The sequence below is a fragment of the Schistocerca gregaria genome, chromosome 1, assembly GCF_023897955.1.
Source record: "Schistocerca gregaria isolate iqSchGreg1 chromosome 1, iqSchGreg1.2, whole genome shotgun sequence".
Lineage (NCBI taxonomy): Eukaryota > Metazoa > Arthropoda > Insecta > Orthoptera > Acrididae > Schistocerca > Schistocerca gregaria.
The window spans coordinates 139,325,196-139,469,374 of record NC_064920.1 but is presented as its reverse complement, the minus strand read 5'-3'; the positions used below and the strand labels follow the sequence as shown (position 1 = coordinate 139,469,374).

Genomic DNA, 144,179 nt, shown 5'->3' with positions numbered 1-144,179 from the left:
CGTCCACGCTGTCGCGGCATGCTACCAGTGTTAAAGACTGCGATGGAGCTCCGTATGCCACGGCAAACTGGCTGACACTGACGGCGGCGGTGCACAAATGCTGCGCAGCTAGCGCCATTCGACGGCCAACACCGCGGTTCCTGGTGTGTCCGCTGTGCCGTGCGTGTGATCATCGCTTGTACAGCCCTCTCGCAGTGTCCGGAGCAAGTATGGTGGGTCTGACACACCGGTGTCAATGTGTTCTTTTTTCCATTTCCAGGAGTGTATCTACGAAATGATAGGCGGATTAAATATTACAGTGAGATTTATTATACATCACAACATAAATGTACATGACTTTCGACACAAACAGTGGGTTAAAGGACAGGGTACACTGAAATATAATGAGAGTAAGAGTTGGCTCGAGAACACGGGACTCCTACTCTCTGTGATGCAAACGATTGACGATCGTGAATGGAGGCCCTAATGAAACAAATATTAACCTCCCGACTATATAGCAGTAGCGCAATTAGTAGTGGGAGCTCAAATGGGATCACATGGAGAAACAAGCAAGGTGGACTTGTAGCAAAGCGAACGCGCGTTCTGCCGACGGATTCAGTATAAAATTGATAAGGTTCTACAATGCCGGAGCCGCAAAATACTGAATCAGTAATGAAATCTGCAGCAAGTAGTCGGTAGGCAGCGTCCTGATGATGTAGGCGCCGACTTCTGCCGTGCAGCAACTCTGTGTCAACCCCTGGCCGCGAAGGCTGTCAGAGTCCGAAAACGAGCGACCAAGTCTCTAGACCGTCCGACTCCGAGGGAGATCACATCCTGAATCCCCTCTGTGTTTTACTCTCCTCGAAAACCGCGAATCAGCATTCAGTTCTGATTCCAAAATTCCCCCCCCCCCCCCCCCCACCCCCCACCGCACCCCCACTGTCTCAAAACATCATTCGCGCCAATAGCGACCGTTCCCTCCAAATTAAAGCAGGACTTTATGACATAAACTAGCCTCCGATTAAGTTGACCAATCATGCCTCTGCTCTTCACCTGAGGGCACTGAACTTGCCGTTTGACCGGCTATGAAAAAAACCTGCCTAGACCACCGGCCATCCGGTGCCAGACAGTCGCACCCAGCAGCGCACAGTCTAAAAGTATTCTCAGATTCATGAGGACAATGCACTCAGTCGGTGCCAGGAATCTGACGTCTCGAAGGTCGTTTCGCCCTGCATACAATAGGCGAAACTCGACCGACATCAGTCGTTTCGCCAGGCGCTTAAGCCTATTGTACGAACCCCTCAGAATTCAGGGAAGTGCAGCTCCCAACCGGAAACGATGTGTTCCACGTCCTGCAATGCTCGCCTCGCTCAGGCCACCCATGGAAGTAAAACAACATGTTTAGGAATCAAGTATTTTTTGAGCTCTCAGTACAAATACTCTCATTACAATAACCTTATTCGGTCTGTTACTTCCATGCAATGACATAGAACATTAAAAAATTGGTGAAAATGAGAGGAGACATGCAAAAGAGGCCACGGAACCTCTCAACCATCCTCTCTCTTCATAGTTTTAGCATGTTTCAAAATTTCGATTGCCTTTCATCATCCCTGGCTGCTTGGCAGCTACGCAGGTTACGTTGAACTTTACTTTTCATGATGCAGTGTTCGGCCGCTGCTGGTATGTTGTGCTGCCCCTGTCCCCATTAGCAGCCGACATGTTCATTGAGGCCTTAAAAGCAACGTTCAGCTCTTGCATGCCCAACCTGCTGGTTCACATACGTAGACGACATGTTGGCTATATGGCTCCATCGTGAGACACAGCATCACAGCAGCTTCGTTGGGCGCTTAAGAACTGTCGTAATGAAAGTAAATATATACCAGAGGGAAAATGCCCCTAGTGGAGCACGAAAAAGGCGAATATGCTCCTGTTTAAAAGACTCTGACTGAAAAGTGAGGTACCAGCTGCCTCATTCTACCTTCCTCAGCGCTTGTAAAGATTTTCTCAAATATTTTGGCACGTGATCATTCTCGCCTCTCCCTACCACATAACCCCCCCCCCCCCCCAACTAACTCACTCACTCACGATAGTCGATCACTGTACGTCGCTCACGCCCATTCACTCATACCTGCCCGTTCTCACTCGTTCATTCAGTCCAGATCATTGTCATTATATCTTTGCGTCTCTCTGTCACTGTCTTCTGTCCCACAGCCATAGTCACCTTCATTCTGTGCTACTACTTCTGTCTCCTCTCACTGTCACTCCATCTCTCTTGCTGTCTCTTGCAGCTACTATCTCATTAATTCCTTCCCACTGCCGCTCATTTTCCTCACTGTCTTTATCTTTCTTCCTCGTTGGCAGTGTCATAGACTGTCATATCACTGGCTCTCATGCACTTCCATTTTCTCCTTGTTCCTCTCCCAGTGACACTGTCACCTTCACTCTTTATCTTGGGACTGTTCTGTTACAGTCAACTATGTTCCACTGCCACAGCGTCCCTGTCTATCAGCATATAAATGCACGAATGTGTTCGCATGTCAAAATATTTAGGAAAAATTTTAAAGGTGCTGAAAGAGACTGAATAAGGCAGCTCACACCCTAGTTTCAGTCAGAGTCTTTTAAACGGAAGCTCCTGTGGAATCATTTTTCCGCTTGTTCCCTTTTTTTCCTGCCACTCATATCAAAACAACTGTTTGGGTTAGTAAAATTTTGGTAGTTTACTTATGTGAAACTGAAATAACGCAAAACTAATTTACATGTTACGACAGTTCGTAAACTACGTTTTCGTTTCACACCTAATTTTACGTGCGTATTCTACATCTACAGGAAGAATGACTTTGAATCTTTGTATCTCGGAACGGATATAGATATCAAGAAGATTTTTCAGGTTTTTCGAGATCTCTATCGTAGGAATACATCGTCAACATAACACTCATTTCCTTTGCACAGCCGTCTTGGGATCTGTGGCTCTTTTTTGGTACCCAAAAACAATATTTCTGCATGTTTCTTGATAATGGATAAAGATTTTTGAAAAGGGGAATGTCACACTCCAGATAAATTCCTACATTAAAATGTGAGCAATTTATTACGGCTATTTATTACTTACGATTCGCCTCATACCGAATTTTACATGCGTATTTTATTGTAAAAGTAGGGTAACTTTGAACTTCTGTATTTTGGAAACGGATGATGATGCTAATAATTTTTCAAGGTTGTTTGATCTCAGCATCGTAGGTATATATCTCAAAAAGCAGTCTTGGAATCCGAGGCTCGGTTTTGGTACGAAAAAGTGGGAAGAACACTTGAACTAATGATGCCTCCACAAGCCCCTTAAGACCAACCATAGATCACAACAATCCAAAAAGAACCAGCCGATTTGCTCCATTTGCCTAAGCAGGAGCAAGTGTGTAATGTCATGCCTTCATCCTGTACTGTAGGATAATGACATTAAGACGATCCTTGTGTAGGGTATACCAATGATTCGAAACACTTGACCTCACTTTTCTGTCACCAACAGAACTGTAGGTGTGAGCCCTAGAAGAAACCCATTTTATTGCACGGCGTTTTTGAAATATATTAGGTAGTGCACGCATACCGATTGCTGTCAAAATATTTATAAAAATATCTCTTGACAGAATATGAGATAACGGGAAATTGATAACTGCTACAATATAGCAGGTCAGAAACTGGAAGCAGTTAATTCCATAAATTATATGGGAGTAGGCATTAGGAGTGATTTAAAATGGAATGATCATATAAAGTTGATCGTCGGTAAAGCAGATGACAGACTGAGATTCATTGGAAGAATCCTAAGGAAATCCAATCTGAAAACAAAGGAAGTAGGTTGCAGTGCATTTGTTCGCCCACTGCTTGAATACTGCTCACCAGTGTGGGATCCGTACCAGATAGGGTTGATAGAAGAGATAGAGAAAATCCAGCGGAGAGCAGCACGCTTCATTACAGGATCATTTAGTAATCGCGAAAGCGTTACGGAGATGATAGATAAACTCCAGTGGAAGACTCTGCAGGAGAGGCGCTCAGTAACTCGGTATGGGCTTTTGTTGAAGTTTCGAGAACATACCTTCACCGAGGAAGCAAGCAGTATGTTGATCCCTCCCACGCATATCACGCGAAGAGACCATGAGGATAAAATCAGAGAGATTAGAGCCCACACAGAGGCATACCGACAATCCTTCTTTCCACGAACAATACGAGACTGGAATAGAAGGGAGAACCGATAGAGGTACTCAGGGTACCCTCCGCCACACACCGTCAGGTGGCTTGCGGAGTATCGATGTAGATGTAGATATAGATGGTCAGCTATCGCACCTGTTATACGTGTAAAGGTGCTGCACACTAGTGAAGCTTACGTAAAATGCGTTAGTTCTCAATATACGCAGTTCAGGTTTTCCCTGTGAACATGTATTTTAAATTCTTGCCGAGTGTTCCGCTGGATATAGTTGTTGATACAACACGATTTCTCTGGAACTAAACTTGCTGCCGTCTCTAGGCTACTGCCGATGACTGATCAGTTGGCCGATTGGTGCATACTGATACCCTCCGTCCCCACTCCCCAACAGTCTGAATAGATTATTCCAGTTTGTGCGAGCTTGTGCTCCTCTCCGCCCACTTCCTCTTTGATGGAGTCTACTATGTAGAGGTTACAGTTGAATGACCTCTATGGTGGGTGGCAGAGCTGGGCTCCTAGTGGTCAGAAAAGCCTTCTGCTCCCCACCCTGTGCATGGTTGCACCGTTGTGGTAATTAGGTACTAAGTAGAGGTCCGACGTCATGTCATTTTAACAACGTTTTCATACATTCCTTTATTTTGTGTCAGACAACTTAAGTCGAGTGGCCGGATGGGGGTAAGCGTCGCTGAGGCGCGGGATGGCAGTCGGTGAAGTCTGCTAGTTCAGCAAGCGGCCACCTGTCATGGCCACGTGTGGCGCCGCTCTCCCCAGCAGGCGGCGAGGTTACATGGTCAGCATGGTCGCAATAGCTGCGCAGATGTGCGAAGCAGTGCGGGTTGCGCCAAGATGTGCAGAGTCGAAATGTGGGGCGTGGGATGGACAGCAGCGTGCTGGCAGCCAAGGGGCAACCATGACGAATGACGACAGAGTGTGTACGCATAGGGTGGCAAGAAGCAGCAAAATTTGCTCGCACAGGCGATGGACACTGGGCAGCAGAGTGGCCCAGGCACAAACTGCGGATCTCCAAGATCGGCGGCCAGCGGTGGCCCACCGGCTGGAAGACATTAAGATGGAAGCATTCGGACTTAGGTGCGGACTGCAGACTCGCAGCTACTGAAGTTAGTGGCAGCCTGATGTACAGTGAAAGGTGTAGAAGGTCCCATCGTAGCTGCCTGCAGGCGATAATTGGCGATGCTTGTCTAAAGTGGGCAGTATTTATTCGAGCTCAGTTCACAATTATCTCTGAAATGGAAACTCTTTCCTTCCAGTACAATCAGGGCACAAAGCATAGACGTTGGGGACGCCTGGCAGATGACTTTCGCAATATGATCATAGTCTGTACATGGTTTCTTGTGCAAGGATACCTGCCAGTGACGTTCCTACACGGCCAGGTCATGACGTCTGTCTGTTGAGACCCTCACGAATTTCTTCCACTAGGCTAAGACGCAAACCACCTTCTCTCTTTGGAATATCCAGTCCACCAGATAGCCGGCTGCGAGAGCATAACATTTATGTTAGAGAACGCATATCTGGGACTGCATAAGGTTGTATAGTACCATGCATAGACAGCATAGAAGGTCAATATGGCTTCGGAATGATGTGGAGGTTCCAATGTGACACCGGTTCCAGTGTGGTATCAGGGTGACATGGGCTGACGTCACAGCGTCACCCACGTCAGGAACTTGTATTTGGCTGATCTAGGCCCCAGCACATGTAGTAAAACAAAATTTCTACGGCTGGAATTCGCTGAAACGAGTGATACAGATGCTCTCTTATCTAGCAGCTCAAAAATCAGGGCTGTTAGCTGCAGTCGAAGAATTGGGGCCACAGTAAACAGACATATACAGGGTGTTTCAAAAATGACCGGTATATTTGAAACGGCAATACAAACTAAACGAGCAGCGATAGAAATACACTGTTTGTTGCAATATGCTTGGGACAACAGTACATTTTCAGGCAGACAAACTTTCGAAATTACAGTAGTTACAACGTTCAACAACAGATGGCGCTGCGGTCTGGGAAACACTATAGTACGATATTTTCCACATATCCACCATGCGTAGCAATAATATGGCGTAGTCTCTGAATGGAATTACCCGAAACCTTTGACAACGTGTCTGGCGGAATGGCTTCACATACAGATGAGATGTACTGCTTCAGCTGTTCAATTGTTTCCGGATTCTGGCGGTACACCTGGTCTTTCAAGTGTCCCCACAGAAAGAAGTCACAGGGGTTCATGTCTGTCGAATAGGGAGGCCAATCCACGTCGCCTCCTGTATATGTTTCGGATAGCCCAAAGCAATCACACGATCATCGAAATATTCATTCAGGAAATTAAAGACGTCGGCCGTGCGATGTGGCCGGGCACCATCTTGCATAAACCACGAGGTGTTCGCAGTGTCGTCTAAGGCAGTTTGTACCGCCACAAATTCACGAAGAATGTCCAGATAGCGTGATACAGTAATCGTTTCGGATCTGAAAAATGGGCCAATGATTCCTTTGGAAGAAATGGCGGCCCAGACCAGTACTTTTTGAGGATGCAGGGACGATGGGACTGCAACATGGGGCTTTTCGGTTCTCCATATGCGCCAGTTCTGTTTATTGACGAAGCCGTCCAGGTAAAAATAAGCTTCGTCAGTAAACCAAATGCTGCCCACATGCATATCGCCGTCATCAATCCTGTGCACTATATCGTTAGCGAATGTCTCTCGTGCAGCAATGGTAGCGGCGCTGAGGGGTTGCCGCGTTTTAATTTTGTATGGATAGAAGTGTAAACTCTGGCGCATGAGACGATACGTGGACGTTGGCGTCATTTGGGCTGCAGCTGCAACACGGCGAACGGAAATCCGAGGCCGCTGTTGGATCACCTGCTGCACTAGCTGCGTGTTGCCCTCTGTCGTTACCGTACGCGGTCGCCCTACCTTTCCAGCACGTTCATCCGTCACGTTCCCAGTCCGTTGAAATTTTTCAAACAGATCTTTTATTGTATCGCTTTTCGGTCCTTTGGTTACATTAAACCTGCGTTGAAAACTTCGTCTTGTTGCAACAACACTGTGTTCTAGGTGGTGGAATACCAACACCAGAAAAACCCTCTGTTCTAAGGAATAAACCATGTTGTCCACAGCACACTTGCACATTGTGAACAGCATACGCTTACAGCAGAAAGACGACGTACAAAATGGCGCACCCACAGACTGCAGTGTCTTCTATACCTTTCACATCACTTGCAACGCCATCTGTTGTTGAAAATTGTAATTACTGTAATTTCGAAAGTTTGTCCGCCTGAAAATGTACTGTTGTCCCAAGCGTATTGCAACAAATGGTGTATTTCTATCGCTGCTCGTTTAGTTTTTATTGCCATTTCAAATATACCGGTCATTTTTTAAACACCCTGTATCTGGTAGCTCTCACTAGATACATTTATTGTTACATGAGAAAAGGCAGACTGGCAGGAGGCTGTGAAAAGGTGTGTCAACCGTGGCTCTCATGGCTCTCATCAGTTGTTAAGGAATATCATTAAAAACATTGTTTATAACTGCATATGGGATGATCTATCGTGTGGTCGCATGAAGACTGTAGAAGTAGTTAAAGTGTCGAAAGTACTTAAACACCAATCCTCTTACAATTGCAGAATGGAAGTGATAACTAATGTTGTTCAACATCTTAAGTGTACAGTGAACTGTGTTGTGGAAAACAGTAGGAGTCATTAAATGACATTCCTTAAAGAAGGTCAAACTTTGCGCTCTTTACTGCAATTCAAGTAGTTAAAGATCGTCTCCAAACATCACCGTTGCTGCACTACATCCACCACTTCTGTTTGAACCGACGACCAGCATTCCCACTATAACGAAGGGACATATCTTAAGACACAGGGTTTTGGAATCCAGGATGGCCGCGAGAAGTGTACGATTCGCACATCTCTGACGACAGCCTCGCGTGTACAGTCACTGTATTACAACTACAAGTACGCTGTTTAGGTTTTATATTTGTAACGCCACGTAGCGCTCTGTATGAAAATCACTGGCTGTGCTGTGTGCAGTCTGTGGCTAGTTTGCATTGTTGTCTGCCATTGTAGTGTTGGGCAGTTGACTGTTAACAGCGCGTAGTGTCGTGCAGTTGGAGGTGAGCTGCCAGCAGTGGTGGATGTGGGCAGAGAAATGGCGCAGTTTTGAAATTTGTAAGACTGAATGTCATGAACTGCTATATATACTATGACTTTTGATGACTATTAAGGTAAATACATTGTTTGTTCTCTATTAAAATCTTTCATCTTCTAACTATGTCTATCAGTAGTTAGTGCCTTCAGTAGTTTGAATCTTTTATTTAGCTGGCAGTAGTGGCGCTCGCTGTATTGCAGTAGTTTGAGTAATGAAGATTTTTGTGAGGTAAGTGATTCATGAAAGGTATAGGTTATTGTTAGTCAGGGCCATTCTTTTGTAGGGATTATCGAAAGTCAGATTGCGTTGCGCTAAAAAAATATTGTGTGTCAGTTTAAGCACAGTCTTGTATAAATTTTTTAAGGGGACTTTTCACTATAACTGAGGCTTCTTCCAGCACTATGCTGTGATGTCTTTCTGTTGAGTCAGTCACAGGTCTATTCCTCTAGGCTATGAAATAAATATGAATTGATGCTAAGTATGGCTGTGGGATCACCAATAGAAAATTAAAATGTGGATGACAGTGCGGGGAAGATTTTGCAACGGGCCACTCTAACACAGATGTCTTTTATTGCTATGTGGATGAGACCTTCGTCATGTGGACAAATAAGTAAGAAGCAATGGACGAGTTCCCGAAACATCAATTCGGCCCTCCCCCACATACAGGTCACCATAAGATGGAACAAGTCAGGTCACTCCCATTCTTGGATACTATAGTGAGACAAAAATGTGATGGCACTCTGAAACAAGGTGTGTACTGTTACCCATTTACACCTAAGTGCCTCCACTATCACCAGAAGCATGTAGTACACTTGACAGTTGTTGCACACTTTTATAACGGCCTTGCATTTTTAATGACCAGTCACGTATTAATCACAAGTACCATGTAGAAATGAATGTTTTGACACCTGAGTTTGAGAATGTCTACGTTCTGAAAAGATTTTTAGAGATGTTCATTTATCATCTCTACGCAATGTTCTTCTTACTCTACATTTGTGTAAAACTGAAAGTCTCAGAGACGAAGTCTTATGTCAGTCGCTGAGGAGGTGCTACAAGCGACGATTGAAAGATACAGGGAGCAATAACATTTGATTTTTTACTAACTAAGAAACAGTACCGTTTCTGGGGGCGAGCATTAACTCTTCTTGATCACAAACTGAAATGCCAATCGTTGAAAATGTCTAGTAGGTGCTCACAATGACGAAATCCATGAAAAACGTAATGGACAATTATTAGCGTAGCTGACTCATTGATTGACTCATTAATTATTGACATTGACTCATAAATTAATGGACAGGATGATCAGCGAGAGGGTCCTGGGAGGCTGTGAACTCGTGGGCGGTTGAGAAACAGGTCTAGCAAAGCATTGCACTCAGTAGCAGCTGACAGAAGTCCAGCAAGTGTTGAATGGGAGGTTCCGATTACCCCATCTGAAGGGCTGCAGATCTGGCTGGCAATGAGCCCGAACTATGCACTGACTGCCAAGTTGAGGACTGGCGAGCTAAATACTCATCAGTAGATGAACACTGATGCAGCGTCATATGGGCACATATCCACGTGAAAGCGACATGTTACTTGCGAATGCAGCGCTGTTTACTACAGTATATGTGCCACGTACTGGCACAGCTGGCGCCCCTGATGCCGAGTTGCTGATTGAAATTTGGATGAAAACAGTCTAGCGCTTTGTATTGTCTGTTTTTTCCATGTAATATCCCTAAGCAGAGTTAGTAGTAGCAGGAGCCGGAGCGTACCTACTGTTCACATCTGTAAATGTGGCAGGTGCATGGTAAGCGATCCATGGCGATGCTGTCTGGAAAACCATATAAAAATCTGAGATTCACGGCTAGGACAAGAAAAAGAATACCTGGACCATAGGAGGAGTGGGCAAGCACTGCCAAGATCTTTCGGTTTTGCTAGCAGCATTGGAAGCACTCAAGGTGGTGGCCAACAGACAGAGGTGAGGAGACCCAAATGTATCACACTCTGATAGAGCACCACCCACATCAGGATAGTACTGGGGCAGCATCACTGGAGGTGTGAGCAGAGCCTCCACAAATGAAGGGAGGGAAGGCACCATCATTGGTGAGACGTTTCAGGCAAGAACTGATAGTGGGCCAGGACATAGGGGAACAACAGGTGGTCAGTGTAGACAGTGGTGAGAGTAGCACCATCACTATCGAACAGAAGGGAGAAGACACCAGTTGTATGTGCACAGCATGCACCAGAGGCAAAGAATATAAGGCAAGAGGAGAATTAGCCATGGTAACCCCGAGGAAGGAGCAACTTGCAGGGACAGCAACACTGGACCTGGCAGGAAGGATGGCAGTGTTGGCAGGGTCGTCATCAAGAGGGCCAGTTGTCACAGAGACAGTAACAACTAGATTGATCATTAAATAGCTGGCGTCTGTGGCGACAGATCGGCGATGAGTGCGCTGTCGACTAGAGGTCTGGGCTGATGGAGAGAGGGCTGACAATGATAAGATCGGTGGTGGAGCCAACTGGGGCATTAGCGAGAGAGTTAGCACCTGATGGTGTGCAAAGATATAGCCGAAACTGTAGAGCTTACACTGCAGAAGTATGTGAACAAGAATCCACAAGCTGCAGGACACGACTTCACTGTTAGCAATGTGCCTGAGCTTGCCACATGTGAAACAAGTGGTCTCACAGTCCAGACGCTGTATGTTTGTACCACTTTTAGCAGACCTTTCTTCCTCTTGTTGAATTAATATGAATGTGGATCTGTATGCACCTTGTTCATATCAGCCATATATGTTGGAGGTAGAGATCAGTGCATCTTAGGAGACGAGGCACGAACAGAGTTGCATCAGTAGCAATGTGCTCGTATCTTCAAACAAGAGTCATTCACACATTGCACTTGTCACAGTGTTCATGCACCATACCAGTGGACAGAAATAGCAGCATGTGCATGTTAGGTCATTTATAAACCACACTTGCATTTCTGTATGAGAACATTCAATGCAACCCTGGTGTATTGAATGTGTCAGTTTTGCAATTAGTCACCAACTCTACAGTCATTGTTTTTTGTGTAGAATTCACAAGCTTTGTGATTCACTTTTTGATCGATTTACTGTCAGCAAGGTACACTTTTTCATTCTATCTAGTAATACTGCTAACCAATTAAAGGCACTAACTACATTTCTAGAATTTATGTTTGTAAATCATTGCATATTTTCTCATAATTCTTGCATATGATTGAGGTTTATAGTGAATAAATCAACACATTTAACTGGGATATTGTTTCTACTACACTCCTTATCCTTAAATTAGTTATTCTTTGTATAAATCCAAACTTGAGGATCTGTAACTTGGGCCATTAAAATTAGCATTATCCAATTAAATTTTGCTCACTAACCCTCGGAATACCAAGAATGAGGGGGTACTTCATGCCCACCTTTTGAGAATATTGTAATCTAGTCATGTACTTTATATTTTAAAATTTTGAAAAGAAAGTTTTTAATGATTTCTTCTACCAGATTCCACATTTGTTTTGAACTTTTCAGTAAAACATAACCCAATTATTTAAGTCTTAATGTTGAATGTGACTTTCTGTATGTATATCGTATTTTCACTTTCTGGACCCTTCTCACACATCTACATATCTTCAAAAAGTAGGTTGTGACTAAAAATCAATGACCGTTAACGAAATCCGTAATCTTTTAATTTTTTAAAAGTCATCATAAAGTACCCTTTGTCTCTTTGTACACAATACCTAAAATTGATTGGTATTGCTAAGATTGTGCTAAAAAGTATTTTTGAGTTCTGGATCCTTCTTATACATAAGTACCTCTTTAAAAAGATATTGTTAATAAAAGTTAACTACAGTTAATGAAATTAATTTTCTATCTTTTGTTTTTTTGTGGTGGGTATAAAGTACTCCACTTATTCACATTGAAAGTGAAACACTTTTTACCAAATATGAGCAAAACCCCATTTATTTAATATTTCAAAAAAAACTTGTAATAAAGTCAACTTAGGTTTCTTGCATCAGTTCACTGAGTTGCAGTGTTTCAAAATGCTTACTTTACTTACATCGTCAATTATATGAAAGGGGAGTATACACTTTCCAAAACATAATGGAGTAACTGTGAACTGATGCTACAAGATATCCATGAAAATTTAATTCCATTGAAATGCCCGAAAATCTTCATTTACTTATGATGTATCTCAATGTTGTATCCTGAGCATTCTGGGTTGAAGCTTATGAAGACAGGCCACCATGTACCTGGCACTGTCGGTAGATGTCACACTCAGTGGGTTGTTCTTAAAGCTTTGAGCTTTATTTCCAAAACTTGTGAAAATGACTGCAATGTACCCGAGTTATTGTCAGACGTATTATGCATCTTGTATGCCTTTGTCCTCTAGTTGTATAGATTTTACGCCTGTGGCTTATATATGAGGTTTTATCTGGCAAGGGAAGCTTATGGACTGGTCATGTTCGCTTTCCTTTACTTGTATATATGGGACTTGATTGTCTGTGCCCAGACATCTATTTCCTAAAGCAGTGTGACAATTTGAAAAAAGAAAGACTCGAAAATGCTGCCTCTAAAAATGAAATGATTACTGACTGGTATTCACTGCAAAACATTTCCCAGATGTTTTTCGATCCCTGTAGCTGAATGTGTAGTGTCCACTTTGTTTCATGATCAATCGTGTGCATCTCATGAACTGGCAGTTACTAATAACTTTTATTGCAAAATACATGTTGTTAAAGATGTTATGTGCATTAAATACCGGACTATTTACCATTACAATTGCACAAATGGTAGCAAAAGCAGAAAAATCTGTCTGTGTTAAAAATACTGTAAGCAAGGAGTAGGTAATGCTTTTAACACTAAAGATGGATGTATCTCAATGTTACTCAATGAGATTCAACTTCAAAAACATCAATACGATGCATTACTTTAAAAATGCCACCAAAGTGATACGTGACATGTGCACTCTTTCCTCCAGTCCAAAGCAAAAGCCAACAACCAGTATGAGTACTATGTATAATTTGAATCCAGTGACCACTAGCGTCAGTATTCCATCAAAAATTACTATGTATAATTTGAATCCAGTGACCACTAGCGTCAGTATTCTATCAAAAATTAATAATGTTGCAAGAAAAGGCATACAAGAACAGACTGTATCAACCCTCCACTACACAAAAACGCTTACTGGTCGTGGAATGATTAAGAATAAGAATAAAAACAGAATACTGTTACTATTTAATACTATTTGTTTAAAACCTTAAAGTGATATAGAACGTGGTAGTAATAGTACAGTGCAAGTCGCTAAAGGATGTAGACAGTTCGAGAATCATGTATTCTACAAAAAATCATACAGCTACTGTGACTATCAAACAGACGTAACAGAAACTGTGCAAAGCACTGAATGAAATTTCAGCACCCAGCTATTGCGACACTGATTGCATGTGAATGCTGGAAGATTGCTGAATAAATAAATAAATAGAAAGTGTCGTTAATTATACAACGATGCAGCAGATAGCAGTTAACCTACACCACAGACTATCGTATGTGGTAGACTTGATCATAATTGTGCACCTCACCATCAGCGTAATATACTTTAAGCTAGATTTAATTTGCTCGTAATAGATCTCTGTAATTTATCACATCCCATAATAAGATTTGTGGCAAACAGTGTAATCTGTAATTTTCGCCACCGAGCAATCGATTCAGCCGGATGATTACAAACAACTCATTTCAAACAGAGGTCTTTAAATATCTTTGGTACGGCGAAGTTTGTTGTGTTTACGAATAGCGTGAAGACGTGTTCGGCAATCGGCATATTGCAACTAGCATTACCACTACGTGCGGCTTTACAGGATGTTACGGTGTTTTTTTTTTTTTTTTCAGAAGGTTCCGTTTCGAGCGCAGGAACATAATTATCGTAGGATAAGTAGACAAATAGATGATTTTCGTGACGAAACTTAGTTGATAATTGTACCACTAAGAGAAGAAATATTTTACAAATATTACATGATCTCAAGTGTTTTGCTTCGTAAAATCCACTTTACACCGTGTTGTAGCTTTATCAGAGTATACAAATGTGTGTAGAACAAATTGTTTGCAAAATCCTTGACGGTTATGCTTGCTGCGTCGCCAATGGAATAAATGGTTTAAAAATAATCGACTTTAGTATAAAAGTGTGTGTTGGTTAATTACCAAGAATTCCGAAAATTATACCGGTAATGGAAATTCCTTACGAAAGTGTGTATGTGTTGTAATCTGTTTTATACCCATATCAACTGTCATTACAAGAAGTTGGTAATGTTTATGTAGTCAGCACGTGCCATATGAGATCCTATATGAACTGTAATGTTGCCAACAAAAAGGTGGTAATTTGATTCAGTAACTGACTGATCCATAGCATATCCTGATGCTTATGTTGCTATCACATTTATTGTACTTTTGTTTTAAAAGCTAAGTATGCAGGATAAATAAAAAGAGGCAACTATATGATAATACATCAGCCTGACAAATATTTAATACATAGGCATGTTGTCTTCATAGGCCTATGTTGTACATAAGCTACAAAAAATGCAGGATGAGTGTCGAGTGTACTGTTTGTTTATTTTTTTTAATCATTCATTCATTTGTATAGGGATCAGCTATGATGATGTAAGATTTGACACAATTATACAATGGGAATAAATGGCACAGACACACAGAGTATGTATCTTTTAACGAAGATATGAAAAATCAGCCATGACATTGTTGGAGGCATTTGTCTGAAATGATTAAGAATATCCTGATGAATCAGTATGGATAGACAGGGAAAACTCCATCTTCCGGAATATTTTTGTGCTGTTTCTTCACATCTGTCTGCACTATCACTACACACATTACAGAATCACAAACATGTTGCTATGCCCTTATGTTCCTTCAGTTTCTGAGGTAAACTGACACCAGAACCATAGTAAGTGGTATGTTGAGCCCAGTAGTATGACAAGACATTAGTATTACACACTGCAAAGCTTGGGCTCGATTGTTTTATCTTCGTGTACTTTAAGGTGATAGTCTGTTGTAACAATCGTCTTTCATTACAAACCTTAAGAGTCCCAGCTTTTGAGTTGCCTGCATGGTCTTTAATTGTATAGTGTGGATTACGTACAAAGTATCTTTTAGCTGCCATTTCAAACGGAAATATTTTCAAAAGTTTTTCTGTTCCTAGGACAGTTTATTATAATTTTATTCAATGATAGAAAATTCTGTCATGAATTTTCTTTTGTTTATTATTTCCTGTAAATGAAGCTCAAATTGACTCTTACTCCATTATTACATGTAGAACTATTAGTGACATAATATATTAATTTTTTCACTGATATCCACAACAGATGGCTACCTCGATGTACTCACTTGGTGCCATGAGTGTCTAGTTTTTTAATAGGCCTTTACAATGAGTCTGACTACTACTTTTAATTATTGTTCTTACATCCTTTTATAAACCATGAAAATTGTTTCTGTGTTCTATACTTTTGATTCCCAGATAATAATCCCTTCACTAAGAATGAGTGTAGCCAGAAACAGCAACTCTTAGTGGTTCATGGCATACACAACAGTGTTTCCAATAGAACTTTCCTTAATCTAGAACCTTTTGTTTAGACAAATCTTTCTTTTTTACCAATTAGCAGCAACCACCCAGTTACAATACTTTGTAATGCAACAAAATAATGTCTTACCTTTAGTCAGTTACAGTTTCACCAGACTGTTCAGATAGCATTCACATAATATCAGAGTCATGAAGGAGAAACATTTTTTACTTTCAGAGCTAATTTTGTTAGTTGTGGTGCATTTTACATCATTGAGCAGGTAATCAAAAATGTCTGTTGCAGAATAATTCTCCCCTTTGCACAATGAGAAATATATGGCATAATAATTATTAAAAGAACAAGATGAAGTGCAGACATTGAGTAAGAGGAAAGAGAAAGACTATAACTGGAATTGAAAGTAAATTAAACTAATGGAAGAGACATTTTTCCTGAAACTGGTGCCCACAGTGCTGGAAGAGTGTGTGCTAGTGTACCTACAGTGCTTTCTTGTACCCCCATTTGGAGAAAGTATGATTGCAGAAGCTTTTTTTCAGACTGAGGCACATACTTGATAAACATTTTAAAATATATGAAATGTATATAAGTTATTTAAGATATGTAATAGGAAATTGTTTCTGCATACCTTACATTCTTTGAACTGCTAGTCCAGCAATGTATGCAGCAGATCTTTAGTTAACATTAGAAGTAGGGGAGGTAATGTCAGAAGTGAATATAGGCCTATAAGAGAGTTCAGTCATTAAGAGGGAACCTGTGAAAAACTGGTCTGGATGTGAGTAGCAGTCCGGCAGTCCATTTCAATCAGCTCAGATTTTTTTTCACAACACCATATTGTGCAGTGCAGAATGAAAGACAGATTCTGGATGTAGTAGTTTTGTCTTTGGAACCACATGAATTATGACATACCATTCAGATAACAGTGGTAATTGCACTTCAGACTGTCACAGATAACTTTTTTCATTCAGTTTAATTGAGCTTGTGACTTTTCATTTCTAAATTTTAGGATTTGTTCTTTCAAATTGGCCTTCATTTAAAAGTAGGTAGAATTTGTCTTGTAATGCGTACTGGATCCACAGTTTCAGAAACCCCTTGGGTGGGGGATACAAATCAGTATTGAAACTTTATGCAAATAATGGTAATTGCGAATCAGTTAGAAAAGATTAAAAGTAGTTTTGATAAAATGTAAATTCACAACAAAAGACATGAACTGGCTTCTAGTTTTCTCTTTAATGATTCATTGTAGAACAACAGAATAAGCTTCATGTCTTGCTAAATTTGTCACAAACCAGATTTTGATTTGAACTCTAAAGTTCTTTAATAGGCATAGTCCTATTGGAGATGGTGTGCTCTGGCCATCCTCCAACTTCTGAACTCATGTGCCCAGCCAGTTAAACTGCCACTTACAGTATAGGAAGCACTTCAAAGCAGTGTGCAACTTGGTGTGTTTTAAATTATTGCCAGTCGTGAAATGATGGTAAGTGACATGCAACTGCTACAATTGGACTCTGTCATTCTGTAGTTGTAGTCTAATAACTCATGACACAGAATTGCCAGTAGTTCTTACCTTCAGATGGGGGAATATATTGCACTGCCGGTAGACATGCATGAAATTAATAACTAATTGCTTCATTGAGAAAGAGAGAATGAAATGTTGAGGTTGGTTAAAAAGGAAGTTCATATCATACAGACACCAGAATTAAAGGAACTGAGCTGTGGAGAGGACAAGGATTGACAAAGATAAATTGGGCGGTATCAGAGAGAGGTCAGAGATGACATATTAGTAAGAAGCATAGTCTATTGATAGTTTAGATAGTGAGAAGTCAGAGTTTGTTAAGGGGAGCAGAGATGAATGGTGCTATTAAAATAAAAAGGCAGATGGGAAGGGGGGCTGGTAATAGAGATTGTTCAAGAGTGTGTCTGGAGGGCAAGTTCCCAGTTACCACCACCAGAGTTAAGTGAAACTGGTATCGGATGGAATAATTTAAATAGCCCATGTGATGGAGCAGGCATTCACATCTCTTGAATCATACTGCAGACCATGTTCATCATCTCTGAGCAGGGTGTCCTCAAGATGAATAGTCCTTTTATGACATTCATACACTAAGCCAGTTTAGTAGTGTGGTAAATGGCAAAATTGTAATGCTTTTCTGTTTTTTAATAATTTGTTGCATATGAATGTAAAGACATTGGAACTCAGTACAATGACACAGCATGATCTAGAGTCACGTAAGTTTGTTGTTTGACACCTTAATGGTGTAACTTGTAGACATTTGTTCATTTAAAATCTTGATAATAACTGTGGGACTTGGTGCAAGAATCTTTTTAGTGATGTTTTTATTTAATCTTGGGTTAGGAGTACAGCAGCAACTGTAGGCATAATTTCTACCTTTTCTTGCATATTTGTTTGCCAGTATTTACTAGCATAGAAGGGTCAGTTGTAAATTTTGTGGATGCTAGGTGGGTGCCTTCTGCGCTCTGCCCCCCCCCCCCCTCCCCCCCCCCCCAGATGCATGGCACACTCCATTTTGGAAATCATTGGGGAATTCAGTATTCTGAGATCCACAGTATCAAGTGTGTGCCAAGAATACCAAATTTCAGATGTTATCTCTAACCACAGACAACGCAGGGGCTGACGGCCTTCACTTAATGACTGAGAGTGACAGCATTTGCATAGGTTTATCAGTGATAGGACAGTACAGAAAAATTTAGCATTAATTGGCTATTGCAACAAATGACTAGTACAAGTGCCTTTGGTAACAGCATATCACCTGCAGTGCCTCTCCTGGGCTTGTGACCATATCAGTTGGATGCTAGGTGGCTGAAAAACTGTAGACTGATCAGATGAGTCTTAATTTCAGTTGGTAAGAGCTGATGGTAGGTTTTGAATGTGGCACAGACATCACAAAGAATTGATCCCAAGTTGTCAGTAAGGCACCGTGCAAGCTGGTAGTGGCTCCATAATGTCGTCGGTTGTGTTTACATGGAATGGACTGTGTGCTTTGGTCCTGCTGAACCTACCATTGACAATTGTACAATTGGCAGCCATTCATGGGGCCATATGTTTGCAAACAACAATGGAATTTTAATGGTTGGCAATACACTGTCACTAGGCCACAGTTGTTCACGATTGGTTTGAAGAAAATTCTGGACAATTGGAGAGAACGACTTGGCCATGCAGATCACCCAACATGACTCTCATCAAACATTTAGGGGATATAATAGAGAGCTCAGTTTTTTTCACAAAAACCTGAACCGGCAAAATTTTCACACTTGTGGTTGACTGTTGAGGAAAGGTGCTTCATATTTCTGCAGGGGACTTCCAGTGACTTCTTGACTCCACGTCACATTGAGCTGCTGCACTTCACTGGGCAAGAGAAGGTCCGACACAGTTTTGGGTGGTATCACACGGTATTTGTCAGGACAGTGTTTTGTATAGATGTGTCTTCAGAGAAAATAAAGAGGCAAGGGTTATAAGCTATCAAACCGGCAGAGTCAATGACTCTTAACTTTATACCAGTATTCAAGTAGTGTTTATACACAAGTCTGATCTGATTGATACCCTTTGTGGTTTTCACTGACTGTTTCCTCAGGTTACACATCTGATACTTGAAAGCTAATGGTCATGAATGTTTTGCAGTCATGAATGGAGTAACTTAGATGAGAAAATGTAATGCCAGAACATTCTTTATCTGCTCTGATTCTCCCAGTTTCCAAAACCCAGTACAGCAAATGTAGGCTGCATAAAGAATGATTAAAAACATGCAAGTGAGTATGTAGAAGGCAAGGCAGTGAATCAGTTTGGTGAGTGACTGGGAACAACTGTATATGGAGCCTTTGTTAACCCCTTGTAACAAACAGGAAGCCATCATTTTTATTTATTTATTTTGTAAGTCCATACTCTTTCTGTTGGTTTGACTGTCATCCATCTTTTCCTGTCTTGTGCTAATCTTTCTGCCTGTTCATAACTATTATACTCAATGCTGTCTGCATTGAGAACACATCAGCATATGCAGTTAATCTGATGGCCACTGGCTTTTGGGAATAATTTACTGCGTTGTTCAATGCAGTCATTATCTTATGGAAATAAAACAAAGTAATAATCAGTTACAGTCTTGATTGACAATGTTGTTTTTCCTAAATGTCCTGTGTGATCTAATGTTGGGGTTCCCATACTATATTTCCTCTCTGCTGCTGCTTCAGTGCTATTCCTGGATACCATAGCAGATGCCGCCCTGACTTGTCCTTTTTTGTGATAAGAATCTTCCATAGGCTTCTTTCTCAGCCTGTGCATTTTAGTACTTCTTCATATTGTATATTGTCAGGCCACTTAATTTTTAACGTTAAATAGTAGCATCATATTTCATATACTTTCTATTCCTTCTTCTCTACATTTCCAGATGTATATCTTCCATTTTAGTGGGTGACATGCACTCAGTCGATCGCATCCTCAAGTTTGTCGGTGTCAGTGAGATGACGTTGGTCATTTGAAGCTCTTTTTGGGGGAAAACAACCTCCTTATATAGTGGTTTTCTAAGCTTTCCTTCTGTTTTTTAGTTTCCCCACACTTTGAGTTTCACTCTGATTACTGCTGATTTCCAGTTTTGTTTTTTTGTTTTTTGTTTTTTTTTCTGCGCTAATGCAGTTTTGCACCTTAAAACCATAATACACTTTGAGGAACTTCTTCCACAGTTATTTTACAATATTACATACTAGTCTTCACCTGTTCCAATTACCTTCCAATATCCTCCTTGTTTTGGTCATTCTCAGTTTCTAGATGTGGACGTTCTTCAGCTTCATCCACTACTGTGATATTCCCAATTTTTTTTTCAATGGTGATTAGCTACAAACCCCACTTTTCACCCTTGTTAATGCTAACTTATTTGTGGCCTTCTACTTTCATTACATGTACTTGGCTTTGTGGATTGACCTGTCTCTTTACTTTAACTCCCAATCTTCTATGAATTGTGAACATATTGTTCCACTGTACATTGTGGAAGGGCTCCTATAGGTCTTCAGATGCCAAGAAAGTAGCCCAATTTTTCTTTAATCTGAATTTCATTACCAAATGTGAAGAAACAGTTTGACATTTGTTGTTAACTGTACCATAATCACTCACGATAGCTGCTGGGCTATAACTGTTGCAGTTGTAGATAACTATTTGACGGCTGGAACTGGTTGGCAACTCCTGATCTCTAGAAACTCTGATAACTGGTCAAGTGAGGGTGTGCAGCTGAGTGGCAAAAGAGTACCATCTGTCAACTACTTGGTGGATGAAGAAAACAATCCCTGGTGTCATCACCCTCTGTGGTGGCAGACATAATTTTTGGCAGATGGAGTGAAGAATTTGTAAGTCTTGTTGCGGAGTCATAATGAGGATCTTGTTATATGCACCCTCTATCTGGCTACTGATTCTGTGTGACGCCATGCTTGGACACTATATGGTGTGTGTCACCATTTGTACACATAGCTGTGTACTGTAAGTGATGGTAAACACAGTAGAAAGCAAACTGATGATCATATACATAAAAATTGTTTTCTCTTCATCTGTACATTATTGTGGTCAGCAGTCCACAAAAGTAACTTGTCAGACTAATATATTATTTTAAGTTTATCCGAATGTCTCTTCAATGTTGAAGGGATGATATTTTAATGTTTTCATTGAAGTCTGGAGGTAGGTCACAATTTCACAGATTTTACAGACCATCTTAAATAACCTGAATGTGTATCTACGTGTTTCGCAGGGTTCACCATCTCCGAAGCTGTACAAGTTACTCTAGCTGATTTATTTAAACTCATATCATTCAGTATTCTGTCAAAGTCAGACCACATTATTGGCTCACCTAAACACATAAAAAATGTTTTGCATCACCCCAGTCCCAAGAATTCCTGAAGATAAATGTTGACTGTGGATATTGTATCACAGACACAGTGCCTGTGACTGTTCAGAGATGTCTTTAAACCCAACCAAGGATGTAAACAAACATGCATGAGCGGCACGTGCTAGACAGAGGGGTTCTGACAGCTGATCAGTTCCAGTTATTCCACTAGGAAGGAGGAAGATGGTCAGTACCGTGTTTCAATCGCATCCACATTGTTTCTTTGTACCATGTAGGGCTCTCAACAAGAGAAATGTCCAGGTGTCTCAGAGTGAACCAAAGCAATGTTGTTCGGACATGGAAGAGACAGGAACTGTAGATGACATGCCTCACTCAAGTCGCCCAAGGGCTACTACTGCAGTAGGTGACTGCTATCTATCGATTATGGCTCGGAGGAACACTGACAGCTATGCCACCATGTTGAATAATGCTTTTCGTGCAGCCACAGGACGCCATGTTATGACTCAAACTGTGTACAATATGCTGCATGATGCGCAACTCATTCCCGATGTCCATGGCGTGGTCCATCTTTGCAACCACAACACCATGCAGTGCGGTACAGATAGGCCCAACAACATGCTGAATGGACCACTCAGGATTGGCATCATGTTCTATTCACTGATGAGTGTAGCATATGCCTTCCACCAGACAGTCATTGGAGACGTGTTTGGAGGCAACCCTGGTTTAGTGTTTTTGCATTTCCTGTTAATTTCATTCTTAAGCTGCAATATTCATACCTTAATTGTACCATTTTTATATTTTTGTGCATAAACTCTTTGTTTGTCTCACCTTTGAGTTCTTGATTTCTACATTCACTATGCATGTGGTGTTGGCATTCTGCTTTATCTTTATTACATCACCCTCTCCCCTGTCTGTTGAACTGCCTTTGATACCTTATGTAAATTTTACTTCATTGCCTCATAGATTTTTAATTTGCCTCATTCCATCATGAGTTTTCAATATCCAGTTTGATCATGGACTCCTTCCTCATTGTCTTCTGGAAATTCAGCTTGCAGTTCATCATTGCTAGGTTATTGTGTGAGGCTGTATTAATAATTGGGTGTCCTTTGCAATCCAGGATTTGATTCTAAACATGCCTTAGTACAGCACGTAACTCCCTGCATCTCTTGGTATTTTGCAGGTATATATTTTTCTCTTGTGATTCAGGAAGCTGAAATCTATGGCAGGACTCAGTGTCGTTCCCTTTGATTTCTTTCTTCCAGCTCATATTCTCCAATATCATCTTCCACAAACTCACCTATAATATCATTGCAATCTCTTAGGGCTACCAAATTCTCAACTCAGTTCATACATTTTATCAGTTTTCATACTTACTAATATGTTCTCTCCATTTGCTTATAAACACCTTGTGATATGGAATTGTAAACTGAACAGTAGTGGTTGGTATTTGCTTGGTTACAGTTGTCAGTAAATGATTTGGTCTCATTGTTGCTTATAGTGATTCACTCTGTCACAAGCATTTCTGTTCATAACTGTGTCAACATCTGTAGACCATTCATTGATACTGTCACTCTTAGCGTATAATTATCTTATCAGAAATATGTCACATTTCCATTTCATTTTACTAATTTCTACCACATCTAGCTTGAACCTGACAGTCTCTCCAGTTTCATTACAACAGTGAGACTTCTAACATTCCACACTCTTAAGTCATAGAAACATATATTTTACTTTGTAGATTTAACACTTGGCATTTATTTGTTGATAAGAGAGCAGCAGTGCAGGTGACAATGGTCCAAGTCTGTTACATATTTTAAAATTTATTTAGTATGTGCCACTCCCTTGTATTTTAGGGGGGGGGATGTGTGTCCTCAGAGTTCCAGTTTGAAATCCAACAGTACATAATAGTTAATAGCAAACACTCACCTTTGTTTCTTGGCAATCCCCAGTGCTGCAGTGGCTTTAAAAGAATATTTGAGTATCTGCTTCACCAAACTGTGCAGCTTGCTGAGTTCTTCAGAGTGTACTTAGTGATTTGGTAGTATCAAGAGAAATTTCAAGAAATTCGGGATGTATTGTATAGTTACAAAACTGTTGGTAATTGAGATCCTGATGGCTGATTCACCACTTCTTATTTTAACAATCACTAGTTATGTCACCCATTATTACAAACAGAAAATGTATAGATTACAATCAAAAACTTCCTGGTGTATATGGATTGACATCGCAGAATTAAATATTAATTTGTTCCTCTCAAATTGCAACATATACAGTTTTACATGGCTTTTAGTATTGAAATTCATAAAATATGTTTGAGAGCAATACTTATTTAATGATGCTTATATGACAAAGATTACTAGTTGTAATATGTTCCTAACATGTATATATGTCCTTCAATAAATACTAACGAAAAGCTAGTTTCATTTCTTGTGAAAGGTATTCTGGAATTACAAAATGAGAATTATTTGTATTTTATGTTAAAGTATTGATTAGCAACAGTCTGACCACGGAAAAGATGTAATGAAATAAATGACCTTACAATAAACTGAACTTTAAAATGATGAGATAAATGAAATAAGGGTGTTACAAAATTTATACAAGTCTGTAAATGTGGCAGCCTGTCACACTTAATGTCATATTGAACCTAACGATCATATATTGGTATTTTTCAAGTTCTGTACATTTTTTTACTACTTGTCAAAAAGTCATGCCGTAGAGTGCCCTAAGGATTACTTGTAATGTGCTCATTGCTACTTAAGAGATATAAAACTTACCAAGAGCCATTTATTCTTCTTTGACATAATGTTATCTTAACAGTTAATATTTTTATGAAATTTTGGTAGAAATGTTTCACAGATTGTCATAAAACATTGCTCAGAAGCACTGGTCTTTTTACCATTCGATTTCATAAGAAAAGCATTCTAATAATTACATCGATCTTCAGATTGTTATTACTACGCATTTGTGAGGGTGTGAATAGAAATCATGCTGCTACACACTTAAGTGTCGCTGATAGACTGTGGCTTGTAGTTCTTATAAACATTATATTGTTTAAATAATTTAGAACTAAAGGCAACAACTCATTAACTGTAGAGGCATTGATTCAGCTACAGGCACAAAAAAGACTGAAAACTTTGCTACATGCAAGAGCAATCCTTTCTTGAGGTTATCTGCACACGAACATACTTGGATAGCTACACAATGCTAGCTGAATATGCTGGGCCCTGGTGCACTCTCTATATTGAACCAGTGGCTCAGGCACAAACACGCATGTGTGTGTGTGTGTGTGTGTGTGTGTGTGTGTGTGTGTGTGTGTGTCCACTCTAGCTCAAAATATAATTTGTCCAAAAACTAGCAAAATTTCAATTGTTGTGTATAGGTAAGTTGTCAGTCAGTCATTTCATGGAGAGCTCTCTCTCTCTCTCTCTCTCTCTCTCTCTCTCTCTCTCTCTCTCTCTCTCTCTCTCTACCCACCCTGACACATACACAAAAAACTTCACACTATACTGCAGCCGAAATGGGGTGAGCATGTGTCTGAGCTGGGTAGATAGTATTGTAATGGCCTGGCCAGAGCCAGGACCCAGTGCCAGATACATGGTGGTGGACTCCCACAGTGATTAACCTCCTGACGCATCAGCAGCCATTAGCTGGTGGGCCACTTCTGCATCAACCTGTGTGCTGGCACAGGACGCTGGCCCGCATTTTGGGAAAACTCTGTACAGTGCATCTTCTGCGTAGTCAGGTTTGTACAGCTGTATTTAACTTTCCAGTGTCAGACAGTGATTATTCCAATTGGGCTATGTTGTGACACCCAGTCTGTCTCTGACTCAGCCATAGAGTTAACCCTGCACTACTGATGTTGCAGCTGCTTCTAGCCTCACTGGGCTTCAAATTGCTGACCACTGCTGGATGCCCAGGCCCTTGGCAGCCAGCAGTGTGCTTCCATTTTGTACTCAGAGGCATGAACAGATGACCACTCGGCTCTGTGAAAATGGTATCTGTCACCTCCTACACGGCACCACAGCCATTGGTTGACAGTTCATCTCCATAGTTGGTACTGCCTGCTATTGCATCAGCCATAGTGTAAGGTGTCTTTGTTGGCTGCCACTGGCTGTCAGCTCGCTGGTGAGAACAGTGATTGCTACCATGTTTACTCAGTATCCAGCGTCTCACCAACACCAAGTAAGTCTGCTGTCACTGGCCTGCATACGTGTGTGCCACAGATGGTATGCTACGCCTGTTGAGCCAAGTGGTAATGTTAAGAGTCAACGCTAAGATTAGTTGTGGATGAGTGTGAACCCCCTCCACCCCCACTCCACCCCCCCCCCCCCCCCCAGTTCTAAACTAATAATAAAGAACTGTTATATTCAACATTAGCTTTGCTGCAGCCTCCCACACCAGACAGTGATCGCGTGTGTGTGTGTTTCTAGTTTAGACAAAGGACTTTTGGCAAAAGGCTCAGATGTATAGCAGTCTTTTGTTGTGCCTGTCTGCAACTCAACGTCTCCTCTATATGAAGAGTATCATTTTATCCTTTTCATAATACTGGCCTTTCACATAATGGAATTTTGTATTGGAGTGACATGCTCCAGCAACTTCAGTGTGCCACAACAGTGGAACATTGTATCTCACAGGAAGTCAGTATCGTGGCTCAACCATGATATAGACAGTGTGTCTACGACCCGGGAGATACGGGAAAAACCCGGGAATTTTTTCATCCGGGAGAAAACCGGGAAAGACCCGGGAATTTTTCATTGTTTTCAATTAAATTTTTGTAATTTGTCTGGTAAGAACCAATACTGTCAACAAAGAGTATTACTTTTCTCGCTACACTAGAACAATATTGTAGCAATAAAAAAAGAACGTGAGAAAAAAACGAAAAGTAAACTTTAAGTTGCAAAGGAAATGCACCATATACAGCAACAAAACACGGTGCTCATATAAGCGTCTGCCAACAGCAAAATGTGTGAAAGGCCTTAGGAACACTATCCAATGTTTCATAACAACAAATTGCCTCCAATGAGCGTGACGTCCCAATTGTTTACATTAGAATCGATTGAGAGGTTACGAGCGAGCTTATGGGCATGTGCGTATTAGTACCTTCTCTGCTTTTGGCTACAGAAGTGTGGCAGTTAGCTGTATAAGCAATAGCAGCAAGCAGCCAGATGCTATCCGGAAGAATTTTCCTGGTGCGCCTAAGCAGCCAGATTCACGTATGTGCAACAGGCCCTAAACTAGAGGGCCGGTGCATCTGCGCCGGGCGTGGAAAAGGGGGGGGGGGGGGGGGCGTAGGATGGCGCCAAATTCGTATTATTGAGAAAAAAGACCTTGTTTCACAAAGTGCATAGCATCCAGCGCTCTTGGCCTGTCGATTACTGATAGAATTTGTTCAAAAACCAACAGGGATGCGTTCAAAATCATAAGTTGATTTCCGCAAGAATCGATAAGTTGATTTTTGAATGCGTGCATAGTGTACGTGATGTCTCTGCCAGGGGAATCCCTGTCGCATCTAGAAATAAAGTTTACTGCACACTAAAGGGGACGGGTCTACACGAGCTGAGCGGAATAAAGCCGAACGGGTGAATGCCAGTCGTTGTGTATATGGTTGACTCGGTTTGCAGGTGTTCAGCGTTGTTATAACTACTAGCGAATTCCATAGCTTCAGACTACCACAATGGAAATAAACGACTAACAGGAATAATAGGCAACAAAGATAGCGTATTGTCTCCTCCGTGTATCTAAGAAAATGAAATTTTGACAGAAAGTTGTTGGCCAGACCGCTACACTACTAAGGGTCACTTATACAGTCCCCTGCCAGCAGGCGCTGAAGTTCTATTCTGGGAGTAGCGCGGAAAAAGCGTTGTACGAACGCGTAATAACGCCTAATCGGAGAATAAATGCGGGACAACTAAACCGGTGATTGTGGCAGGGTTAGTGAAGTTTACCAGAGAATAAGTTTTGACACTGGCAGGAATAGTTGCAAAATTAGGGATGACAAAATTGATTGATACAGCGAGGAAGGAGAAGAAACGGGGACTCACACAAATTACGGAAGAATATGACGATTCCAAATTTACATAAAAATTTAGTACTTATACTTCTCGATCTCGTGCTTCAGAAGCTAGTGTGTATGAATGAAATGTGAAACTATATCCTAACAAAAAACTTTTTGCTTGTAGTAGGCCTAATACGCATTTGATATTGGTGCTTCGTGAACTATGTGCCGCCGTGTTATAAAAATGAACATTTGTGCCAAAACAGTCTCGTTTATTTGGCGTGTGCTGCAATATTAGGCAGACCTAAGTCGTTTTGTCTAGCAGTGACAAAATACACGTAAGCAGATCGAGAAACCACACCAGTCTTGGCTACTATTAGTACTAACAGCTTTTCTAGTATTAGACAATGACATTTTGTTTTTCACGTAGCAAAACGTTGACGAACTTTGATGAGGTAGTAGATTCTTTCCCAGAAAGGAAAGTACGTCATATAAAGCTGTGGCAATATTAGAGAGAGAAAAAAGCTAGGACCTAAGGATTGAAGAAATGTGTTCTATCTTTCTTGTCTCTTGTCTTTACTCGTTTTATGTATCCTATATTTAATTTTATGCCACACAAAACACCAAGTTATTAGCTATTACGCAGTAAAGACTGCAAATTTTCTGAATAGTTCTTGCTCTGCCGGTTACAAATAATCCCATCCAGTATTAATTGCGAGAGTTTTTTTTTTTAAAGAGGAGCAGAATGTCAAACCGACCGACTGGGAGCAGGAGAGGCACCACAGGACATGTTAATTTCTACTGGCTTGAATATTGTTTGATGGCACCCATTACAAAATATTACATGTTTGAATTCCACAGAGCGAAATACAGAGACGTGCGATGGAAGAATGCTGTGTGAGGAGGCGTGGCACTGCACTTTGACACACTTAAAGGGAAAATAACATGTCTTAAGTTCCCTCGAACATATTTGTTTTATGTATCAGGTTCTTCAGAAAGATGTGCGCTAGAAAGTGAAGATATTTTTGAAAAGTCGATTTCGTACATTTTTGGCACCCTACCTCAAAGCTTGGGGGAGGGGGAACGCCACTATCTAATATTGGCCCGGTTCGCAAATATCGTAGGTCCGGACCTGATGCACAGAGCAGTCTGAGTTGTAGTGGGGAGGTGGTAGTCTACGTGATCCGTGTTTACGTTACGTGATTTGCTGTTTCCTCTTCGTTCATTGGTGTCACGTCAAATGAAAACAAAACGGATTTCTGTGGCAGGGGGCTATCAAGTGAATTAAAATACATTCACACAATTACGGAAGGCTCATATATGTAATTAGTTTCAGCGTAAATCGCCTTGCAGAACAATGAAGTTATTTTTGTCGGTTTGTTAAGGAAATTTTACTTTTATTAATCTGAGGCAGTCAATTTATTTGAAACGAAGTATTTAATTCTACACTATTGGCTAGTTTCAAATGTTCGCTGCATTTCAAGTTCAAGTTTTCATCTTCTATCACGTATGGCATTATGTCTTAATAAAGAAGCAAACATGAGATAATACAATACTGGTACTCCAAGAAAATTTGCATCTGAATCTGGACATGCGAATGTGCACTTTAAGCCGAATGATGCATTTTAGTATGTTGTTGTTGTTCTTGTTGTTGTTGTTGTTGTTGTTGTTGTTGTTGTGGTCTTCAGTCCTGAGACTGGTTGGATGCATTTTGGTATAGTGCACAAAATTCCTATACTCTTGAAGTATCGTTTTATGTCTTGTTTCTTTTATGACATAATGTAAGATCTTTTAATGTTTCCTGCGTCATCGTAGCTGCTCAAGTGTGGCGCTTTCTGGCAACTGCTGAAACAAATCTATTTCTAACAGGTCGCGGGAAAATATTCCGAATGGTTGTTTTGAAAGCGTTACTTTCAAAGTAAAGTTCCTTTTACGGAAGATGAACTCTGTGCGCGAATGTCCGATGAATTTCTTAAATCACAGAGCGTTTAACTCTCATTCAAAAATCAAATATTTGAGGACGACCATTTAGAATATTTTCGAGCCCAGGAGATCAGACATTTATGTCGTTGTTAAAAATTTTACTTGCACATTTGTGTGATGTGTCTTAAAAGTGGAACATGCGCAAAAAGATCAACATTATGTGTGAAAGCATAGCTTCTCTTGCAGCTAATTAATCTTAGAGACCAATATTATACGTAAAAGATTTTCTTTTCTTCTAGCAACACTATGTATATTAATTTAAACCATTACCTTTTCCTACTTGTGTGTTCGCGCTACTTAATAATGATGTTGCTGTTGGCTGACTACATCACGTGTCCTATGCCCTGAACATCGGCTGGCGAGATCACGTGATATGAGCTACGACTGGCGTATAAAAGCGCTTCGCAAACTCGATCTCATTCCTTCGGAAAGTAACATGTAGTGTTTGGTTGAGTTCGAATTGATACTTTCGCAATACGAAATATGCAATAGACATGTTGCTGCACATCAGACATCTTTCCAAAACGTGTTTTTCCCCTGTGTTTCGTTTTCTAAAGTGCCGGGAAATTCTACACCAATGTATAAAACCACAACTGTTGAAAGGATTGATAAGTTGTACCGTTTTGAGGAAAAGTATCTGTTACTTAACACGGAAAAAAGGTATTTTCATCTGGTAGAAAGTGTATTTTTAACTGGGAACTCCTGGAAAAATCCGGGAATTTTTTTTCCTCGTCCATGTATACACCCTGAATAAACCATTACAAAAATCTCAACCTCAAGGTGCACTGCGTGCCAATGGGGTGGATGGCTGTTGAGGTGAGGTGGTACAATTATTTGTGGGAAACCTGTGGGATAATTGCTGCATCCTAGTTGCATAAGACTTTCCAAAGTATGCGGCCCTCTGGGGGTGAACTTTTAATCATATTGTGTCTTGAGGAATCGAACTGGCTTGTGGCTAACCCAACTTTAAAGGTACCGTGATTTGGGTGGACCACTGGTTGTTATTAGGATCTGACCAAAAGAGAGAGTTCAACAGGCCAGTTCTTCAGAGCATTTTAACAGTAACAGAGTGAGCTGTAAGGGATTTCATGTATTTATCATGATGAAAAGATGAAGAAAGGACATTTGGTAAAGGTTGCCTGTATAGATGAAAAGGCGTTAAATCGTATAACAGCATTGCAAAATCAGTAAATTGGCGTAGCTGTAATGTGCTATGGAAATGACCATAGCTAAACAGTCTGCAGCTAGTGGTCTCGCGGTTGCGTTCTTGCTTCCCGACCACAGGGTCCCGGGTTCAATTCACGGCTGGGTCAGGGATTTTCACCTGCCTCGAAATGACTGGGTGTTTGTGTTGTCCTCATCATTTCATCATCATCCAGGAAATTGGCGAAACTGGGCTGAGCAAAGGTTGGGAAATTGTATGGGCACTGATAACCGCACAGTTGAGCGCCCCACAAACCAAATATCATCTCATAGCTAAACAAACTGACCAACCTCATACATGTAAAAAAAAAAAAAAAAAAAAAAAAAAAAACTTGGTGGAATTCTTCATCGTGGTGGAAAAGTGTAATTCTCTTGACATTATGAACACTGTCAAGGAGCTGTAGAGGGAATGGTCTCAAGGAGAAACAGACATTAGAGATATTTTTACACAAGTCAACCATGAGCATGAAAATATCTGTTGTGTTTATTATAGCTCTCAAGTCTCTAATTTTTTCCTAAATGCATTATAGCAGGCTCCGCCCATCTTGTACTATGCCCATATGCATGAAAAACCTATGCTGTGCTTTAACTGTCAGTGATAGGGCTACATAAAACTTGTGTGTAATGGTGAAGCAACATGTAGCAAATGCTGCAAGGCTTTTCACCATTCAGTGGGCTCAAGTTCACTTTTAGAATTCAGCGTAAATTGCCCTGGTGATGACACTGCATAAAATCAAAACAGCAAAGTATTTAATGAGGTAAAGAAAATGCAAAAAACTGAAATCACCGAGTGAATACTTTACATTGAGGTGCCAGATAATGCTAACCATAGCAGTCACTCATGTTTATATCTATCATCTCAGAGAGTAAGATGCATTGACCTAACTCGGAAGCAGCCCATCAACTAAACTCGGAAGCAGCCCATCAACTCATTTGAAAATACAAGAACCTCCAATTGTAGTTTCAGAATGACAATACTCATTTTGGTAAAGAGGTCAGCTGCATAGAGCACCAAGGGCACAAAAAGCAAATTATAATGGGCATTCAAAAAGAAATTAGCTGGAGCCATAATTACAGTAACCGGTACCTGTATGTAAGAAGTATTGACCCTGGCTGTTGACACACTTGTCCCACTGTAACACAAGGTGGTGAATGTCTGTCTCATAAAATTCCCAGAGCTGTGATGTTAACCATTTCTGCACATATAGCTGGACACCGTCGTCCAAGGTGAATCATTTGCCTCTCAGATGCTTTTTAAGGAGACCAAAAATGGCCCCCTTCTGATTCGCTTCCTGCAGCACGGGACAACAGTGAATGCCCAGCATTACTCGCAAACCTTGGCCACCCGTTGCCAAGCGATCAAATCAAAATGGCCAGGAAATCTCACTCGGGGGGGGGGGGGGGGGGGGTTGTCATTCTGCTCCACGACAATGCAAAGTCTCATACGGCTAACACAGTTGTGGCACTCCTGCAGAAATTCAAATGGGTGGTTCTTGGCCACCCTCCATACAGTTTGGATCTCTCTCACTGTGAGTACGCCATTTTTGGTCCCCTTAAAAAGGCTCTGAGGGGCAAATGTTTCACCTCGAATGCTGACGTCGAGATGTACATGCGGAACTGGTTACCATCACAGCCCCAGGAATTTTATGAGACAGCTGTTCGCCACCTTGTGTCAGAATTGGACAAGTGTCTCAACAGCCATGCTCAGCACTTCTTACATACAGGCACTGGTTTCTGTAATTATGCCTCCGGCTCGTTTCTTTTTGAATGCCCCTTACACATCACAGAAAAGAGTGGCAGGAAGTAAAGTAAGTAGTATGCCAAAACACATTGAACTGCAAACAAGCCACTGAAAGAGAAACATATGAATTGGCAAAGAACACATCAAATAAAAACCATAAGATCATCTCACATTTGATTTAAATGAGACTGCAAACCCATGAAGTCTGTTGGAGGGAAGCAACCATACCCTTCTGTGAACCCACCGCTGTTGTATATCTGCAATCTCAGAAGCTATGTAAATAGGCAAACATTGTAAAACCTTGTTAGTGAAATGATTTCCATATTGCTGTTGAACTTGACTGGAATCAAGACACCCGCGGAGGAGCTGAATCATCTGGTACTGGTAAGGCTTATTCAAAAGATATTTTAGAGGTACTGAGCTTCCACCAAAAGGACAAACTTTCAGGGAAATCCCTACAGATAATATTCATTAATGACAAATACATATCCTCATTGCTCCACCACACCAATTAGCCCACAGTTGCTTCAATGGTACATGTGGTATTGAGGGTGACCCTATTAAGCCTGTACCCACCATCAAGAGCATCTCACGGCCCTTACTGCATAGCTACCCTACTCATTCCTCCTGTGTTGGAGCTTTACTGCATGTAATTTGCAATTGGGATCTATCACCATGACCTGTCGCATTCAGTATGCATATTTCCCTCTCTTCAATCCTTCTACAAAGACTGAGTGAGAAGTGTCACTAGCAAGCATGGTCAGGTGGAGGGTCTGTGCAGGTTCAGATGTTGATCAAATACAGAAAACCTTGCACAAGAATGCTGATGTACTGTTATGAAGAATAAGAAGAGATTGTGAGAAGAGGTCCAGGACACAGTAAATCATCCCAGTAACTCAATTTGAGTATGAGAAGCCGTCAGAAAGATTTATGGGAAGTACAGCTGGCCACCTGTAGCAGCTGTACTGGGATAGGAGTCTCTCCATACACCACCCGAAGACATAATTCAGTGTCATAGAATGTTGCAAAGACGATTACAGCTGCCAGCAGCTTCAATCCAGCATCCCATCTCCAAAGTATCATTGTGAAAAGGAGTGGGTTGAACTTCAAACAAAGCAGAGTCATATATCAGTCCTTCGTTCATGTGATTGCTTGGTGAAGCACTGTCCAAGGCTCTTGAAATTGATCGTGATAATGACTTAAGTACAGTTTGCTGTAGTAACTTGAACAGAAATCAGTGAACATTTAGAATTTTTAAATAAAGGGTTGGACAGGACCATTTCCCAAATCATGAAAGGAGACAGTTTCTCCCCCCCCCCCCTCCACCCTCCCTCCCTCCCACCTTCCTCCCCCCTCCCCCCTTCAAACCAGACGTGGACTGAACACGCTCAGTAGTTATGAAAGTGTGTGTAAGCTAGCTTTGTTGTAAAGACTTGGAGCCACTTTCCTGGTTTTTAAATTGGAGGAAGGGAATGTCCATCACAGCTCTTACTTTGAGTTTGGGAGATATTAATCTGTCACCAAGAACATGACCCTCCTGCTGGAGATTGGTGTACAAGAAACTTCCCTACTGACAAAGCGTCTAAGAGGCATATTTGTCCATGTAGAAATATGGGATACTATTTGGAGCCACAATGTTTATGGATAGTTGCATCAATTGGGTTTCCATGGATGGCTGCTTGTGCCTCTCTGATTCTCTGGTTCTCAATAGCCCAAAATTCATGTAGATAAATTCATAAAGTTCGCCTCATACATTTGATCAGTGGAATTTAAATCTAACACTTTTTGCCCTTACTGTGAACAGCGTAACGTCTGCAGCAACAAGCCTAATATATTGCTTCTTATTTGTGGATGGTTTTACAATGTTTTGTTCCTCTTAAGGCCCTTTAATGACGCCTCGCCAGTCACCACTTGTGGACTCAGCCCATTGGAGACAAGGTCAGGGAATGTAAATGAGGCCCCAGTCTACTGAGAAACTAATGTATTTGTAGTGTACACTTTGTAAGAAAATGAATAATATAGATGTAATGGCAGACAAAAATGTACTCTACACCCTAATATTTGTAGTAAAGATACAGTTGGGAAAATTAGAACAGAAAACAGCATTTAGCACAGCAACTATGGTGTAGAGAGCAAAGAAATAATAAAGAACAAAATAAAAAATCATCAAATTACCTTCCACAAGGGAAACGGAATGCACTCAACGACTGTGATGTGACTTTTAAAATGGTACAGAGCAGCAGTCAGTCACTGTTCCTTTCCTGCTTTATTAAAGCAGATATAGATTTCAGCTGGCAACTTGCCATCATCAGTGCCAAAATAGGCACAGTATAAAAAATGTTAACTCACGACATATCCAGTGTCTCATGTATTTTACATTTCAGAACATGTCCATTTAGCCATATCAGTAGTGGATTGTCAGTTACGGTTGTACATATGTAAGGACAGTACAACACCCATTTCCCAAGAAGAGAAAATTTCCAATGCAGCTGGGAATAAAATCTGGCCCCCATACACTTAGCAATCCACCATACGACTGTACAGTTACTGCAAATGATGACGAGCAGTCTTAACCTGCATATCTAGTTTCAATGTTTTCCTCAGGTGAATGTTTCATATCTTCCAAAGTGCTCACAGTTGTTTGCACATGTTCTTTTATGATTTAACTTAATTGCAATGAGCAGTCCAGCATGTATGAGACAATCGTTTTAGTTAATCTGCATGGAGAAGACAAGAAGGAATATAAATTCTCTACAGTTGAGGGAAGACATGAGAATGCATGAACTTCACAATGATTTAACGAATGATTAACATATGGGACTTAGTATGATTTGTGGACTGACCAGATTTTTCAGATGCTGCTGAAAGTTCATCTGACATTGATATGACATGACATTGACATGACATTGACATGACATGAAACCAATGAGCCCTGCACAACACAATATACACACCATCAGTTTCCAGATGCTGTTGACTATCTTTTGAGCAAATTGGGGGTATCATTACAGATATGTGGATTAGTGAACACAAGGTTTTTGTAGTCAGACTGAATACTGCAAAATCCAAATCCACCAAAAATTAATACAAAACACATGTATTTAAAAGAACGCATATCAAAATTCGAACACTTTCCTAAGAGACAGTCTCCACTCCATCCAACTTGACTTTATAAGCGTAAACCAGATGTGGTTTAAATTCAAAGAAATATCGATGGCAATTGAGATGTGTATACTAAACAAATGAGTAAGAGATGGTGCTGGTCCTCCATATAGATAAAACAGGTCAGAATACTGTTGCAGAATCAAGAACCCAAAATTCCTAAGATTGCTAAATTTTAAAAAAGATCGAAAGTTTGCACAAACTTCAATTTGAGAGGCTTTTAATGGTTTCCACAACGAAACTCCCTTTCGAAATCAGGCAGAAATCTCACACTAGTTGTATGTAAAGTACATCAGGACTCAATATCTTCACTGCATGAGTGGTGTTACCTATGACATTGCCACTAAAGCAGACTTACTAAACACAGTTTTCCGAAACGGCATCATAAAGGAAAACAAAGTAAATATACCAGAATTCGAATCAAGAACAACTAACAACATGATTAACTTAGAAGTAGATATCCTCAGTGTAGCGAAACAGCTTAAAACATATGACAAAGCAACGTATATAAACCAGATTGTATAACAGTCAGGTTCCTTTGAAAGTATACTCATATAATAGCTTCATAATCAGCAAATCACATACAACCGCTTGCTCGTCGAATGATCCGTACCTAGACTGGAAAGTTGCGTAAGTCTGCCAATACCCAAAAAAGAAAAAAAAGAGTAATCCGCGGATTTACAGATCCATGTTACTAACGACAATTGCAGTACAATTTTATAAAATATACTAATTCAAAACATATACTTATTCAGAATACGCTAAGCAGATTCAGAAGGATGTAGGGTGCTGTAGTTACTTGGAGATGAAGAAGCTTGCACAGGATAGAGTAGCATGGAGAGCTGCATCAAACCAGTCTCTGGACTGAACTCCACAACAACAACATACTTATTCAAACATTTTGAATTGCCTCAAAGAAAACCATTTATTGACAAATAGCCAACACGGTTTCAGAAAGTATCGTTCTTGTGAAACGCAACTTGGTCTAATTCTCAAGGAAGTAATGAGTCCTGTTGGTAGGGGATGTCAAATCGATCTCATATTGTTTGATTTCCAGAAGACTTTTGACACCATTGCTCACAAGGAATTTCTAATCCAATTTCGTGCCTATAGAGTATCGTCTCAGTTGTGACTGCATGCGTGTTTTTCTTTCAGAAAACCCACAGTTTGTAATAATTGACAGAAAATCATCGAGTGAAACAGAAGTAATATTCCCCAAGGAAGTGTTACAGGGCTGGTCTACATTAACGATTTAGGAGAGAATCTGAGCAGTCCTCTTAGAATATTTGCAGATGATGCTGTCATTTACCGAATGATCAAAACGAATTGCAAAATTATTTAAACAAGATGTCTGTATCGTGCAAGAAAGTGGCAATTGACTCAATAATGAAAAGTGTGAAGTCATCCACATGAGTACTAAAAGGAATTCACTACAGGCGGTAAAATAAATTAACTGATTTGGGATTACAATTACGAATAACTCAAACTGAAATGATCACATAGATAATGTTGTGAGGGAAGCCAGACAAGAATGCAATTTACTGGCAGAAACCTTATAAAATGTGAAAGGTCTACCAAAGACGCTGATTACTCTACGCTTGTCTGCCCTGTTCTGGAATACTGCTGTGCAGTGTGGTATTAGCATCGCACAGGGTTGATAGACAACATTAGAAAAGGGTTCAAATAAGGAAGTGCGTTTTGCATTATCGTGAAATAGGGGAGAGGGATCCACAGATATAATACACAAATAGTGGCGGCAGTCATTTAAACGAAGGCTTTTTTTTTTTTCGCTGTAGCCAACGGCCTTGCCGCAGTGGTAACACCGGTACCCGTCAGATCACCGAAGTTAAGCGCTGTCGGGCTGGGATAGCACTTGGATGGCTGACCATCCGGTCTGCCGAGCGCTATTGGCAAGCGAGGTGCACCCAGCCCTTGTGAGGCAAACTGAGGAGCTACTTGATTGAGAAGTAGCGGCTCCGGTGACATACGACCGGGAGAGCGGTGTGCTGACCACATGCCACTCCATATCCGCATCCAGTGACGCCTGTGGGCTGAGGATGACACGGCGGCTAGTCGGTACCTTTGAGCCTTCATGACCTATGTGGGAGGAGGTTAGTGTTTTTCGTTGTGGCAGGACCTGATTACGAGATTTCAATGAACTACTTTCTCCTTGGAGCTTGAAAATACTTTGTCGGCGCCCACCTGCATAGGGAGAAATGATCATCATAATAAGAGAAATCAGAACCCACACAGAAATTATTCAAGTGTTCCTTTTTCCCAAACACTGTTTGAGAATAGAACAGTAAGGAAGTAGCTTGAAGATGGTTCGATGAACCCTCTACCCGGCACTTAATAGTGAATTGCAGAGTTATCATGTAGATGTAGATCCTGATCCTCTGCTGTCTTTCCTGACATAAAAAAATCTAAAAAAGGATTCTCGAACTTCGACAATGTTGTCGTCTACGTGAATGTAAATCTTTGGTTCATTTGGTCAGTTCTGATTTCATCGGGAGTGATGTCAAAATTCTTTCCGGAGATTTAGCTTTTTTGTATGTGCAATAATGTTTTCAGTTACATGCTCACCCAAAATAAAAATAAATTAATTTGTAGCCCTTTTGAAAAATAAGAAGGTACTCTTATTTGACCCACCAGCAAAGTCTTCAAGCCTTACACAATGCTCTTTCAATATTGGATCATCTTTCACCCTGAGTTGCTCCAGTTCTAATAAATTTCCTCTGGTTTGCGATGAAATGTCTTCGTGATGATTGCAAAAGGCAAGTTGTTTTGGGAAAAATACTGTATTATGTAAACGGCGATGTAAAATGTTTCTCAATTTCTTGGTCTCGTCGTTAAGTTATGCACATATTGTTAAACTGTACTTATAGTACATGTTTATGGAAGTCATAGGTATCAAAGCACGTTTCATGCAGAATAACTGTGCTAATCGACAGCTGGTTATCATTACAGTTTGTAAGTTCCAGGCAACATATTACAAAAAGTTTTAAAAATTCTGAGCACACCCAATAATAATTGCCATGGCCTAATCATAGGTAAGTTTATATTTGTGTTTATATTTCGCATATGTGTGCCATCCAGAACTCCAAACTGCCACTTCTCTACTGAAAATATTGTGGCTGTGTTTGGGATTTAATTAAAACTGGCCGGTCCTGGAGGGCCTCCAAATCTTAAGCGGTCCTCAGAAGCAGAGGTCCAGGGAGGGCACCCTCCCGCTTTCTTGCTTACTGGTCAGAATGTCACTGCCAGCTGAAGTTTCTGGCTTCATATTTGATTCAAAGCATTGTGGCTGCCAAACGTGAGGGACTATAATCCAAGGTCCGTAAGGCACTGAACTTCCAAATTGCCCTAAGCACGAATCACATTATAGATGAATAGTTTCTGGATCAATAAGAGCTTTGTACCTCAGGACATCAGGCACTATACATAACGAGGAGATTAGGCTGGTACCAGATGCATGGGGTATATATTGACTCGGTGCTAAGACTGGGGAGGCAGTAGCTCATTAAATGTTTCAGGTGTACAGGTTCTTCACTCTTTGTAGCTCTGGACGGTTTATGTTTTAGTGACTGGCAGAGAGCCCAAAGTTCTCTGGATTTTTTTTATATATTCCGTCTTTCAAACAGATTTTTATGTACAAGATTTGGTGAAATAAAGTATTATTGTGGCATAAAACAGTCAATAAATACCCTAGCAAATTTTTTTAGCAATATACAGAAAACGCACTGACACAAAATACAAAAATTATACAACGCTTGACACTTCAGAATCGAAATATCAGAGTGCAGAAAGGAAAGTTAGCTGGTCTGATATAAAATGTGTATGAGTTTCACAAGTTTTTGCTGTGGCACACTTCCAAAATATGCTCGATGATGTCTTCAGAGAAAAAATGATTCATGGTCCATGTCTCAGAGATGTAAAAACATTCTCATACTTGCCTGTGATGCGTTCGGAAACTAGAACTTCGTCATCAATTTCCTTGGCATCAAGAAACCTAGTAATTGAACGTTTGACAAGAAAAACTCCTGGAAGTCTGAGAAGAAACACGGTGGGATAATTTACTTCATTGAACTTCTTAACAGTTAATACCGACTCCTTCTTCATTAGCTGTTGCATGTTGCTGCCGCCTGCCTCTTTTTGCTTAGGGTGTGGTATTTGTTTTGATTTCTTCAGAGGTGCTACTCCCAGAACATTGTGTGAGAACGTGTGTTGAGTTTGGAAGGTGTACAGAGAAAATAATGATCATTTTTAATTTTAGATTCGCCCTATGATGTGTGTAATCAAGCACCAGATTTGTGTATACTCCGTGCAGAAAGTGGTATTCTCTGGAAGGAAAAAAGCCTTTATTGTAGATGACGGAAGATGACACCGTAATGGTAGATGCAGCAGATGAGAACCGTCGTGATGATGTGTCTGTGGTGACGATTTACGAGTCCGGACAATATTAGAATAGAAACATTGTTTATTTCATAGAAACATGATGTGAAACATGCGGAAGAAAACCACTTAGTTTATACTGGAAATTATATTCCACGTTCTTTCCACAGGACAGCAGATGTGAAGCGGCTCTCCAGATAGCGGAGCTAGTCAGAAAATGGTAATCCAGTTCCATGCTTAAGTAAATGCAATAGTCTTTATGAAACAGTTAATATGTACACACAAAAGTACATCAAATAATTAATTGGATGTTGGAACGAAGTATTGCACAGTGAAAATAATTAACAGTGTTTACATGTACTGACTGTATTACTGGACTTAGGACATACAGAAATCTAATATTACTTCCAGTATACATTGCATGATGATAATACACTGGTGTGAAATACATACAGACAAAATAACTTTACCATCTGTGTCATTGCTGAGTAATATTGCTCAATGGAACGTGAACGAACCAAGGAACTGTAGTAGTACAGTACAGAAGATACCTTCAAGAAATTCACAATGAGACGAATAAAAATGACATTTTTAATCAAAGAAAATAATTACACTGAAGGCTATATGAAGATAGTAACTGTTCTCGAAAGATCAGATACCACTGATGACCGTGCAACTTCTTTAGAATAAATTACAACTAATTGAAACCCTCAGCTGTCGACAGGTGTTGTTGATATACCTCGATGGGGACAGCTGAAAATGTATGCCCCGACCAGGGCTCGAACCCGAACTCAGCCATTGACCATCGTCTGTGCGAATGCTCACAGGTTGCTCTTACGGGAATCGTCACCTTAGTGTGCGCGAGTAATGAGTGGATGGGCAAATATCTATTAGGAACATTAATTATGTAGATTGTGGACAGTTGGGAATGTGGGTCTCACGGGTAGCGTGCAAGTGATAAGTCCCCAGTCGTGCTATTCATCTGTGTCCACGGTGACTCAGATGAATAGAGCATCTGCCATGTAAGCAAGGGAGCCTGGGTTCGAGTCCCGGTCGGGGCACACATTTTTAGCTGTCCCCATCGAGGTATATATCAACAACACCTGTCGGCAGCTGAGGGTTTCAATTAGTTACCATTTACACTGAAGTCATGGCGATTCATACTGGACACTAGGACATTACAAAAGGCGGGATGTGGTTCTTCATGGGATGTGTGATCATCTTGGAAGTCAGTACATGCTGTGCAACGTGCTCCCACATTAGCCACGATGTTGGGAAGGAGTTCTTGAGGTAGGGCGTTCCATTCCCCTCCCAAAGCGACTGACAATGGCTGAATGGTCGTTGGTGCATGCGAAGTGGCCACAGCGTGTCTCCCCAGTGCATCGTACATCGACTCTTTTGGACTTAAGTCGGGGGGGGGGGGGGGGCGACGACGACCAGGCCAGTACATTCCTCGTATATCCTCTCGTTGCAATAGCTCTTCCACCTTGCTGTTCGATTTGGTCGTGCATTGTCGATCATAAAAATGAAGTCAGGGCCGAATGTACTACTGAAAAGATGCACAAAAGGAAGTAGTACATATCACAACAATGTTGACCAGTGAGAGTATCGTATTTAAAGTCTTCCCACACGATAACGCTTGTACCACCAAAACAATCATGTTTGGCAATGCTGGATATACACTCGTATGATGAGAGGTGCGGTCCAAGGAACATTGTCGAACATGATAATTCTGGTGGTCTAGGTGTCATGGTGAGGGGAGGCATAATGTGGCACGGGTGTACTGACTTCCAAATCTTTGAAACAGTACATTCATGGTTCAACGTGTATGTGATGCTGTACTTCTTTCCCATTGAGTATTTTCAGGAGGAGGAGGGGGGGAGGGATGCATTCGGGCCTTGACTCCATTTTTATATATGGCAATGCACGACCGAGCAAGGCGCCATATTCAGTTACTATTGATATTGTGAATCATGTACCGTCAAGAGCGACATTCATAATTAATGGATTAAAGTTAAGTATTCCATCAGCTACGTCCGTTTTTCTAAATTCTAATTTCCTTGTCCTGTTTCAGACCTCACGCCAGCCTGCGTGAGCCTTTCAGCCTCCTCTAGTAACACGCTATTGGCTCTCCTGCCAACCACAACACATAACAACTTAATGAAAATGTGTTTGTCTTCACGGTCATGTAAATGTTCTTAAATGAAATAATTTTCTGGAGGTGTGAATTAAATTGTCTTAATACATGCCTTATTTTTCCTCTTGAATGAGGTGAAATGTGCATATTCATATCACGAAAAGGTTTGATGTTAGGTTATGAATTTCGTAAGTCAAACGCGGAAAAAATGTGCGAGAGAGTGGAAAAGATGAACAATGTAAACTTACCATATAATCCAAGAAAAGCGTTCTTAACGTTTTAGCAACAGCAGACATTCTTTTCTCCATCGTTTTCGAACGTGTCACTTCACGTAAGGCGTGTATTAAGACAAATTACACCTGATGATGGATCCACAGAATCTGAAATGAATCGTCTACTTAATAAAACACTAAACGTTGTGACTGCAGGCGTTTTTTAATTTTTTAGTGTATTGAATACTGTCACGGTTGAAGCTGCGAAATATGTACTAAATTAAAGACACATAATATTCGTCTTTGACTGTAAAATTATGTATTTATTACATCCATTATTCCAGTTAGGTTATGTGGCCATTATCAAGAATAATACTGAAGACCATAGTAACTGCTATACGTATGCCAGTTATAATAGCTTTAGCATTTTATTGTTTTATATATGTCTTACATTGCGGTTCATCGCCTGTGAGAATCTAAAATAAACGTCTGACGTGTATATATCGCACCGTCACGTTGTTATCACTTTTCATTCCATACCCATAGAGGTAGAGCTTGCTGTTCCAGTAATGAGTCATTGAAGACTTCTCAGCCAAATGCCAGGTGAGTTGGTAACTGGGCAGAACAATTTCCAGTCTGGGACATTTTGGAGGGGACTTCCATCCAGTTCCAGCATTTGACTTACAGCAAAGGAACACCACCAAATCCTATATCAGAAGTGGCGCATGGAGGATTATATTAAAAAATATAAAGCGTATTGTTCTGGTGTTGAGTATTTAACTGTAAGAATGCGTCTACATTAATCGAGAACGGGACAGCTTGCATAATGAAAATGGCATATTTTCCAAATACTGTTTTATCATCTGTTCCGTAAATCATTACTTATAAACACTGCGTAAATGACAGCTGGGATGGTTGGCTAGAACACAAATTACCAAGTCGCATTATTTCTGTGGTATCGTCGCATGTTGTGTGTTACACAGTATCATGGTAATGTAATGTCAGTTTTAAAGTAGTTGAAAGTAATTCGACATTCCGTTTCACATAATTTAAAGAATGGAGTTGGAAATTTATTTATCAAGGTGTGGCGTAATACAACGATAGTCCTAAAAGGGTTGGTTGTCTGGGGGAAGAGACCAAACAGCGAGGACATCGATCTCATCGGAAGACGGCGGTGCCCTTTCAAAGGAACCATCCCGGCATTTGCGTGCAGAGATTTAGAGAAATCATGGAAAACCTAAATCCGGATGGCCGACGCGGGATTGAACCGTCGTCCTCCCCAGTGCGTTAACCACTGCGCCAAATCGCTCGGTGTTAGTCCTAAAATACTTACGGTAGAGCGTAACTTCTATCAGGTATGGTGGTAATAATAATATATACTGCAGTACTTGTGCATACGTTCATAGTCAGTACGTCTGTTACCTCATCCCATTTCGACGATAAAATGATAATTCCTAGTTCCCCTTTTTTATGGATACATAAGGTTTATATCTACGGAGTGCCGGCTTCGTTCCTGTTGCATTAATCAGAGGTTTGCGTTTTGATACATAGGTTACGTAGGAAATAATGATATATACTAAAGTATGAGTACACATAATAAAGTTACTTTATGGCAGTGTCAAAGCAAATAATGTGTTCAGATTAGTTTATTTTATTCACTGGACAACTTAGAGAGCGTTTTCTCTCGACATAATTACATGATATATGCTCCGAAATATCAAAATAAGAATTATTGCATCCATGACAAAATAATCTCCAAACCGGGGGGCAAAGCATTTAGATCTCCAGGTTTTCCTTCAGCGACACATGTGCTTAACAGAAAATGGAAATTATATGTATAATGAGAATTTTAACTTTTTTTATGGGGGCCATCAGCACTAGTTCTGTAACTAGATACTGACGCAAACTAAACATAAATATCAGTTTTCGATGTTGCTAACTTACATACGAAAAGGTAATGAGAAAACACAGAACTTTTGGTACTTTATACTGTCATGTACCTTTAATCTGTGAATTATATCTCGTTGCACTTGAGATAAGTCTAACCACAATTTAAATTTAAGGTGCTTAGTATATAAAAGACATAATATGTAAGAGAATTGCCATGTGTCCTGTCCATTAAGTCAACAGCTGAGTCGTTTCCATCACAGTTGCTGGCTTTATTTCTTGCCCTGGAATGTGTATAACATGTTGAAGAGTGCATATGATCCGTTCAGCACCTATGCAAAGAAAGAGATCAAACTAAGTTACTCACTTAAAATCGAATGATTAATATACTCATAGAAATGAGGTACAACGACACTGAAAAGAAATGCAGATATAATTCAACAGCAAGACTGTGTATACTACACCAATCTTGGCAGCCAATTTGTTCGGGATATACTAGGTACTTTCATTTTTGTTTGAAGTCTGTAGAACAATACTTTTTCCTGATGAAATCGAACTTTCACTTTTTTATTCTTTCATCCTTAAATAACTGCATTTCTCCCATTTCAATTGTAGTCTGTTTATTCTTAACGCGAAATGATATTTCTTCCAGAGCGATTGTTTTGCCACAATAATGTCGTTTTGAAACCTTGAGAATATATTTTTTAGTCCACTTATACAAAAATGAGAAATTAGTTCCCTTAGTGTGAAGGAATTAGCAACAAACATCAATGCTGTTGATCAGGATGGTTTATTTTCTTAGATAATCGAGTAACGTTACGTTCCTCTGAACTCAGACCACTTAATTATTGACAACATTTATTTGCTTCGTATTATAACAGAACTGCATATTTGGTGAACATGAAATCGCTAAGATAATGAGCTTGATTGGAAGCATCATGGATTCAGAAAATATCGTTGATGTGATATTCAGCTAGGGCCTTTGTCGTATGCCATCCTGAAAGGCATGGATCGGTGGAAACATATGGATTTCTTGATTTCCCAAAAGAATTTTATTCATTCCCACACTAACGCTTATGAACGAAAATGTGATGACATGGGGTATGAAAGGAAACTTGGGACTGGATGAGAGTTTCTTGGTAGGGAGGGATCAGCGTATTATCTTGGATAGTGTCATTGACAGATATAAAAGTTGCATCAGGAGAGTGTGCTGGAAACCTTCCTGTCCCTGTTGCTTTTGAAGGGCCTCGCAGACAATATTAATAGTAACTGAAATGGTAGTAGATTATGCGGTTACTTGTAATGAAATTCTATCTGAATAAAAGATGCAAATGTATCCACCAGATCTTGTTCAGATTTCGAATTGGTTCAATAACTGGCAATCTAATTTAAATGTTCCGAAATGTAAGATTGCACGCTTTATAAAACGGAAGTAATATATCGTCCTATGACTACAATGTCAATGTGTCGTATTTGGAATCAGGCAACTCACAAAAATATCTGTGTGTAACAATGTGTGAAGATATTGTGCAGGCTTAGTCGTAGGTAAATACGGCGGCAGTCTTTGATTAATAGGTAAAGTACTTCGAAAATATACCCAGTCTACGAAATGGATTAATTATAAAGCTCTCGGGACACACCCTGAAATATTTTTCAATTGGTCTTAGAGACAGAAGTAGTTGTGCGTCACAGAATCCCTAAATAGTTCTGAATGGTTTTACGGGCTTGAAAAAAAAAAAAAATGTTTGTGAGGTGTTTCTGCATTAAATTTTTTCCTGCGTGAATCAATCGGTATAGGAGGCTCATAGATAATGTAATGCAAAATTGTTCAGGCTTTCGTGGCCACTTGTTGACAAACTGACTGTTGGCTTTTGCCTTGGGTTCTTCGGCCGACGTTTGTCCTCCGATTTCTCTGACGTTTCGCCAGCACGACTGGCTGGCATTGTCAAAGCTTCACCCTCCTGCATTGCTGGGTCACCACCAACAAGGGAGGACGAAGCTCTGACAATGCCAGCCAGTCGTGCTGGCGAAACGTCAGAGAAATCAGAGGACAAACGTCGGCCGAAGAACCCGAGGCAAAAGCCAATAGGCAGTTTGTCAATAATAGAGTGGTCTGAGTTCAGAGGAACGTAACGTTACTCGATTATCTAAGAAAATAAATTTTAATGAACGTTTTGAAACGTCAATTATTGTATTTTTCCTCAAAACATTTTATCACAAGCTTTTTCAACAATAACTCGAAAAGCAGGACAATTCCAGATATAAATTTTATTTCTTAGACTGATGCACGTAATCTTTTCTGAAAGTATGTAAAAGCATTTCTGTTACTGTCAGTGTGTTGAAGTGTTTTGTAGACAAGACAGTTATAATGAGGTAGTGAAATGCAAACGACATAGATGGAACAAAAGTAAGTAAACTATTTATTACTTTATAAGCAATACATGTAACTGTTAATATACTTATTCCACAGTGAGAGAAGACGGGCAGCGCCTTCATGAAAAAATGTTTGCGGTTGCCTACAGAAACATGATTGTATTCAGGCGTAGACTTTTTCATTCGAATCAAATCAACGGCCATGAATATCTTTCTTCAGAGCTCCAAAAATATGGAAATTGCAAGAGGAGTGAGTGGTACTGTGTAGAGGATGTGTAACGGCTTCCCAGCGAAACTGATGGCGCATAGTTGAAACAACTTTGGCAACACCTGGGCGGGCGTTTTGTTGGCAGGTTGTTTCAACTATGCCGCAGGAGTTTCGCTGGAAAGCCCTTACACAACCTCTACACAGTACCACACACTTCTCATGCGGTTTCTATGGTTTTGGAGCTCTGTAGAAAGACATTCATGGCCACCAGTTTGCTTCGGATGAAGAGCTAAACTCTGGGTACAATCATGGTTCTGTAGGAAAGACAAACATTTTTCCACGAAGGCACCGACCGTCTTGCCTCACTCTGGAGTAAATACATAAACAGTGAAGGTGATTACTTTTGAAATAACAAACAGTACACTTACTTTTGTTCCATCTGTCCCGTTTTCATTTGACTGCCCCTTATACACACATAAAAAATGTTTTCCATCACCTCGGTTCCGAGAGTTCCGGAACCTGTACAGAAAATTGGAAAAGAGATCAAAATAACATCGTTCCCGCCCTTTTTATTGCTCATGAGAAGCACACATTGCATGTTGTACCACCATACAGTGAGACCTTCAGAGGCGGTGGTTCAGATTTTTGTACACACCGGTACCTCTAATACCCATTATTACGTCCTCTTGCATTGTTGCATGCCTTTATTCGTCGTGGCATAATATCCACAGGTTCATCAAGGCACAGTTGGCCCAGATTGTCCCACTCTACAATGTTGATTCGGCGTAGTTTCTCAGTGGTTGGTGGGTCACGTCGTCCATAAACGTCCTTTTTCAATCTATCCCAGGCATGTTTGGTAGGGCTCATGTCTGGAGAACATGCCGGCCACTCTAATCTAGCGATGTCGTTATCCTCACACATGTCTGTACTTCTAGTTGAACGGTTTATGGCGGTCATGAGCTGTCGTCACTACCTCTTCTTTCTCACTCTAGTAATTCGGTGATATTTTGCCATCTCTACCCTAAAGGCTGCAAGGTTCTCTGCAGTTGGACGGTACGTGAACCTATGCAGAGCTGCTTGCCTGGTTGTGAGTGCAAAATGGCATGCTTCGTTCCACCAAGGAATGGGCTGCCTTTTCAGCTGGCCTGAAACCTGTGGAATGGGTTAGTTGTCTGTAAAGCATCCAGTCCGTCCAACTGAGCACCTAACGCAGCAGCTTTCTTTCGGGCACCACTCTATCTGGCAGGTGAATCCAGATCGTGAAGTTATCACTTGAGTGCAAATCATCCACCATTTCTCACTGAGTACTGCTCAAGGGCTGAAGAGCTTCCAGAGAGATGAAGAGCAGTGAATGATCCATTTGCACTGCTGAAGTGTGTGATCTGTCCCATGTTCAACAAACAAGCGCATAAAGATAAGAGAAGGCTCTCAAACGCTGCACCTCTGGAGCAGCTGGGTGCAGAGCCCAGAGATACAGTGATTGCTTGCAGGCTAGTTGTCAGAGAGAGAGAAGCTAGGAGTGATAGACGTTGTTTAGGAATATTGCCATTCATGCTGTAGCTATCCCTCCATTAAAGTTAACCTTTTCGTGGAGAAAGTATCCACATATCTCAGTGACATCACAGAATCTAAAATGTGTCTCCTAAACACAGAGGTACGTTGATCTACCTTCAGCTATTCTAAAGCCTACGCAATAAATTCTCTCTCAGAAAGCAGATGTATAATAGCAGCACGGATTAATGATTCAACATACCATGTTGCAATACGTACTTTGTCTAACAGCATAGAGCAAGTGTGAAAATGACAAATTTAAATAAATCTGCTCATCAGCATGCAGCGCATGAATTAAAGGCTTGCCTACAGAAGGACACCTCAGAGAATCGAAAGTATGACGTATTGGATTTACATCCAAACATCTGAAAAATTAGGTATCACCTCGGTTCCGAGAGTTCCGGAACCTGTCCAGAAAACTGGAACAGAGATCAACACAAAAATCATTTCAGACCGTTTTATTGCTCATAAAAACCACACATTGCATGTTGCACCACCATTACAAAGAGACCTTCAGAGGTGGTGGTCCTGATTACTGTACACACCGGTACCTCTAATACCCAGCAGCACGTCCTCTTGCATTCATGCATGCCTGTATGCGTCGTGGCATACTGTCCATCAAGGCAGTGTTGGTCCAGATTGTCCCACTCCTCAACGGCGATTCGGCGTAGATCCCTCAGAGTGGCTGGTGGATCAAGTCGTCCATAAACAGCCCCTTTCAATCTACCCCAGACTGTCTGGAGACCATGCTGGCCACTCTAGTCCAACGATGTCGTCATCCTGAAGGAAGTCATTCACAAGATGTGCACGATGGGGGCGCGAATTGTCGTCCATGAAGACGAATGCCTCAGCAATATGCTGCCGATATGGTTGCACTATCGGTCGGAGGATGGCATTCATGTATCGTACAGCCGTTACGGCGCCTTCCATGATCACCAGCGGCGTACGTCCACCTTGCTGCACTCGCGGAACAGTGTCTAAGGCGTTGAGCGTGACAGGGTTACCTCCAAACAAATCTCCGACTATGTTTGGTGAAGGCATATACGACACTCATCGGTGAAGAGAACATGATGCCAATCCTGAGCTGTTCGTTTGACATGTTGTTGGGCCCATCTGTACCGCGCTGCATGTGGTCGTGGTTGCAAAGATGGAACTCGCCATGGACGTCGGGAGTGAAGTTGCGCATCATATCGACTATTGCGCACAGTTTAAGTCGTAACACGACGTCCTGCGGCTGCTTGAAAAGCATTATTCAACCTGGTGGCGTTGCTGTCAGGGTTCCTCTTAGCCATAATCCGTAGGTAGCGGTCATCCACTGTAGTAGTAGCTTCTGCTCGGCCTGTGCGCGGCATGTTATTGTCAGTTCCTGTCTCTCTATATCTCCTCCATATCCGAACAACATCGCTTTGGTTCACTCCGAGATGCTTGGACACTTCCCTTTCTGAGAGCCCTTCTTGGCAAAAAGTAACAATGCGGACACGATCGAACCGCGGTATTGACTGTCTAGGTACGGTTGAACTAGAGACAATACGATCCGGGTACCGCCTTCCTGGTGGAATGACGGGAAGTGATCGGCTGTCGTACCTCCTCCGTCTAGTATGCGCTGCTCATGCATGGTTGTTTACATCTTTGGGCGGGTTTAGTGACATCTCTGAACAGTCAAAGGGACTGTGTGAGTGATACAACAACCACAGTCAACGTCTGTCTTCAGACGTTCTTGGAACCGGGGTGATGCACAACTTTTTTGATCTATATATATCCGCATAAGGAAACTGTTCTGAATCAGTGAAGAGAGAGAGTAAGAATTTCAAGTCGATCTCGAGAATTTTAATGTTAACGGTTATAATATTTCAGAAAATATCAGGATATAATAGTGACGAATAAAGAAAATGACTAGACTATTGCTCGAACTAACAATAAGTGAGGCTATATGAGAAAGTTTTGTCCACCAGGAAAATAAGACCAAAAATTCCACACGGGCTAGATCGCTGGAACGCGTTACCTTGTTAAGAAATCTCGCTTCTAAAACTAAAAGATAACCTCATTTATTAATATGTTTATGAGCTCTGCTTATCCTGTGCTACAAGACATCGTACGCGGATTTTACACTGTCTAACCACATTAATGTGATCACCTGTCAGAAAGAAATACAATCACTTTTGGCGGGGCGGACCTCTGCGAGGCTTGCAGAAAGTGAGGCGATGTGGTTCTGGAGGATACTGTCAGGGATGTGGAGCCATGCTAACTCCAATGCTGTGACCAGCTGCTCCAAATTTCTAGGTTGAGGATAGATGGCGCGAACAGCCCGGTCGACGAGGTCCCACAGACTATCAACTGGGAATTCCACTAAAAGGTTCTCCAGGCCAAAATACTCCTTCCTCCGTTCTGGACCCTTCTGACGATTGTTGTAGGGTGTGTGCTTTCATGCCGATGGATCATAAAACGTGGTTCATCTGAAAAAAGCCCCCTGTCACCACTCGGTGGAAAGGGCAGTTGGAGTATTTGCGTGCAAATTCGTGCCTTAAACGCCGGTTAATAGAATAGCAATCAGCATGGGAGCACGGATCAGGTGCCTGCTGCGGAGGCCCATGCACAGCAACGTTCTCTTAACCGTCGTTGGGGGGACACTGCTGGTGACCCCTTGATCCATCTGGGTGGTCAGTTGCTCACCAGTTACACGTCTGTTCACCCATACATATCTTTGCAGCCATCGTTCACCCTTGTCGTGTATGGCCGGTAGTGCAACGGTGTTACCTCAAAATGTTCAAATGTATGTGAATTCCTAAGGGACCAAACTGCTGAAGCCATCGGTCCCTAAACTTACTCACTTCTTAAACTAACTTATGAGAGGAACAACACAAACACCCATGCCCGAGGGACGACTCGAACATTCGGCGGGAGGGGCTGCAAAATCCGTGACATAACGCCTCTAACCGCACGCCCGCTCCGCGCGACATTGTTACCTCACCTCCATCTTTGGATAGAGCCATTTTACCATGTGCTGTATAGTTTAACAACGGCAGAACGCGAACAGTTTATAAACGTAGTTGTTTCGGAATTGCTTCCACCCCTGGCCTGAAAGCTGAGATCATGCCCTTTTGGACGTCAGCTAAATCACTTCGTTTCTGCATTATGACAATGTTCCCATGACTCCCCCGCCCCGACATGCTTTTCTATACTTTCCAATACTAGTGTACCCATGTGTCGGGTGTGAGTTTATTTGACGATGACGTCGAACATAGGCGATGGTCACTTTAATGTGACTGGACCATGTAATTTGATGAGTTATTTAGTATATCCTTAGTATGTAAATATTTTCGTTTGTATGCCCAACTGGTCCACAGTTAGATTACCACATCCACCGTTTGATAGCTATTACCCAAATTTCTGATATACTGTGATCAGCCATTAACCCGATTAATTAACTAGAAATCTCAGGAACATTGCTGCAATATGACTGGCAGATTTAGTAATTACCGCTTTTGTTTCGAAGATTTCTTACTTAAGCAAGGACACCCAAATTAATCTGGATTTTGCGGAGAAGCGTTCTAGGGAGAAGACCCGTTTGTACCGCTAAACAGGCATTAAAAATTCTTGTTCACCATGGTACCACTTTACACCTTACAGGGACGCTTATGCACAGGGAAAACAGTGTCCCTTCTTCGACAGATGTGTTGTATGACTGTCCCGGAGGAATATTCGTTGCTACAATCGATGACTCGGCCTTACGTAGCTTACCCCAGGGGTTCTTCTAAGGTGTCAGCTGGTGATACAGTCCGTGTCCTTTAAATTTAGGTCAACTTCAACCGGTAAATTTATTCCAGTTGCTAACATGTAAACACGAAGATATCTATAATGACTGCTATCTCGTTATGGTACAAGAGCAATGAAGCTGTCGCAAGCGGACGAAGACTGCAGCTTTTCAGGTATTTTTGTACTTAATTTCGTGTAAAAATGTATTTGAATTAAGGCAGATCATGAGTCATTATTGGTAGTACTGACTTGTGAACTCCGATGCTCAGTACTTTTTATGTTGGTAAACGTCATGTCATGCATTTCTTCAATGTATTCTCTCTGCAGTTAAAGTGGTTTATCTGATCTCTGTGTAGGAATTAATCCTCGAAACCTTTTGAAGATAACATATTTTGGTCTTAAAGTGAGCCTTTGTCATTTGGAACTATTTCGTTTTATGTCTTCGCCGTTACCATAATTCTAAACTTCTCACTGTCTACTTGAGATAAATGTTAACCAACGCAACTACAAGAAGAATCAGCATAATTCATGACTTCGGTTGTTGTGCTCCACTTTTTGCCGAATCGACTATACCACTACGCCAGGAGCGTTCCACAGGAAGGGAGAACGTTAAAAGACAATATGTTACATTCTGAGACATATATACAGACACAAGTAGTTGGACTGATGAATACCAGTGGTATCCATCTGAAATGATTAAAAGTGGACAGAGGACACAAATATAGCTGTAGGGAAGGAAGAAGATGGATTGATATTCATTGGAAGAATAATGATAAATGTAATCTATCATTGCTTACAAAATTGTGGGCCGACGGATTTTTCAGTATTATTTTAGATACTTGGGATGTAGGATTATCGGGAGAGAGAAACGTCGAGTGATTCGTCGCGGTCTTCTTTATTCACAGCGAGAGAATGACGCGAATGATTAACCATCTCCTTTGGGAAACGCTGTTGGAAAGACTTTGTCTGTCGTGGAGAGTCTTATTCTTGAACATCAAGGAGCGGGCGTTGCAGCACGACACAAGGGACACATTGCTTCCTTCCGTTGGGGGATCACTGTGATTAAAACGGGACTCAGAGCCAGTCGCTGTCCCTACTCACTATGCTCGATGGGCATGAGGCTTAATTATCGTGCTATATTTTGCACCTCCTGTCAACCAACATGTGTGGGTTACCGTTGCAGAAAACGACAACTATGGCACTTGCGCAATCGTATTGCAGCACAGAAAGCTTTTTGCAGAAGCCACTAGTAGAAGACAAACCCTGACGAAGGTGTCTTTGGAGAGTTCGTATGTCTTCCCAACTTGGATCCTGAGCGGCTGCGATGACCTCAACATGAAGACAAGAAGTGCCTTTTGTAGTCTCGTGTCCGCATCGGTCCATCCACAGCTGAAGGCAGACAGCGGCAGGTGTTCACTCTGAAACAGAGGGACGACACGTAACTGTAGTGACACTTACTTATTCCTCTCTCACTTATTAATTCCTTTCTAGTGATCTGAACGATGTGTGGAAGTGATCACTAGTGTTATACAGGTTGTTCCATGGACGCGGAAGCACCATTCTAAAAACAAAACAGAAAGTTAGAATCCAGTAGTATGAGGGGGGAGAGAAATGAATATACTTGTGAAGCTATATTTCTAGTATGGTAGCTGTTTCGGAAGCCGTCATCTTGAACGCAGTTTTCAAGTGGATCGGCGTCATACGACATATCAGACAGACAGAGAATTACACCATGGAAAAAAAGGATGGTGTCTTTCATTTGAGAATAGCATTCTTAAGTTTTTACGTAGAATAAAGCAAATGCTAGACATAACACACAGAGGCACACAAAGTTTTTATCAGAAGCCACTAGTATGAGACAAACCCTGATGAAGATCTCTTTGGAGAGTTCGTATGTCTTCCCAACTTGGATCCTGAGCAGCTGCGTTGACCTCAACATGAAAACATGTTGTTCAGTATGTTGTGAGCGCTCCTCATAGACTTTAACCACATTATGCACTGGAACGCAAGCACAAGCATCAACAATCCGCTCCCTGAGGTATCAAGGTTTCTAATCTTCTTAACACACGCAAGTGTCTTCATATGTAAAGATCTAATAGACCAAACTTTGGGAACTCCAGTGGTCTTGTCCACAGGAGCGATACGACCTGTCCATCTCCAGGGAAACTGGATCACACGTGTAGCGGGTAAAGAGGTGGGGTACCAGTGTGCTGGAAGAAAGCTGAAAATGTCCTGTCTTTAGACTGCAACAGTGACAGGACATCTTCCTCTAAAACTTTCAGGTAACGGGCTGCTGTTACAGTACCCCAGTTGAAGAAGAGCTCAACAATATCAGGATCCTATATTCCACACCAAAGGATCACTTTCGATGAGCCAACTAACTGCTTTCCACGGATCCATCCAGTGAGGGTTCACATATGACCAGAATTTGTGGTTCTCTTCATTTACCTCTCTGCTCACATAGAAATTAGCTCCATTCGCAGTCAGTATGTGACAGGAGAAACAACGGTTTTCGTCCAACATAATGTTGATTTTATTTTGATTGCCGCTTTCACAGTTTGTTCAGTATGCGCACCGAATACGTCGACGTGATGCTCTAGACCGCCAGAATTCGATCTGGTGGCCAAAAGAAGAACTCAAGTTTTTCCAGCGTAAATCGGTTCCGCATTAACGCATTAGCGTATCTACCAAATTTCACTGTTATACGACTGTTACAGGCCACACTGCAACCAATCAGTACGTATGTCGCACATCTTCTCCAAAACCACTCAGCCAATTTCAACCAAATTTAATACACACGTACTTTCTGTCTTGAATAGCCATGGGGTAAGAACCACCTACCTGCCAAAGAGTTGGAGTTGGGGGTGAAAAGAAGGGTAGGCCACAACATGCGAATAGCGACATTTATTCATCCAGTACTTCAGAGCGAGAGCAGTTACTGACTTATAACAGACTTTACACATAATTTCAGGCCTTCCCGAAACTTTCTGTCGCTTATACCCCGCACAAATTGCTGATAGGAGGGAGTAGGAGTACTACATTCGTCGCTGCTCATTTTGAATTAGGCATGACATTTTAATTTATTACTTCTATACCACTACGTTTTGCAGACAATGTTCACGTACACTAATGAATGTGCCTGCAGAATTGTATCATTGTATTACACGTAGTTCAGGATGTATGGCGTTATAAACACTAAAATACGTGAAAAAATGCATCATCGCGCATGACGTTTAAGTTTACTATTTATAACCCACTGAAAAGATCTGAAGGAAATTTGTGATAAAAATGTGTATCGCAAATACAAGCATTGAAGAATATTACGTAAGTTAGACAAAATAATTTGCTCTTGGAAAAAGTTATTCACTCTTCGAATTTTGAACTTATTTGCAAAAATGGTTTTATTGGTTAATATATGCAATGTCATACCATTCACCCTGCCCCCCCCCCCCCCCCCCCCCCATGAACCATGGACCTTGCCGTTGGTGGGGAGGCTTGCATGCCTCAGTGATACAGAGGGCCGTACCGTAGGTGCAACCACAACAGAGGGGTATCTGTTGAGAGGCCAGACAAACGTGTGGTTCCTGAAGAGGGGCAGCAGCCTTTTCAGTAGTTGCAGGGGCAACAGTCTGGATGATTGACTGGTCTGGCCTTGTAACACTAACCAAAACGGCCTTGCTGTGCTGGTACTGCGAACGGCTGAAAGCAAGTGAAAACTACAGCCATAATTTTTCCGGAGGGTATGCAGCTTTACTGTACGGTTAAATGATGATGGCGTCCTCTTGGGTAAAATATTCCGGAGGTAAAATAGTCCCTCATTCTGCTCTCCGGGCGGAGTACTCAGGAGGACGTCGTTATCAGGAGAAAGAAAGCTGGCGTTCTACGGATCGGAGCGTGGAATGTCAGATCCCTTAATCGGGCAGGTAGGTCAGAAAATTTAAAAAGGGAAATGGATAGCTTAAAGTTATATATAGTGGGAATTAGTGAAGTTCGGTGGCAGGAGGAACAAGACTTTTGGTCAGGTGAATACAGGGTTATAAATACAAAACCAAATAGTGGTACTGCAGGAGTAGGTTTAATAATGAGTAAAAAAATAGGAGTGCGGGTAAACTACTACAAACAGCATAGTGTACGCATTATTGTAACCAAGATAGGCACAAAGCCCACGCCTACTACAGTAGTACATGTGTCAACTAGCTCTGCAGATGATGAAGAAATTGAGGAAATGTATGATGAGATAAAAGAAATTATTCAGGTAGTGAAGGGAGACGAAAATTTAAGTTATGGGTGACTGGAATTTGACAGTAGGAAAAGGGAGAGTAGTAGGTGACTATGGATTGGGGGTAAGAAATGAAAGCGGTAGCCGCCTGGTAGAATTTTGCAGAGCATAAATTAATCATAGCTAACAATATCTTCAAGAATCATGAAAGAAGGTTGTAAACATGGTAGAACCCTGGGGCTACTAAAAGGTATCAGATATATATAATGGTTAAACAGAGATTTAGGAACCAGGTTTTAAATTGTAAGACATTTACAGGGGCAGATGTGGACTCTGACCACAATCTATTGGTTATGACCTGTAGACTAAAACTGAAGAAACTGCAAAAAGCTGGGAATTTAAGGGGATGGGACCTGGATAAACTGAAAGAATCAGAGGTTGTACAGAGTTTCAGGAAGAGCATAAGGGAACAATTGACAGGAATGGGGAAGGAAATACAGTAGAAGGAGAATAGGTAGCTCTGAGGGATGAAGTAGTGAAGGCAGCAGACGATCAAGTAGGTAAAAAGACGAGGGCTAATAGAAATCATTGGGTAACAGAAGAAATATTGAATTTAATTGATGAAAGGAGAAAATATAAAAATGCAGTAAATGAGGCAGCAAAAAGGAATGAAAACGTCTCAAAAATGAGATCGACAGAAAACTGCTTAGCAGGGATGGCTAGAGGACAAATGTTAGGATGTAGAGGCTTATCTCACTAGGGGTAAGATAGATACTGCCTACAGGAAAATTAAAGAGACCTTTGGAGAAAAGAGAACCACTTGTATGAATCAAGAGCTCAGATGGAAATTCATTTCTAACCAAAGAAGGGAAAGCAGAAAGGTTGAAAGAGTATATAGAGGGTCTATACAAGGGCGATGTACTTGAGGACAATATTATGGAAATGGAAGAGGACGTAGATGAAGATGAAATGGGAGATATGATACTGCGTGAAGAGTTTGACAGAGCACTGAAAGACCTGAGTCGAAACAAGGCCCCGGCAGTAGACAACATTCCATTAGAACTACTGACGACCTTGGGAGAGCCAGTCATGAGAAAACTCTACCATATGGTGAGCAAGATGTATGAGACAGGCGAAATACCCTCAGACTTCAAGAAGAATATAATAATTCCAATCCCAAAGAAAGCAGGTGTTGACAGATGTGAAAATTACCGAACCATCAGTTTAATAAGTCACAGCTGAAAAATATTAACGCGAATTCCTTACAGACGAATGGAAAAATTGTTAGAAACCAACCTCGGGAAGATCAGCTTGGATTCCAGAGAAATGTGGAACACGTGAGGCAATACTGACCCTACGACTTATCTTAGAAGGAAGATTAAGGAAAGGCAAACCTACGTTTCTAGCATTTGTAGACTTAGAGAAATCTTTTGACAATGTTAACTGGAATATTCTCTTTCAAATTCTGAAGGTGGCAGGGGTACAATACATGGAGCGTAAGGCTATTTACAATTTGTACAGAAACCAGATGTGCAGTTATAAGAATCGAGGGGCATGAAAGGGAAGCAGTGGTTTGGAAGGGAGGGAGACAGGGTTGTAGCCTGTCTCCGATGTTATTCAATCTGTATACTGAGCAAACAGCAAAGGAAACAAAAGAAATTTTGGCGTAGATATTAAAATCAATGGAGAAGAAATAAAAACTTTTAGGTATGCTGATGACATTGTAATTCTGTCAGAGACAGCAAAGGACTTGGAAGAGCAGTTGAACGGAATGGAAGTGTCTTGAAAGGAGGATATAAGATGAACATCAACAAAAGCAAAACGAGGATAATAGAATATAGTCGATTTAAATAGGGTGATGCTGAGGGAATTAGATTAGGAAATGAGACACTTAAAGTAGTAAAGGACTTTTGCTATTTGGGGAGCAAAATAACTGACGATGGTCGAAGTAGAGAGGATATAAAATGTAGGCTGGCAATGGAACAGAAAGCGTTTTTGAAGAAGGGAATTTGTTAACATCGAGTATAGATTTAAGTGTCAAGAAGTCGTTTCTGAAAGCATTTGTATGGAGTGTACCCATGTTTAGAAGTGAAACATGGACAATAAATAGTTTGGACAAGATGAGAATAGAAGCTTTCGAAACGTGGTGCTACAGAAGAATGCTGAAGATGAGATGGGAGTAACTAATGAGGAGGTATTGAATAGAATAGGGGAGAAGAGGAGTTTTTGGTACAATTTGAAGAGAAGAAGGGACCGGTTGGTAGGACACGTTCTAAGGCATCAAGGGATCACAAATTTAGCATTGGAGGGCAACGTGGAGGCTAAAAATCGTAGAGGGAGGCCAAGAGATGAATACACTAAGCAGATTCAGAAGGATGTAGGTTGCAGTAAGTAGTAAGAGATGAAGAAGCTTGCACAGGATAGAATAGCATGGAGAGCTGCATCAAACCAGTCTCAGGACTGAAGACCATATCAACAAGAAGGTAATGTGACCACTGCCATTACAACAGGATCCCACACATTTTTCTGATTACCGTGCAAATTTTCTAGGGTTTTTGATGCCCTAGTATATGAACAATAACAAGGGGCTGTGCAGTCCATTTTCAGTCGACACTTAAATCTATACTCGATGTTAACAAATTTCCCTTCTTCAGAAACGCTTTCCTTGCCATTGCCAGTCGACATTTTATATCCTCTCTACTTCGACAGTCATCAGTTATTTTACTCCCTAAATAGCAAAACTCCTTTACTCCTTTTAGTGTAATCCAATTCCCTCAGCATCACCCAATTTAATTTGACTACGTTCCATTATCCTCGTTTTGCTTTTGTTCATGTTTATCTTATATCCTCCTTTCAAGAAACTGTCCATTCAGATCAACTGCTCTTCCAAGTCCTTTCCTGTCTCTGACAGAATTACAATGTCATCGGCGAACCTCAACATTTTTATTTCTTCTCCGTGGATTTTAATACCTACTCCGAATTTTTCTTTTATTTTCTTTACTGCTTGCTCAATATACAGATTGAATAACATCGGGGAGAGACTACAACCCTGTCTCACTCCCTTCCAAACCACTGTTTCCCTTTCATGCCCCTCGACTCTTATAACTGCCATCTGGTTTCTGTACAAATTGTAAATAGCCTTACGCTCCCTGTATTGTACCCCTGCCACCTTCAGAATTTGAAAGAGAATATTCCAGTTAACATTGTCAAAAGATTTCTCTAAGTCTACAAATGCTAGAAACGTAGGTTTGCCTTTCCTTAATCTTCCTTCTAAGATAAGTCGTAGGGTCAGTATTGCCTCACGTGTTCCAACATTTCTCTGGAATCCAAGCTGATCTTCCCGAGGTTGGTTTCTAACAATTTTTCCATTCGTCTGTAAGGAATTCGCGTTAATATTTTTCAGCTGTGACTTATTAAACTGATGGTTCGGTAATTTTCACATCTGTCAACACCTGCTTTCTTTGGGATTGGAATTATTATATTCTTCTTGAAGTCTAAGGGTATTTCGCCTGTCTCATACATCTTGCTCATCAGATGGTAGAGTTTTCTCATGACTGGCTCTCCCAAGGCCGTCAGTAGTTCTAATGGAATGTTGTCTACTGCCGGGGCCTTGTTTCGACTCAGGTCTTTCAGTGCTCTGTCAAACTCTTCACGCAGTATCATATCTCCCATTTCATCTTCATCTACGTCCTCTTCCAATCCATAATATTGTCCTCAAGTACATCGCCCTTGTATAGACCCTCTATATACTCTTTCAACCTTTCTGCTTTCCCTTCTTTGGTTAGAAATGAATTTCCATCTGAGCTCTTGATTCATACAAGTGGTTCTCTTTTCCCCAAAGGTCACTTTAATTTTCCTGTAGGCAGTATCTATCTTACCCCTAGTGAGATAAGCCTCTACATCCTTACATTTGTCCTCTAGCCATCCCTGCTTAGCACTTTTCTGTCGATCTCATTTTTGAGACGTTTTTATTCCTTTTTGCCTACTTCATTTACTGCATTTTTATATTTTCTCTTTTCATCAATTAAATTCATATTTCTTTTGTTACCCAATGATTTCTATTAGCCCTCCTCTTTTTACCTACTTGATCCTCTGCTGCCTTCACTATTTCATCCCTCAAAGCTACCTATTCTTCTTCTACTGTATTTCCTTCCCCATTCCTGTCAATTGTTCCCTTATGCTCTCCCTGAAACTCTGTGCAATCTCTGGTTCTTTCAGTTTATTTAGGTCCCATCTCCTTAAATTAGCACCTTTTTGTAGTTTCTTCAGTTTTAATCTACAGTTCATAACCAATAGATTGTGGTCAGAGTCCACATCTGCCCCTGTAAATGTCTTACAATTTAAAACCTGTTTTTTAAATCTCTGTCTTACCATTATATAATCTATCTGATAGCTTTTAGTATCTCCAGGAATCTTCCATGTATACAACCGTCTTTTATGATGCTTGAACCAAGTATTAGCTATGATTAAGTTATGCTCTGTGCAAACATCTACCAGACAGCTTCCTCTTTCATTTCTTCTCCCCAATCCATATTCACCTACTATGTTTCCTTCTCTCCCTTTTCCTACTGATGAATTCCAGTCACGCATGACTATTACATTTTCGTCTCCCTTCACTACCTGAATAATTTCTTTTATCTCATCATACATTTCCTCAATTTCTTCATCATCTGCAGAGATAGTTGGTTTATAAACTTGTATTACAGTAGTAGGCGTGGGCTTTGTGTCTATCTTGGTTACAATAATGCGTACACTATGCTGTTTGTAGTAGTTTACCCGCACTCCTATTTTTTTACTCATTATTAAACCTACTCCTGCATTACCACTATTTGGTTTTGTATTTATAACCCTGTATTCACCTGACCAAAAGTCTTGTTCCTCCTGCCACCGAACTTCACTAATTCCCACTATATCTAACTTTAAGCTATGCATTTCCCTTTTTAAATTTTCTGACCTACCTGCCCGATTAAGGGATCTGACATTCCACGCTCCGATCCGTAGAACGCCAGTTTTCTTTCTCCTGATAACGACATCCTCTTGAGTAGTCCCCGCCCGGAGATCAGAATAGGGGACTATTTTACCTCTGTAATATTTTACCCAAGAGGACGCCATCATCATTTAACCATACAGCAAAGCTGGAATGACCACGGGAAAAATTACGGCTGTACTTCCCCCTTGCTTTCAGTCGTTCGCAGTACCAGCACAGCAAGGCCGTTTTGGTTAATGTTACAATGCCAGATCAGTCAATCATCCAGACTGTTGCCCCTGCAACTACTGAAAAGGCTGCTGCCCCTCTTCAGGAACCAGACGTTTGTCTGGCCTCTCAACAGATACCCCTCTGTTGTGCTAGCAGCTACGGTACGGCCCTCTGTATCGCTGAGGCACGCTAGCCTCCCCACCAACGGCATAGTCCATGGTTCATGGGCGGGATTACCTGCTTAGATACGAAAAATTTGTCGCTATTTAATCCTTCAGAAAAATGCACGTAGTTCTGATATATTTTCTTTTTCATTTAAAAGTATTTCTTATGATATTTTATTATATTTATACGTAGGTACAAAATGTGTAATTTGTAAGCTTCTCTCAATATACATGGTTTGACGAAAATTTACATTTCGAGTGGCCACTTTGCCCACCCCCCCCTCCCATTTTTATTGTGTAGCTAGAGGTGTCAGCCAACAATATCAGTATTGGCTGTTAAACAAAAAAGTGTGACAACCACTGATCTAGATAATCTTCGATGAGGGGTCGTAGTATTTGCTTTTCATAAGGGCGCGATTTACGTGTGGCAGAAATTCTCATTGTTGACGTATGGCCGACACCGATGTCCTGCGAGATGCGCCGACTACTGTGCTATGGATTCTTGCTTAAAGATGTCAGAACAGTGGTTGATGTTGCTTGATCTATAGCCGTCTTCGATTGTCCAGCTTTCTGTTTGGCTGCAACGGAGCCAGTTTCAGAGAAATTCCGAGAACTTTCACCTCAGCACTGTTGGTAATGGGTGATCTGCCTGGGCGGCGTTGACTGAAATACCTTGGGACAACAGTGGTGTTCCTCCCACCTGACATCGAGATAATCTCAACGCGTTCTTCTTGAGCTAAAGCCATCAGCGTTCTAGTAACCTGCAAGCAACTAAACATATGTCACAACTCGAGAATGAATGCGGCTATGCTCATATGAAAGGCACCATTATTTTTCTCATGTAATTCTCTACGAGTATCTATGTGACATATCATGTAACAGCCATTCTATATGAAAATTATGAGTTGCATCCAAGATTACGGCTTCCAAAAAGGCGGTTATGTTGGTAACATAGCGTCACATGTTTACCCCATCTCTTATTTCGTTCTACTTGACTTTAAATTTCTGTTTGTCCTCCTGCTTCCATGTAGGAGGTTGGTACCCCTTCTATGGACCAACCGGTATTTCAGATTCAAACCTGCAGAATTTGGTCATTTTTCATAGTGTTTGCCATTGTTTCCTGACTAAAATGAAAGAATGAAAAACAGTATTCTAAGATATAAATTCCATAAATAATCCCATTAAGGGAGAAAAGTATGCGAAGAGTTTTGGATGCCCCACTAAAAATGAAATCTAACAGTTCTAGGATTTGTCACATTTCTGTCCGTTGCTACTTCTCTGTAGAGTTAAAACCCACAATTGCTCTAAACTTAAATCTACTGACGGATGTAACGGAGTTAATAAAGTAAATCATATTTGAATAAAACTGTCGAGAGTATTGGCAGTTCTCTGCAATAGGAGAAAGAGCTGATGGCTTATGAAGAATACACGGGTCAGGGCATCTTCTACTGCCGACCAGTAAAAATAAGCGACACTGGGAGGGAAAGATGTGACTTCCTGAATCTCACATGGACATTAGACTGATTCTGCATCCAGACTCTTTGATGTGCAACGGACAGTTAAATGAAAATGAGACACACGGAGAAAAGTAAGTAAACTGTTTATTATTTCAAAAACTAATCGCCATAACTGTTGCCGGCCGCGATGGTCTAGTGGTTCTAGGCGCTCAGTCCGGAACCGCGCGACTGCTACGGTCGCAGGTTCGAATCCTACCTCGGGCATGGATGTGTGTGATGGCTTTAAGTTAGTTAGGTTTAAGTAGTTCTAAGTTCTAGGGGACTGATGACCACAGATGTTAAGTCCCAAAGTGCTCAGAGCCATTTGAACCATTTCAGAGCCATAACTGTTAATACATTTATGCCCCCGTGTCTCAAGACGATCACTGCCTTCATAGAATGATATTTACGGTTGCCAGCGGAACCACGATTTTATCCAGACATGCACCTCTTCGCTCGAAGCCAATCAATGACCACAAAGGTCTTTCTTCAGGGCTTCAAAAATATGGAACTCGTATGTACATCGATCGGGATGGCACGGAGGACTTGTTAGCGCAGGCCCACATGCTGCCAAGGTTGTTTTGTCTACGCTGCAGAAATTTCGCTGGAATACTATTACACATATTCCATACAGTCTCGATCGCTTCCTGTGCGATTTCCATATTTTTGGAGCCCTGAAGAAAAACATTCGTGACCATCGATTGGCTTCGTACGAACAGGTGCATGTCTGGATACAATCGTGGTTCAACATTCAACCGCAAACATTTTTCTATGAAAGCACTGGCCGTATAGTCTCAGACTGGGATAAATGTATTAAGATTTTCGAAATATTAAACCGTTAACGTCTTTCACGTGTTTCGTTTTCATTTGGCTGCCTCTTTATTTCTTCGAAAGTTTATCCTTTGAAAATGTTCCTCTTTTGTTTGGTGTTCTTATACCTGACGGAATAAACTGGTTGTGGAAGGACGCAGAGAAAAACAAAGTTCCTGGATGCCCTAAAACTCGTACTAACTTTGCGATACACATCGCACCTGTCCATGTGCTGTAGTTGAAATGTTTCATTAGAGCAACAAGAAACAAAAGCATCTACTCTTGTTGAAAGTCATTGTTTGTATTTACTTTCCCGAGAAACATTATATTTCTTCCTAACTAACTTTGCAGTAAACAAATCTGAGAATTCCAGTCATGATGGTAACCATTGTTTTACCGGTTGTATTCAACAAACAATGCACTTTTGTTTCGGTGCAACTTTTTGAAGTACCACCTACTAGTTTATAAGTCAATCACATTACATATTTCCGTTTTTATTTACCTTTTGGCTCTGAGCACTATGCGACTTAACTTCTCAGGTCATCAGTCTATTTACCTTTTTTTACGATATTTTCTTGAAACTGACACATGTTCATCATATTAGGCGGAATTCAGCTTACACATTGTCTCATTGTGTTGCACGTTTTTGATACAAATTTATGAGAAATAAATCACTTGTAATGATCTGCTCATGTCAAATTAAGAACCAAGTAAATTAGTTTTATAAACGTCTCCCCTATCTATATGATTATCAAGGAGCTTACACCTATGGTTGAAAACGTACCTGATCTATAATCATCTGGCCAAAAATGCAGTACATTGCACTTTCATACAGGAAAACAGGTGTTGTGAAAACAGCCTTCAGTGCCGTTACCAAGTCAGCGTCACTTTGCAGCAGCTGTTAATTAAAATTCAATGCATGAAATGCGTATGTCGTTTAAGATACTCGAAAAATTATTAAAAAATTTACAGATTTTGGTGAATTATTGAGTTCTGACAATAAGGCTCCAAGGCAAGGCACCGCTACTTCATGTTGTATTCCAGCGTGGAATAAGTCATTATGCAACAGAAAAAATTTAAAAGAGCGATGTCCAGTATGTATCATTTCTCAATAAATAAAATTGTCTCAGAGTTGCATGAAGGTATTGGAAACTGATAAAATGAGAAAATACTGGAGAAAGTCGTCCCAGAATTTCACTGTTCTCGAGTGATTGACTTCCTTTGAGGTAGATTTCATGACACCCATCAGTCCGACAAGTCAGATCTGTTGTCTGTTATTGTATATTTATTATTTCTCATCAGTATTGTAGAGATTTCAGCATTTATCTATACGAAATTAGCTTACAAAATAATTGTTTCCTCCATTTAAACAATTTGGTTGTAAGACCGTCCACAGCCGTGACAAATTTCTTGAACGAAACAAACTTACTGAATCGACTGTTTTTCGTTTCCATTTTCTTTTTATTTCGTATTCTCCGACGTATTGTACCTGTAGCTATTCTCCAGCAACATAGAGTACAAATTACAAAACAGCCACAAACATTCGACTAAAAACAGAACAAAAAGAGCGTTTACAATGTTTAATCCGTTAACGAGTGCAGTTGTAAAAGCTAGCGAAATCACTACCAGATGTCAATGCTAGTGCAACAAGGTTCCCACTTGATTATAGGTCATCCTTTACGAGTAAACACACAACACGTCAGTGCTCCAGGTAGAGATTTGTGGTGAGGACGTGTATCTGTTGTTCCCTTGTAGTGATTTGTAAAGATGTAAAATATCGAAATTTGAGCTGCGCTTATGAACTTTGTAAACAAAAAGCATGAAAGAAATGGCATTTCTTGCCAAACTACAGAACATATTGGGGCACTATGCTCCTTCATATTCAGCTGCTGCGAGATATTTAAATTTGGCCGGGACAGCTTAGAACCTTAAATGATGCTCCGCATAGTGGGCGGCCAAGATGTGCCACTACCCCAGATATTAAATCAAAGTGCATAAAATAGCAGATTGCAGACTGAAAATGCGAGTAATTGCTGAAGCTGTAGGGATGTCATCTGAACATGCATGCCACATTTTACCAGTAATTACTTTAGGTCACCAACTATACTGAGTATTTCCAATGACCAGCCACATGTATGGTTTTGTCATTTGCTATCATAAGGTCTGCCACTGTTACGTTCCGCCCTTTTTTGGACATATTATTAGATGTTGATGATCTTGTATTGCGCGACACAGTGTCATTCTCTTTATATCCGAAATTTTCTCAGGCTGGTGTTGCACAACGCGACGCCTGTTCTTAAGCGGTTAAGCGTCCCTCACCCACCCATGTCGGAAACTGTAGGGGACTCCCAGCACCAGTTCTTGAGGCTTTATTAGCGTCCGATTAATACAATTTTGCGACATAAACACCGTATTTCAAGTGACTACTCTAAAGAGGTAGAAATGCCCCTGGGAGTTCTGTCTGCTGTGTTGTATTTGGTAACCGTATAACGCTGGCCGCGGTGGATGAGCGGTTCTAGGCGTTTCATTCCGGAACCACGCGGCTGCTACGGTCGCATGTTCGAATCCTACCTCGGCCATGGATGTGTGTGATGTCCTTCGATTAGTTAGGTTTAAGTAGCTCTAAGTCTATTTGACTGATGACCTCAGCTGTCAAGTCCCATAGTGCTTAGAGCCATTTGAACCGTATAACGGGTGCCGATCATCAGTCTAGACTCCTGGAAATGGAAAAAAGAACACATTGACACCGGTGTGTCAGACCCACCGTACTTGCTCCGGACACTGCGAGAGGGCTGTACAAGCAATGATCACACGCACGGCCCAGCGGACACACCAGGAACCGCGGTGTTGGCCGTCGAATGGCGCTAGCTGCGCAGCATTTGTGAACCGCCGCCGTCAGTGTTAGCCAGTTTACCGTGGCATACGGAGCTCCATCGCAGTCTTTAACACTGGTAGCATGCCGCGACAGCGTGGACGTGAACCGTATGTGCAATTGACGGACTTTGAGCGAGGGCGTATAGTGGGCATGCGGGAGGCCGGGTGGACGTACCGCCGAATTGCTCAACACGTGGGGCGTGAGGTCTCCACAGTACATCGATGTTGTCGCCAGTGGTCGGCGGAAGGTGCACGTGCCCGTCGACCTGGGACCGGACCGCAGCGACGCACGGATGCACGCCAAGACCGTAGGATCCTACGCAGTGCCGTAGGGGACCGCACCGCCACTTCCCAGCAAATTAGGGACACTGTTGCTCCTGGGGTATGGGCGAGGACCATTCGCAACCGTCTCCATGAAGCTGGGCTACGGTCCCTCACACCGTTAGGCCGTCTTCCGCTCACGCCCCAACATCGTGCAGCCCGCCTCCAGTGGTGTCGCGACAGGCGTGAATGGAGGGACGAATGGAGACGTGTCGTCTTCAGCGATGAGAGTCGCTTCTGCCTTGGTGCCAATGATGGTCGAATGCGTGTTTGGCGCCGTGCAGGTGAGCGCCACAATCAGGACTGCATTCGACCGAGGCACACAGGGCCAACACCCGGCATCATGGTGTGGGGAGCGATCTCCTACACTGGCCGTACACCTCTGGTGATCGTCGAGGGGACACTGAATAGTGCACGGTACATCCAAACCGTCATCGAACCCATCGTTCTACCATTCCTAGACCGGCAAAGGAACTTGCTGTTCCAAAAGGACAATGCACGTCCGCATGTATCCCGTGCCACCCAACGTGCTCTAGAAGGTGTAAATCAACTACCCTGGCCAGCAAGATCTCCGGATCTGTCCCCCATTGAGCATGTTTGGGACTGGATGAAGCGTCGTCTCACGCGGTCTGCACGTCCAGCACGAACGCTGGTCCAACTGAGGCGCCAGGTGGAAATGGCATGGCAAGCCGTTCCACAGGACTACATCCAGCATCTCTACGATCGTCTCCATGGGAGAATAGCAGCCTGCATTGCTGCGAAAGGTGGACATACACTGTACTAGTGCCGACATTGTGCATGCTCCGTTGCCTGTGTCTATGTGCCTGTGGTTCTGTCAGTGTGACCATGTGATATATCTCACCCCAGGAATGTGTCAATAAAGTTTCCCCTTCCTGGGACAATGAATTCACGGTATTCTTATTTCAGTTTCCAGGACTGTATTTCCTCCTTTCGGTCTCTGCTGTGGCTTTCTTTCTGATTGTGGGTGGAGCTATGCCGAGTGTGGAGTAAACTGCATCGATTTTAGGCAGCCAGATACCATGTCTCATTATTTGGCACATCGAAATATTTGGCGTGTGCAGAGTTGTGCCAAACAGGTACCGAGCGAGGTGGCACAGTGGTTAGCACACTGGACTCGCTTTCGGGAGGATGACGGTTCAAATCTGCGTCCTGCCATCCGTATTTAGGTTTTCCGTGATTTCCCTAAATGGCTTCAGGCAAATGCTGGGATCGTTCATTACAAGAGGCACAGCCAACTTCCTGCTCCATCGTTCCATAATCTGATGAGACTGATGACCACTCTGTTTGTTCCCTTCCCCCAAATCAACCAACCACCCAACCAGACAGGTGCTGCAAACGCTGTTGCAGATTAACATAGTGCGAGGGCCTATGATCACAGAATTTGAGGTCCAGCTCCTCATTTCTTGCTGGTGAGTTTTTGAATGATACGCTACTGTTTTTAAAAGATGAAACATCCAGATGCTATGGTCACAAGAGGACGGGTAGAACAGCGGAGCCATAATAAGAAATTTAAATGACAGAGAGGTGGAATGCACTTCGGCCTAACAGCGCCCCGTTTTGCGTAACTGGACAGATCAGTGTTATACCAGCTTTTGGGAGGACGATGCATGTGGAGCCGTCATGCGAAGTGTAACCAAGTGCTACCTGGCCTCACTCACATCACAGGGTGGAAATCGGCATGTGGATACGTTCGGACAAGGCGGAATGATTGGTCTCCGGCAGGCGAGTCTGTTGATCGGTGACATTGCGCTTCGTACAGGGCACGTTGCTTCAGCAAAGATGCGAATGTGAATCCGGTGGCAAGAAGAGGGCCGTACAGTGCCGGCAGGGTAATGGATGGCACAATACGACCATAGCGCGAGATGAGCGCCATCTTGCCCACTTGGCCGTAATGGACAGAACAGCTTCGTGCACAGTGTTATTACGACGCTTGAGCACTGCAACGGGTGTGGACATCTGAGTCATTGTGTCAATACCGTCTTCTGGGGTCTACACTGGTGGCACGCACAAGATTGCATCGGCTTCCATCGACCCACTGGCGTGCTGAGTGGCAAACTGCAGTGTTTTCGGACGAGCCCCACTTCAACTTGTACTACACTGGCGGCCGCTGTGGTGAACACAGCTGGGCAAACTGGATTGTGTTGAGTGCGATAACTGAAAAACGCCAGGTGTGATGGTTTGGGGCTTCATTGCCTGCACGACGCAGTCCGGCCTCCAATGTCTTGAGGGCAGTCTCAACAGCCATAGGTACATCAGGGACTTCTACGGCCTGAGACACTGCCTTTCCTGCCCGCCGCTCCACATGCCATATTTCAACAGGACAACGCCCAGCTGTATGTGGTGAGGATGTGCAACCTTCGTCGAAGAATGACTAATACGACTACTTCACTGGCCTTCCCATCCGCCTGACACGTCGCCCAACGAACATGTCTGGGATACGGTCGGTTTGTTAACGTGTTCGGTCAGGTCCTGCATTAGCCGCTGTTGATGCTTTGTGGACGCGCCTACAAACCGCGTGGCAGAGTATTCCCGAAAAGCAAATTCAGGTGCTCCTTGATTCCAAGGCACGTCGCCTAGCGGCTGTGGTTGCAGCACTTTTTATTTCTAGCACATACTTTCCCCTTAATGTTTTGACAGTGCTTCCGAAATGTGAGAGTCTTGTCAAGTCGGATACCCAAATATGTCGCCGAGTCATCATGGCTCAACTCTTGACCCTGCCTTGTCGCTTTAAATTGCCAATGAGAGTCTTTGTTCCTACGGTGGCTGGCACACACAAGAGTCCTACAGGGAAATTTTCTCTGTGGTAGACATCTAAGTCTCCCACAGTTCGCATCAGTTTGCCTTGCATTTCCTCAAACGATTTTCCTCGTGCACTCACTGCATATATGAATCGTCTCTTATCCGCATTTACAGGCTGGTCAGTTATATAGATGTTATATAAAACTTGTGACAAGACAGTGCCTTGGGGTAGACCATTTATTTTTGAATTCTCCAGCGGCCATTCTTCCACTACAGCATCGTATGGAAACGTCTGTTTTGAAGGAGACATTCCATTAATTTTGTTCATTCGGAGGTCCTTAGTATTTACATTGTGTATCATTTTATTTTAATACGCCTAAAAGCTCTATAGTTAAGAATGAAGATGGGAATCTTTACATTACCGTGTTTCATTTTTTTTTTTTTGCAAATTGTATTAATTGTAAGAACTGTTGCAAAACTGGTATTAGTGAAACAACTTATATTTCCATAGTATGTTACAATCCTTGTACATAAAACAAAGAGAAAAAATCCTTTCTTCCTAACATTTATATTAACAGATAACATAGACCTTACATATAGGATACCTCTCCACAAAGGTTTGTGGGACACTTGTTTGCCACGAGGTGTCGTTGCATAGAGTTAAGTGCTCCCTCACAACAGTAAATGGCATGCTTCTGTGCTACTATTTGTACTGCACCGTGTGCCACGGTCAAAACTCTCAAGACCGATAATGTCATCAATATTTTATTTTATGACATTTTTCTTTATTGCCTACTCGCTATTTTTACTTCTACTTATACAGTTTTCAATTTTTATTTTATTTCACTGTACTCCTGTAACAGGCCAACCACAAAACCGTATGACCAAGACCCAAAACATACACTAATCAACGAGTGAAACGTTGTATTTATTCTTTTTTTTTTAGCCTGATTTTATGCTGGTTGCTATATCCAATTTTTGCTTTGTAATTTTTCTTTTTATTACGGTATTCTGATTGTATGCAGTGCTTGAGATAGTTACACTGCGTATGAAATTAAAATAGTAATTAGAAACAGCCGAGGCAGGTAACTTATTTTGTTCAAGGTATTTGCTCAAGTCAATGAAAGATTAAATAACGTTAATGCAAGGTTTTCGAACCTTTTAAAGTTCACTGTAGTACTAGTATGAGGAAGAGTTGGTAATGGTTATTGGTTTAGGAATTTTTTTGTACTTCATTTTGACGTTATAGCCTAATATTAATAAACGCAGTCTCTTAAAACAGCATATTTTAGTTGTATATTTTTCTTTGTCTGTTAAGTTATGACGTGTAGGTCCTTGGTTTACTCATAAGAGAAGGAACTATAAAATTTGTATTAAATCAAGTTAGCTTTGTATACATAGTAAAACAACACAATATTAGTCATATTATGTTAGAAACTATTTCTATGCTTTATATGATGAAATAACAGCAATGATGTCGTCACTCAGCTCCATTGGAGAGAGCAGGAGAATAGTGTTTAACGTCCCGTCGACAACTAAATCATTAGAGACCAATCACGAGCTCTCATTAGGGAATGATGGAGAAGGAAAGCGGCCTAACCCTATCTAAGGAACCATCCCGGAATTTGCGTGAAGCGATTTAGGGAAATCACGGAAAACCTAAACCAGGGTGGCCGGACGCGGGTTTGAACTACCGTCCTCCCTAATGTAATTCCACTGTGCTAAACATTGCGCTTCCATTGAAGACACAAGTGGATAAAAAATTTTCTTTAATAATTGCAGCACATTAAGCCTAAATTTATCTGCATTCGTGAGTCGCATGTGAAGGTGTCATAACACGTAAACTGCGAGGAATTCTTAGTTTTCAAATGATTCCAATGGCTCTAAGCACTATGGGACTTAACATCTGAGGTCATCAGTCCCCTAGACTTAGAACTACTTAAACCTAACTAACCTAAGGACAACACACACATCCATGCCCGAGGCAGGATTCGAAGCTGTGACCGTCGAGCAGCGCGGTTCCGGACTGAAGCGCCTAGAACCGCTCGGCCACAGCGGCCACCTCTTAATTTTCAACAGGATACATTGTGGAATCAATGTCGAGGGCTACGTAGAATATTAATGGAAAGAACTGAATGAAGTATAATCGGGGTTAAGGACAGAGATATTGGAGCCAGAGGACTAGCTCGTAATAGACGAATGTGTCGAAGGAACCACATCAGCAGTTACATTAATCAGTGTAAGGAAACCATATGGAACCGAAATACGGATGGACAGATGGAGATGTTAAGCCCGATTTTCCTGTGCCGTAGTTCGACCTCTCTCGGTAGAAGGCTAATAGCATTATTTTCCATTCTTCCTATACCATGCCCGGATGATGCTCAAATAAAATGATTGACTCGACCCTCTCAATTTATGACATCAAGCGTCCGTGGGCGAGATGTACGTGGAAGAAAGAATTAAATTCCCCGACTCGGAGGGTCAGCTTCAGGGATTTTCAAGTGTAACTCTCCTCGTAATGCACAATACTTTCCAGTATTTCTTCCTACTGTACGCTTTTGTCCTGCCCTACGATCCTGTCACATTGACTGCATAGAGCAGTGACGAATGACACACCTCTCTGCTGAATCTACGATATTTCTTCCATTAACCTCGCATAGACATGGTCCCAAACTTACAAAAAATACTTAATCAGTCTGAGAATAGCTTCGTGCGTGTCCCGCGTCGCAAGTGATTTATGCTTGCACACGGTTCTACTAAATCTCTGCCTGAAGTTTGGGTCCTTGGCAGTCAAAAGTGCCTCAGCGCTTAAGACAACTCTGGATTCGAATTGATGAGTAGCGAGTGTCGAATTGGTTCAAATTGCTCTGAGCACTACGGGACTTAACATCTGAGTTCATCAGCCGCCTAGAACTTAGAACTACTTAAGCCTAACTAACCTAAAGATATCACACACATCCATGCCCGAGGCAGGATTCGAACCTGCGAACGTAGCCTTCCCGCGGTTCCAGACTGAAGTGCCTAGAACCGCTTGGTCACAACGGCCGGCGTGAGCGTTCAATGGTCGTCCATCATCGTGATTAACTTTACCGCAGTCCGTCTCAATCATTCGTTCCGAGAGCTCATATGATTTCTTGAACAACGTCGTCACAGGTTAATTTCCAACTCCTAACTTAGCTAATTGTCCACATGACAGCCTTCCTTAGTCCTTCAAATCGCACTGGATGGGTACTGCTACAGATAGTCATTTGACACTTGTGACTCTTTCCAGTAATAATTTAGAATCCTGTAATAAAAACGAAGGTTTACTGGGGGAAAAAAGTCATGGGATACCTCCTGATTCGTGTCAAACATCGTTTTCCCCGACGTAGGACAGCAACTTGAAGTGGCATGGGCACCATAAGTCGTTGGAAGTTCCCTGCAGAAATATTGAACCATACTAACTCTATAGTCGTCCATTATTGCGAAAGTGTACCCAATGCAGGATTTTGTGCACGAACTGACCTCTCAATTACGTCTCATAAATGTTTGTTTGAAATCACGTCGGGTGATCTGAGTGGCCAAATTATTCGCTCGAATTGTCCACAAAGTTCTTCAAACCAGTCACGAACAGCTGTGGCTTAGTGGCGTGGCGGATAGTTATTCATAAAAATTTCGCTATGGTTTAGGAACAAGAAGTCAGTGGAAGGCTACAAATGGGCTCCAAGTAGACGAAAAGTGCCATTTCCAGTCAGTGATCAGGGGACCCACTCCATTACATGTAGACATAGTACACCCCATTAAGTAGCCAGCTTGCACAGTGCCTTGTTGACAACATGGGTCCATGGCTTTGTGGGGTCTGTGCTAAACACGAAACGTACTACCAGCTCTTACCAACTGACATCTGGATGATATGATCAGACCACGGTTTTCCAATCGTCTACGGCCCAACCGATATGGTCAGGAGTCCAGCAGAGGCGCTGCAGGCGATGTCGTGCTGCTGTTAGCAATGGAACTCTCGTCTGTCGCTCGCTGCCATAGCCCATTAACGCCAAATTTCGCAGAACTGTCCTAAAACGTTCGTGGTACGTCCGACATTGTATTCTGCGGATATTTCACGCAGTATTTCTTGTCTGTTGGCACTGACACCTCTACACAGACGTTGCTGCTCTCGTTCGTTAAGCGTTGTCCGTGGTGAGAGGTAATTCCCAAATTTTGGGCATTCTCGGTACACTCTTGATACTGTTGATATTGGAATATTGAATTCCCTAAGAATTTACGAAATGTATTGTCCCATACGTCTGGCTCCAAGTTCGATTCCGCGTTCAAAGTCTGTTAATTCCCATCGTGCGGCCGTATTCATGTCGGGAACCTTTTAACGTGAATCGCCCGAGTACAAATGACAGCTTCACCAACTCACTGCCCTTTTATACCTCGTGTATGCGATACTGTTGCCGTATGTATGTTTGCATATTACTATCCAATCCATCATTTTGATTTACAGCTCCTTGATTGGCCGTGTTTGCAGTTAAAATTGTTGGATGTGAGGTCCACCAGTTATGCAAAACACCGTTTTTTCTCAGTACCCAAACATGTTTCGGTACCACTGTGCCATCATCAGTGGGTTTTAGTTTTTATTTATTCTTTACGTTTGGTGTGCATGAATTTTCTGGACCACTTGTGTGTTACAGGTAGCTTGCCACGTTTTCGTATGGCAAGTACTTCCATTCTCCGCATAATGCTGAGGTGTTGTGAGGCACACGTAATTATAACAAGTATTTTTCACAAATAGGCGTAGTAAAACACTTTTCACTTCACTAGGACACCAATCACTTTTCTCACCTCAGTGTAAGTCACTTGCTCGCGTTCGGCTGTACCCGTAGGCTAATGTCAGGAACTGCATAGCGATTTTCATCCGGTTTTGATTAGTAGGTACTGTGATTCACGAGGAAGGTGCCTGTATATAACTGATAACTATAGTATGAATTAAGTTTAAGTTGTGAAAACGATACTACTGCCACCCAGCGAAAGAGCTGTCATAATTCAAGAGCAGCAGTGTCTCGAGAACGTAATCCAGTTTGCATCTGGAGTGGTGGTCTACCTTAGTGTGTGTGGCTGGACACCCCAAGGCTGTGGGAAGAGTTCACAGCTGGGTCACCTTTCCACTCCGGCATTTTAACCAGCATTCACTTCTCATTGATGTGCAGATATATATTTCGAATTATGACAACAATTTCAGACTGCCTATTTCTGCTTCCCTCAAATTAGCAAACGCAATTTGCACTCTTAAGTCACTACGAATTCCTTGAACAACGGCAGTACTTCACAGTGTGTACTAAGCTTCAGAAGAAAAGTGCTGCAACACTAGTTATACATGTACGTCATCTGTGGATTTTCTTACTTTCTCTTTTGTTTGTGCCATCTCAGCCTCCCATATGTACAGAATCACTCAATCACACATAAACCAATGATACGCATACAGTATGTACGTTGGTTGGAAACATATTACCGACGTCACGATCTCTTCCAATCATTGACACGAGATGTCAATCCTAACGCCAATTCAGTATGAAACAGTTAACTTTCGTACCTCCAGACAGCTCTCCTGGCGTGCGCTGCTAGGATCGGATAAGTGAGTTAACATTGTTCTCTCGAATGTATTCATAATTCTACGCAGTGACCCACAAACACATTACGCTACGCCACACAAGTTGTCAGAAGATCAAAAACAATTGAAAATGGTTCAAATGGCTCTGAGCACTATGCGACTTAACTTCTGAGGTCATCAGTCGCCTAGAACTTAGAACTAATTAAACCTAACTAACCTAAGGACATCACGCACATCCATGCCCGAGGCAGGATTCGAACCTGCGACCGTAGCGGTCGCTCGGCTCCAGACTGCAGCGCCCAGAACCGCACGGCCACTCCGGCCGGCAAAAACAATTGAAAAATGAATAGACAAGATACACATATTGCACGGAAAGTGGCAGCTGACTCCAAACAAATGTGTGAGGCCAGCCACATGAGTACTGAAGTAACACGTTAAATTTTGGTTATTAGATAAAGCACACATATCTAAAGGGTGACAATTCAACTAAATACATAGGTTTTACATTCACGAACAAGTTTTAAACTTTCACACAGAAAATGTTGTTAGGAAGGTGAACGAAAGTATGAGTTTTATTGGGAGAACGCTTATATGATGCAAGAGATCTACTAAAGAGATTTCGCGGGCTAGGCTTGTTTATGATCTTCTGGAATATTGGGATCCTTGCCAGACATGACCGACGGAGGACACTGAGAATGTTCGAAGAAGGGCTAGCCTACTCGTTTTGTATTATCGCGAAATAAAGGAGGGAGCATCACGGACATGAGGCACGTCCTGCGGTGGCAGTAAGTAAAACAAAGGCGTTTTTAGTTGCGGCGAGATCGTTCCACAAAATTTCAATTATCTACTTTCTCCTCCGAATGCGAAAACATTTTGCCTCGATTTTGTACATAGGGATAAATGTTCAGCATAATAAAATAAAAGAAATCAGAGCCTGCAGAGTGGAACAGAAAAGAAATAGTCTGAAGGCGGTTCTAAGAACCGTCTGCCTAATGCTAAAGTGCGAATTACTGAGTACTCAACTAGATGTGAATGTGGACAATCCATATGCGTCTACTAGGATATATTTATTTTTCATCCTTCTCTACATGCCACCAAGAGCTAACTGTATTTCATAAGTTGACATCATCCTACCAGAAGTAGTTTTGTCTGTGGTGGGTCTAATTCACCAACAGTTGCATGGAAATGCAATCCGACAACAAAGGAAGTAGGTTACAGTACGCTTGTTCGCTCACTGCTTGAATACTGCTCAGCAGTGTGGGATCCGCACCAGATAGGGTTGATAGAAGAGATAGAGAAGATCCAACGGAGAGCAGCGCGCTTCGCTACAGGAGCATTTAGTAATCGCGAAAGCGTTACGGAGATGATAAACTACAGTGGAAGACTCTGCAGGAGAGACGCTCAGTAGCTCGGTACGGGCTTTTGTTAAAGTTTCGAGAACATACCTTCACCGAAGAGTCAAGCAGTATATTGCTCCCTCCTACGTATATCTCGCGAAGAGACCATGAGGATAAAATCAGAGAGATTAGAGCCCACACAGAAGCATACCGACAATCCTTCTTTCCACGTACAATACGAGACTGGAATAGAAGGGAGAACCGATAGAGGTACTCAGGGTACCCTCCGCCACACACCGTCAGGTGGCTTGCGGAGTATGGATGTAGATGTAGATGTAAATCCATATTCCTTTGGCTCTTGTTTGTTTACGATACTGTCACTTCGTTATGACTTGACTGTCACTTTACTGTGGGTGTCAAATCACTATAATTGATAGTGTTCTTTTAATGTTAATCGTTCTCAACTTGCTCTTTATTCGTCCATAAGGGGTGAAGAGTATGCGACGATGCGCTATCAGTATTGTATGCTATAGGTAGTACCACAAGCAGATAAAGACACTGCTAGCTAGGGCATAACCACCTATGGCGAGCGAACATACACTCACAAGCGACAACATCGGCAAGCCCCTGCAAATCAGCAACACGGACTGGATATGCCAGGTGCTATCACAGTTCACCTACAGCAGGGAAGCCGACAAGCTCGCACACTAACGCACGAGCAAACCGGCAACTCTGCCCTACATTGTCAATCCGATATATGACGACCTGACACTAACCGATGATGAATCCTACTGTTACATGTATGCTAATGCTGACGGAGAAGCCACCACCGATACCCAGCTGCAGCCGCCGAGTAACACCGCAGCACAACGTCAAAGATACCTTCATCGCCTGCATTATACCCGTTACTAACAAAGCCTACCTTTGCATGACCTCTCGCAGGCAGTAAGGAAACCACTTTCGCACTTACAACCCGATTCTTCTGTCACAGGGGCAGTTTAGTCTTGGTTCTTTTACTGCGGCTTTATTTTCCTCTATGAAACTGCTACTCTAATTTCTACTGAATCACAAACGGACGTTCGCCAACATCTTAGTGCACACATCCTGTGAGACGAATATGCAGAGATGGCAGTGGACGTTTGAGTTGGCCATTATGCCGGTGTGGGCGTGGAAGCGCTCCACCCTATTAAATGTTGTATGCCGTGTATCGAGTTAAATCTTCTGATTGTAATACTGTATAAGAACTACATAAGAGTGACTGTACTATATAAGAAATAAAAGCGTGCCATCTGAAGAAAGAATTGGAGAGTTACATATATGAGGGTAGACACTCATAAAGGAAACACTGTTGTTACGAAAGCACTGATTCTCGAGTAATAGAGACGTACGGGAACCTATTTCAGCGACGTCGTTGATAGAAAAACGACGTAGGCAACATAACTGGCATTAAAGGACTAAAAAACAGGCCTTTCTATATACACTGATAGAAAAATACGAAACACTATGAATGAGTTGTGGAACGTAAAGGAAAGTTAGCAGGCGTGTTTCTACATTTGAAAAATGTCCGTTTAGATATCATACCAGTCGCATAAGAGTGGCGCTAGTACCAAATCACGTTTGCTTTGAATACTTGATGCAGCGATTGTAAGCGTTAGTTGCCTTGCTGACTTGACATAAGCCAAGAATGCTGTAAGGCGACAACAACGCTATTATCAGCACCTCACTGAGTTTGAACGAGGTCGTGTAATACGGCTACGAGAAGTTGAATGTTTCTTCTGCCATGCTGCAGAAAGACTTGGCTGGAATATAGCCACTGCAAGTGATGGCTTGCAGCCGTGGTCACGAGAATGTACGGTCGCAAGAATGCTGTGCTCCGGACGCCCGCGTGAAACTACCGAGGGGAAAGGTCATCGTGCTCGGCGTATGGCTCTTGTGAATGGTACTGCATCGGCAGCAGCAATTTGAGCAGCAGTTGGAAACACACTGACACAAGAAACTGTTACAAATCGGTTACTTCTGGGAAGCGCCGACCCAGACGCTACTGATCAAGAACCACCGCGATATGGGACTTCAGTGATATCAAGAGAGAGCTCTTTGGCGGGCAGGCTGGAAGGCTGTTGTGTTTTCTAATGAAATCTGGTTCCGTGTCGGTGGCCTTGATGGCCGTGTGTTGATTAAAAGGAAGCCGGTTGAGAGCCTGCAACCAACCTGTCTGCATGCTAGACACACTGGACATACGAGGTGTGGCAATAAAGTAATGAGACTGATTTTCTTTGCAAGATGTGGCAACCCTTCAGGCTTGCGTGGGCACAATATCTTTGACGTTGGTCTACAAGCTGCTTCTAGTCCAAGTGGCACATCAATGCAACTGCTCAGTCGTGAGTTCTGCTGCAATAAGTTAACACGTGTCTGTGTCTCTCCACACGGAAACGGAACCGCATAATACTGCGCAATGGTATGCCATTGCTTTTTGTGTTAAATTGAGTGAAAACGCGACATCTTACAGTAAGCTTCAGAAGGCTTTTGGAGAGGTGGTTATGTCAAGAGCTCAAGTTTTTCGTTGGCATAAAATGTTTAGTGAAGGCAGAACGTATGTTGAAGATGAAGACCGCATTGGACGTCCATCAACCTCACGGACGGATTTCAGCTTGGCCATGGTGCGTGAAGTCGTACGATCTGATTGAAGATTATCCGTGAAAATTATTGCAGAATAACTGAAAATCAATCGAGAAACGGCTCGTCTAATACTAAATGAAGATCTTGGTGTGAGAAATATTTGTGCAAGAATGGTCTCCAAAAATCTCACACAACAGCGAGAAACACGGAAAAATGTGGCAGCCGATCTGTTAGAGCAAACGGAAATCAATCCAGAATTGTTGAGCCGTGTTATCACTGATGATGAAAGTTGGTTTTTTAGTACGATCCAGAGACAAAACGCCAAAGTTCGCTGTGGTGCTCAAAGGGAACAGCCAGACCAAAAAAAGTTCGCATGTCAAAGTCAAAAGTGAAGTGCACGCTTGTGTGCTTCTTTGATTCCAAGATAATTGTTCATGAAGAGTGGGTGCCTGCTGGGCAAACAGTTAACGAATATTACTACAAATAAATTTTAGAAAGACTTCGTAAGAGAATTCCTCGTGTCCTTGCCAACATCTCTGATAATTGGATTCTGCATCACGATACTGCGGCTTCCCCTATTGCTCTGTCAGTAGCTATGATACAAGGTGTGATTTCGTATGACAGCATGAGCACTATGGTGGCCATCCAACGCACCCAGACTGCAAGTTTGTACGTCAGTCTGGTGATTCGACCTGTTGGGCTGCCATTCCTGAACAGCATTCCAGAGGGCGTCTTCCAGCGGGACACGCTCGCTCACATACCACTCTTGTAACCCAACATGCTCTACAGAGTGCACGCCTCGGCCAGCTCGATCATCAGATCTGTCTCCGGTCTAGCACGTATGGGAGATCATCGGGTGATAACTCTAGTGTCATCCACAAACAGCGTTACCCATCCCTGTACTGACCGACCAAGTTCTACAGGAGTGGAAATCAATTCCACAAACTGAAATTCGCCGCTTGCGAAACACAATGTATGTACCTTTGCACGCTTGCATTAAACAATGTGGCGGTTACACCGGTTATTAATGTACCAGCATTTCTCTGTTGCAATGGCTTATCTCGCGGTAACATTAGCGTGTGATCTTGCAGCGCTAAGCACTTAAGTTACCTAGATAAATGTATTCCAGAAATCTCATTACTCAACATTAATTTCTTTTCAGTGTTGCGTCAGTATATAAGCGTGGAATTTGAGTTGAGCTGAGAAATGTGGCACTGTAATTATTTGTTTTGGGAAATAAACATTTAGATGTCCTGATAGTTCAATTATAGCTTAACTAAGTTTGTTAGCACAGCTGAAGGCGAAACTGAGTGATATAGCGTAGTGGGACACTGGACTATTCAGGAGAAGTAGGTTTCAAACCCCCATCAACCAACATTCTTCATGTTTTCCGTTATTTACATACACTGTTTAAGGCGAATGCCGAGCTGGTTCGTTTGAAAAGAGTATTATCGATTATCTATGTCCAGTCCGAGCTAATGCTTCTTCTCTAATTACTGCTTTGTCGACGGGTCGTTAAAACCCAACCTTTCGTCCTGTTTAAACGCGAATATAATGAAAGTTTAAGAGAACACAAAGCATGTACTTACGCTAGCAGTGACGAATATGTTGAGGCATATGCTCGTCATGTTGAAGAAGAGCAGAGCGAAAATGGAGTAACTCATTGCCATTTGAAGTACTTGGACGCATCTGTAAGCAAATCAGAAAACGTTGTGTTGTGCTGAGACAAGTAGAACTATTAGTAAATAAAGTTATCTGAAGTGCTGCTCCTGTGTCAAGTCAAACTAGAAATTAGCTGTTATGTTGTAGTTTTCCAGGAAGCACTTCATAGCTTCAGCATAAAACAGCTGAGTTGTGTCCTTAGCGCGCCGGTTGTTTTCATCACATTTTGTGTAGTTGTTTCGTTTTTGGGCTAGAAGGGTGTGTTTTCATTTATCCTCAGCTACTGATTAAATGGTTGTCTGTATTGATACTAAGTGACGTATCGCAATTTGTTATAATGACTTCGATAGAAGTGACGTCTTGATATATAAGGTGTGAAAAGCTGCGTATACAAACTTTTATAATGTTTTGAGGAGATAGAAATAAACAGTATTTTATGAGACAAAAATGTCATAAGTGCACCGTTCCACGCCATGGGGCCATGAAGATGTCGACGCTAGTTACGTTAAGAGACGGTGTTCCAACTCCCGTGTGATGAATATTGTTTCAGAGATGTTGCTGACCTCAAACGAATTTCTTTTTGTGGGTGGAGATGAAGCATGTGGTGAACGAAACGCCAAAAGTCATTCCATAGCAACTGCTTGTCCATTTGGCTGAAGGTGCAGCATTACTGACGAAACAATTGGTTGTATTGAGCATGTTAGACAATCATTCGCACGCAGGTGCCAGCTGTGGCTAGATTTAAACGGACGACAGTTTCAATGACATCTCTAGAAAAGTATTCATGAGACGGTAGTTTGACACTGTCTCTGAACATATCTAGTGTCGAAACTTTCATGGACGTCTAGCGGGGTATCGGAGCATGGTGTGACATTTTTGCCACACAAAAATGTATCTCCCTTTCTCTCCGCTAAACACTAAAATTTGTTATACGTAGTAATTTTAAACCCTGTATATTAAACCTTTTATAGTTACTATTTGCAGACAACTACTTGTTTCTTACTTCGCAGCGTAACAGATTTTAATCGACTGAATATGTGCAGCACATTAACGGTAATCTAGATTATGGCAAATGATTTCGGTATTGTAATTAAACCGCAAAACTGAGTTAAATATGACGCAGCACCAGGAATTCCCGACAGAGGACTCGTTTACAATAGCGTGATTAAAAGGAATTCTGATCTGTGATAAATGTATCAACAAATCGGGTACACTAACCAAAGAGATGCAAAAGAATCAGAATGAGAATATGAGGAAGGAAATGACTTTCATAGTCTTTAATCGATGAAAAAATATGACTTCAATATAAAAAAGAAGGAAAAAACACGCGAAATTTTCTTTCTACAACAGAGGCGTGTAGCTTACGTCACTTTTGCAGCATTCTGAGAGCTATCACGCATACGAAGAGAGCTGACTTACAGTTCACGAAAATTGATACAAGTAGTGTAATCACCCCTCACAAGCAGTGCACTGAATCAAAGGGAACATCTGTAAAATACGTGAAGATACGACACTTAAAGGTCAATGTCTGTAGATAAGTTTCACATGAGCGTTCTCGTTTAGAAGGGAACTTATTAATGAGAGCAGATACCACACAGTGCTATACACTTTGGTAAATTGACAATTAGCGCATCAGTCACGCTTTCATTGAAGATTGCATTCGGAGACATTTTAAAATTATGTCTACGTATGTGAATATTACGAGAAATTAAGTTGAAGCGGAATACCAGAAGGGCTTAAGTAGGAAAATAGCTAATTTACAGTATTTATGTCCAATTTACACTACTGTTTGGAAGAAGTGAAACACCAAGACCGAGAGATGCGATCACAATGAAATTTATTCCACCGATTACGGACACAAATTATTAACATTACAGACGTACATGCTCTGTGACTGTGGAATTTCAGTACAGAGTAGCGCCATCACACGCTGCAATCACAGCAGCTAGACGTCTTGGCATGGAGTCAAAGAGCATCTGCATATGTTGCTGAGGAATACTCCACCACGCGGATAGCAGGCGCCTCCACAAAGCATCAACTAAGACTGCAGGAGGACCTGAACGAACAAGTTGGCGGCCGACCATATCCCAGACATGTTCCTCGGGCAACATATCAGACAAACAGGCAGGCTAGGGAAGCACTGATACCCATCTTTCTTCGAAGAAGGCTTGCACATTCTTCACCACATGCAGCTGGGTGTTGTCCTGCTGAAATATGGCATGTAGAACGGCCTACAGGAGGGGCTGAGTCTCGGCCTGTAAGACATCCCTGCTGCACCGGTAGGTGTTGCCCTCAAGACTTAGGCGAAATCGCGTGTTATAAGCAATGGCGACGCAAACCATTACACTTGGGTTTATACGCTATGCCACTGAGAAATTCAGCCTGCCAGATAGCGTATGGGACAATGACTGTAGGACAAGATGAAGCGGGACGCGTCGGAGAGTACTGAATTTCGCTACTCAGCACGCCAGTGTCGATATTCAGGTGCCCATTGCAACCTGCGGCATTAGTCGGTTCTGGTCAGTGGAAGCGGACGCAATGTCCACCAGTCACTCTGCCCTGTTCTAACGCACTGATAAGCTAATACTTCACCCTGCGAGGCATAGTAGCACTTAGATGCACGTATCCACTTCATATAACGGATGAACACCGACTGAGTGTTGCTTAACACTGACTTGTCCGGTCACACAAAAGAGAGCGCTGTTAGGCCAACATGCACCTCACCTCCGTGCTATTTTAATCACTTATTGAGCTTTCGCTGTTGTACACGTCCTCATATTGTGACGTGTTGTGAACCATTGATTCTGAATCTTTACTTTTCATACAGTAGTGTATAACTGCATTATTTTCGTTTATAGTCTTCCTAAGGAAAAATAGGTGTGTCAAATTAATCACTGTATTTACAGAAGCGATTTCTTACTTCTTATCTCTAGGAGTATACTGACTCGTTTCACATCTTTTGTAACCTCGACCGGAATGGACGCGGGGTTGCCATGAAAGAAAGCTCGGCAGGACCCACGGAGTGGCCCGCGAACAGCAACACAAATGGGAAAGGACGGACACGAACAACGAAGGACAACTGAGCGAGACGTTACGAACAACAACACGCAAGAAGTAACTGAATCACAAGAAAACGCCACGAATCAACCACATCTACTCGTACATCGAACGAAGTGAAGTAAACAAGCTGTCTGTAGACGAGATGTCGATAGACGGGTGCGAAGATCAGACTGACTGAGTGAACTGTTTTTCCTTTGTTGTGATTTCATTCCCCTACCCCATATGGATAGGGGAGCGCTGTCAGCGACAAAATCCGCCGCTCTCCAGCCGAGTGACATGACAACTAAAACAAGAATAAAATGCTACATATCTAAGGGGATAAAAAAGGGGAACAGAAAAGAGTAAGGGGAGGTAATGGAGGTAAAAATACACTGACAGAGACGTTCATAGGGGCACAATTTAAGAAAAAGTCACCATAAAGTTAAAAAACGCAGTTGGCGATTCTTAAAACACAGAGAAGACACTGAATGCACATGCACAGGTGTCAAGTCGGCCACAGTATTAAAAACACTCCAGAACAACACACATAAAACCCACTTGGAGCACACACGGTGAAATATAAAACTGACAGATGGGACCTGCCGAGGGAGAGGTCGGAGATGATGGAAAAGGAGGGGAGAGCAAGGGGCAGCTGGGGAGGCGGCGGGATGAAGAGAGTAAGGGTGTCAGCAGGTACAGGAAGAGGCAGGAGACTGGTGGGGCAGAAGATGAAGAGGGAAGACAAGGAAGGAGGGAGTGCAGAGACACTGTAGGGGAGCACAAGAGAGGGGGGAGTAGGAGGGGAAAGCTGAGCAGGAGAAGGGAGGTGGAGGAGAGGGAGCCCTGAGGAGGAGGCAGGAAGATGGGGTTAGAGTTAGTAGGAAGGGTAGATGTGTGGGCGAAGCTCATCAACCAGGAGGGTAGATGGTGGAAGTAGCGTTGGGAAAGGAGGCGGAGGGTGTGGAGATGGAAAGAGGGTGGGGCACAGTGGTAAAGGCGCGGCAACGGGTTGGGGGGTGGAGAGGAAGGGAGACACCAGGGGGTGAGGGGGATCAAGGCGGCGGACAATATATAGTGTGCGGAAGTGTTCAAGGAAAAGGAGAAGGACCGAGTGAACGAGAGGCAGGCGCTTAAATACATGATCGGGTAGGTCGCTATTGGCCGCAGGGACCGTGTGTTCCACATTGGCGCCCTTACATTATACATTGGCCAGGAGGCGCATGTCGCCACGGCTTAGGGCGCGACGGTGCAAAGACCTCTAGTGGTCTTCGACGTCCATGCCGTCTGGCGCGGATTCAAAAACCGCAGCGCGCTTTACAACACCCATAAAGATCGGTAGTGTACTCCTGGGTGTTCAGCCAGGTTGTATTTTCTGTTTTATGCATAATATTTCTTCGGGTGCTCAGCCGTCTTGTGTATTCGCTGACTGGAGTACACACACAACACAGCTTGCAGCACTGAAAAAAAGACTACTGTGTACGTCGTTGAAATATTTTTGATAAAATGAAAACCACAAGTCGGATTAACACCCGAAATACATTATGGTCAAAAACTGAGAAGCCGGCCGCGGTGGTCTCGCGGTTCTAGGCGCGGAGTCCGGAACCGTGCGACTGCTACGGTCGCAGGTTCGAATCCTGCCTCGGGCATGGATGTGTGTGATGTCCTTAGGTTTAAGTAGTTCTAAGTTCTAGGGGACTGATAACCACAGCAGTTGAGTCCCATAGTGCTCAGAGCCATTTAAAAACTGAGAGATCACATCATCGCATCCCTGAAGATGCTCCTCTGAGATGGGATCAACTCAGCATTACAAATGCGAATGAATGACTACATAACGTAATTTAGAATTTGTTACTTCTCCTTCGTCCTCATACTTTCTACGTACTAAGAAACTGTCAAAATATCTAAATGATCTGTAAAATATCTAGTATTATGTATTGAAAGAGATCTTTTTACCAGTGGACCATCGTATTCCAGCGGCCTCAGTAAGTGGTTTAACTTATAATTTTCTAATTTCTGAACTAATGCCTTCATGTTATTGAATTATGATCTCACATATCAGTTCAAAATGGTTCAAGTTGCTCTGAGCACTATGGGACTTAATCTCTAAGGTCATCAGTCCCCTAGCACTTAGAACTACTTAAACCTAACTAACCTAAGGACATCACACACATCCAGGCCCGAGGCAGGATTCAAATCTGCGACCGTAGCGGTCGCCCGGTTGCAGACTGTAGCGCGTAGAACCGCTCGGCCACTACGGCCGGCTCTATATCAGTGATTTAACTATTAATTTCTTTAGTAGTTGTCGTTAATGGTTAATTTTCCACTCTGTGCAGTGTTGGAAACGTACCACCAGTCAATATTATATTCGTCAGACGAGCGATCGGTTCAGCGTGATGCCTCGTTGTATCATCAATAGATATCATCCCAGAGCACCGGGGTTGTGTTCACGTGATAACATGTTCACATAATTTGTCGCTATTCCAGAACAATTTTGTATCGATAGAGGAAAGAGGCACACTTGCACACTTCGTTTCCACTATTTGCTAATATCAAAGGGAACGATCTTCTATTTTTTACTTTTCTCATTCACATAAGTGCCGGGAAATTAAGCAATTTATATTCATTAGCTCTGCTGCCTGCTATAATTTAGAGAGATTCGCACTAGAATTACGTTTGCAGATTTTCTGTGAAAGCAATCATGGTGACCACGATGAACTCGTAGGTTCGTTTATATCGATTTTGCTAGGCCATTTTCAGGCACGTCTCAAGGTCCTAATAGCCCGAATACAGCTATGTCAGATACAACATCGCTTCTCTTTGGTTTACAGTGGTCAGACCGAAACAGAAAGAAACTACTGACTTTCATCAGTAGTCTTTGTTATGTTTATACTACGATACTTCTTGTTGTTATTCTATTGACTTGATAACTTATTTCCACGGATATGCATTTTTCATTGTTCTGCGATATTACAGTGTATGGAAATCTTAAGCACAAGGTAAATCGATTATAAACACACGTCTCCCTTAGATCGGGGATCTTGCATCTTTATTATAACAGCAATAATTTTGAGACCACCCATCTCTGTGTCAAATGATTGTCAATGTATGTTATCTACACACTGGAAAGATTATAACACGCATATAACACATTGGTGGCAAAAACAAGTGACATAAACGAAAGTTGGTTGGCGTGTTTCTGCATCTGAAAGATGATGTCTAGTTAGATTTCGCACCAGTCACCAAAGAGTAGGGCTAGTAGTTTCACTATGGGGAAGCAATTCAGGTTTGCTGTAAATACACTGTGTAACGGTACTGAGCGTCAGCTCAAAAAACCGATGTGTGCAAAATCTTATGAGACAAGACTGCTAAGGTCATCAGTTCGTACACTTACACACTACTTAACCTAAATTATCTAAGGACACACACACACACACACACACACACACACACACACACACACACACACACACACACACACGCCCGAGGGAGGACGCGAACCTCCGCTGTGACCAGCCGCGCGAGCGTTTGCTACCTTGGGTAATGGACACAGTGAGTTGATGTAAGTCAAGAATGCCTTCAGGGAGAGAAAGACCCCGTTATCAACACCTCACTGAGTTTGAACGAGGTCGTCTAATAGGGCCACGAGACCCGGGAGGTTCCTTCTACGATATTGCCCAAAGACTTGGCAGGAATGTGGCCACTGTACATGACTGCTGGGAGCAGCGGTCACGACAATATGCGGTGGAAAGAAGGCGGGGTTCCGGACTGCCGCGTAGCGCTACCGGGAGGGAAGACCGTGGTGTTAGAAGCATGGTTCAGCCGCATCGTACTGCGCCTGCACCAGCAATTGGAGCAGCGGTTGACACCACAGTGGCACGAAGAACTGTTACAAATTGGTTACTTCAATGGCATTTCGGGCCCAGACGCTCTGTAGCTTGCATTCCACTGACTCCAAACCACTGTCATTTGCGACTTCATGATATAAAGCGAGAGCTCTTTGGAGGGCAGTGTGGAGGTCTGTTACGCTTTCTGATGGAAACTGGTTCCTCTTCGGTTCCAGTCATTGCCTTGTGTTGGCTAGAAGGAAGCTAGCTGAGACCCTGCAACCAAACCGCTTGTGTGCTAGACAGACTGGAGTTATGGGGAGCGATTTAATGTGATAGCAGGAGCACTCTTGTGGTTATCCCACGCAGACAGACTGCAAATTTCTACGTCAATCTGGTGATTAGACCTGCTGTGTTGCCACACACGAACAGAATTGGCTGGCTCTGAGCACTACGGGACTTAACTTCCGAGGTCATCAGTCCCCTAGAACTTAGAACTACCTAAACATAACTAACCTAAGGACATCACACACATCCATGCCCGAGGCAGGATTCGAACCTGCGACAGTAGCGGTCGCGGGGTTCCAGACTGGAAAAAGCGCAGGTGACGCCTGTGTATAAGAAGGGTAGGTCAGATCCTCAAAATTACAAACCAGTATGCTTAACATTGGTTTGTTGCACGATTCTCGAACACATTCTTAGTTCTAATATAATTAATTTCCTTGAGACAGAGAAGTTGCTGTCCATCCATCAGCACGGCTTTAGAAAGCATCGCTCCTGCGAAACGCAACTTCCCCCTTCTTTCAAATGATATCTTGCGAACCATGGATAAAGGGTATCAGACGGATGCCATATTCCTTGACTTCCGGAAAGAGTTTGATTTAGCACCCCACTGCAGACTCCTAACTAAGGTACGAGCATATGGGATTGGTTCCCAAGTATGTGAGTGGCTCTAAGACGTCTTAAGTAATAGAACCCAGTACGTTGTCCTCCATGGTGAGTGTTCATCGGAGGTGAGGGTATCATCTGGAGTGCCTCGGGGAAGTGTGGTAGGTCCGCTGTTGTTTTCTATCTACACAAATGATCTTTTGGATACGGTGGATAGCAATGTGCGGCTGTTTGCTGCTGATGCTGTGTGGTAGAGGAAGGTGTCGTCGTTGAGTGACTGTAAGAGGATACAAGATGACTTGGACAGGATTTGTGATCGGTGTAAAGAATGGCAGCCAACTCTAAATATAGAAAAATGTAAATTAATGCAGATGAATAGGAAAAAGAATCCCGTAATGTTTGAATACTCCATTAGTACTGTAGCGCTTGATACAGTCACGTCGATTAAATATTTGGCCGTAACGTTGCAGAGCGATATGAAGTGGGAAAAGCGTGTAATGGCAGTTGTGGGGAAGGCGGATAGTCGTCTTCGGTTCATCGTTAGAATTTTGGGAAGATGTGGTTCATCTGTAAAGAAGACCGTTTATAAAACAGTAATACGACCTATTCTTGAGTACTGCTCGACCGTTTGGGATCCCTATCAGGTCGGATTGAGGGAGGACGTAGAAGCAATTCAGAGGCGGGCTGCACGATTTGTTACTGGTAGGTTTGGTCATCACGTGAGTGTTACGGAAACGCTTCAGGAACTCGGGTGGGACTCACTAGAGGAAAGGATGCGTGCTTTTCGTGAATCGCTACGGAGGAAATTTAGAGAACCAGCATTTGAGGCTGACTGCAGTACAATTTTACTGCCGCCAACTTACATTACGCGGGAAGACCACAAAGATAAGAGAGATTAGGGCTCATACAGAGGCATATAGGCAGTCATTTTTCCCTCGTTCTGTTAGGGAGTGGAACAGGGAGAGAAGATGCTAGTTGTGGTACGAGGTATCCTACGCCATGCACCGTATGGTGGATTGCGGAGTATGGATGTAGATGTAGATGTAGACTGTAGCGCCTAGAACCGCTCCGCCACCTCGGCCGGCACGAACAGAATTCCAAGGGGTATTTTACAACAGGATAACGCTGGGTATCATACCGCTGTTGTAATCCAACTTGCTCTACAGAGTGCCGACAAGCTACCTTAGCCTGGTCGATCACCGAATCTGTCTCCAATTGAGCACATATGGGACATCATCGGTCGACAACTGCAACATCATCGACAAAGAGAATTAACCGTCCGTGTATTGACCGACCAAGTACAACAGGCATCGAACTCCATCCCACAAATTTACATCAGGCACCGGTACATCACAGTACGTGCAATATTGTATGTTTGCATTTGACATTCTGGGAGTTACACCGGGTTGTTAATGTACCAGCATTTCACACTTGGAATGGCTTATCTCGAGCTTACATTAACCTGTGATCTCGCAATGTTAATCATTTAATTATGTTACCTAGACAAGTTTATTCCAGAAATTTCATTACTCTACATTATTGTTGACAAAGTACTGAAACACCTAAGCAGAAACAAGGCCCCAGGAGTAGACAACATTCCCTTAGAACTACTGCCAGCCTTGGGAGAGCCAGCCCTGACAAAACTCTACCCTCTGGTGAGCAAGATGTATGAGACAGGCGAAATACCCTCAGAGTTCAAGAAAGATATAATAATTCCAGTCCTAAAGAAAGAAGGTTCTGACAGATGTGAAAATTACCGAACTATCAGTTTAATAAGTCACAAATGCAAAATACTAACGCAAATTCTGCACAGACGAATGAAAAAACAGGTAGAATCCGACCTCGGGGAAAATCAGTTTGGATTCCGTAAAAATGTTGGACACGTGAGGCAATACTGACCCTACCACTTAGCTTAGAAGACAGATTAAGGAAAGGCAGACCTGCGTTTCTAGCATTTGTAGACTTAGATAAAGCTTTTGAAAATGTTGCCTGGAATACTCTCTTTCAAATTCTGAAGGTGGCAAGCAAAGAAATATTTGGAGTAGGAAATAAAATCCCAGGAGAAGAAATAAAGATTTTTAGGTTCGCCGATGACTTTATAATTCTATCAGAGACAGCAAAGGACTTGGAAGAGCAGTTGAACGGAATGGACAGTGTCTTGAAAGGAGGATATAAGATGAACATCGACAAAAGCAAAACGAGGATAATGGAATGTAGTCGAATTAAGTTCGGTGATGCTGAGGGAATTAGATTAGGAAATGAGAGACTTAAAGTAGTAAAGGAGTTTTGCTATTTGGGGAACAAAATAACTGATGATGGTCGATGTAGAGAGGATATAAAATGTAGACTGGCAATGGCAAGGAAACCGTTTCTGAAGAAGAAAAATTTAACATCGAGTACAGATTTAAATGTCAGGAAGTCGTTTCTGAAAGTATTTGTATTGAGTGTAGCCATGTATGGAAATGAGACGTGGACGATAAATAGCTTAGACAAGAAGAGAATAGAAGCTTTCGAAATGTGGTGGTACAGAAGAATGCTGAAGATTAGATGGGTAGATCACATAACTAACGAGAAGATATTGAATAGAATTGGGGAGAAGAGGAGCTTGTGGCACAACTTGACTAGAAGAAGGGATCAGTTGGTAGGATATGTTCTGAGGCATCAAGGGATCACCAATTTAGTACTGGAGGGCAACGTGAAGGGTGAAAATCGTAAAGGGAGACAAAGAGATGAATACGCTAAACAGATTCAGAAGGATGTGGGCTGCAGTAGGCATTGGGAGATGAAGAAGCTTGCACAGGATAGAGTAGCATGGAGAGCTGCATCAAACCAGTCTTTCGACTGAAGACCACAACAACATTATTGTTTGGGGCTGTGATTTTTTCCGTCAGTATATCTTTAAGATAGCTCGTCTAGAAATACCTTAAGTCGTAATAAAGTATACGTACCCCAAGAAGAGATCAAAAAGTGTCATACTGAAATGTAAGCGGCTTCTTATCTGAATATCTCCGTTAAAATGAAAAAAAAAAACATGCCACAAGAAGACTGTTTTAAATACCACAGTGCATTTCTAAGGATGTCCCTTTTGGAGTCTGTATGCTCTCATCTTCAGGCCTGAAAAATTTGTCACTCAGTAAGTTATAAGAGGTCCGCAAGTTCAAAGAAAATACGAGCTACAGTGAAACCTATCGAGCGAGCAGCTGGTTTGGCTGAAACATTTGTCTCGTAACACGTGGGAGGAATTCCGTATCCTAACCAGTAAACTGAGTTTAAGTTCTTCTGGTTTCCATGTGTCAACTGAGGCTAATGTCGGGACTGTCGAAAAAAAAAAAGAAAAAGAAAACGCCGATATATTTAGTGTCTATTGACCAATCCGAAACGGTGCTCCATCACCGACAACAACGAGACGTTGAACTTTTACATTAAGACTTTTTTCTGGTCTTTCTTTTCAAAAATGTTTAGAAAAGATAGATAATGTTATTCAATTCAGAATATGCATATAATGCCTCCAGTTCGAGGGTCAGTCGGAAAGTAAAGTAAGTTTTTCTGCAGAAATTTTTGTTTGATATAATTAAACGAAAGGGCATTTTATATACAATTTAGTACCCAAGCTACTTTTCTACGTGGTCACCGTTCTAATTTAGGCACTTGTCGTACCATTTTACCAGCTTTTCTATGCCTTCTGCATACTCAGTGGCCGATAAATTGTTGAACGATTGATTAAGAGCTTCTTTAAGTTCATCATCACTTCCGTAGCGTTGTCCACACTAAAAATCTTTCAATTTGGGGAATAAGTGATAATCACTTAGGGCTAAGTCGGGACTGTATGGTGGATGTCGAAAAATTTCCCACCCAAACTACTGAAGCATGTCCTGTGTCAGCCACGCTGCATGCTGTATTATCCACTGGTAAGCTTTGGCGCCGCTTGTTTTTAATGGTGCGGCGAAGTCGTTGAAGCACCTGACAGTAGGCCGCTGCATTTATGTTCTCACCTAGACATGTACTCGATGAGAAGGACACCCTTACGATCCTAAGACACCGTAGACATAATCTTTATGATGCTCAAAATTTCTTTGCTTTTTTCAGTCTCGTTGGGGTTGGTCGGTTGATTTGGGGGAAGGAACCAACAGCGAGTCATCGGTCTCGTAGGATTAGGGAACGATGGAGAAGGAAGTCGGCCGTGCCGTTCCTTTCAAAGGAATCATTCCGACATTTGCCTGAAGCGATTTAGGAAAATCGTGGAAAATCGAAATCAGGACGGCCGGACGCCGGTTTGAATCGTCGTCCTCCCAAATGCGAGTCTAGTGTGGTAACCACTTTGCCACCTCGCTCGGTTTTCGTTGGGGATTGCAAATGTTGCTACTTTTTTCTGGTGTGAAATGTGATATCCATGTCTCATCACCAGTGACATTGTGAATAAAAAATTCATCACCATCCTTTTGATAGAGACTGAGAATTGTCAATGCAGCTGCCATTCCCTTGGTTTCGTATTTCTCCGACAAAATTCGAAGAACCCACCCAGCACACACTTTTTTAAAGTCCAGATCTGCACTAACAATTTGCCACGATACACTTCTTGAAATCTCTGGAAAGACTGAGTCCAGTCCACCAACTCTGAAACCCCTATCTTCTTGAATTATTCTTGCGGTTCTTGCTTTGAGTCCGTCAATCACCACTAACGGCCGGCCCGAGCGATTTTCGTTGTGATCATTCTTCCGTCCGCCATTATGCTTGATACATCATTTCTGGAGTGACGCTTCGTTCATCACATTACCGCAAACCTCAGATGTCTGCATGGGTCGGACTTTTTATGCGTTTAAAAAGCGGGTAACGCTGCGCGCCTTACACTTAACAAGATTGTCAATTTTGTCACACAATTTAAAGTCACACAGCTATGCAGTAAGCAACCCGACTGGATAGTAGCTGCCGCCAAACTCAAGAGGGTGAGTACCAATGTCAGTGGTCGGTCAGCGTGGTGGTGGGCGGACGTGGTCACGTGTCAAAACAAAAAGTTCTTTACTTTCCTAATATCCCTCGTAGGAAATATATAATGAAAGATTACGGTTACATTCTTTGGGAAAGGTAGAAGTAACGTCAGTGGAGTGTTTGTCATTTCGACTCATCCATTAACGTACACTAATGAGAAAATCAGACGTGACTGACAAGAAAGTTTTGTGTAAGAAGTGGTGGCGTGTGCATGTGAGCTAACCAGTGCCAGTGTAAGTCTGTGTCATTTCAGTAACCATAAATTATTAGTGTCTTATACCCATGTAGTGTCGGATATGAAATTTTATTTTTAATGAGTAAAACTGCCCATTTCTTTGGTTGGATTTTGAAAAGTTGAGGTCTGTAATTTCTTATAAAAGTTGTATTTAAATGTGTAATGAAATATTGGGAGACACAAAAGTGATTTTTTTATATCTGAGACCTCAGAAATTATTAAATTGAATATTTATTCGTAATGGTTTTGAGTACTACCTCGTTTGGTAGGTGCCGTGGCGTCGTTGAATCCCATTTTCCGTGCAGAATATGACTGTACGGATATCTGTTGACAGTTTGTATAATTATACGGTCAGTTAGATACAAGACGGGGAAATAGTGGTTCCTTGCTTCAATTTTGGACACCATTATATTTATTGCTGAGAAGTGATTGCGGAAGTAGTTAGGCCTATATATTTTATAGTATGTCGCACAACCGCTATACACTTACGTGGTATTTCCAAATTGCGGCGTAGTTTTAACAGTAATAAGATTATTTCTCGGTTACGGGAGAGACTGCTCCCTTTTGGCTGTTAAATGTCAAAACAGAATAACTGTTCGCTTTCATGGAATCAAAATATTATTGGGAATGGTGATCTGGTGATGTGTGATGTTGGAGGTGCAAATAACTTGAACTTAAATATCCACTGCGAAGTTTCGTTGAGAGAAAATTGTTCCGCTATTAATCCACCACTTAATCTCTAACAAAAAATGTTGTTGTTTCATTTCAGTACCGTGTTCACGGATTACTATTTTAACACGTTATTAGGTCGGTTCTTGTCTGTTCGTACGTTCGGTACAAATTTTGAAACTGAATTGAAAGTAACTTCCCGGTGAGCTAGAGATTTGATACTTTCAACCTAGCTCAAAACTGAACGACAATGACGTATTAACTCGCTTTATTGTTTGGTGTGTGACGGAGCGACGTTGTATGCCACGGCTTACTCCCTATTTTTCTGTTCCAGTCGCTAATGATTTACGAGAAGAACAGTTGATGGTGAGTTAGATTCTATGTAATTCTTACCTTTACGGTCTTTTCGTGAGATATTCGCAAGGAGAAAGCAATTACAATGACTCAGGCGCAGAGCAACTGAAGTAAACCTGTAATTTACCACATGTATGTGTTGTAATCTTATCGAAGTGTTCGGAATCGACAGAAAAATTTCACTCGCATTCTAATAAAACGCAGAAAATAATTGTTTAAATAAAAATTGTTTTTAATATATCACGTTTTTAAATCTTACTAAAAATATAAAAGAATTTCTGGCAGTTCTACATAAATTCCTAATCCTACAGCGATAATCCCCCCCCCATGAACCATGGACCTTGCCGTTGGTGGGGAGGCTTTCGTGCCTAAACGATTCAGATAGCCGTACCGTAGGTGCGACCACAATGGAGGGGTATGTGTTGAGAGATCAAACAAACGTGTGGTTCCTGAAGAGTGGCAGCAGCCTTTTCAGTAGTTGCAGGGGCAACAGTCTGGATGATTGACTGATCTGGCTCTGTAGCACTAACCAAAATGGCCTTGCTGTTGTGGTACTGCGAACGGCTGAAAGCAAGGGGAAACTACAGCCGTAATTTTTCCCGAGGGCATGAAGCATTACTGTGTGATTAAATGCTGATGTCGTCCTCTTGCGTAAAATATTCCGGAAGTAAAATACTCCTCGATTCGGATCTCCGGGTGGGGACTACTCAAGAGGACGTCGTTATCAGGAGAAAGAAAACTGGCGTTCTACGGATCGGAGCGTGGAATGTCAGATACCTTAATCGGGCAGGTAGGTTAGAAAATTTAAAAAGGGAAATGGATAGGTTAAAGTTAGATATAGTGGGAATTAGTGAAGTTCGGTGGCAGGAGGCACAAGACTTTTGGTCAGGTGAATACAGGGTTATAAACACAAAATCAAATATGGGTAATGCAGGAGTAGGTTTAATAATGAATAAAAAAATAGGAGTGCGGGTAAGCTACTACAAACAGCATAGTGAACGCATTATTGTGGCCAAGATACACACAAAACCCACGCCTACTACAGTAGTAAAAGTTTATGTGCCAACTAACTCTGCAGATAACGAATAAATTGATGAAATGTATGATGAGATAAAAGAAATTGTTCAGGTAGTGAAGGGAGACGAAAATTTAATAGCCATGGATGACTGGAATTCGTCAGTACGAAAAGGGAGAGAAGGAAACATAGTAGGTGAATATGGATTGGGGCTAAGAAATGAAAGAGGAAGCCGTCTGGTAGAATTTTGCGCAGAGCATAACTTAATCATACCTAACACTTGGTTCAAGAATCATGAAAGAAGGTTGTATACATGGAAGAACCCTGGAGATACTAAAAGGTATCAGATAGATTATATAATGGTAAGACAGATATTTAGGAACCAGGTTTTAAATTGTAAGACATTACCAGGGGCAGATGTGGACTCTGACCACAATCTATTGCTCATAAACTGTAGATTGAAACTGAAGAACCTACCAAAAGTTGGGAATTTAAGGAGATGGGACCTGGATAAACTGACTAAACCAGAGGTTATACAGAGTTTCAGAGAGAGCATGAGGGAACAATTGACAGGAATGGGGGAAAGAAATACAGTAGAAGAAGAATGGGTAGCTTTGAGGGATGAAATAGTGAAGGCAGCAGAGGATCAAATAGGTAAAAAGACGAGGGCTAGTAGAAAACCTTGGGCAACAGAAGAAATATTGAATTAAATTGATGAAAGGAGAAAATATAAAAATGCAGTAAATGAAGCAGGCAAAAAGGAATACAAACGTCTCAAAAATGAGATCGACAGGAAACTGCTAAGCAGGGATGGCTAGAGGACAAATGTAAGGGGGTAAGATAGTTACTGTCTACAGGAAAATTAAAGAGACCTTTGGAGAAAGAACCACTTGCATGAATATCAAAAGCTTTGATGGAAACCCAGTTCTAAGCAAAGAAGGGAAAGCAGAAAGGTGGAAGATATATATATAGGAGGTCTATACAAGGGCGACATACTTGAGGACAATATTACGGAAATGGAAGAGGATGTAGATGAAGATAAAATGGAAGATACGATACTGCGTGAAGAGTTTGACAGAGCACTGAAAGACCTGAGTCGAAACAAGGCCCCGGCAGTAGACAACATTCCATTAGAACTACTGACGGCCATGGGAGAGCCAGTCATGACAAAACTCTACCATCTGGTGAGTGAGATGTATGAGACAGGCGAAATACCCTCAGACTTCAAGAAGAATATAATAATTTCAATCCCAAAGAAAGCAGGTGTTGACAGATGTGGAAATTACCGCACTATCAGTTTAATAAGTCACAGCTGCAAAATACTAACGGGAATTCCTTACAGACGAATGGAAAAACTGATAGAAACCAACCTCGGGAAAGATCAACTTGGATTCCAGAGAAATGTTGGAACACATGAGGCAATACTGACCCTACGACTTATCTTAGAAGGAAGATTAAGGAAAGGCAAACCTACGTTTCTAGCATTTGTAGACTTACAGAAAGATTTGACAATGTTGATTGGAATACTCCCTTTCAAATTCTGAAAGTGGCAGGGGTAAAATACAGGGAGCGAAAGGCTATTTACAATTTGTACAGATTGCAGTTATAAGAGTCGAGGGGTATGAAAGGGAAGCAGTGGTTGGGAAGGGAGTGAGACAGGTTTGTAGCCTATCACCGATGCTATTCAATCTGTATATTGAGCAAACAATAAAGGAAACAAAAGAAAAGTTCAGAGTAGGTATCAAAATCCACGGAGAAGAAATAAAAACTTTGAGGTTCGCCGATGATATTGTAATTCTGTCAGAGACAGCAGAGGACTTGGAAGAGGAGTTGAATGGCATCGAAAGTGTCTTGAAAGGAGGATATAAGATGAACATCATCAAAAGCAAAACGAGGATAATGGAATGTAGTAGAATTCAGTCGGGTGATGCTGAGGGAATTAGATTAGGAAATGAGACACTTAAAGTAGTAAAGGAGTTCTGCTATTTAGGGAACAAAATAGCTGATGATGGTCGATGTAGAGAGGATATAAAATGTAGACTGGCAATTGCAAGGAAAGCGTTTCTGAAGAAGAAAAATTTGTTAACATCCAGTATAGATTTAAATGCAAGGAAGCCGTTTCTGAAAGTATTTATTGAGTGTAGCCATGTATGGAAGTGAGACGTGGACGATAAATAGTTTGAACAAGAAGAGAATAAAAGCTTTCGAAATGTGGTGCTACAGAAGAATTCTGAAGATTAGTTGGGTTGATCACATAACTAATGAGGAGGTATTGAATAGAATTGGGGAGAAGAGGGGCTTGTGGCACAACTTGACTAGAAGAAGGGATCGGTTGGTAGGACATGTTGTGAGACATCGAGGGATCACCAATATAGTATCGGAGGGCAGCGTGGAGGGTAAAAATCGTAGAGACAGACCAAGAGATGAATACCATAAGCAGATTCAGAAGGATGTAGGCTGCTGTAGGTACTGGGAGATGAAGAAGCTTGCACAAGATGGAGTAGCATGGAGAGCTGCATCAAACCAGTCTCAGGACTGAAGACCACAACAACAACAACATAACGATAATAGTGGAAATTTGTGATTGTGATTCTTTAGTAGGTATGAAAATACGAGGGTCCTTAAATAAGTAATGCCCACATTTTTTCTCAGAACATATTAATTGTTAAGAGTCAGAATTTAGTAACAATATACATCAACATATCTTGTCCGTGTCCCATTTTTCTACGTAGTCTCCATCATGATCTGTGCCCGTATGCCAGCGTTGTGCAAGAGCATGCATTCCCTGCTGGTAAAAGCTCTTGTCCTGTAGGCGTAACCATGTTGTCACTGCATGACTGACTCTCCCATTATCCTCAAAGTGTGTTCCCCGTAGAGGACCTTTAATCGGCGCGAATAAATGGCACCCTCGCGATTCAGCATGTCTGGAGCAGTAGCAGTGAGAGCACGTCCCAGGCGTGGCTGATCATGGAGCTCTGTTTCTGCATGTCCTGGGGCTGTAACTTTCTTTAACCATCGCAGACACAAACCTCCCTTCATTCCTATTGTAACACGACATTTCAGGTATACAAACTATTAGCAAAGATGGTTTGCTGTCACAAGAAGCAGAATTTGGGATGGAACAGCATAATAACACTTTAACTAAATTCAAAATCAATTTCTGTGATCAAGAAGAATGCGTAAGACAGAGACGGCGTGGATGCTGTTAGTGAACGATTGGGAGGTTTATCTTATCTAGAAGTGCTACATGAGTCAATTGGAAATTACACAAACCAGAACCAACAAAAGCTAACATCCGGTTGCACGTCGATGAGTTCCAAAGAAGACTGCTCAGTGAATCAAAGATGCAATCGGAAGACGTCAGAATCAATCAAATCGTCGTTTAAGCAACGAGTTGAACTTGCCAAAGTCAATAATTTTGAAAAATTTAAACTTTGAAGAAAAAAAGCGTTCAATTCACAAACACTACAGTTTACGGACCCTTCGTTTCTGCAGAAGAGACAACTACGTGGAACATTTACCTCGATATACCTGAGAAATTACTGTTTCTGCACTTCAGAAAGAAGACGCTGGTGACATGGTTGTGATAGAGTAGGGTGGACAATCCCCTCATTTTGCTCTTATAGTAAGGGAGTACCTGTAGGTTAATCGAAGATTCGCCAACTGACAAAAGGGCAGAGGTTTAGCAAGACTTCGTCCATTCTGTTCACGTGATTTGATTCTCTTTGAAGACTTAGTCAAGGATGTGCAAACCAGAACTAAGGATTCTACAGGATCTAAGAGCTCTAATCCAAGGTACATAGCCGGCTGTTTCAGAAGATATGTTTCATAACACATTCAGGTCTACTCTTCAACGCAAGTAATGCTTCGAAATGAACGGAGGTCGTGTTGAAGTGCGTTCAAACTGTTTACATAGACTGACAATGATCGTACTTGCATATTAAGTAAATGCATCCATTATGTTTAGAAGTGTATCGAAACTTTATGACCACTCTGTATTCCCAATGTCTCCTGCTAGAGTGAAACGATCGTTGTACACAGAACTGCATGGATTAATTCATTGTGACTGTAAGTAGTAGCTATTTACGACGGTTGCCCAGAGAATAAAACACTGCCTTCTATTCTCAGCCGAAAACAATGCTACTAATGCGAAACGTTACATACTTACTATTTGAAGTCTCCTGGGCGAGCGCTCCAAGTTACCGTCAGAACCGAGAGATAGCGTAGCTGCAGGTCAGTTTCGAAACGGCGTCTGCAGGCATTTCTCACTGCAGAACTAAGATTCGCCAACAGACAAAAGGGCAGAGGTTTAGCAAATTCGGCTACCAAGTGCAGCCTTATTTCATTCGATGCCACATTGGGCGACTTCCACGCCGTTGATGAGGATGAAATGAGGAATGTTCACAAACGCTTGCGCAAAGTCTATGGAGCATCTGCTTCAACAGAAGTACGGTTAGTCGCTGCGCACGGAGGGTGAGGTCATCAGAAGGCGGTTAGCCGGAGCTCCACGATTTGCAGCGGTCGAGGAGACCATCCACGGCTGTTACACCTCACATGCTGCAGCGAGCCGATGACATTGGCGAGAACAGACGCATTACGTCTCGGCAGTCGGGGCCGCATCTATAAACCAGCAGAGGAAGTGTGGGTGCCATTATCCACATTCTTGGTTATTCAAAAGTGTGTGCAAGATGAGTCCCGCGGTGTCTAAAGATGGATCACAAACTGCACAGAAAAAAAAACATTGTTGCAACATTTTAAAACTGAGGGAAAGGCCTTCGTGTCCCGAATTGTGACAGGTGATGAAACCTAGGCTCACCATCTTGAGCCCGAAACAAAACGACAGTCGATAAAATGACATCATCCCCACTCCCCACAGAAGACAAAAATTAAAGCGAATGCTTGAGCAGGAAAGGTCCTGATCCTCGTCATCTGGGACTGTTATGGTGTGATTCTCACTGATGTGATGCCGAGAGGCGGTACCATCAGTTGAGAAGCCTATGTCAACACTCAAACAAAACTCAAGACCCCTTCTGGCGACTTTGGCGCCACAGCAACCCAGGAGATGTTTTGCTGCAACACGGCCCCGCGCAAGCCTGAGGACTGCTCAACACATCGCAAAACAGGGTTGGACAGAGTTACCCCATCCAACCTGGAGCCCTGACCTTGCCCCCTCGGGCTTCCGCTTGTTTGGGCTATTAAAGAATGCCGTTCGTGGAAGACATTTTGAGGACGATGAGGAGGAGATTCACACAGTGAAGCACGGGATCCGCCAGCAGGACAGCGATTGGTACTGACAGGGCAGACACGCCCTTGTATCGCGCTGAAGGAAGGCCACAAAACGGGATGGAGATTACTTGGAAAAATAGGGTGTGTAGATAAAATTCCAATCCCAAAGAAAACAGGAGTTGACAGATGTGAAAATTACCGAACTATCAGTTTAATAAGTCACGGCTGCAAAATACTAACACGAATTCTTTACAGACTTATGGAAAAACTGGTAGAAGCCGACCTCGGGGAAGATCGGTTTGGATTCCATAGAAATGTTGGAACAAGTGAGGCAATACTGACCCTACTACTTATCTTAGAAGATAGATTGAGGAAAGGCGAACCTACGTTTCTAGACTTAGAGAAAGTTTTTGACAATGTTGACTGGAATACACTCTTTCAAATTCTGCAGGTGGCAGGGGTAAAATACAGGGAGCCGGAATACACTCTTTCAAATTCTGCCGGTGGCAGGGGTAAAAGACAGGGAACGAAAGGCTATTTACAATTTGTACAGAAACCAGATAACAGCCATAAGAGTTGAGGGGCATGAAAGGGAAGCAGTGGTTGGGGAGTGAAACAGTGTTGTAGCCTATCCCCCATGTTATTCAATCTGTATATTGAGCAATCAGTAAAGGAAACAAAAGAAATATTTGGAGTAGGTGTTAAAATCTATGGAGAAAAAATAAAAACTTTGAGGTTCTCCGATGACATTGTAATTCTGTCAAAAACAGCAAAGGACTTGGAAGAGCAGTTGAACGGAATGGACAGTGTCTTGAAAGGAGGGTATAAGATTAACATCATCAAAAGCAAAATGAGGATAATGGAATGTAGTCGAATTAGCTCTGGTGATGCTGAGGGAATTAGAATAGGAAATGAGACACTTAAACTAGTATAATTATGAGATGTGCTATTTGGGGATCAAAATAAGTAATGGTCGAAGTAGAGAGGATGGAAAATGCAGACTGGCAATGGCAAGGAAAGCGTTTCTGGAGAAGAGAAATTCGTTAAAATCGAGTTAGATTTAAATGTCACGAAGTCGCTTCTGAAAGTATTTGTATGGAACGTAGCCATGTATGGAAGTGAAACATTGACGATAAATAGTTTGGACAAGAAGAGAATAGAAGCTTTCGAAACGTGGTGCTACAGAAGAAGGCTGAATATTAGATGGGTAGATCACATAACTAATGAGGAGGTATTTATCAGAATTGGGGAGAAGAGGAGCTTGTGGCACAACTTGACTAGAAGAAGGGATCGGTTGGTAGGACATGTTGTGAGACATCGACGGATCACCAATTTAGTGCTGGAGGGCAGCGTGGAGGATAAAAATTGTAGAGGGAGACAAGAGATGAATACACCAAGCAGATTCAGAAGGATGTAGGTTGCAGTGGGTACTGGGAGATGAAGAAGCTTGCACAGGATAGAGTAGAATGGAGAGATGCATCAAACCAGTCTCTGAACTGATGACCATAAGAACAACGGATAAAACTCTATTCTTTTGTGTTTGTAATTCTCGTTATGTTCAATAACGAATTGTCGAAGAAAAAGAATGCAATGCATTACTTTTTGGGCAACCCTCGTATTTCATTCAGATTCCTTAGACAGTAGGTGTGTGTGTCAGTGAACTACTTACTCTATGATCAGCTGATGATGTCGTATGTTGCCAACTAACTGGTCATACATATCATCTGAAATCCTCTGCGTTGTACTATCGACCGGCACATCTGAAACCGTGAACGTCTCGGAAAACCTGCGGCGGCGCCGTCGTACTGCAGGGAGAGCGGAGTCACCGATGGGTGTATCTTCGCGTCTCTCAGAGCCGGTCTCAGCGATGAACACAGCTGCGACGTTGTCGTTGAGCACCTGCAGCTCTGCGACTACCAGGAGGATGAGGTCGATGAAGAAGACGTCGACGCAGAGCAGCACCTGGGAGGAGACGGTGAGGCAGAGCGTCTCGAACAGGTAGAGCAGCTCGTAGCCGGGGGAGCGCTGCGCGTTGGGCGGCAGCCACGTGGGCAGCGGCGTCTTGGCGGGCGGCAGCGTCGCGTTGAGCTCGTCGGGGGAGGAGGGGGAGGCGTCGCCGGAGACCACAGGGGCGCACACCCAGCCGCACAGCGCCACCGCCGTCATGCCCTGCAACCAAACGGTTTAAATGGCTCTGAGCCCTATGGGACTTAACTGCTGTGGTCATCAGTCCCCTAGAATTTATAACTGCTTAAACCTAACTAAGGACGTCACACACACCCATGCCCGAGGCGGGATTCGAACCTGCGACCGTAGAGGTAGCGCGGTTCCAGACTGTAGCGCCTAGAAGCTGCAGCCTAGCAACCGTACTCTCTGAGCGACACTGAAATCAACTACGTGTTGGGTCATTCACTGCTTGTTTTCAGTTCGATTATTAAGAATAACGGTCTACAGGTGGTAACAGCAGCCTCTAAAGCATTGATTCCCAACCAGGAGGTAATTTCCTCCTGAGGGATCAAATGAAATTTCCTGAGGGGTAAAAACTAAACGATTCGATTCCGTTTCAGTCACGAAACTATTTTCAAAAGGTCATCACTATTATCACAATTTTGTAAGACTCTAATATTAGATCATATGCACTACTGGCCATGAAAATTGCTATACAAAGAAGAAATCCAGATGATAAACGGGTATTCATTGGACAAGTATATTATACTAGAACTGACATGCGATAACATTTTCACGCAGTTTGTGCAGCTGCCCATGCACGTTCAACACGATACCACAGTTCATGAACAGTAGTGAGTGGCGTATTGTGACGAGCCAGTTTCTCGGCCACCATTGACCAGACGTTTTCAGTTGGTGAGAGATCTGAAGAATGTGCTGGCCAGGGCAGCAGGCGAAGATTTTCTTTATCAGAAACGGCGGTACACTGCCTGCAACATGGGGTCGTGCATTATCCTGCTGAAATGTAAGGTTACGCTGGGATCGAATGAAGGGTAGAGCCACGGGTCGTAACACATCTGAAATGTAGCGTGCACTGTTGAAAATGCCGTCAATGCGAACAAAAGGTGACCGAGACGTGTAACCAATGGCACCCCATACCACCACGCCGGGTGATACGAAGACACGCTTCCATTGTGCGTTCAACGCGGTGTCGCCAAACACGGATGCAACCATCACGATGCCGTAAATAGAACCTGGATTCATCCGAAAAAATGGTGTTTGGCCTTTCATGCACCCAGATTCGTCGTTGAGTACACCACCACTGGCACTCCTGTCTGTGATGCAGCGTCAAGGGCAACCGCACCCATGATCTCAGAGCTGACAGTCCATGTTGCTGCAAGTGTCGTCGAACTGTTCGTGCAGATGGTTGTTGTCTTGTAAACGTCCCCATCTGTTGACTCAGGGATAGAGACGTGGCTGCACTATCCGTTACAGCCATGCGGATAAGATGCCTGACATTTCGACTGCTAGTGATACGAGGCCGTTGGGATCCAGCACGGCGTTCCGTATTACCCCCCTGAACCCACCGATTCCATATTCTGCTAACAGTCATTGGTTCTCGACCAACGCGTGCAGTAATATCGCGATACGATAAACCGCTGTCGCGATAGGCTACAATCAGACCTTTATCAAAGTCGGAAACGTGATGGTACGCATTTCTCCTCCTTACACGAGGCATCACAACGATTCAACAGGCAACGCCGGTCAACTGCTGTTTGTGTATGAGAACACGGTTGCAAACTTTCCTCATGTCAGCCGTGTGTGAATGCTCTGAAAAGCTAATCATTTGTATTTCACAGCATCTTCTTCCTTTCGGTTAAATTTCGCGCCTGTAGTACGTTTCTTCGTAGTGTAGCAATTTTTATGGCCGGTAGTGTATGTTATCAATAATTACTTTTTCTCGGTTAGTAGCATTAATCCGGCTTAGGTTACAAGTTCCTCACATTCAGTGGTGGTAGTGTGGACAAAAACGAGAAATTATCTCATGTACACGTCGGCTCTAAACTGCATTCATGAGCTATGACCGTTCATTCATCTTCGCCAGTGTGAAATACATATCCCCCAATACATGTAGCTCTTTCACAAAGCGTAACTACGTATTTCTTGTGCTTCGTCCCATACAGGGTGGTCGGAAATTCCCGTTACAGACTTCTAGGACTTGTAGTGGGGAATGAATACATCGTATTCCATGTCCGGAAATGTCATCCAACGAGACTACAGAACGTCAAGCTATAGTGGAGGGCGTCTGTAAATGTACGTATGCTCGGGGTGATTCCGTGATGATGTTACAGACTTACTAGGACGATGGAGAATGATAAATGTATTAATTTAAGGTAAGGATCCCTGTACCGGAAATGAGAGTCGAAAGTTATAAACGAAAACCGTTCTCATACCTCTGACAATTGCTTACATGTACCGGTTCTTGTGCTGCGAAGAGTGTAGGGTTGGTAACTTTCAGTGGTGCTAGTGTGGACAAAAACGAGAAATTATGTCCTGTACACGTCAGCTCTAAACTGCATACATGAGCTATGACCGTTCATTCATCTTCGCCAATGTGAAATACATATCCCCCAATACATGTAGCTCATTCACAAAGCGTAACTACGTAAGTTTTTCAGCAGTAAACTACACATTTTTTTATAACCAACTGCAAGAAAGAAAATGGTCTGCTGTGTTGTGCTACAAAACTGTACGGTTTTGTTTCCTCTTATTTCCAGTTTTAATTATGACAGTGCGGCATTTGAAACATTAGACAATTTGTTTCTCCACAAATTGTATTCACAATGGTGTTTCTTTTGTGGCTTATTAGCTTATAATTAGAATACTACTACAGAATTTAAATTTGCAGAAACAATAAACAAGACTCAACGTCAGAGAGGGAGGCGGAAAAGGACCTGGACAGAGGAGTGAGAATAATTTTACGTAGTGGAAATGATGGCGTAAATGCCGTGTGGCTAGGGCCTCCCGACGGATAGACCGTTAGCCGGGTGCAAATCTTTCGATTTGACGCCACTTCGGCGACTTGCGCGTCGATGAGGATGAAATGATGATGGTAAGGACAACACATGTGCCTTCTGTTTTAGCTAATGATGAGACGTGTGTGTCTAGGGTTTTTAAGTTTTGTGATGTGTCTGGACTCTGGCCTAAAATTTTAGGCTGTAGGTTGTAGTGTATTGCAGAGTCGCTGACTCCTCCCCTTTTTTCCTTGCGGTCAGCCAGCCACTTCCATCTGCTACATTGTTTTAGCTTCCTCTATCATTTTCTTCCTGTGTTGTCCATGTTTTACTGCTGACGCTCTGCTTCATCCCACGCTTTGGTGTGGGTGAGCACATGTTTTTCAACGATTGTTACCCATGTTTTCTGTTCCGTTTTATAGTCCTGTTCTGGGATTTTTCTTGACACCCGTCTCACTAAGTTACTGAACGGGCGCTGAAGACCTTGCTGTCGTGCGCCAAAAACCCCTCTACTACTACTACTACTACTACTGAGCGCAGAAAATCTCCGACCCAGCCGGGAATCGAACCCAGAGCGTTAGGTATGACAAAACGTCGCGCTGACCACTCAGCTACCAGGGCCGGACGAGTGGAAATAATGAAATAGATATAGAGAAGGAATAGGAGAAGATGGAGACAGAGAGGAGGACGAGATGATGGAGAAAGAGATGGGAGGAGAAGATGAACAGAAGCAGAAGGGAAAAGGGGATTAGGAGGTATATTCAATTCCCATTCATCTTTTCTCTTATCTTTCCTTTCCATTTATTATTGACTTACAGCAACGTGAAGCTGTGTACTGCTAGATAAAATGATAGTAATGATACTGACGCAGTAATTTTTGTAGGGGTGATGGTACAGAAAAGTAATGCAGACTTCTTATCATCCATCACATCAACTCTAATACTACTAACAGGCTGTACCTAGGATCTATAGCCTCCTACCTTTTTGATCTCCGGCTCTCCTCAATTCTCCAGTTCCTTCGGACATGTCCGAAAGAACAGACACCACGCATTCATGTAAATGATTCACTTGATGGTTAATGGATCGACAACTTTCAGTGCTGATGCACATTTGCTTTCGACCTCGCGTGGAAATATAAAATTAGAGAGCATAGACAGGAACTGAAGATAGGTGGTGCTAGGTGTGAATCTGAGTTGGCTGGGAAGCGCCCTAGGATAGTCCGCGCATTTACGATCTGGTTGGCACGGTGACAACGGATCGGATATATTTCGCCCGACTACCTGTCTCCCATAAGTGAACGTTAATATTTCAAATCCAGACCGACACCCGGAAACTTCAAAGAGATCTTGGATTCGAGTCCCGCTCTGGTACAAATTTTCACTTGTCATCGCTGACTCCGCACAAAGTTCTGATGCAACTGATGCCATTTCCTTCCATTCCCCCCCCCCCCCCCCTTCCCCCACCCGTCAATTTACTCTGTGAATTGAAACGGAAAGAATCCTCACAAAATCTACACTCCTGGAAATGGAAAAAAGAACACATTGACATCGGTGTGTCAGACCACCATTCTTGCTCCGGACACTGCGAGAGGGCTGTACAAGCAATGATCACACGCACGGCACAGCGGACACCAGGAACCGCGGTGTTGGCCGTCGAATGGCGCTACCTGCGCAGCATTTGTGCACCGCCGCCGTCAGTGTCAGCCAGTTTGCCGTGGCATACGGAGCTCCATCGCAGTCTTTAACACTGGTAGCATGCCGCGACAGCGTGGACGTGAACCGTATGTGCAGTTGACAGACTTTGAGCGAAGGCGTATAGTGGGTAGGCGGGAGGCCGGGTGGACGTACCACCGAATTGCTCAACACGTGGGGCGTGAGGTCTCCACAGTACATCGATGTTGTCGCCAGTGGTCGGCGGAAGGAGCACGTGCCCGTCGACCTGGGACCGGACCGCAGCGACGCACGGATGCACGCCAAGACCGTAGGATCCTACGCAGTGCCGTAGGGGACCGCACCGCCACTTCCCAGCAAATTAGGGACACTGTTGCTCCTGGGGTATCGGCGAGGACCATTCGCAACCGTCTCCATGAAGCTGGGCTACGGTCCCGCACAGCATTAGGCCGTCTTCCGCTCACGCCCCAACATCTTGCAGCCCGCCTCCAGTGGTGTCGCGACAGGCGTGAATGGAGGGACGAATGGAGACGTGTCGTCTTCAGCGATGAGAGTCGCTTCTGCCTTGGTGCCAATGATGGTCGTATGCATGTTTGGCGCCGTGCAGGTGAGCGCCACAATCAGAACTGCATACGACCGAGGCACGCAGGGCCAACACCCGGCATCATGGTGTGGGGAGCGATCCCGTACACTGGCCGTACACCTCTGGTGATCGTTGAGGGGACACTGCATAGTGCACAGTACATCCAAACCGTCATCGAACCCATCGTTATACCATTCCTAGACTGGCAAGGGAACTTGCTGTTCCAATAGGACAATGCACGTCCGCATGCATCCCGTGCCACCCAACGTGCTCTAGAAGGTGTAAGTCAACTACACTGGCCAGCAAGATCTCCGGATCTGTCCCCCATTGAGCATGTTTGGGACTGGATGAAGCGTCGTCTCACGCGGTCTGCAGGTCCAGCACGAACGCTGGTCCAACTGAGGCGCCAGGTGGAAATGGCATGGCAAGCCGTTCCACAGGACTACATCCAGCATCTCTACGATCGTCTCCATGGGAGAATAGCAGCCTGCATTGCTGCGAAAGGTGGATATACACTGTACTAGTGCCTACATCGTGCATGCTCTGTTGCCTGTGTCTATGTGCCTGTGGTTCTGTCAGTGTGATCATGTGATGTATCTGACCCCAGGAATGTGTCAATAAAGTTTCCCCTTCCTGGGCCAATGAATTCACGGTGTTCATATTTCAATTTCCAGGAGTGTAGTTGCATTTTTCGATAGCACTGTGCCGTGCTGGCCCCGGCTTATGCGTTGGTATAAACCTTGACTGTTACTCTGCATTAGGTTTCCCGCGGTTATTGCGGTTATGCCGTGATTCTTCCTCTTCCTACGTGTGACAGCAGCGGTGTGTATCGATATTCGCACCTTGTACTATCTTTGGTCTGGTGCTTATAGTTTCCGGCCAGCCGGTGTGCGGCAGTCGGTCTGTCGGCGGGATCAGTCAGGAATACTCCGCACGGCTCAGTGGGCAGGGCCAGCTGGCGGTCTCTACGCAGTGTCGGAGTGTGTGGGAGCTGTTCCGATTGCTACGAGGTTCGTGGCTCACTGACCCAGCACATCACAGTTGAGGGGCGATTTAATTACCAAACCCAGACTGTTAACATTGTGCCGTTGGCTTTCATGGTTGGCTGTAGGGGTATTCCCGTGAGCAACAGCGAGTGTTCGAGTTGGCGAACGTTTGGTCACCACCCGGTGGAGTTTAGCTGTATTTTGGTTATTTGAAGTCCAAGTGTACCACCAGAATTTTCTGCCTTGTTGCTGTTGGCGTTCCTGTTACCTGACCTGGCCGCTGACGTAAAATTCAGGCAGTGTCCTCTCCTCACCGTGTTGTGGCTGTCCAACACATGTGTGAACTGTTGACAGCTTATGCATACTTGGTTGTGGGCGGCTACGCCTTTTACGTTTTGGCTTTGGAGTTCCTCGTGCACTGGTTGGGTGAAAAGCAAGTCGTCTTGTCGGTGGGTTCGTTGACTGTGTCTTGGTTGGGCTGCCGGCGGATCGGATATATTTCGGCCGACTACCTGTCTCCTCTAAGTGAACGTTAATATTTCAAGACCAGACCGACCCCCGGAAACTTCAGAGCGCCACTGGCTGTACTTAGTTTCCTTATTCGTGTATGATTGGGTATTTTAATGGCTTATAGCTGATGGTTTGAATTTGTATGCTTTTAGTTGGGTTTTAAATAATGGGCCTTCAGCCGCTTTGAAATTGAAAGTTCCTTACTTGTCAAGTCTTACACATTTGGGCCTTTAGCCTCATTTGAAATATTTTTTGGATAAAGCTTTGGGCCTTCTGCCTTTTGAAAATTTATTGTATTTGTGTTTTTCAATTACGGGCCTTCAGCCGGTTTAAAATTTAAATTCCTTACTTGTTAAATCTTAGGTTGTTTGGGCCTTCAGCCTGTGTAAAATATTGTTTAAAGATAAAGCTTTGGGCCTTCTGCCTACTAAAAACAATTTTCGGCCTTCAGTCATTTTTAAATTGAAGTTCTTGTCTCTCAAGTATCAGACTGTGTGGGGCCTTCGGCCTAATTGAAGATAAGGTCTTCTGCCTTGTGTTCTCTTTTAAAATAAATTTTACCTGCAGTCTTAAAACATGGGCCTTCAGCCGTTTTTAAATTAAACTTGTTTGCTTTTCAAGTGTTAGATTTGTTGCGCCTTCAGCCAAGTTATAGAACTTACTTCTGTGAGGCCTCCTGCCTTCTAAATATTCAGTTTTGAGCCTGTATTTTAAGTTAATGGCTTTCAGCCGTTTTTAAATTTCAGTGGTTGTGCCCTTAAGGCACAAAGTAGCGTGGCCAATTCAGCCTGTAACTAAGTTCAAAAATTTTTGCTGTTTTGTTTCGACAACTAAATAAAGTTATGTGTGTGGTGTAACTGACAGCCCCCTTTCGGCCCCTTTCCACAATTCCATCTACCTGTTCTGTCCTGCGGATTTAAGGAGGGCGCTTCAAGCACCACATTTCACATTCTTTCCGGTTTCTCTTCTCTAGCTTACTAGTGGTGTGGTCCACCTTTCACTTTTACACAGCGGAGCGTTCCAAAAATATACTATCACGAGATTGCTCCACATCTGCATGTGAGTATCTGATAGCAGCAGAGGTCTTTTACAGGACAAAGCTTTCTTCAGCTGCGCAAATCTGCATCTGATATCGTCAATGGGACCGTACCAAGCACCAACGGCTTAGTACGGTATGTGGAAGGCGAGGACGTTGCACTGGACAGTAAATTGGAATGTCAGCAGTGTGCGCGTGTTTTGTCTGGGTACGTGCCTGCATGTAGAGGAAGACGGCGTCTGCGCGCATCCGGTAGGCCGCTCTGGTGTCGGTACGTCCGCCTCCGCCCCCACATCCGCCCCCGCCGCCCCCAGCCGCAGCCTGCTCGCCGTGAGCTGCCCGCACCGTCGCCACCATCCGCAACAGCCGGTGCACGCTGCTCTGCTGCGCCACGAAGCAGCCCGCCTGTCGTAGGCAAATTAAGTAGAGAAAACATGAGAAATGACTAGCAGAGAAAATAAAAGAGAAGCCCATCAACGCCGAAGATATCGTTGATGAGGCTTGGGAGCAAATCGATGAAAGTATTCAAGCAGTAGCTCAAGAAGATCTAGGTACACGAAATATAAAGTAAGAGAGGAAAAGAAACAGAACACCAAAGAAATGTGTGAAAAATAAGTGTGCCTATTTTAAAAATAAAACACTCAAAACACAAGAGTCTTACTAACATTACAAAAGAAATCGCAATGAGAGAAAATAACTAGTGAATCGAAACTTCCTGGCAGATCAAAACTGTGTGACCGAGACTCGAACTCAGGACCTTTGCCTTTCGTGGGCATGTACTCTACCACTGGCAAAAGTAGCGTTGCGAGGACGGGGCGTGAGTAGTGCTTGGTTAGCTCAGATATTAGAGCACTTTCCCACGAAAGGTAAAAGGTCCCATGTTCAAGTCTCGGTCCGGCACACAGTTTTAATCTGCCAGGAAGTTTCATATCAGCACACACTCCGCTGCAGAGGGAAAATCTCATTCTGATAACTAATGAATCGTTTTAAACTGGAATACTGATAAATCTTTTATGAAAATTTAGAACATGATTTATAAGGTTTACAGAAGAGAATTTGAAGAATGATACGACAACAGAAGAAAGAATTAAATGAAATTTTGTAAGATAGTGACACACATGAGGAATCATTGGTTAAATGTTTAACAGAGTTCTGTAAAGATAAAAAATCATCAGAAAACAAAGAGAAACCAGAGATCAATACACACTGAGTTCCACAAGAAAGTGTAGGCCTAAATCTGTTACAGACTGCGGAAATACCTAAAAGTTAATCTAATCACCGCCATTATCGATTATAGCTTGCCGCCTTACCCCTCTCTCCGGTAAATCATCTCAGTTTCCAACCACTTAATATCGTTTGACCCATCTCGCAACTAATGTCTTTGACTTTCTAAGAATTTTAGCAGCAGCGTCATATGAGAGCTTTAGTCTCTTTGGAAGATTTACAAGGAAAACTGCCTCGTGACGCTTCTTATATTTTGCACTCATTTTAAACTGCAACAGACAAAACAAAACTTTTAACTCTCACGCTGTTCATCTATGCACTGTGCAAAAGCGTACTGATTACATATTCGACAACACTCCCAGAAATGGCGCTGCGGGCGTTACATTTACAATTATGGTGTACACTTCCTCGTGGGACTGACTGAAAGTAAATGATGAGATGGCTGTTTCACATGCAAGGGTAAAAGAAACAGTAACTCTCTTAAAAATAAGAAGTCTTCAGAGAAAGATAGGATTCGCAAGAATTACTGAAGTGTGGAGGAGATCACTAACTGAACAACTAACCAAGTTGATTGACAATGTTATAACTGTTAATAAAATTCCAAACGATTAGAGAATTAGTACTACAGCTCTCATGTACCAAAAATGAGAAGAAAGACCCATCGAAGTACAGAGAAATAAATCTACTGAAATGAGTATTACTCATAACAAAAATAATAGGGCATAAAATAAAAGTATTGCAACCCTTCCACAGGAGCAGAATGGTTTTAAATCCGGTAGGTCATGTAGAGATGCGGTATTCATTTTTAGACAGGTTGTAGCGAAGTCCAAGGAATACAACAGAACACCTTGTCTTTCCTTTATTGATTTACAGAAGGCTTTTGATAGGATTCGGTTACAAGTCTTTTCAACCTGCTCTACAATCGAGGCTATCGTTCCAACTTAATAAAAACAGCTGAAGGTATTTATTCCAATAACTACTTCTAGCTGAACATTGTTTCCAGGCTAACTAGTTGCATAGCAGTTAACAGTGGTATTAGGCAAGGTGACTCTTTTAGCCCGCTACTTTTTAATATAGTCATGGATGAAGTAATGGAGTAGATACTGGTTAGTAGTGCTTATAGAGTAGGGGACACAGAAATAAAAACCATTTGTTACGCTGACGATGCAGTTCTACTGGTGAACAGCGAAATGCAGAAACATTTACATATATTTCACGTGGCAGGTGAAAACCTAAATATGGTTGCATTAACTCAAAACTCAAATGTATGACAACTGTAGATCCAATTAGATGCCAACACGAAGTGGATAGAATTAATTATGCAACAGGTAATGGCATTTAATATCTTGGTATTGAACTGCCCAGCAATGAAAATGTCCAAGTTGAAGTAAGATAACAAGCAACAAAAGCAAAGGAAATGGAATGGTATTTAAATGGTACTGTTTGGAAAAAACAAGCATATAGGAAAAGATGCAAAGGCAAGACTATACAAAATGACCTACTCAGCTGAGACAAGACTGGAAACATCAAAAGCAAAGAGACTTTTGAAACAACGTGAAAGAAAACTCTGCTGAGAACCATAGGGAAGATGCTGAGACATACTGTAGAAAGAGAAGTGAAAGGATTAGAAAAGGATGTAAACTGGACTCCGTTACTGAGTGAGTGCACATGACAAACCATGAATGGAACGAACACACAGACAGGATGGATGAAAGAAAAATTGTGAGAATCGTGGAAAAACAAATCACCAGCTGGTAAAAGAAATATGGCCGTCCAAGGAAAAGATGGAGCGACAGCCTTAGGATAGACTTGGGGGTAATGGAGGAAACAGGCTTTAGCCTAGGAAGAAAAGAAAAGGAAAGATAGATAATGTTTCTAGTCCCAGACTTCCAAACAGATGCGAAGTACTAGGAATGCTGTAGGTTCTCTTCAAATCTGAAGAATAATAATGGTACAAGTTAGAACTACGAGGGTTGGAACATTAATAGTGGCAACTATTTATTTACAGCTCGTACAAAATAGATACGTGTTTCAAAGTTTTACTGACCTTCAAAGTAGACACCAGCGTTGTGTATAACATGTTGCCAGCGATGTGGAAGTCGTGGGATACTATTAGCAGTGCCACTTGTGTTGACAATTCGAGCGGAGTGGTCTATTGCTTGACGAATGTGTAGCAGTTCTGAAGAGAATGCCATGAAGGGTTTCCTTCAGTTTAGAAATAGAGTTAAACTCACGAGGGCTTAAGTCAGGGGAGTGCAGTAGGTGGTATAGCACATAGCAGTCCCATCAGTCAAACAAATCAGTAACAGCTTGCACTGTACGTTCTTGAGAATTGTCCTGTAAAGTGATGGTCAGGTTCTGCAGAATGTGTCATCACTTCTGTCTCTAAGCTGGTCGTAGGTTGCGTTGCAAAAATGAACATTTTACATCTTCAGTATGGTGACTTACGTTTAAAGAGGCGGACAGCATTAAAGATTGCGTTGTACGAAAGCTGTAAAGATTAAACAGGCTGTACCATGGTACGTAAACTTACCTTTAATGTATAGTAGTAAATGATGACTCTGACGGCTCCCGAGATTAAACTGACCTCACAACGGCGCTTGCAATGTCCATGCTATAGTGTATCAAAAGATAATTTGCAACTTCAGAAAACTAAATTTACATTGGAATCGCCTCTTTTATGGATGTGTAGACATCTCATATCTGTACATATGTCTTTTTCAAAAAATATCAATACGTCAGTAAAAATTAAAAAGAAACATTCTAAAAACATTATAAAAATACATATTTAAAAATTTCTTACAAAAATGCATTCCGAACTATGGTTTCTAAAAATATTTCTGTTTGGAAAATACGACAGGTATTTAGTTACTTATCTACAGTGCTACATTAAATAACTGGAAGAACCCATATAAATTAAATTAATTTTATTCGTTTAATGAATTTGCATGTTTTATCTGCAATGTCGATAGTTATCATACTGTCTTGAATCTCACCTAATGTATGTTTAGTTGTTCTCAAATGTTTATTTTAAATATGTATTTTTACAACGTATTTTAAAAGGTTTTTAATTTTTACATAGGTACTCGAATTTTTAAAAAGACAAACAGATATGGGACGTCAACTCACAGGCCCACAAAAGAGTCGGCTACAATGTAAATTTCGTTTTCTCTAGCTATAAATCATCTTTGTATGCACTATGCCGTGGACGTTACAAGTATTATTGTAGTCAATATAATGTTTGGCGCTGCCAGTGTCGTCATTTACTGCTGTATTTTAACTGTACTTTACACGTAAGTTTAACTACTACTGTACTGGCAGTTTAATCTTTAGAGCTGTCAACCAACTTTAAACGTAAGTCACCATACAGGAAATACATACGTAAATTACGTAACCTCATCGTAACTTTTCCAAATTATGTCAATTTATATCTTTCACAGTGCGTATTCTGATGATGCTCTTGTTCATTTGAAGAGCGAAACTGGTAAATGAAAAAATACAAACTGTGACTTGTGGCTGTTTTGCAAAGCTTTTAAATTTAAGCGTTCGGAAGTATTTTCTGAAGCTATTTGATTTACTTTTGAAGGTATTTGATTGACTTCTTGTAGAAGTGATATGTGGACGATAAGTAATTCAGACAAGAAGAGAACTGAAGCTTTTGAAACGAGTGTCCTGAAGGATAGGCAGTTAGCTCGAATTACTAATGAGGATATACTAAATCGAATTGGGGAGGAAAATAACATTTGGGCCACCACTAGATTTCAAGAAGGCCAACATGGGACTCCAATGAAAAGATTCAATTTGGTAATCGACGGAGTTGGGGGGGGGGGGGGGGGGGGGTAGAATTGTAGAGCGAGACCTACACATGAATACAGTGAAGAGGGTAAAATGGATGTGGCAGTTCTTCGGAGATTAAGAGGACTGAATGGGATAGACTAACGTGGAGAACTGCATGAAACCAATCTTAATATTGAAGGCAACAACAACAACAACGACATAGAATGAGGTCGCTTTGAACTTTTGAGGAGACTGGTGACCACTACATCTAAATAAATTGCGGAATTCACAGTTTTGGTCAGATTTACATTATTATACAACAAATTTCATAAATAAACGAGGACTCCTACCCTTCCTAATTAGAGCTGTGCTAGGTTTACAGCTCAGCGTGCTGGATTGCAGTCCTGTACTTGGTTCAAATGGCTCGGAGCACTATGCGACTTAACATCTGTGGTCATCAGTGCCGTAGAACTTAAAACTACTTAAACCTAACTAACGCAAGGACATCAAACACGTCCATGCCTGAAGCAGGATTCGAACCTGCGACCGTAGCGGTCACGCGATTCCAGACTGAAGCGCCTAGAACCGCACGGCCACACCGGCCGGCTAGTTCTGTACTCTCTCATAATAAGAGTGCTGTAGAAAAGCGAAGTATTGAAATTTTTTGTGTAGTTGCATTTGGTCGCTGAATAAGAGACGCATTCTGGTTACTTATCTCTAGATTTTTCTGCAAGAAACAGAAGTAACAAAATTACCCAGTTCCATATTCGTGGGCAAACAATACGTTTCATAACGACTATGAGGAACCTGTTATCGACTGTGCACTTAAAGCTACGCAGCATTCATTGTTTCTAGAAGTTAATTATACACGCGGTCAAGCAGACGCTTTCATGTGTAATTAAATCGTTGTTCTGGTTTCACATACTTCTCATGTGCTTCCGTGTCCTGCAGGTTTCAGAGTGCTTCACAGTCTACACTGATCCTATTGCATAATTAATTGGTGTTTGGACCGGTTATTTAGTAGGAACAGGACCGTTGTAACATTTTACTAGTAATCAACATGTTAGCCCAGTGGGTACAAAGGCACTTACTTTTTAACTTGATGATTTTTACCTTAATCAGCAAAGCGATTGAAGCCATGATGACGAAGATGCAAGAGCTAAGCTCCTCCAGATCGTCTGGCGTGTCCCAGTAGAGCTTGGAGAAGGCAGCGACAGGCATGGAGGCCATCAGGATGAAGCTGAGGCAGCAGCGCGGCAGCACGCAAGCGTCGCAGCTACGACGATCCCGCTGTGCGGGTGGCGTCCAGAGTCCCAGCAGGCGCAGCACGCCGCCGCTGCGACCCACCAGCAGGTGCTTCCGGCCGGTCGCTACCGACATGCCTCCCGCCGCGGATGTCAAACCGCACAGTTGCTGCTGCAACTTACTTTTGTACAGGGTTATTGATAAGTACTTCCAGAATATCAGAAGATGTCTGTGCGAAAGCGACAAGAAATAACGGAAAAATACATGCTGATCGACGGAGCAATTCTCCAGTTATAGATTGGAAGTACGCGCTGTGGTGTAGTTGCCTAGCGCACTACAATTGGAAAGCGTGTCAGGACAAAGCTTTTAATGGAGAGAAATGTGAGATTTACGGCCTTGAAATTACTCAATGTGCGTTAATTTTTTTTAGAATGAAACAGTTCCTAACGGCTAAAGAGGTTTATTGATTTACTGGTAACATGTTTCGACCTCTGTTCTAGGCATCATCAGACCGTTTACTCTGTAAAGACAGTAAATTGAATATGCTTAGAGGAACATAAAGTACACTACTGGTCATTAAAATTGCTACGCAACGAAGATGACGTGCTGCAGACGCGAAATTTAACCGACAGGAAGAAGATACTGTGATATGCAAATGATTAGCTTTCCAGAACATTCACACAAGGTTGAAGCCGGTGGCGACACCTACAACGTGCTGACACGAGGTAAGTTTCAAACCGATTTCTCATATACAAACAGCATTTGACCGGCGTTACCTGGAGAAACGTTGTTGTGATGCTTCGTGTAAGGACGAGAAATGCTTACCATCACGTTTCCGACTTTGATGAAGGTCGGATTGTAGCCTATCGTGACTGCGGTTTATCGTATCGCGACATTGCTGCTCGCGTTGGTCGAGATCCAATGACTCTTAGCAGAATATGGAATCGGTGGGTTCAGGAGGGTAATACGGAACGCCGTGCTGGATCCTAACGGCCTCGTATCACTAGCAGTCGAGATGACAGGCATCTTATCCGCATGGCTGTTACCCATCGTGCAGCCACGTCTCGATCCCTGAGTCAACAGATAGGGCGTTCGCAAGACAACAACCATCTGCACGAACAGGTCGACGACATTTGCAGTAGCATGTACTCTCAGCTCAGAGACCATGGCGGCGGTTAGTCTTGACGCGGCACAAAGCTGTACCCATGGGACTCTACCTAAGCTGGCGAGGAGCAGGTGTCACTCTAGCAGGCGTCACTCTAGCAGGCATACAACAACTGCTGCCTGACATACAATTTACGTCGCTTAAGTAGCGACAGCTCCAGCCACCGTCTCCGTTATACATCATTGTAAGCCAACGGCCGTAAAAGAAGTTAAATACAGACTAAATACAATTATTTATGTACAATATTTACGTCCAGGCCAAAGGTGTATGGAAAATACAAATAATCTTCATCAAACCACAATATAAAATTGAGTAAAAAGAAAGAAAATAAGCTGCTTAAGGAATACCCAATCCCAAGGGCATCTAGTTCATAATAATTTTGAGTTTTATTATTATTATTATTAGCGAATGTCCCCATAGGAGAACGATAAGCAGGTGATTTATCAATATTTCTTTAGGTTCTTCTTGTTCTGCCAATATTTCTTCATTTTCTCCCCAAAGGCCTTCTTTCTTTCTTCAGTCCACTTTGGTCGGTATGGTTTTGGTGCCGTCTCTGAAGTAAACTTCCACTTGTCAATTTTTCTTCTGAATGTATCCCTGTCTGATGCGTCTGTTATGTCAATTTTTGCTTTTGTCAAATCCTTCTTAACTTCAGTTACCCAGGGTATTGTTGCTTTAAGTGATGTCACATAGTCCAATAGACGTTTAGTTAACCTGTTTCCAGGTAATCTGTGTAGGTGTCCATAAAATTTCATTCGTCTCTTTCTGATGTCACTTTCGATATTTGATAGTTTTTCAGTTGTTTCGATGGTCTGCAGTCTGTATCCATCTTGTGTGTATCGTGGTCCCAGAATTTTCCTAATAATTTTTCTCTCTATTTTCTTAATATCTTGTAAATCTAGTTTTCTATTCAGTGAGAGCGTTTCACTTGCATATGTGACTGTAGGTTTGATAACTGTGTTGTAGTGTCTGATTTTAGTTCCTTTTGACAGGCATTTTTTGTTATATATGCTTTGAACAAGTCCGAATGCTTTCTTGAATTTCTGTACTCGGTTGTTTTGTGCTATTTTCTCGAGTCCTGTTGGTTCAATAACTTCGCCGAGATACTTAAAGTGTTTGACTCTGTTGATTTCACCAAAATTTGTTTCCAGTTTCGGAATATCTAATTTGGAGCACATAAACTCAGTCTGCTCAAAGGAGATTTGCAGGCCAACCTTCTCTGCACGTTCTTTAAGGATCTCAATTTGTTTTATTGCAGTTTCTTCACTGTCAGTTATAATTGCTAGGTCATCTGCAAACGCTAAATATGGGATGTTCAATTTTCCTTTACCTCTTCCTAGTTCAATTGGTTTCCAGAAGTTTTGTTTCTTTAGTTCGATTTCCCATTCTTCCATTACTTTGTCTAAAACTATGTTGAATAATAGTGCCGAGATCCCATCTCCTTGTCTTACTCCTGTTTTAATTAAGAATGGTTCCGAGATTTCGTCTATGAATTTAATTTTTGATTTAGTTTCTGTCAGTGTTTGTTCGATTAGTTTTCGGGTTTTGGTGTCTAGTCCATGTTCTTCGAGAATATTAAATAGTGACTGTCTGTCTATAGAGTCATATGCTTTTTTAAAATCAACGAATGTGCACACTATTGGTTTAGACCGGATTGCTTTCATTTTTAAAATAGCTTTAAGGTTAAAGATATGTTCAGGGCATGATCTGTTATGTCGAAAGCCTGCTTGGTAGTCTGAAATTGTATGTTCTAGTTGTTCTTGTGCCCTCTTTAGTAGACACGCGGATAAAATTTTATAAGTCACAGGTAAAAGTGAAATGCCTCTGTAGTTGTTTACGTCTGCTCTGTCTCCCTTTTTGTGCAGTGGATGAATTAGTTTCGAGTTTTATATTATGGATGTAAATCTTGTAAATAAATAGTTGTGTTTAGGTTTTATGTAACGAGTTTCACCGTCATTGATTAACAATGATATAACGCTGGGGCTAGTGGGTAGATCTTCCGCTATTTAAGCGGTGTGAACTGCATGTCAGGCAGCATTGCATATATGCCTCCCTGAATAACACCTGACACCTGCTCCTCGCCATCTTCAGTAGACTCCTATGGGTATAGCTTTCTTTCATCCACATATTTGTTGATGTACCTTTTTTTGCACTTGTAGTTTATATTACATTAAGTGCATTTATCTTACTCATTTCACAGAATAACCGATCTGATGATGACCACAACAGTGGTGGAATCCGGTCACCAGCAAATAAATAAACATCTTTATGATTTTGGGACTGTTTCACTACAAAAAAATTAACGTATGTTTTAAATGCTTACTTTCAAATAGAAATAAGGTAAAATGTCTCAAAAAACTTTAGTTCAGACGAGTCTGAATATCAGGTAAAAGCTCCAACAGCCAAAGCAATCCATGAGTGGTACAACACATCCCGTGAGACTGGCTGCTTCTGTGCTGCGCAGGAAACAGACTGGTCGGTACTTTCAGCAGAGAAACTGGACTGTGTGCGGGGACCATTCATCAGCAGTCCAAAAACATCGACGTCATAGGCGAGCAGAGTTCTATGGATCATTTTCACCATAAGTCATTTTGATGTGGAACAAGTCATTTTACATTCAAATTACAAATATGTAAATATGGGTACATGAAAAACATTTATAAGTCCTTTATTTAATATACAAATGAGAGATAGTAAGATCTACACACCACATTTTACACATTACAGTAACAGAAATTCTTATGCGGAATAGAAGGCATCGTCAAGAAGACATCTTTTCAGTTTCTTTTTCAGATTTTACTTGGCTGTCTGACATACATTTTATGTCACTGGGTAAGTTAATAAAAAATCTTCGTTGCAGCATTGTGCACCTCTTTTTCTGCTAAGGACGACCTTAATGTGGAGTAATGAATGTCATTTTCCTTTCTGGTATTGTAACTATGTACATCAATGTTCCTTTTGAAATGCAGTGGATGATTTACAACAAAAAAAAAACTTCAGGAGGGAATAAACATACTATGAGGCAGTAGTCAGAATGCCCAACTCCTTAAAAAGATATCTACAAAATGTTTGTGGGTGAGCAGCACATATTATTCTCACAGCACGTTTTTGAAAAATTAAGACTTTCGTTCATACAAAGGAGTTACTCCAAACATTATTCCTTATGACGTTCTTTAATGACAACATGGAAAATATGTATACTTACTTGTCTCTCCCCAAGATTTGCATTGATTCGAAGTGTTAATGTGACTGAAGTAAACATTATTTTAAGTTCCAAAATATGCTTTTTCCCCATTCAAATTTTCATTAATTTGGACATCTAATAATTTTGAAGTTTTCCCCTATTTATTATCTCCTCATCAAGTGTTACACTTACCAATGGAGTAAATATGTCATGTCTTTTTTCTTTTTAAAATTGAGGGTGAGACCATTCATAGAAAACCAGTCAATCATACTTTTAGAAACATCGTTTACCGGATTGAGTACCATGCTCCTTGTTGTATATTATATGAAAAATCGTTTATGTATGTGAGAAACAGTAGTGGACCTAGGTATGAGCCTTGGCGAAGCCCATTCGTCAGATTCCCCAGTCAGAACAATGTCCCCAGATTAAATTGGATGAATTACTATGTACAACGATCTTCATTCATTCATTTGGTGTGATTATCTGTTGGTTGGCTATACCATCAACCCAATAAAACTTCAGTTTATCTAGGAGAATACTGTGATTGACACAGACAAATGCCTGAAATAGGTCGCAGAAAACATCAAAAGGCGCTATTCTATTATTTAATTCTTGTAAAACACTGCGGATAAACATGTAAATGGCAGTCTCAGTAGAGTAACTCTTTTGGAATCCAAACTATAGAACTACATGAACGACTGTCAGCTGTCTCACACATCCTATGCAATCACCAACGTGTAAAACATACCAGCTGCTGTTCTTGCGCAAGCTATCTAGTCGGGACTCTTAGCTTTGTTCTGACTTTTGAAATAACTTGCAGCCGATACTGGAGGAAGACGAATATTCACAGATGTTGGTTTTTATTGACGAATGCGTGCTTGATGTGTGTTAAGAAGAAACTGTTGGGCCGCGTACAGAAGAATCACACGAGATTGTGGAAAACATTAGTGAATAACCTAAATTTAACGTATTTTGTACGATGTCCTTTACAAAAATTTGTTGACCATTTTTCTTTGCAAAAAAGAAAATGAATGGATCCTGTATCTGGACGTACTGCAGCAGTAGTTTATCCCCAGAAGCATAAAGGCAATGGAGATCCATTTTGGTACAAAGTGGTGCTCCACCACAGTTTTTTTTTCAGTCATTCGTGATTACCTCAACGCTAAACTGACTCAACGTTGGAGTGGACTTGCTTCCCAACACGACTCTTGTTCCCACGGTCACCAGACTGAACTCCGCGTGATTTTTTCTTATGGGTATATGTCAAAGACTGTGTTCCTTCCTCCAATGGCACTTAATTTATAACAATTCCTGACATGACAAAAGTTTGAGAACAGTGAAACTGTGCCACAGATGGTGCCCACATTGAGCACATTAATGTAAGTCAAAACTTGCAGAGGTGCTCTGTCCGCTGATATGAGTCTACTTTCCGTATGTCCTATAGTTTTCACGTCGTCTTGTTAAAATTTAAACATTCGTATGAATAAACCTGTGTTTACTGGCCATCAAAATTTTAACACAACGTAAGTCACAGATCCCTGAATCCCTTGTATCCGGGAAAAATAAGTCCACAAGAAAATGAAAGAAGCAGAAAAATCTGACATGTGGAGTCCCAGACGTTCAGCGTCTGTCACTTGATAATAACGCCAATAGGTTCAGAGGGTTCCACACGGTGAAGGCCACGGTGGTACAGACACCTTGGGGAAATTTTTTTGAGGTCACGTTTAAACTGCCGCCTTGCGACTGATACATCGCTGCTCGCTGGTTGCACAATATCTCGCCTTCCCGCTATGAACACTTATCCTGCGGCTGTTCATATCGCTAGCTGAGTGGATTACTTGCAGTTTATGAAGAAAAAACTGTATTTTATGCATCGTCTGACGACGTATCGAAAGAAAGCAAAGAGGAATGCTCGACGTTTGTATGGAAGCGGGGGCGGCATTTTCAGATGTGACGCTGACCCCCTCGTGCTGCTTGACGTCATTCGGACCTGCAGTGGAACGGAGCTGGTAGGAGCTACCCAACTCATCTTCCGCGTATGCGTCGTTTCGTCCTCTCTGATAAGTGGTAGAGGTTGAAACCATGTCTGTAGTAGCAGAAAAGCATACCAGCCCCGGCACTCGATTTTTTTAAATATATATATATATATATATATACTCTTGACGACTATGGAGATAGCCACCGAAGGTCGAGTATTTTATTGGAGCTGAAAACAGAGAATATTTTATTCGTCTATAATCATGGTTATTTCATACCAAAAATGTGGTCGTCGGCAAGAGAAAGAAGAGCTATGGATGGAGGGATAAAATGTAGATCTTCCACAATGAAGATAGCTTCACGGTTTCTAACAAGTGCTCAAAAATTATCCATTTGCGAACGTTGTAACAAAGTTTACAGTTTTATTTTAAATATTATTGAAAGAGAATAGTTTAAAATATGAATATTCGACCCAAAGTTACTTAAATAATTTCTGTTGAAGTTTGTTTCGTAGGGCTACTCACTCTGAAGTAACATGTCGCCACTTTTTATCCGCATCTGCTTCATACATTACTTCTGCCACTTTAAGATTTTCGTACTGAGTAAAGAATAAAAACGATGAATTAGGTGAAATGGAGGAACTAATTTCCAGAAATTATTACACCTAATATTATCCATCACTGATCGGTTACGAATATCTGTATGTCTCTGGTACCTGAGAGCTCTCTGTCCAAAATTACCTGAAATAAAGTGCCTTTTTAAAATAGTCATTTAAGTTCTCACAACATTACTGTCTGCGTATAGTGATTTCATTGGTAGGATGCTGAGAAAATATACATAAACTATCTCTCGTCAGATTACGTACAACTTTTCACGTTACGGTATTAACTGAGGAATCTAAGAATGTACTACTATTTTAATGATACCTACTCGTGCCATATTGAAAGCGAACCTGTTTCTCGTTAATAATGAAATCGATTATGCTACAGTCACAGGTTCGAATCCTGCCTCGGGCGTGGATGTGTGTGATGTCCTTAGGTTGGTTAGGTTTAAGTATTTCTAAGTTCTAGGGGACTGATGACCTCAGATGTTAAGTCCCACAGTGCTCAGAGCCATATGAACCAACTTAACGGTTACCTATGAATCAGATCATATAAGAACATGAATTAAGAACAACAATGATCACTAAAGGAATGGCTGGTATTCTTTCTATAACACAGTAGCTATTTCATAAACTATATCTTAAAAAGTGGGAAAAGCATCTATCTGGTTTACGGAAGGACTCGTCCCGCCTAAATGCACATGCACATGCACATTCACCCCACAATACAGAGACAGAAAGAAAAGAACCTAAGGATTAATTTATACACCAGATTGAAGCATGATGGGCCAGAGAAACGTTAGCTTTACCGATCAACTACGTTGTTCGTAGTCCGCATAGAAATTCTCCACATCGGAGATACAAAAAATTCGGATGTATATATAGGATGAAACGAAATTCTCGTACGATTCGAAATTCAAGTTCAACAGCACACTTGAATGAGTAATAACGTTCATCTGAAGCCTCTAGACGTTGTAGAAAGGCTTTTGGTTTAGTTTAGCTAGCCAACAGAAAGAAACTTAGAACTCACGAAAGTTATTCAAATAAAGGTAAATAACACACATACGGGAAGTTATAAAGAGAAATCACAGAAAGACAAAATGCGATTTACAGAGTGGAAGTTTCCAATGCACCGCAAGAGAAGCACTTGTTCTATTACCAATACACACGCTACAAGAAACCAAATAATTTCAGTTGAAACATGGAAAACGAATTCTAACAGGTCAAACGGATAACACACACATTCGCACATAAAAACTTCACACTAACTAAAGCTAGATATAGATTGGAACAAGCTCTTTCCCATCGCTAAATAGCGGTAGGACAAAGAAATAATTAAAAAATTAATAACTATTATCACACTCCCTAACTGCAATAGACACTCCAATATTATTTATCATGGCTGTATTGCTAAGAAAGGTATTACCATCTCAAGCTTAACCAAGTCTTTACACATTCCAGCTACCGAACGTACAGTATAAGAGGTGGCCAGACCAGACAACTTCACCTTCCGGCGACGCAGCAAACGGTGGTGTACCACGATATCGGACGGACCTCCACAGTTAGTTGCGAAAATGGGCAGAAAAAATGCATTCTGGGAGCGTTTGCCAACTTCTACAAAAGATGCTGACCGGTGTCTCCCAATATCTCTCTAGTCCAGCAGAAGCTACTTAGCCTCTACACCGAAGTTGGCTAAACTGACATTATATGCCTACTAAAGTGCCGCTGTAGCTGCATAACGAAATACTCTGCTTCTCCCGAGTCGAAAGCACAGTGTTACGACCAGCAGAGGTTTAAATAAGTACAGAAACACCGAAGGTAGCCTACTATAGCCAATGGAACGACTCACGCTCTGTACATTAATATCTGGTACAATGGGAAGTACCCTCTGTCATGCATTTCACAGTGATTTTCGGAGTATGTATGTGGATAGAGATGTAGAAGAACATGCATGCCGTGCGAGAAACGCCGCAACGAGGAGCAATCAAATAAAGCATTGCTAGAGTGACCTCGAAGCACGCAATCAGGCTTCCAGTTTCAGGACTGGCGGCGACGGTCGCAGAACAAAACAGTACAGCTTGCTACCAGCGATCGGCGGGAATCGTAGCAAGAAGCGGTACGAGCAGAGATGGTGCAGGTTAAATAGGCCTGTAAAACTCACAAGGAAAGGTCCCCAGTGGTGGGGGTCTTTGGAACAACCTACACAGTGATGTAAGTTACGGTGGAAGGAATCACCCCCAGCAACCATTCACTCTGGTGGGCCTTGTTTGCCGAGTTATCAACGAATAAATATAACGGAATTTTGCGTGGTACCCTGTATCTTTAAAATTAGTAACGATATACAGGCTGGCTGCACAGCGTAATGATTAAAATACTCATCAGTTCAATGTCATTAGGTACATTAATTATTTTATTTATAAATATTTATTGAAATAACTGATCATTATTATATTCAATTAATTGGTTTAGACGCAATTTCTTTTATTTGTGTTCCTATGTCACATTATTTAATCAATATTTTATGTTCTTAAATTCTCATATTCTTTCTTTCTATCAGTCTTTTCCACTTGGAATCTTTGTGTATGTGAATTGAATTATTTTTATTTGTCTATTATAATGATTACCATTTCAAAATGCCGATCTATTGGTTGAAAACAAAAGATGAAATGACCTATTTATATTTACTGTGCAATTGTGTCAGTGATGTATTTTTCATTACAGGATGTACATCTGTTTGGATGGCAATCGTTATACAAAGATTTAAGACATGAATTTCATATTGCAATATGGATAAAATAATTTGGATAATGATTTAAACGAAAGCAGAGGATTATAAATAAAACGAAATTCAAACAAAATGAGAAATAGAAATAATGAATGTAATAACATGGACAAAAATTTTAGATGATAAAATAGAAGCAGTGGAATCAGAGTTAATACATAACAGTAATCAAAATCGCATAAACATGGATTCCATGTGGAGAAAGGCTGGCAAGAAGAAAAACGAGAACAATTGATGTTTTTCGTATGATAACTGATATGGCATGACAAATGAAGAGAAAGAAAATACATCTCATCGAATCAAATGAATAAAAATAATGATCGTTTCGATAAATATTTAAAAACAAAAAACATCAATATACCTAATGACATTCGAACCAGCAACACTTTGTATGGGATGATAGTAACCCAACCATAACGCTATGCAACCATTCTGTATATTATTACCATTTTTAAAGCTATATGCATCACGCAGAATTCCGTAGAAGAGATTTGTTTCACGGAATCTAAGACGAAGAGGTATTCAGGGCTCTTAAGGTATGTATTTTAGAGCCCATGTTTACTAGAATTTTTGTTGTACGAATTCTATTCGGAAAGAAAGGAACGATAGTTCGCGAAATTGAAACCACAGACGAAATCAAAACTGTTTTATTTGTAACGGTTAGCTACACCTTCCAGCTACTACTGTACACACATCGCTGCTCAGACTTAGACATCTGTCGTAGCGTTGTACCAGCTTTTCAATTCCCTCATTACGGAAGAGAGCCGCCAGTGCTTTTCGGCAGTTTTCCACTCTGGACTGCAGCTCGTTGTCTGTGCCAAAATATTGTCTTCATTGCCAACGGTTCATTTCAGCAGAGATGAACCTCAGGGCTAGCCAATTACGGGCTGTATTGTGGGTGATCAAACATTTCCCACAGAAAACGGTGCAGGAGCATCTTCATTTCCCCTGCAGAGTGCGGCCGAGAATTGTCGTGTAGAACCAACCAACCGGCCGGCCGGAGTGGCCGAGCGGCTCTAGGCGCTTTGGACTGGAACCGCGTGACCGCTACGGTCGCAGGTTCGAATCCTGCCTCGGGCATGGATGTGTGTGCTGTCCTTAGGTCAGTTAGGTTTAAGTAGTTCTAAGTTCTAGGGGACTGATGACCTCAGAAGTTAAGTTCCATAGTACTCAGAGCCATTTGAACCAGAACCAACTGCATGACAGTGATGTTATGTGGAGTGCATAGCTTAGGCGAAATCTTTCGCCAGGCCCTCATACTTGGAGGAAGACGCTAATTCCTAGGCAATTTTACGTTCTCACTGTGAGCTCAGAACTGAAAAGAGCGACATGATGCGATCGATGCTCGTACTAGACCCAGTGCCAACGCATCTGTGCAAAGCTTCATCAGATTTTCATTGTATTTTCCATTCCGCGACCGAACGTTCCTTACTTTCTGAATACCCTCGTGTAAAGAATTCATTCTTGAAGTTTTACTCTCGAGTTTAGAAACACCCAGTACATGTGGTCATTTCCATTTTGGCAGTCAATCTGCAAATGGCTTCCACTGTCTCGTTGCTAGCTCCAACTCATCTTCCCACAAGGATCACCAACTATCACTGCTATGCTCCGATACGGTAGCAGTTGTTGCAACGGATGACGCCTCTGCATGTCTGCAGGGGAACAATAACTAGCTTCTTCTCATCGGCAGCCATGCTTGTGTCCTTTGCTGCTAAGACTTTGTAAATCATGTCTGAATTTAATTCCATTTACAGTAGCATGGTTAAAATGCACACAATTTCCACTACAGTGTAACTGGAATCGTCACACATACCAATCAGTAAAGTGTTTGTGAAAATGGTTCTGTGAGGGTACATTGGAGACGAGACGCAGGCGAAAGTTTCACGTTTGATGAAAACCGTTAATTGAAAATGCAATACTACCTATATGGCACAGATGTGAGGAAGGATATGACTGTGATGTTCTGAGGGAGTCACATAATTTTTAGCTGTAGTGAATAATTTTTGGGTTGACGCTAACACTACATGATTCTTGATTCAGTGAAGTGTTTGGACAGCTGTGATTAAGTTTCTACAATCAGACTGATGTGCATAATACAAAATTGTTTTCTCAGAACCACAGGGGCACAGAAGGTCATCTGTTTCAATGAATACCTGTTTATTTGGTTTCATCCGTAATTGCCAACTGCAACACATATTTCCTTTATCGCCAGTCGTGATGGGTAAGCCTCTTGCTAGTGAAGTTGTAAGATAACGAACTGTTCTAAGCAGTCCCGTCTATCGGTACTACCACACAATGTGTTCTAATATTAAGCTCGTTAGCTGGAACACGGAGCAAGCCTACCACCCTGCCCTGTGGTTGACAGACTGCGCAGTGTTCTCACTTTTATCTTCTGCTCGCAGCTTCAAAAGTACGTTTTTGTTATGTACTTAACTGTTCTGGTTGAAAGCTGTTCTCTCTCTGTTTGCTTTGCTTTGAGTGTATGTTCTTTTATGTTTGTTGACGTATCTCTTTTCTCACAGATATGAAATGTTCATAAATATATTCTTAATTACGTAAAATTTGTATTCCATAATTATCGTAAATTGGCTTATGTGCTAGGTCCAGTTACAATCAAATGTAATCTGAGGTTTTAAGTGAGATGGCGAAGACAGTTGAGTGATAATAGTTGGAACAGACGTACACTAATGTCGTGTTGTGCCCGCCGCTGTGGCCGTGCGGTTTTACGCGCTTCAGTCTGGAACCGCGTGACCACTACGGTTGCAGGTTCGAATCCTGCCTCAGGCGTGGATGTGTGTGCTGTCCTTAGGTTAGTTAGGTTTAAGTAGTTCTAAGTTCTAGGGGACTCATAACCATTGATGTTAAGTCCCATAGTGCTCAGAGCCATTTGAACCATTTTTGTCGTGTTGTGTAGTGGCATTTGGACAGTTAAAGATCAAGCAATCGGAAGATTGCGATTCATTGCTAGGATACTGCGGCTCCGACATACAGTTTTGATCTGCCAGGAAGTCTGATCGCCAATTTGTATAGAAACTAGTCCGCATACTAATCTAATATATTGACGCCATTATAAGTCAGACCGTCAGGGAACACCGAACGAATACGAAGAAATATGGCGCTAACGGTAACAGTGGGGTAATGTTGGCCGCTTAGATGGCGTTCCATAAGCCACACGTACCTCCTAGGTCGCCCCAAATGGCGCAGTCTTAAGGTAGCTCACTCTTCGTTGATCATAACAGCATACAATGGACGGGAACCTTGTGGAAAATACGACTGTGCTGTGCACAAAGGTGGTGTCGTGGTGAAGCTCCTTTGTTCTATGTGAACTGCAAAGCCAATTATTCTGTTTGGAGCAGTGACTGTGAGGGTTTCAAGGCCGAAAAGAAAATCCGGGATATCAAGGTCACAACGTTAATCCCATAAGTGGAAGCTAAAATCGTGGATCACCCAGAACGCACCGAAATTTGTAGCCCCATTTACGTCAGTGTCACAACGAAATTTGAAAGAATTCCTTCTTTACGTAGTCCCTGCCAACGGAAGCTGCCCCAAACACAAGCAGCACATGAGAGTGCTCTTGCATGGGGGGACGTGTCGTAAAGGTACCACTCAGCGTGCAATGGACACAAAACGACCTCCTTGAGCTCTTAACTCATTCCACAGGAAAACCGAAGTTGACCTGGGTGATCACAATGAAGAATTCCCCTTTCTATTCACTGAAGGAGAAAGATATAATAATAAATCTAGATCAAAATGAAGCTGCCGAAACCATCAGACCACACTGCACTTGTCTTCCGTGGTGTATCTTATGAAAAGGATACCACATAGCAGATGGACGTTGAAATTTACGTCATGGCCACTCCAAAAATTCCCTTCGCCGCAACACCCCCTATGTCGACAAGATAAGGGCGAAGGAAGTACTAAACTTCACTGTTAAATCGTTCTATTTTACAATGGAACGTATATACACTCCTGGAACTGGAAAAAAGAACACATTGACACCGGTGTGTCAGACCCACCATACTTGCTCCGGACACTGCGAGAGGGCTGTACAAGCAATGATCACACGCACGGCACAGCGGACACACCAGGAACCGCGGTGTTGACCGTCGAATGGCGCTATCTGCGCAGCATTTGTGCACCGCCGCCGTCAGTGTCAGCCAGTTTGCCGTGGCATACGGAGCTCCATCGCAGTCTTCAACACTGGTAGCATGCCGCGACAGCGTGGACGTGAACCGTATGTGCAGTTGACTGACTTTGAGCGAGGGCGTATAGTGGGCATGCGGGAGGCCTGGTGGACGTACCGCCGAATTGCTCAACACGTGGGGCGTGAGGTCTCCACAGTACATCGATGTCGTCGCCAGTGGTCGGCGGAAGGTGCACGTGCCCGTCGACCTGGGACCGGACCGCAGCGACGCACGGATGCACGCCAAGACCGTAGGATCCTACGCAGTGCCGTAGGGGACCGCACCGCCACTTCCCAGCAAATTAGGGACACTGTTGCTCCTGGGGTATCGGCGAGGACCATTCGCAACCGTCTCCATGACCGAGGCACACAGGGCCAACACCCGGCATCATGGTATAGGGAGTGATCTCCTACAGTGGCCGTACACCTCTGGTGATCGTCGAGGGGACACTGAATAGTGCACGGTACATCCAAACCGTCATCGAACCCATCGTTCTACCATTCCTAGACTGGCAAGGGAACTTGCTGTTCCAACAGGACGATGCACGTCCGCATGTATCCCGTGCCACCCAACGTGCTCTAGAAGGTGTAAGTCAACTACCCTGGCCAGCAAGATCTCCGGATCTGTCCGCCATTGAGCATGTTTGGGACTGGATGAAGCGTCGTCTCACGCGGTCTGCACGTCCAGCACGAACGCTGAGGCGCCAGATGGAAATGGCATGGCAAGCCGTTCCACAGGACTACATCCAGCATCTCTACGATCGTCTCCATGGGAGAATAGCAGCCTGCATTGCTGCGAAAGGTGGATATACACTGTACTAGTGCCGACATTGTGCATGCTCTGTTGCCTGTGTCTATGTGCCTGTGGTTCTGTCAGTGTGATCATGTGATGTATCTGACACCAGGAATGTGTCAATAAAGTTTCCCCTTCCTGGGACAATGAATTCACGGTGTTCTTATTTCAATTTCCAGGAGTGTAGATCAGGAGGCCTACGGAGAACATCAGAGTCCTAGCTATGGGTGGATTTTGTAATGCTTACTTACAAGTATTATAAATTGCGTAAGTTGACATACTGTCGTATTAAAATACACTATTAGGCACATTGTCTAAGAGTCGATATTTCTGGGAGAGCCTACTGCTTTGTTTCGTTACTGTGTACACCATCTTGACTGAATGACAGTTGGCTATGTGTCAAATTGTCTTAGTCAAAGAAATTCCTGTTACAAGCAGGTGACCTTTTTTAGTCTTTGGACTCATTGTCCGGTAGGATAGGAAAGGTTAGGAGCAGTTTATTTTCTTTGCTAGTTGTCACATCTTTGCATTTGGCCACGTGTTAATTTCACGTACAAATCTGTATATTTACCTACTAAATGTACTTTAAGCAACGTCAGTGACTAGCAGGACTTTTGAATTTATGAATGCAGCGAATATTATAGAGAGGTTTGTTACTTTTTATGATTATGAGCAGGCAACTTCATTGTAAGCTAAGATAAACAGATACTGCAAGGATGTAACAACAACCAAAGAAAATAAATGTCTCCTAACCTTTCATTTGCTACCGGACACTGAGACCAAAGACTGAAAATGGTAACCTGCTTGTAACAGGAATTTATATCGCTCTCAGTCAATATGTCTAATAGTGTATTTTAAAACGACAGTATGCCATCTCAGGTAATTTATAACACTTGTAAGTAAGCATTACAAATATGGATTGTTATACGGTTATATCACTTGTTATGTATTTCACAGTTATTGTCTAACCTGCTTTCAGAAAACACTTGATAATGGCACTTTGAAGCCTAAAACATGATAGTGTCAATGTAACAATGTAAATAAACAACAGTCTAATGGCGGTACTGACTTTAAAGTTTTACGTTTGTGTTTATAAGAAACACATTTTAAATTATGTGTCCCCCAATGCTTAGCACAGAAGGGACGAGGTAAGTGTGGAGAGAGGAGCTGAAGGAGTAGTAGTAGATGGTACATACCGTCCCTCGCGTTTCCCTCTCAACACCAGCCTCCCAGTAGTTGCTACCACAGCGCACGTGCAACATAAACGTACTGTATGTGCCCTCCATCTGAACCCTAGTGAGCAAGTTGATTAGGATACTCTCACCAATCTTAGCACTCAACTCAGTCGGTTTTTCCTAATCTGTAGGAATTTCAAAGCACGCCAGATCCTGGTTCATATTCTTGGTAACCCGAATGGGTGGCCACAAGTCTTGATATGAAAGAGTATACCGGACAAGTGCGAGTAGGACAAAAGCTGTGATGGTTCCGCAAGAACTTAATTGTTTATGTACATAATAATAAGAATAATAATAATAATTTCGTGTGGCTAAGTGGCCTGGTGCAAGTCTTTCTATTGGACGTCTCTTTGGCGACTTGTGTGTCCCTAACCTACACCAGTTATCCAAACGAGTAAAGGGGACGTACTCTCTAACGTGAAACCTGAACCAAGTGGTATTTCTGGTGATTCTTGACGCCTTTGAGAGGGGAAGGCTAGGTTAAAACAAAGACTGGCACATTCGCGGTCGACCGGGATTCGATCGCAAGACCTCTCATTTTGCAAGCACTTCCTCCGCCGTCTTTTACAGTTTATACCCACACGCTCTACTAGTTATTTTACGACAGATTAAAAAGAAGACGGGAAACTCCGTGCTCCGATCAAGATTCGGAAAACGTAATAACACCTTAATTGTGGTTCAAATGGCTCTAAGCACTATGGGACTTAACATCTGAGGTCATCAGTCCCCGAGACTTAGAACTACTTAAACCTACCTAACCTAAGGACATCACACACATCCATGCCCGAGGCAGGATTCGAATCTGCGACCGTAAGAGCAGCGCGGTTCCGGACTGAAGCGCCTAGAACCGCTCGGGCACAGGGCCGGCTATAATTATGAAATTACCACCCTGTTGCTCTGTTTTACACGGTGCCTCCCTTCCGCGTATAACTATGCTGGTCCTTCACATGGTACTGATCGTTTTTTATTTTACTTTTTATATTTTATATTTTTTTTTTGTGAAAATATAATTGATAGACGCAAATTCCACAATTGAGGGCCTTAAAAGGAAATATATTTTTTTCTCTAGGAAGAACACATTGGGGGAAGGCTCAAAACAAGGAAAAAAACTACACAATACCTTGGCGATTACAGGCAAGGCGCAACATATTTGCAAGTAACAGTGAAGGCTCTGCCATTTCCAATGCGCTTTCGCCATATCTTGGCGAGAAATACGGGGGCGGGATCGTTGTCGCACCCGACTACATAGTGGGCATAATGTTTGAGGACCCATACGCTCGAATTACTCTTCGTCCGAAGAAAAATAGAAAAATCCGGACGGAGAAGAAGTTCCACCGAGAAAATAGCTTTAGATGATTGGGTAAGGAAGGGCAGTGGTAGGCGAATCCAGTGCCAGTGTTTTCGTCCGCGAGAGACGAGCCTGTGTGTTAATGTAACAGATTGATGACATGTATCGCAAAGACCATTTGGAATAAGACCAATGCGATGGAGGCGTTCGTTGGTCGGGATCAGATTGTGAATGATCCTATACCACGAAGAGGCGACTTCCATCTGGAAGACAGATCACTAACATGAAACTAACCTGTTTTCCAGGATATGAATGGCGCGGCCATTTCAGCCGGGGAGAGGGATGATTGTACAACCCAACGAGAAAGCAAAGGTCTCGTGGTAAAGTGTACCATTGACAAATTATCGGCACCCGGAAAACTTATAAAAATCACGCATGTGCCTCATCTGCAGTGGAAGTCATACTGTCCGGTCGAAGACATGCAAATAAGCGAGATGTAATGGACTCAGTAGCTCGGGCACATGTTAAATCGTTACGCCGTGTAAAAGATATTTAAGCATTTTCTTTGGTATTGGAAAGTCCCAACGCTCCAAGGGGATGGGTGCTCTCTACCACTTCACACTGGAGTCGAAAAGTATGACGTTTCCTTTGGAAACGACCGTATAATTGCATCAGTTTGTGTGCCATCATCGCAAGGAGCGGGAAATTTAAACAAAAAAAATACACTTTATTGAAAATGTAGAAATCTAAGATCCGTACTTTGTGAAGAAGGCTATGTGAATAGTGTTCGTGTTCACGAATTGCCCGTTGAATTCGATCCGCCACCTCCCGTCAATTGAGTGCAGCCATTTGCATCGGGCAGCGACCCACGGTAATCCCCATCGATTTGTGGCGAGCAACCACCGTCTCCTGTGGAATGACAGCTTGGTGGAAAACAGGTAACAGGATGCATTTTCGTTCATTAATGCTGATCCTAGAGAGAGAACAAAAGGAATCAAATATGTCATTGACCAAGCATATGTCATCGATATTGGTTATCGATATCATAACATCATCTACCTACGCTCGCACAGCAAGGTTTCTCCGAATATCTTCCAGTTACATAATCAGCAATACGCCGAAGCAGAGTTTTTTAAATTTTATTTGCACGTCAAGCTCCGCAGTACCAAATTGAGGAGCAAATCTCCGAGGTCATGGAACGTGTCAGTACATGACATTACAACATAAAAGTAATAACACACAGAAATGTTCATGAACCAAAAAAAGTCAGTCCATAACTTTATGTAAACGCAATCAATAATACCATAAGAATTAGCTTAACTTTTCAAGGAAATCCTGGACAGAATAGGAGTGCCGCATGAGGAAACTCTTCAGTTTCGATTTTAAAGCGAGGGGATTACTGCTAAGATTTTTGAATTCGACTGGTAGCTTATTGAAAATGGATGCAGCAGTATACTGCACACCTTTTTGCACAAGAGTTAAGGAAGTCCGATCCAAATGCAGCTTAGATTTCTGCCGAGTATTAACTGAGTGAAAGGTGCTTACTATTGGGAATAAGCTAATATTGGTAACAATAAACGACAATAAGAAATATACATATTGAGAAGCCAATGTCAAAATACCCAGACTCGTGAACAGAGGTCGACAAGAGGTTCGTCAATTTACACCACTTATTGCCCGAACCGCGCGTTTTTGAGCCAAAAATATCTCTTTAGAATCTGAAGAGTTATCCCAAAATATAATACCGTACGACATAAGCGAATGAAAATATGCAAAGTAGACTAATTTTCGTGTCGAACGGTCACTCAGATCTGATACCGATCGAATAGTAAAAATGCCAGTATTAAGTCTTAAAACAAGATCTTGAATGTGGGCTTTCAACGGTAGCTTACTATCTATTTGAACAACTAGAATCTGAACTGTTCACATTCACTATTCATATTCTCGTTCTGTGTAATTAAACGTCAGGTTTTGTTGAATTGTGTGTTAGAAACTGTAAAAACTGAATCTTACTGTGATTTAGTGTTAGTTTATTTTCTAAAAGCCACGAACTGTGGTCATGTACAGCACTATTTGAAACCGACCCAATGTTGCACACAACATCCTTTACTACCCAGCTATTGTCATCAACAAAAAGAAATATTTCAGAATTACCCATAATACTAGAGGGGATATCATTTAAATAAGTAAGGAACAGGAGTGGCTCCAACACTGATCCCTGGGGCACCCCCCACTTGACAGTACCCCACTCAGTCCCCACATCACAGCCGTTATCAACATTGTGAATAATGACCTTTTGCTGCCTGTTGCTGAAGTAAAAGGTGAAGCAATTGAGAGCTATTCCCCGTATTCCATAATGGTCTAACTTCTGGAGCAATATTTTATGGTCAACACAATCAAATGCCTTAGTTAAATTAACAAATATGCCAAGCTTTCGAAACGTTTTGTTTAGCCCATCCAGTACCTCACAGAGAAAAGATAATATAGGATTTTCAGTAGTTAAATGACTTCTAATGCCGAAATGTACATTGATAGCAAATTGTGTGGTATAAAATGATCAATTATCCTTTTCAATAAGTTTTGCAAACACTGATGGCATAAAAATAGGTCTAAAATTATCTACATTACCCTTTTCTGCCTTTTTATAAAGCGGCTTTACCCCGAGTACTTTAATCGCTCAGGAAACTGACCAGTCCTAAAGGAAAAATTACAAATATGGCGAAATATCGGGCTAACATGTACAACGGAGTACTTTAATATTCTGCTACACACTCCATCATAACCATAAGAGTCCGTAGTCTTCAGTGATTTAATTATTGACTCAATCTCCCTTTTGTCTGTATCATAGAGGAGTATTTGAGACATCAGTCTCGGAAAGGCATTTGCCAAGAAAGTTATATGATTTCCTGTAGAAACTAAATTTTTATTTAATTCACCAGCAATGCTGAGAAAATGATTGTTAAACACTGCACATATATCTGATTTATCAGCAACAAAAATATTTTTATTGCGCACTGACTTTATGTCGTCGACCTTATGCTGCTTACCAGACACTTCCTTCACAACTGACGATATGGTTTTAATTTTATCCTGTGAATTACCTATTCTGTTTGCATACCACATACTCTTTGCCTTCCTAATAACATTTTTAAGCACCTTACAACACTGTTTGTAATGGGACAAGACAAAAAGCGAGATGGAGAGGGAGCCTCCCAGTGGTAAGCTCTGTCGGATAGTGTTCTTTCACCGTGACAAATGCTTGAATACCAGTAAAAAGATTGGATGCGACCTGGCATGCAATTTGACTGAGACCAATCGTCTCAAACATCTGTAACAAGAAACTGTGGTTGACGCGGTCAAGTGTCTTACCAAAATCAAGCGTACAGATATAAATGTGGTTGCAACCACCCTGTCGACGTGCGGCATTCGACTACCGAAGTCAGGATCATGCGCCCAGCACATACCATTCGTGAACGGAAAAATTTTCTCTAGCAATACCGTCAAAAGCCTATCAACCACGTGGGTGACAGTTTTGTAATAGAAATTAAGGAGTCGGTGCGGGCAGAATTTATCAGTGTCTGCACGTACGTTGTCTTCGGAATTAGAATAAATTTATTAATCGTGAGAGGAGCAGGAATCTATTCTCCACCCCACCCCAAGTAAGGTCACAAAAAGTGCGAGACTTGCCTGCCACTTATCGAATCCACCTCGCAGATAAACCACGAGGCTTGGCGAGCCGGCCAGCATTTGGCTTTCAGGCGTTTCCCACTTACGTAAATACCGGACTGGTACCCATGCTCCACCTAAGATACATGCTACGCAAACATTTAAAACTTTCTCACACTTGTTCATGAGTCTTAGGGCCTGATCGAGATACAGACAGATGGGATACATAAATTCCGTCCCGTGGAAGGCTGTGGAGGAGGGAGTGGTTACGTCAGGAAGGGTATCCTACCACCAAATATCACTGACACTGTCAAATCCAATATAACACTGTCGACGCTGTTGAGTAGCGAGAAAAGGGGAGGAAGAAGGGAAAGTTGTTACAGCGTCTTATATGGTTACAAGGGGTGGCGCGCTACCTGTACCCATATAAGACGCTGCAAGAACGTTTCCTTCTTCCTTGCCTTTACATGTAACCGACAGACAAAAACATACCACTTCAAGATGCCGTACAGAAGATATCGCCGCCGTTCTAAACAAACAGTCTACAGGACCATCGAGAACATCGAATTTGCTACAACAGCTGGAGACAAGAAGAATCGTATTCCAGTTAAGTCTGCCGCTGCCCAAGCTCTGCTGGATGGTCCTGCTGTTTTCGTCAGTTGTAGACTTAATTTTAGTTTAGATATAAACGATTCGTTTGGTCATGGTAACGGATGGTTTACCGTAGCCATTGTTCGTGGTGGTACAGGAGTACCAAATGTTCCAGGACTTGAAAGTTTTGTTGACAGAGACATTATTGCTTTTCGCACTTATCATATTTCTGAATTGGCTAATAAGGATTTTGGTAAATCAGCATATGTTTCTCCTTCTTCTTTGTCATTGTATGCATTGAAAGATCACATGGCCACCTGGTAGCTTCTCGACACCATCTACCTAGCTCCAGGGCGACCACTCGGCTCTTTTAAGGCTGGGTTACTAATATTTTTTCCTGTAATCTTACACTGGAGGATAAAAAGTACCTTCTGCTATGTGCTTCATAGTAATTCACATAGTATAATTATAAATGTAGAAGTAGATGCTGTATTGTAAAGTAAGGGGTGAGCACAAAAGGACATTATTCTTTTACATTTTCTAAAATATTTATCCAATGTCTCGCTGCAGCCCGCATCGGATAATGGAAGAGGCTGAAGCAGATACGCCCTCTCTCTCAGTACACCAGTGCCCTCATTGGGTGTCAACACACAAGGTATACATTAATAAAACCAACAAACTGCAGAGACAGATTCGTGACTAGAAATGGAGGATAAAGCAAGTACATTCACAGACACCAACCACAACAACCACACAACACATTTCAATCCATTTTTGGGCTTTTGTATGATCATGGGACCTTTCGGACAATCAAACGTGCAGGGAAGCGGTGGACTGCGCATAGATCAGATCTGGAGAACCGGGTTCTGGCTCTCGACCGTTTCCCTCTGCTTGGCAGCACGCAAACACTATCTTGGCTTGAAACTTCCTGGCAGATTTAAACTGTGTGTCGAACGGGACCTTTGCCTTTCGCGGGCAAGTGCTTTACCAACTGAGCTACCCAAACACGACTCACGACCCGTCCTCACAGCTTTGGGTAGCTTAGTTGATAGAGCCCTCACCCTCGAAAGGCAAAGGTCTCGAGTTCGAGTCTCGGTCTGGCACACAGTTTGAATCTGCCAGGAAGTTTCATATCGGCGCATACTCCGCTGCAGAGTGAAAATCTCACTCTGAAACCATCTTGGCTTGGTCCCAACTAGAATAATGGACCACTCTGCTGCTTACAGTCCGCTGTGTCAATCACACAGACTGCAACAGACAAGGAGCACACAGCACGTGGTCAGGGTAACCTTCATTCGTCTGTGCCACCATCTACCGTGGTGAGGATGCACTGACGGACACGTGTTCATAGGACCTTTTTTCCTCCATTTCCAATCAGGTATTCGTCCCTGCGGTTTCTCGGTTTTACTAATGTTCACCCAGCAGGACCGAGAATGGAAGTGCTCTGCCGAATTCGTGACCTTAGTTGGAGCAATCAATATCGTCGAGTAGGACTAAAATGTTATTCAAGTCTCAGAGCGAAATGTACTTTTGTGGATGTTTACTAATGTGGATGTTTACTAATGTTCACCCAGCAGGACCGAGAATGGAAGTGCTCTGCCGAATTCGTGACCTTAGTTGGAGCAATCAATATCGTCGAGTAGGACTAAAATGTTATTCAAGTCTCAGAGCGAAATGTACTTTTGTGGATGTTGGACATTTTACTGCAAGAGAACAGTTTGTTAATTAGTGGATCAAGTGAAGATTTAGTAGACAATGACAGTGGTAAATTATCAAGCACTCCTTCGGCATAGGCCTGTATCAAGTTAAGTAAATCTTTTTATCATTCATGTAACAGAGTCCGTTTGAACAGAGCAGAGGTGCAATTGGACCCGCAAATCAGGGAATACCAGGGAGGTTTTAGAAAGGGTAGATCATGTTCGGAACAAATACCAAACCTCAAAAACATCATGGCATACCAAAAATCAAGGGCAAACACATACGTAACCTCCTTCATTGATTTCTAAAAAGGTATGATTCAACTGATAGAGAATCTCCTTAATCAGTCCTGGAAGAAATGGGTTTGGATAAGAAAACAACTAATATTATGAAAGCGACTCTTACAAATACATTTTCGAAAGTTAAATTTACGGGCGAATTATCAGAACCCTTTTAAATAAAAACGGGAGTGCCACAGGGGGATCGGCTCTCACCGTTGCTGTTCAATTGTGCGCTTCAGAACGTAGTCAGAGAATGAAACACTAATATTAACAGTGGTATAAGACTGGGTTGTAAAAAGAAGAACGTTAAAGTAAATTGCAATGCTTTCGCAGATGATATGGCCCTGTTTGCGTAGAATTCAAATATCTCGGAGAATGGATTAATTGGAATGCTGGGGAAAGCAAATCAATGGAATCCAGAAAAATAAACTTGAATTGGCCTTCCAACTAACAAAAAATACATACAACAAAAAATCCATTTCATGGGGGTCCAAAATTACACATCACAAGACAGTGATTAAGCCAGAAGCACTGTATGCAGCAGAAACACTAAACATGAATTTCAGAGGCCAAATGGAGAAACTTGTGCTAAAGGAAAGAAAAATTTTAAGAAAAATCATAGCACCCAAATTTCAAGACAGAAAGGTCATATCATCAAAAATGAAACACTCTACAAGAAAACTGTAAAACTCTCAGATACTAAGAGAAAAAGGAAGATAAATTTTTATTGTGATTTTCCGAGAATGAATTACAACAGATTAAAATTGTTCAAATGGCTCTGAGCACTATGGGACTTAACATCTGTGATCATCAGTCCCCTAGAACTTAGAACTACTTAAACCTAACTAACCTAATTTACCTAAGGACATCACACACATCCATGCCCGAGGCAGGATTCGAACCTGCGATCGTGGCAGTCGCGCGGTTCCGGACTGTTCGCCTAGAACCGCGAGACCACCGCGGCCGGCTCCAACAGATTAACTAAACAAATCTTTGACGTTTTCCGTAACCGCAAAACGAAACCCAACTGGTTTACAGAAACTGGGAAAGGCCTAGTGGAATTAAAGATTTCAGAAAATTCATTTATTGATCCAAAGCTAAATTAATTACTCAATATGAAAGCATAACGTTCCAAGACAAATCCACACATAAGTCCAAACCCTTCATCTCGGAAGAAGAAAGGAAAAGAAGATCAGAAAGAATGAGGAAATACTGGGCCCTAAGAAAAGAACAACGCACAAACAAATGATTGATGCAGCGTACCCCAAAGAGGGTGAAACGAAATGAGAAAGAAAGTGAACTAATATTGAGTATGTTGCAGTTCAGATAACCTACCTCGCAGAGAAATCAAAACCCCATAGTTATGACTGGACGATTGTCGTTTCACCTGGTCATAACGTTCTGTTAACTGGAAAAGGTGTCAAGTCGTACCGTTTCTTTTGTATGAATTTTTTAAAGGAAAAGTTCTTCTGCAGTCACCTTATATTTTGCAACCTATAAAATTTTCTTTCTTCGCCATCGAAATTTGAGCCGAGAGCCCCCTCAACACCACGTCGTTAAAAACACCGACCTCTAGAGACGTGTCCGAAAATGTAGAAGTCACCGTCGATCGTCGATCGTCTCCGGAAGACTCAGCCGAACCAGTATCGGCGTTCGTGATGTCCGCAGGTAATTCCTTGTTAGCTACCGTAATTACAGATGCAGCCTCGCGTCACGCATCGCAGGGCGTTTACTGGAATCGGGCAGCACGCGAGCCGCGTCCTCCCACTGGATGACGGGTATTGGGGAGCGTTTTTCTGGCCCGCTGCACACACACGGCTGCCGAGCGCTCCTTGTCGCGAGTCGGGCGGCGTTTTTAATTATTCCCACCGACCGTTTAACAGGACCGAACATAAATCAGTACCGTGAACAGAAGTTCGCTTCTCGCTACACAATAATTATAGGTCGGTCGGAAGATTAATACTTTTCCGTTCCAGATCGACTAGGGGTCACACGTAATTAATTTGTCAAAGGAAAAAAAATGAGTTCTCGCTCTCGAGAAAAGGCTAACAGCCCAACAACGGTAACAGAGTCTAAAATTACAGCGCACAGTGTGGAAGCGTACTACGTGGGGGAGTTTTAAAATAAGTTTCCCCTGTCGACTGTGGTCAGAGTTGTGTGTGAAAGAAAAAAAAAGAAGAGAATGAGACATTAAAGATAAGACATATCTTTATTTTTCTACATAATTTACAAGTACATTGAGACATTTGTCAAAAAGCCTACCAGGAAAAAAATCAGGGCATTGCATACGGAAGAAGCGTTGAACGGCTTGTTTGTCGTCGGCATTGCTGCCAAAGCGGCTTCCCCCGACAGTCTTCTTCAAAGCAGGAAGCAGATGGAAATCACTTGGTGCGAGATCCGTACTGTAAGGTGAATGATGTAGGCGCTCCCAACAAAGAGTTGCAATATGGTTCTGCGTTGCCGTCGCCGTGCGTGTTCTCAGATCTGAGAAGACCCAGGCCGCTTTTTCCGAATCACCTCTTTCGATTTCGACAGAGTGGCACAGTACTGCGTAGCATTGATGGTTGCATCCTCCAGAAAGTCCTTTGGCGTCCCAGAAAACGGCGAGTAGCACTATACCTGCAACGGAGTGCTTTTGAGCTTCTTTCGGACAGATGATGACGGATGTTTCCACTCAATGGATGCGGCCTTTCGCCCACATCACACAACCCTGCCCACAGTCGACAGGGTAAACTTATTTTCCAGCTCCCCCTCGTAGAAGTTAACCGAAGCAACAACGCGAAAGATAGCCCATAAGGACGAAGGCGTGCGATCTTGTTTAGTATTTCATTCGTACATTTAATACTGTCACTTTCTTTTTTTCGCTTCACTAAGTATTTAATATTAAATAGAAAAGTAGACACTGAAACGAAATCGGTGCGGTAAGAAAAATAGTCGCTGCGCTTTATCTTTTACATTACCGCGTCGATAGAAATAAGAACATAACAGAAACATGATGGACAAGCCAAAAAAAAAAAAAAAAAAAAAAAAGGGTTCAAATGGCTCTGAGCACTATGGGACTTAACATCTGAGGTCATCAGTCCCCTAGAACTTAGAACTACTTTAACCTAACTAACCTAAGGACAGCACACAACA

At 42.2% G+C, this 144,179-nt stretch overlaps 1 protein-coding gene and 1 pseudogene across 1 annotated transcript; one reads left to right on the top strand and one right to left on the bottom strand.

Annotated features, from left to right (window-relative positions):
• Positions 1-37,611: 37,611 nt before the first annotated feature.
• On the top strand, positions 37,612-37,729 carry LOC126290162 (5S ribosomal RNA; annotated as a pseudogene).
• A 6,987-nt stretch (positions 37,730-44,716) lies between these two features.
• LOC126334784 (odorant receptor coreceptor-like) lies at positions 44,717-117,735 on the bottom strand. The gene is made up of 7 exons (XM_049997431.1): positions 117,469-117,735; positions 111,571-111,759; positions 103,278-103,777; positions 81,300-81,399; positions 65,000-65,113; positions 53,592-53,747; positions 44,717-44,776 (listed from the first exon to the last, which is right to left on the bottom strand). Exons 1-7 carry the CDS (start codon positions 117,733-117,735, stop codon positions 44,717-44,719), a joined length of 1,386 nt encoding a protein of 461 aa, XP_049853388.1.
• Positions 117,736-144,179: the final 26,444 nt, after the last annotated feature.

What these genes read in the sequence shown, in the direction of transcription:
- LOC126334784 (XM_049997431.1), bottom strand. Translation starts at nt 117,735, where the DNA reads ATGTCGGTAGCGACCGGCCGGAAGCACCTGCTGGTGGGTCGCAGCGGC. An exon ending in ACATATTCGTCACTGCTAGC is followed by an intron (nt 65,114 to 81,299) that starts GTAAGTACATGC and finishes TTTAATTAACAG; the next exon opens with CTGCTGCAAAGTGACGCTGA. An exon ending in CCAAAGACACCTTCGTCAGG is followed by an intron (nt 44,777 to 53,591) that starts GTTTGTCTTCTA and finishes TTCTTTGCATAG; the next exon opens with GTGCTGAACGGATCATATGC.